The sequence below is a fragment of the Oncorhynchus kisutch genome, linkage group LG6 (genome assembly GCF_002021735.2).
Source record: "Oncorhynchus kisutch isolate 150728-3 linkage group LG6, Okis_V2, whole genome shotgun sequence".
In the NCBI taxonomy this organism is placed as follows: Eukaryota; Metazoa; Chordata; class Actinopteri; order Salmoniformes; family Salmonidae; genus Oncorhynchus; species Oncorhynchus kisutch.
Genome location: NC_034179.2, coordinates 81,212,505 through 81,352,504, shown reverse-complemented (window position 1 = coordinate 81,352,504; position 140,000 = coordinate 81,212,505). Strand labels below are relative to the sequence as shown.

At 44.1% G+C, this 140,000-nt stretch overlaps 10 protein-coding genes and 2 non-coding genes across 25 annotated transcripts in view; 7 read left to right on the top strand and 5 right to left on the bottom strand.

Moving 5' to 3' along the window:
- LOC109897407 (excitatory amino acid transporter 2) overlaps nt 1–1,247 on the top strand; it is a 33,103-nt gene extending 31,856 nt beyond the window's left edge. Inside the window, exon 11 of one of the 2 annotated variants that reach the window (XM_031827869.1) lies at nt 1–1,247. This exon is cut by the window's left edge and continues 240 nt beyond it. In XM_031827869.1, coding sequence (XP_031683729.1) covers nt 1–69 — 69 coding nt within the window. In that variant the 3' untranslated portion in view covers nt 70–1,247. The other variant, XM_020491903.2, reaches the window with a different exon arrangement.
- A 2,683-nt stretch (nt 1,248–3,930) lies between these two features.
- On the bottom strand, nt 3,931–13,073 carry LOC109898697 (potassium voltage-gated channel subfamily A member 1-like). Of its 2 annotated transcripts, none has more exons than XM_031827870.1 (3): nt 12,775–13,073; nt 10,395–11,225; nt 3,931–6,842 (listed from the first exon to the last, which is right to left on the bottom strand). In XM_031827870.1, the coding sequence occupies exons 2-3, from the start codon at nt 11,127–11,129 to the stop codon at nt 5,934–5,936; spliced, it is 1,644 nt and encodes a 547-aa protein (XP_031683730.1). In that variant the 5' UTR covers nt 11,130–11,225; nt 12,775–13,073; the 3' UTR covers nt 3,931–5,933. The 2 variants fall into 2 exon arrangements, with proteins under 2 accessions (XP_031683730.1, XP_031683732.1); XM_031827872.1 differs by having other exon boundaries at nt 10,395–11,172.
- Nucleotides 13,074–15,229: 2,156 nt separating this feature from the next.
- On the top strand, nt 15,230–21,702 carry LOC109898703 (17-beta-hydroxysteroid dehydrogenase 14). Of its 4 annotated transcripts, none has more exons than XM_020493800.2 (9): nt 15,230–15,696; nt 15,794–15,832; nt 16,331–16,428; nt 18,808–18,874; nt 20,432–20,523; nt 20,667–20,771; nt 20,873–20,940; nt 21,107–21,203; nt 21,386–21,700. In XM_020493800.2, the coding sequence occupies exons 1-9, from the start codon at nt 15,606–15,608 to the stop codon at nt 21,527–21,529; spliced, it is 801 nt and encodes a 266-aa protein (XP_020349389.1). In that variant the 5' UTR covers nt 15,230–15,605; the 3' UTR covers nt 21,530–21,700. The 4 variants fall into 4 exon arrangements, with proteins under 4 accessions (XP_020349389.1, XP_031683725.1, XP_020349388.1 ...); XM_020493799.2 differs by having other exon boundaries at nt 15,327–15,696; nt 21,071–21,203; XM_031827865.1 differs by lacking the exons at nt 18,808–18,874; nt 20,432–20,523 and having other exon boundaries at nt 15,322–15,696; nt 21,071–21,203.
- Nucleotides 21,703–31,494: 9,792 nt separating this feature from the next.
- LOC109898706 (branched-chain-amino-acid aminotransferase, cytosolic-like) lies at nt 31,495–42,067 on the top strand. 2 transcript variants are annotated; one of them, XM_031827863.1, is made up of 11 exons: nt 31,495–31,592; nt 35,370–35,441; nt 35,927–36,127; nt 36,378–36,488; nt 36,596–36,715; nt 37,089–37,252; nt 37,759–37,901; nt 39,609–39,694; nt 39,873–40,013; nt 40,111–40,185; nt 40,345–42,067. In XM_031827863.1, the coding sequence occupies exons 1-11, from the start codon at nt 31,575–31,577 to the stop codon at nt 40,384–40,386; spliced, it is 1,173 nt and encodes a 390-aa protein (XP_031683723.1). In that variant the 5' UTR covers nt 31,495–31,574; the 3' UTR covers nt 40,387–42,067. The 2 variants fall into 2 exon arrangements, with proteins under 2 accessions (XP_031683723.1, XP_031683724.1); XM_031827864.1 differs by having other exon boundaries at nt 31,550–31,592; nt 35,757–36,127.
- Nucleotides 42,068–42,200: 133 nt separating this feature from the next.
- On the bottom strand, nt 42,201–49,534 carry LOC109898700 (interferon-induced 35 kDa protein homolog). Its single transcript, XM_020493795.2, has 10 exons — nt 49,347–49,534; nt 48,947–48,983; nt 48,789–48,866; nt 44,835–44,993; nt 44,540–44,656; nt 44,277–44,424; nt 44,094–44,203; nt 43,690–43,876; nt 43,413–43,522; nt 42,201–42,986 (listed from the first exon to the last, which is right to left on the bottom strand). Exons 2-10 carry the CDS (start codon nt 48,956–48,958, stop codon nt 42,777–42,779), a joined length of 1,131 nt encoding a protein of 376 aa, XP_020349384.2. The 5' UTR covers nt 48,959–48,983; nt 49,347–49,534; the 3' UTR covers nt 42,201–42,776.
- Nucleotides 49,535–52,803: 3,269 nt separating this feature from the next.
- Nucleotides 52,804–54,971, bottom strand: LOC109898708 (60S ribosomal protein L27-like). 2 transcript variants are annotated; one of them, XM_020493805.2, is made up of 5 exons: nt 54,876–54,971; nt 54,064–54,146; nt 53,746–53,915; nt 53,064–53,174; nt 52,804–52,893 (listed from the first exon to the last, which is right to left on the bottom strand). In XM_020493805.2, the coding sequence occupies exons 2-5, from the start codon at nt 54,142–54,144 to the stop codon at nt 52,845–52,847; spliced, it is 411 nt and encodes a 136-aa protein (XP_020349394.1). In that variant the 5' UTR covers nt 54,145–54,146; nt 54,876–54,971; the 3' UTR covers nt 52,804–52,844. The 2 variants fall into 2 exon arrangements, with proteins under 2 accessions (XP_020349394.1, XP_031683722.1); XM_031827862.1 differs by having other exon boundaries at nt 54,770–54,904.
- Nucleotides 54,972–55,479: 508 nt separating this feature from the next.
- LOC109898696 (RUN domain-containing protein 1) lies at nt 55,480–60,569 on the bottom strand. 2 transcript variants are annotated; one of them, XM_031827860.1, is made up of 6 exons: nt 59,970–60,569; nt 59,135–59,143; nt 58,844–59,002; nt 58,528–58,726; nt 58,297–58,392; nt 55,480–58,208 (listed from the first exon to the last, which is right to left on the bottom strand). In XM_031827860.1, exons 1-6 carry the CDS (start codon nt 60,360–60,362, stop codon nt 57,346–57,348), a joined length of 1,719 nt encoding a protein of 572 aa, XP_031683720.1. In that variant the 5' UTR covers nt 60,363–60,569; the 3' UTR covers nt 55,480–57,345. The 2 variants fall into 2 exon arrangements, with proteins under 2 accessions (XP_031683720.1, XP_020349377.2); XM_020493788.2 differs by lacking the exon at nt 59,135–59,143 and having other exon boundaries at nt 59,970–60,567.
- A 2,129-nt stretch (nt 60,570–62,698) lies between these two features.
- Nucleotides 62,699–76,576, bottom strand: grna (granulin a). The gene is made up of 17 exons (XM_031827856.1): nt 76,360–76,576; nt 75,296–75,436; nt 74,887–75,024; nt 74,083–74,211; nt 73,829–73,913; nt 73,634–73,740; nt 73,258–73,408; nt 73,055–73,159; nt 72,861–72,952; nt 72,496–72,738; nt 68,404–68,614; nt 68,192–68,283; nt 67,827–68,069; nt 66,308–66,637; nt 64,849–65,091; nt 64,339–64,584; nt 62,699–64,131 (listed from the first exon to the last, which is right to left on the bottom strand). The coding sequence occupies exons 2-17, from the start codon at nt 75,434–75,436 to the stop codon at nt 63,988–63,990; spliced, it is 2,700 nt and encodes an 899-aa protein (XP_031683716.1). The 5' UTR covers nt 76,360–76,576; the 3' UTR covers nt 62,699–63,987.
- A 6-nt stretch (nt 76,577–76,582) lies between these two features.
- On the top strand, nt 76,583–91,133 carry LOC109898699 (solute carrier family 25 member 39-like). 6 transcript variants are annotated; one of them, XM_020493792.2, is made up of 12 exons: nt 76,583–77,586; nt 81,166–81,271; nt 85,505–85,564; nt 86,162–86,212; nt 87,291–87,400; nt 87,579–87,646; nt 87,789–87,913; nt 88,109–88,282; nt 88,476–88,585; nt 89,421–89,502; nt 89,620–89,700; nt 89,808–91,133. In XM_020493792.2, the coding sequence occupies exons 1-12, from the start codon at nt 77,311–77,313 to the stop codon at nt 89,924–89,926; spliced, it is 1,362 nt and encodes a 453-aa protein (XP_020349381.2). In that variant the 5' UTR covers nt 76,583–77,310; the 3' UTR covers nt 89,927–91,133. The 6 variants fall into 6 exon arrangements, with proteins under 6 accessions (XP_020349381.2, XP_020349382.2, XP_031683719.1 ...); XM_031827859.1 differs by lacking the exon at nt 86,162–86,212 and adding an exon at nt 77,675–77,749 and having other exon boundaries at nt 77,457–77,586; XM_020493794.2 differs by lacking the exon at nt 76,583–77,586 and adding an exon at nt 77,680–77,919.
- A 5,149-nt stretch (nt 91,134–96,282) lies between these two features.
- On the top strand, nt 96,283–101,628 carry LOC109898698 (60S ribosomal protein L3). The gene is made up of 8 exons (XM_031827855.1): nt 96,283–96,360; nt 97,018–97,210; nt 99,043–99,211; nt 99,619–99,754; nt 100,027–100,213; nt 100,395–100,753; nt 101,033–101,152; nt 101,505–101,628. The coding sequence occupies exons 1-8, from the start codon at nt 96,358–96,360 to the stop codon at nt 101,547–101,549; spliced, it is 1,212 nt and encodes a 403-aa protein (XP_031683715.1). The 5' UTR covers nt 96,283–96,357; the 3' UTR covers nt 101,550–101,628.
- LOC116374531 (small nucleolar RNA U83B) lies at nt 99,818–99,911 on the top strand. The gene has a single exon (XR_004210497.1). It is a non-coding gene; the product is annotated as a small nucleolar RNA U83B (small nucleolar RNA).
- On the top strand, nt 101,289–101,419 carry LOC116374528 (small nucleolar RNA SNORA54). The gene has a single exon (XR_004210495.1). It is a non-coding gene; the product is annotated as a small nucleolar RNA SNORA54 (small nucleolar RNA).
- Nucleotides 101,629–140,000: the final 38,372 nt, after the last annotated feature.

Sequence of the window (140,000 nt, the reverse complement as noted above, 5' to 3'; positions counted from 1 at the left end):
GAAGGAGAAGAGAGTGACGACACTGCTTACGACCGCAGGAACACCATTCTGCCCTGCGACCTGCCCTGATTGGGACACCTCTATGAAAACACTTCTGTTTTACCACAGTTTCACTACACTTCCCAGAATTTACTGCACTCTACCACCTAGTACCACTGTGGTGTTTTTGATAGGGGTCTGGGTTGGTGGATGCAGTGCTCTACAAATGGTTACTATTTAGTAGTTGTCTGATTTGAGTGTTCTTGTGTGATTTGAGTCCTGTTTGACATGATCAGGGATCAATAAGCTTGCTTTGAGCGATGACGATATTTATGTTGCTATGGCAACACCCTTTAATAATCTTTAAGAAAAGAGCCCATGCCCTAACTTGTACACTTCAGTGTGCTGCAGAAGGGAGCTTTAACTTAGTGTTGTGTCTTCTGTCAACCCAGCTCTCTGATAATCATTGTCTTGTTCTAATCATTTCAGCTAGCCAGTTCCTCAACCTTATCCTCTACCCTCTAGCGTGGCTGAGAGAGACGCTGTACTGAGATCTTGGTGTTCAGTGTCAGTCAACGTACAATCAGAAATGTTCTCTTCTCAACTTCCAAAACGTCATCTGTAGAACGTCGTCCATCTCCAGCTGTACTGTATCGAATGATTCAACAAATAAATACTAATTCTACTTATATGTAAGTTCAAATGTGAGATAAACTTGCGTGTAGCAACTATATGTATTTAAAGGTAACAAACACACTGTAGTCAAACTATTTTTATACTATTCTACCTCCTCTCTCTCTTCTCTTCCTCTCCTTGTCCTCTACAAACTCAACACTTCACTTGACTTTACCTCATCTTGTACCTCAACTTGTCCTGAAATGACAATCATAATACCTTTGTTGTTGTTAATATTGTTATTTCTCAGTATTTATGTATGGTTAGTCATTTTTTGTCATCGTCTGTTGTCTGAAATGATGGTTGTTAGTAATTTTATACATTTTTTCCAGCACAACAGTCTTCAGTCTGTGTTGCACAGCAGTCTGTTTTCATTTACTTGTTGTTTCATTACTCTTGTACTTTAATTATTTATTGGTTAATTAAGAGATATTCTCATTGGTTCTGTCATATTGATTTGTTTTCCTCTGTCCCTCTGAAATGCCTTTCTTTGAAGGTCATTACTGCCTACCCAAATCCTTCAGTCTTAATGCAGGTTTGTGTATATTGTATGTAATAAAATCTTAGAGATTTATTTAAATTAAAATGACAAAGATTTGGTTATTTCTGTACCTTGTGTAAAAACTGTGTACAGATTAGTACTACAAAAAGGGGACACGCATCAATATTTTGTGACTAAAGACAGTGATGAAATCCAGTGGACAAGGATATTACTGGACGTTCAAGTTGCAACTGGCACACCAGACCTCGAACACACGCACACACACACACACACACACACACATACACGCACACAGCATTACATTTACACATTGATGAGGCAAGACACACAGAGATATCAACACACTTAATCCTCTCAAAGATGAGGGAGGGAGGGAGGGAGGGAGGGAGGGAGGGAGGGAGGGAGGGAGGGAGGGAGGGAGGGAGGGAGGGAGGGAGGGAGGGAGGGAGGGAGGGAGGGAGGGAGGGAGGGAGGGAGGGAGGGAGGGAGGGAGGGAGGGAGGGAGGGAGGGAGGGAGGGAGGGAGGGAAATTGAAGAACGGCAGATGGCCAGAAAGACGTCAATCCAACTCATTCTTCCAGACAGCGCAGGGCACTGTGGGTAATTGCAAACAGGACTGACGTTAATGCTGGGACCCTGCACGTCACGGAGAGAGGAGGAGAGGATGAGAGAAACAGGTAGATAATAAAGGAAAGCTTCAGGCCACAACAGGCCACCACCACCTAGTGAACCCAGTAAACAGGGACAGACATGCCTCGACTCTCTGGGTGAAGGTATTCAACAAAACAGACAGACTATGATTGATTACTCTATTTATTGTAGTGAACTGAGTCTTTTTGGCTCACATACAGGAATTCCTTACACAACAAGATTGCCACTTGTATTTTTTTGTCAATTCAATGAAAAGCAACCAAAAACAAGCATAAATCACTCAAACCACACAATGAGTTGTCCATATATTACACTAGAAACATCTAACCCACAACACGGCATCGGAATGTCAGCCAGCCCGGAGGGGGGGGGGGGGGGGGGGGGGGGTCAGGGTATGTAATCATTGGGACAGTCATCAAGCAGTGAGGGTATGAAGAGACTCATCTGCTCAAACCGTTAGTGTTGCTGAAAACCCATCAACTCATTTCAACTTCACTTCAGTCTGGCTTGTCTCCAGTTTTATTTAGAAGCATTTCTCTCTTTTAGCAACAGTCACTGAGTTTCCTCAGTCCTCCCTGGCAGAGTAGGGTATGGAACTGGTGGATGTTATTTCTATGTAGAGGATGGTTATTGATGCCATTACATTACTGTCACACTTGTCGCATGTTTATTTAATCCCACCTGCACAATTCACCATTTCTGCCAACTAGGCTTTTTCAGGGCGGAGGGTGAAGAATGTTGCAGAAAGGAATGCATTACAGACATGAATCACTGTACTTATGGGAATTTATTGTATGGTTGTCCCATTAAATTGATGTTGTTTGTATAATTCGTTATTGTTTACATAGTTATTTCAATCTGCAAAATACACAGTACATATTTCTTCTGGCTTCATGGCTCAGAAGAAGCAACCACAGAGTCCTCAGTATGATGTCCCTGAGCAGGGATGACTAGGAGCAACCACAGAGTCCTCAGTATGATGTCCCTGAGCTGGTATGACTAGGAGCAACCACAGAGCCCTCAGTATGATGTCCCTGAGCTGGGATGACTAGGAGCAACCACAGAGTCCTCAGTATGATGTCCCTGAGCTGGGATGACTAGGAGCAACCACAGAGTCCTCAGTATGATGTCCCTGAGCTGGGATGACTAGGAGCAACCACAGAGTCCTCAGTATGATGTCCCTGAGCTGGGATGACTAGGAGCAACCACAGAGTCCTCAGTATGATGTCCCTGAGCTGGGATGACTAGGAGCAACCACAGAGCCCTCAGTATGATGTCCCTGAGCTGGGATGACTAGGAGCAACCACAGAGTCCTCAGTATGATGTCCCTGAGCAGGGATGACTAGGAGCAACCACAGAGTCCTCAGTATGATGTCCCTGAGCAGGGATGACTAGGAGCAACCACAGAGTCCTCAGTATGATGTCCCTGAGCTGGGATGACTAGGAGGATTTGCACTGAATGCTTTGACCTCTAGAGACTAAAGAGATAGTTGAAAGGAGGGAAATCAACTCAATCCTTTGGGGTGTGTGTGAAGTGGGAACACAAATGATCCAATCTGCTCTCTCACCAAATTAAACAGATGGTATCTAAACCTAACAAAAATATCATACATTTAACATATTATGTCAACATTTTGAAAGACTAGACATTTTGGTTGTTGTTGTTTAGATAATTGTTTTGTGGTGAAGTGGACATCTGCTGACTCATCTCCCCTCTGTTAACAAAACACGGACTAATTTAGATAACTGATAAAATACCATCTTTATTAAATACAACAAATATAAACAGGGTTTACAGTCAAAGAGCACATACTGGTAACCACACACACGCACACACACACACACACACACGCACACACACACACACACATACGCACACACACACACACACACACGTGCGCGCGCGCACACACACACACACACACACACATATAAAACAGGGCTCACAGTCATTGAACACGTACTGGTAACCACACACACCTGCACACACACCTGCACACACACAAACACACACACACACACACACACACACACACACACACACACACACACACACACACACACACACACACACACACACACACACACACACACACACACACACACACACACGTAAGCACGCACTCAATCACATACTGGTACACACACACACACACAGTCATAGAACACATACTGGTAACCACACACACACACATATACACATACACACACAACCCACTCTCTTATACAATCTGTGCAGCTCACAATCTCTGATCATGAGAACATATTTATAAAGCACAGTATAAACACTGAACACTGTGCAAAGCATTTTGTTAAGACACATTCTAGGCAAGGTAATTGAGGCACCATGGTAACATGGACAGGGGCAGGGATGTGTCTTTGGATGACCAGTAAAGTACTTCTACCCAGTGGGGTGAGTGTGTATGTAGGCCAGTGGTATCTACTAGTGTTAGCCCTGCACAGACATTGGGAGGAAGGGTCAGCTGGAAGCCTGACAGGTCCAGGATCAGATTTCCCTGCCGCCCAGCCTAGCTGTCTCCATTACACACTGAAAACTCTCCACTGGCCCAGGACCAACGCTTAGGGCTGCTCTCTGTTTGCACCACAGCCCCCAGGCTGATCTCTTTGTGTTCCATGTCACCACAATATCACTGCAGAGCATTTCTGCCATAGCTTTCAGAGACGGTGCCCAGTCCCATCAGGACATTGAGTGTTTTTACACATAGTCCTCTTTAAAAGAACTGATCTTTGAATGAGGACTCAACTCTTTTGTCAGTTCACTTCACCTATCCTGTGGTCTGAGTCCTCTTTGCATTGCCATGTTTAGAAAGGAACCAAGATCTTTTTCCAAAATTCACTCAATGCACTCCAGGGTTTTACAAAGTGCAGTGCAGGACAAGACATTCCATCAAAACGTGTTATCGGACAGCTATATACACCTGCTTACATTTTGAAAGCTAATAGACTGCATTTAGTGAAAAAAGGGGAGAAATAATCATTTTTATCAGAAGACACTACTACATGTACATATTATTGGTTACAGAATAAATAGCAGAAGAATAACTGCAGATTAAATAATACTGTAATTGAATATTGTACACCCAATGTAGGCTACCGCCCTTTTAAGAGCTAGAATTGATTTTGGACCCTATGTTGTGATTCTCACCAAATATGTTGTTGTCTTCTCACACTATTCAAACCCCACAATCAAATAAACAGTTTATGAACCTCTCTTAGCCTATAGATCACATATGGCAAACAAATAGTCTGAACTAAAAACTAAACATTTCTGTGGATTCTTGACAATCGCTAATCAATATAAAAACATCACTTTATTTTCCATGAACCTGCACATCCACTTCTCTCTTTTGTCGCACCAATGTGAGTGGTAACGGCAAGGGAAACAATGCTGCAGTAGCCTCGTGTGTCGTGCGGAAATAATGACAAGTGAACCCGGGGAGCTTTGTGTTCACATTGCCCTAAAAAAGGAATCAAACCTCGGAATTCAAGAGAACCGAACTCAGACCAGCTCTCGAGATGATCTCAGTTCGGTTTGCTTAGGGGGCTCTTCTGAGGGGGTCTGAGTTCTTTGAGAGTGTTCACGCTGCACAAAAAAATTTGCAAACTGCACTGGGTTCACAAAAATTGTAAAAACGCCCTTAGTCAACCCTCTACACACATTCAAAACGGCCCTGTGCATTTAGCTAGCTAGCACACAATAACAAATAAAATGGCACTGCAATTCACCCATGTCTTAAAAACACCAACATTTACAATTGCTAGAGTTGTATGTACTGTATAAACTGTTATTACAATCTGGTAAATATATCATAAATAAATATACATTCTGTTTCAGCTGTTTTTATTGTCAATATGATGGCATCATACTCGATTCTCAGTGACATTAGCAAAAAGCAAGCTGTCACAATATCTGCCATGGACTCATCAGTTCTGTTTGTAGTAAACGGTGTAAGCCATTGACAGTGCAAGTAAGTCCTTGAGTAAAATAGTTTGTATCTCTTCTCCTTTACTTTGCCATCCTCCTTTATCTTTCTCTCTATTTAACTTAGAGGCAGAATACCAGGGTTGTATTCAGCAGATCCTCTGTCTATCCATCTATCCTGTCTCACACCTGAGTGACCAGGGGTTCCCTGAGGTACACGTTGCCTTTGTTCTCCCACCCGTCCTGCCCCGCACACAGTCCTGACAGCAGTGTCCCATTGAGGGGGTTACAGATTCCCTTGCAGTCGCCCACATACAGGGGATTGTAATCTCCCTCCCCCTTGTCTCCCTCCTCATCCTCACCCTCCCAGAGAGAGGTACTGATGTGGGTGTACTCACTGATTTTCTCGAGACACTCCGTCTCTCGGTGATAGAAGTAGCTGAAGTTGGACACAATGACGGGGACTGGCAGGGAGATGGTGAGCACACCAGCGATGGCACACATAGAGCCCACCAGCTTGCCCCCCAGAGTCGTAGGGTACATGTCCCCGTAGCCCACTGTCGTCATGGAGACCACGGCCCACCAGAAGGCCTCGGGGATGCTGGTGAACACCGTGTCGGGGCTGTCCGCCTCGGCGAAGTAGACAGCGCTGGAGAAGAGGATGACTCCGATGAAGAGGAAGAAGATGAGCAGGGCCAGTTCTCTCAGGCTGGCCTTCAGAGTCTGGCCCAGGATCTGCAGGCCCTTGGAGTGACGCGACAGCTTGAAGATCCTGAACACCCTGACCAGCCTAATGACCCTGATGATGGCCAAAGACATGCCCGGGTCCTTGTTGGAGGTTTTGTCCCTGGCCAGCTCTGTGCCCAGAGTGACGAAGAAGGGAATGATGGCGAGGAAGTCGATAGTGTTCATCACGTCCTTGAAGAAGTGGAGCTTACTGGGGGAGCTGGCTAAGCGCATAATGAGCTCAAAGGAGAACCAGAAGATACATATGGTCTCCACCTGGAAGAAGGGGTCATGGAAAGCACTGCCAGTGGGAGGGACCAGGATGGTGATGTTGGGGATGGTAGGATGGGGCTGGTAGGTGAATTTCTGGAGGGAGAGAAGGAGAGAGGGAAAGTGAGTGGTGTTAGAAATGAAGCAGGAGAGATTAAGGGGAGATAAAACAGTGAAGGGGGGGATGACCGTGGTTTAGACAAGAGATAACAAACAGGGTTGTAACGTCTCCTTCCAACTCACACTCTTAAACACCTGGATTCTAATCACCTGTTCACACACCTGTATGTCATTATCACACACTATTTAGTTCAGTTCTTTGCACCCTGTCACTGTGAGGTTTTGTTTGTTTTGTGACACACGTCTTTCAGAGCGCTGGTGTTCCTGTGATGTACTCCTCCCGTGTATTATAGTTTGTGCCTGCCTCACTAACAACGCCTTTTGCCTATTCCCTGCCTGTACTTTAGCCTATTGGATTTCCTGTTATCAACCTATTGCCTGATCTCCTGGACGACGTTCCTAGCCTTTTCCCTGCCTGTACTGTTGCCCTGTTGGACCCCCTGTGTACGACCTTCTGCCTGCCCCTGGACCCAGCTACCTGCCTCCTCCTGTGGTCCTTTGCAATAAACACCTGCTGCGCCCTGCGCTTGAAACCAGCTCTCTGACTCCCCTCGTGTTCATTACAAGGGTAATGAAGGACATAAATGAATTGATAAGAAATAGTAATGAGGGAAGGTTAGACAGAGGTCGGGGAGAACCATGATGACTACAGTAAACATGAGAAGGAGGAGAGAGAGAGGAGTCTTTCCTCAGCACATGTGGAAAATGCATCTGTCATCACGGTCCAATTAAGACTGTGATAACTGTAATACTGTGTTAACATCACTTCACTTGTGTAATCACACTCTCTCTTTCCTTCCACAGACCTTGATGCAAATGTGTTTCGTCTCTATATTTAAACAGAAGAAAAACATTATAGAGCATGACTGCATGTGACAACGGCTAATGTTACAGCACAGCATCTGGACTGACTGACGAATCTGACACTTCATTTCATCCTGACAATGTTTTCTAAGAAGCAGTCTCGGGGTTCAAAGTGAGGCAGTCAAATGTAGGTTTTATGGTATGTCCAGCCATAAGACGGATTGGAGTGAAATGGCTCAGAATTGTTATTGCCTATGATAAAATTGTAGTGAAGCAAAAGTCTATGATACTGATGTGTGTTAGTGCCTGTCTGTGTGCCTGCATGAGTGTGCCTGTGTGAGGTGCATATACAGCAGTTGTTTGTTTGGGCATATACTGCATATGTTAGTCTCTATGTAGAGGCCTGGAATGCTTTTGCCCTCACATTTGTCACCCACTTTAGTTCCATTTCTCCTCACCTTTATGAGGTTGAAAAGCCATGATCACACTGCCCCGACAGACATTCTCACTCTTTGTCACCCAATAAGAAAGGAATAACAACTAGCCGCTAATTCCAAATGGTCACAGAACCATACAGCATGTCTGTATGCAGTGTCTAGAGCTCCCGTTGCAACGGGAGGTGGTCGTCTTGTAAAAGACAAGGATTTATTTTCAGTTGCTGCCACCTATGCTGCCATTTTGAGTCTGTACAGAGCGCTATGTGTCTTCTGTCAGATGTTCTGATCATGTGAGTGTGTGTGAGTGACTGAGTGAGTGTGAGAGGTTGGGTGTGTGTATATGCGCTTCGGTAAGACCCACCGTATACCTTGTGTTCTGTGCTTTTACATGATCCCTCAAAATCCAAAAGCAGCTAAGCCAACCTTGTCAGTAAGCCACTTGGCGTGTGGAGTTCATTTTGTTTTGTGCGAGTCATCAAATAGGTGTTCTGTACTACTCTTTCCATCCCTCTTTCAGTGGGTATGAGTCAGTGTGTTTATTAATGGGAACCAACGTTTACATGTTGATGTGCTCTTAGGGTTGTCCTTACGCTATATATAGCTCCTTTAGATCTCTAAGGAGTAACGTGAGACAGGCTCCTCTCCACTCTCCTCTTTTGCACTCCACTTTCACTTACCCTCTTTCCCTCTCTCCCTCTCTCTCTCTCTCCCTCTTTCTCTCTCTCTCTCCCTCTTTCTCTCCCTCTCTCCCTCTTTCTCCCTCTCTCCCTCTTTCTCTACCACTCTCTCCCTCTCCCTCTTTCTCTCCCTCTCTCCCTCTCTCACTCTTTCTCTCCCTCTCTCTCTCTCTCCCTCTTTCTCTTTCTCTCTCTCTCCCTCTCTCCTTCTTTCTCTCTCTCTCAGGTTTATATGTTCCTATCAACTCCATCTATTCCCATACGGAGTCGTCTTGGCAGTGATCATGGAGGACCAGTCAATGTGAGACACAGATGGACAGTGATCTGGAGATACCATCAATAAAGCATAATGTTCTTTGTGCAGTCCATATTTACCCCTCCCTTCCTGCCCCTCATCTCTCTCTGTCCCACCCCTTTTTCTCTCCCGCTCTTACCTGCAACCTCCCTCTTTCTCTAGTTCCCTAACTGTGATTCTCTCTCTCCTCCAACCTATTTCTCTTGTTTTCCTACCACACTAGTTCCCCCTCTCCTCACCCCCCACTCTTCCCATTCCTTTCCCTCAATTTTAATGACATGACTAAAATAATCTCAGAAATGTGTGTGTGTGTGTGTGTGTGTGTGTGTGAGGGTGTGTGTGTCGCATGTTGTGTTTAACCCTGTAAGGTGCCTGTGTCATCACATATGTAGTATTTATGTTCCACAGGGTGACATCTGTCATTGACTTTCACCAACTGTCATCCACTAACTGTCATCCTTCACTAACTGTCATCCTTTACTAATTGTCATCCTTCACTGACTATTGACGATCACCCCATCATCAGTCTCCAAATGTGCTAACCTCTGTTCTCTTAGCACCCTGTCGAGATGCATTCCTTACTCTTTCATCCTCTCTTCATCCCTCTCTTCATTCCTCTCTTCATTCCTCTCTTTATTCCTCTCTTTATCCCTCTATTCATTCCTCTCTTTCATCCTCTCTTCATCCCTCTCTTCATTCCTCTCTTTATTCCTCTCTTCATTCCTCTCTTCATCCCTCTCTTCATTCCTCTCTTTATTCCTCTCTTTATTCCTCTCTTTATCCCTCTCTTTATTCCTCTCTTTATTCCTCTCTTTATCCCTCTCTTCATTCCTCTCTTTATTCCTCTCTTCATTCCTCTCTTTATTCCTCTCTTTATCCCTCTCTTTATTCCTCTCTTCATTCCTCTCTTCATTCCTCTCTTCATTCCTCTCTTTATTCCTCTCTTTATCCCTCTCTTTATTCCTCTCTTCATTCCTCTCTTTATTCCTCTCTTCATTCCTCTCTTTATCCCTCTCTTCATCCCTCTCTTTATCCCTCTCTTTATCCCTCTCTTCATCCCTCTCTTTATTCCTCTCTTTATCCCTCTCTTTATTCCTCTCTTTATTCTTCTCTTCATTCCTCTCTTCATCCCTCTCTTCATCCCTCTCCTTCCTCTATATGTGCTTTATGCACATCTCCCGCAGCCTCTCCTTTCTCCTGGTCCATTTGTTTGTTTCCTTTTCTACTATTCTCTGTTTCTCTCTCATTCTCTCTTTCCTGTGTGTCATTTCTGTTTGGCCCTCAAGTCCCTGGCCCCACAATAGCCCCCTCTCACCTCTCGGAGCTCCTTTTCGTTCCTGAAGTCAGGCAGCGTCTCCAAGCAGAAGATGGCGATGGACACCACAATGACCATGACGCTGATGATGGCGATGATGCGTGCGCCCGAGGAGGATTCTGGGTGCTCAAAAAGCATCCAAACCTTCCTCTGCATCTCGTTCTCAGGCAGCGCAGGCACCTCCTCCTTGGGGAAGCCCTCATCCTCCTTGAAGCGTTCCATGATCTCCTCACCAAGCTCATAGAAGCGCAGCTCATCCAAGAACACATCCAGGGGCACGTTGGCAGGCCGCCGCAGCCGCCCGCCAGACTGGTAGAAGTAGAGGATGGCATCAAAGCAGTTCCGGTTACGGTCCAGGAACAGCTCATTGCGCAGAGGGTCAAAGTAGCGAATTCTGCGGTTAGGGTCCCCCAGGAGGGAGTCAGGGAACTGGGCCAGAGTGCGGAGCTGTGTCTCGTACCGCATCCCTGACACGTTGATGGCTAGCCGCTCCGTCAGGGCCCAACCCCCCCTCCACAGGGAGCCTGAGCGACGACAGCTTTCCCTTTTCCCCTCAACCCTCTCCTTTTCACTGCCGTTGTTCTCTGTCTCCTTCTCTCCCTTCTCTGCCTTGTTGCGCTGGTCCTTGGTCTCCTTGTCGCTCTCGCTCACCTCCTCTGGGAGATGTTTCTTGTCTCCTTCTCCTCCTCCTTCACCTCCACCCTTGTCATGGTTCTCCATTCCTTGGTCTGTCATTCAGCTTCTATTTAGTTCTTTGTGAGGACAGTTTGTCCCCTTACTCTAGAGAGAAATGCACAACGCTGCTGAAGTTATCAAGAAACATATCAGGTACTGCAGAAGAAGAGACATATCAGGTAAAGGCAGATAAAGAAGTGGGAGGAGAAACAACTCACATTATTGGCAATTTTAATACTCATAATTATTTAATGGAAATGTAAGCGTTAAGTAATTTACGCCAATTCACCCGCAAATACACTACCGGTCAAGAATTTTAGAACACCTACTCATTCAGGGGTTTTTCTTTATTTTTACTATTTTCTACATTGTAGAATAACAGCTTTGCACACTCTTGGCATTCTCTCAACCAGCTTCACATGGAATACCTTTCCAACAGTCTTGAAGGAGTTCCCACATGTGCTGAGCACTTGTTGGCTGCTTTTCCTTCACTCTGCGGTCTGACTCATCCACAACCATCTCAATTTGATTGAGGTCGGGGGATTGTGGAGTCATCTGATGTAGCACTCCATCACTCTCCTTCTTGGTCAAATAGCCCTTACACAGCCTGGAGGTGTGTTGGGTCATTGTAACTGACTTCCCTGGTTAAATGAAGGTTACATTTCAAAAATAAAATAAAAATTTCCTGTTGAAAAACCTGATTCACACAGTCTCCTCTGAATAGTTGATGTTGAGATGTGTCTGTTACTTGAATTCTGTGAAGCATTTATTTGGGCTGCAATTTCTGAGGCTGGTAACTCTAATGAACTTATCCTCTGCACCAGAGGTAACTCTGGGTCTTCCATTCCTGTGGCGATCTTCATGAGAGCCAGTTTCATCATAGCGCTTGATGGTTTTTGCGACTGCACTTGAAGAAACTTTCAAAGTTCTTGAAATGATCCATACTGAATGGCCTTCATGTCTTAAAGTAATGATGGACTGTCATTTCCTTTTGCTTATTTGAGCTGATCTTGCCCTAATATGGACTTGGTCTTTTACCAAATAGGGCTATCTTCTGTATACCCCGCCTACCTTGTCACAACACAACTGATTGGCTCAAACACATTAAGAAGGAAAGAAATTCCACAAATGAACTTTTAAGAAGGCACACCTGTTAATTGAAATGCATTCCAGGTGACTACCTTGCGAAACTGGTGAGGGAATGCCAATAGTTTGCAAAGCTGTCATCAAGGCAAAGGGTGGCTATTTGAAGAATCTCAAATACAAAATATATTTTGATTTGTTTAACACTTTTTTGGTTACTACATGATTCCATATGTGTTAATTCATAGTGTTGATGTCTTCACTATTATTCTACAATGTAGAAAAGAGTTAAATACAGAAAAACCCTTGAATGAGTCGATGTTCTGAAAGTCTTGACCGGTAGAATGCAAGACACATTTTACATCTACAGTAAAGAATAAGAAATAAAAGCATGAACTAGACAGGTGTTATTTCAATCAGAACCGTTAACCTTTATGTTCGGTCAGAATGACTATTTCTTTAATCAGAACATTAGTCTTTACAGTCAACACAGTCATTATTAGAATAACACAGAGTCCTACTCATAAACATCCTAGTTACATGCCATGCCCAAGCATGCTGCTGTGAAATAACCATATTATTGGTGTTATTTACAAGAAGCAGCCTGCACTGTTCCACTCACCCCTCTGTCAGTCAGCTACTGTTGAAAGAGACTAATTACTCAAGAGAATCACGGTGCCTCCACTACTGTACCTCCGCCACAGGGTATCTGTCTGGCTGTCTGTCTGTCTGGCTGTCTGTCTGTCTGCACCATGGCTCCTTCAGGGGTAGTGTTAATCTGTCTGCTGATACCCCACCCTGGGTGAAGTGAAGATAGTTAAGCTTGTTTGTAGGTCACAGCCTTCAGTCTCTCCCCTTTGCTCTCTCTCATGCCTACTATTTCTCTGGAGAATGCTGTCAGGTCGAAATTCAATCCACTGCCTTCTCTCTACAACCTCAGCATGGTGTCCTCTTCATACCCCCACCCCCTAATGTCAGCCCCATGCCTCTCTCTTAAAGTCCTCTTCATACCCCCACCCCCTAATGTCAGCCCCATGCCTCTCTCTTAAAGTCCTCTTCATACCCCCACCCCCTAATGTCAGCCCCATGCCTCTCTCTTAAAGTCCTCTTCATACCCCCACCCCTAATGTCAGCCCCATGCCTCTCTCTTAAAGACCTCTTCATACCCCCAACCCCTAATGTCAGCCCCCTGCCTCTCTCTTAAAGTCCTCTTCATACCCCCACCCCTAATGTCAGCCCCCTGCCTCTCTCTTAAAGTCCTCTTCATACCCCCACCCCCTAATGTCAGCCCCATGCCTCTCTCTTAAAGTCCTCTTCATACCCCCACCCCTAATGTCAGCCCCCTGCCTCTCTCTTAAAGTCCTCTTCATACCCCCACCCCTAATGTCAGCCCCATGCCTCTCTCTTAAAGTCCTCTTCATACCCCCACCCCCTAATGTCAGCCCCATGCCTCTCTCTTAAAGTCCTCTTCATACCCCCAACCCCTAATGTCAGCCCCCTGCCTCTCTTTTAAAGTCCTCTTCATACCCCCAACCCCTAATGTCAGCCCCCTGCCTCTCTCTTAAAGGCCTCTTCATACCCCCACCCCTAATGTCAGCCCCATGCCTCTCTCTTAAAGCCCTCTTCATACCCCCACCCCTAATGTCAGCCCCCTGCCTCTCTCTTAAAGTCCTCTTCATACCCCCACTCCTAATGTCAGCCCCATGCCTCTCTCTTAAAGTCCTCTTCATACCCCCACCCCCTAATGTCAGCCCCCTGCCTCTCTTTTAAAGTCCTCTTCATACCCCCACCCCCTAATGTCAGCCCCATGCCTCTCTCTTAAAGTCCTCTTCATACCCCCACCCCTAATATCAGCACCCTGCCTCTCTCTTAAAGTCCTCTTCATACCCCCACCCCTAATGTCAGCCCCCTGCCTCTCTCTTAAAGTCCTCTTCATACCCCCACCCCCTAATGTCAGCCCCCTGCCTCCCTCTTAAAGTCCTCTTCATACCCCCACCCCCTAATGTCAGCCCCCTGCCTCTCTTTTAAAGTCCTCTTCATACCCCCACCCCCTAATGTCAGCCCCCTGCCTCTCTCTTAAAGTCTTCATTTTCCCCCTCTCTCCCTGTCATAAACAAACACACAAAAACACAAACACCATCCTCAACACATGTACTGATGTCCTCACGAGACCCAAATGAACACCCATAAACTCCCAGTGAGAATGTATTTTGAAGTTCCATCCTGGCTTCAGTATTTATAATACTCCTGACTAGGGCCCTGTGTTTTTCTGACCATGTCACCTTACCAGGAAACACTCAGGGCCATAAATGAGTTATGTAGCAGAGCCAATGCATTTCCTGGTGAGGTGTGGTTAGGACAAATGTAGGGCCCAAGTCACATTTACAAACATGTTAACACATGTTATGAGACCAAACAGTAAACTGAAAGCCTACAACAAAAAGCCATGACACTCCTTTTCTGATGATCCTTTCGTAAGCCTTTATTCAGTTGGCTTAGTGTATGGTATAGTATAGGGTATGGTGCACACGTGTCAGGCAGGTAATGACTCACAGGTGTTGTGTCAACAAAAATGTAAGTGACATATAGTGACCACTGTAAGATGTCAACAGCATTATTTCTGGGCCAGAAAAAGGTTACATGGGGCGGCACATAGCCTAGCAGTTGAGAACGTTGAGCCAGTAACCGAAAGTTGGCTGGTTTGAATCCCGAGGCGACTAGGTAAAAAAATCTGTTGATGTGCCCTTGAGCAAGGCCCTAATTGCTCCAGTAAATCGCTATGGATAAGATTGTAAGCTAAATGATTCAAATGTAAATGTAGAATAAGAATTCATATTTGAGTTAACTATTTAGAGACGTGTGCGAGTTGGAAGGTGGGAAAAACATGTCAAATGTATAACAGTTATAACACTGACATGAGGTGGATTTTACAGGAAAGTGAGCAGTGAAGCATTTAAATATTTTTTTTAAATTATGCATTAAACAATTGCAAAAACCATCCCATTGGCTTCTTGGTTAATTGATGAATGTAATGGTTTATTTTTTCCATTTCAGAATATGCCTCATACATAGACTGAGAAACCGGTATGCATGTTGACACAGCAGGTTGCAGCACCAGGATGTCCGTTAGAATTTGCATGGAGCTTAAAACTACAAGTCCCACAAAACCGCTCACCTGTCTTCACAGACGACAACAAAACCCATGATTTTTGAGGAACTTGGAGGAGGGAAGAGAAAGTTAACGTATAAATGTAAAAGGCAAAAAGACAACGGGAGGGATGCAATTATATATTTTGCTGCATGTAAAGAAATAGAATAAAAAGTGTAGCTTGGAAAGAGGGCAAGTCACTTTGTTTGCGGCATTCGACCAACACAGTCAACCAGGTAGTGGCGGTTCTTTGCGAACGTATCATCACTGAAATCATCACCCGTGACGGTTTGGCTCTAGTGAACATGTCAGGCAGTACTTTGCGTTACGGAGACAAAGTTGTCATTGTGACCGGCGGGTCCAAAGGGATTGGTAGAGGGATTGTCAAAGTATTCGGTAAGAATCAAAGTTGTTGATTTGAAGTTAGTTTGTTGAGATTTGAGCAGAGTGAGGTACTGGGGATACAATAATGTGCTATTTTTTTTTCCCCCAGTGGAGAATGGGGCCAAAGTTGTCTTCTGTGCAAGAGGGGGTGAGTGTCTGCACGTTTATTAGATTTTTTTGCTCAGATTAAAGTATACCATTGCATGTGTGGTGGAACTGGTGGCTTCTACGGTTGTGGCTAGATGGAGTACAGCTACGTACCAAAAGTTGCATGTTCGAGTTGTGTTGGTGACAACTGTAGGATTGTAGCTAAGCCTAACCTTAAACTTTTTCCCCGAACTTGCTACGTTAATTATCCTAACCTGCTGCATTAATTCTCCTAACCTGCTACATTAATTCTCCTAACCTGCTGCGTTAGTTATCCTATCCATTTAGCCACAACCGTAGAAGCCATCAGTTACAAGAAACCATCAGAATCACCACACATGTATCAATAATGTTTTCACAGAATATTCATTCATCAGTAATCCATTGTTGATGACTTTATGAATCATTAAAAAAATCCCTCTCTAAATCATCTTTACATTGCATATTCATAAGTTTACTGTATTCTTATTATTTATATATATATTATTATTTTTTACAGTGGCAGCAGGACAGGCTCTAGAGGCCGAGCTGAACAGGGCAGGGCCAGGGTCATGCAAATTTGTACCTTGTGACATCTCCAAAGAGGAGGACATCAAGGTAGGGCTTCTGGGCAATGACTTATCTTATAGGGCAGTGAAATGAGAGTCAAATGATCACTCATATGCACAACATTTCAACAGAGTTTATATCCTCATTCCTCAATGTATCTCATTCCTCACATGACCTGTGGTTTATCAGAATGCTTACTGTAACATTTTGTATTATAATCTACACTCCACCTATCTTTAGTCTTTGTTGTATTTTCCCTGTCTGTGAAAGGACTCTTCTCCACTGAGTTAGTTTACTCACAGCTCTAGCAAGCCCCTTGCTCCTCATTTGAAGGTCTGCTTATAAACTGCTTAGAAATCACTATTAAAGGCCCAGTTGGTCCAGTTGGAAGCTTTGTGTTTCCTGTGCCCTGGTTTCCTGTTTTCTTCCCCTGTTTTTTGTGCTTGCCTCCCAGACTGAGTTCTCTCAGGCATTGAGGTCTGTGCTGACATACATTTATTAATTCGTTTAAAAAAAAGTATATATATACAGTTGAAGTCGAAAGTTTACATACACCTTAGCCAAATACATTTAAGGTAAGTTTTTCACAATTACTGACATTTAATCCTAGTAAAAATTACTTCCCACAGTAAGTTGGGTGAATTTATTTCCTAGTAAAAATCCTAGTAAAAATTACTTCCCACAGTAAGTTGGGTGAATTTTGGCCCATTCCTCCTGACAGAGCTGGTGTAACTGAGTCAGGTTTGTTGGACTCCTTACTCGCACATACTTTTTCAGTTCTGCCCAGAAATGTTCTATAGGATTGAGGTCAGGGCTTTGTGATGGCCACTCCAACACCTTGACTTTGTTGTCCTTAAGCCATTTTGCCACAACTTTGTAGGTATGCTTGGGGTCATTGTCCATTTGGAAGACCCATTTGCGACCAAGCTTTAACTTCCTGACTGATGTCTTGAGATGTTGCTTCAATATATCCACATAATTTTCCATCCTCATGATGCCATCTATTTTGTGAAGTGCATCAGTCCCTCCTGCAGCAAAGCATCCCCACAACATGATGCTGCCACCCCTGTGCATCACGGTTGGGATGGTGTTCTTCGGCTTGCAAGCCTCCCCCTTTTTCCTCCAAACATAACGATGGTCATTATGACCAAACCGTTCTATTTTTGTTTCATCAGACCAAAGGACATTTATCCAAAATTCCGATCTATGTCCCCATGTGCAGTTGCAAACAGTAGTCTGTCTTTTTTATGGTGGTTTTGGAGCAGTGGCTTCTTCCTTGCTGATCGGTCTTTTAGGTTATGTCGGTATAGGACTCGTTTTACTGTGGATTTAAATACTTTTGTACCTGTTTCCTCCAGCATCTTCACAAGGTCCTTTGCTGTTGTTCTGGGATTGATTTGTACTTTTCACACCAAAGTTCGTTCATCTCTAGGAGACAGAACGCGTCTCCTTGCTGAGCGGTATGACGGCTGCGTGGTCCCATGGTGTTATACTTGGGTACTGTTGTTTGTACATATGAACGTGGTACCTTCAGGTGTTTGGAAAATGCTCCCAACGATGAACCAGACTTGTGGAGGTCTACAATTTATTTTCTAAGGTCTTGGCTGATTTCTTTTGATTTTCCCGTGATGTCAAGCAAAAAGGCACTGAATTTGAAAGTAGGCCTTGAAATACATCCACAGGTACACCTCCAATAGGCTAATTGACATCATTTGAGTCAATCAGAAGCTTCTAAAGCGATGACATCATTTCCAGGAATTTTCCATGCTGTTTAAAGGTACAGTCAACTTAGTGTATATAAACTTCTGACTCACTGGAATTGTGATACAGTGAAATAATCTGTCTGTAAACAATTGTTGGAAAAATTACTTGTGTCATGCACAAAGTAGATGTCCTAACCCACTTGCCAAAACTATAGTTTGTTAACAAGAAATTTGTGGAGTGGTTGAAAAACTAGTTTTAATGACTCCAACCTAAGTGTATGTTCAACTGTGTATATATATATATATTGGAGTGGACAGATAGATGAAGCCTCATCAGACAATTAAAATGTATTAGTGGTCAGACTAACACTGCAAGACGGAAGCTTTCCATAATGTTTTACATTTAGGTAATTTAGCAGATGTTCTCATCCAGAGCGACTTCTTTTTTTTCTACACATCCAATCATCATTCAGTGTCCAGATCCTGGTTCTTGTGAACAGTAGTGACATTGCTATAACCTGTTTTGTGTGTTTGACTGAGGGATGTGTGTATGTTTCTATGTTATTTTAGTGGTGTGTCTAGCTGGTTTTTCAGCTTAGGCTCTATGTAGCAAGTTAGGTAGGTACATAGGTAATGGGATCATAGGTCCACATACCTGGAGATAGCAATTATAAACGTCTTACACAGTGTGCAGTCAACTCAACGTATGATATTCTCTCTGCAGAGGTTGATTTCAGTGACAGTGGAGCATTATGGTCAAATAGACTGTCTGGTCAACAATGCTGGGTGGCGTGAGTATCTGTTATCATTTTGTATGAGAATTGATGTTGTTAAGGAAAGAAAGGAAATTATATATACACAAATCATGATATATATATCCACAAATCAGCTAGTTGGTATACCAATCCACATCCAGGCACTTCTTTTTATTCTTATATATATATACTTTTTTTACCCCCTTTTTCTCCCCAAATTTGTCATATCCAATTTGGTAGTTACAGTCTTGTCCCATTGTCCCGAAAAACAACCCCGCCAAGCCGTACTGCTTCTTGACACAATGCACGCTTAACTGGGAAGCCAGCTGCACCAATGTGTCGGAGGAAACACCAAACAACTGTCAGTGTGCATGCACCCGGCCTGCCACAGGAGTCGCTAGAGCGCGATGTGACAAGGACATCCCGGCCGGCCAAACCCTCCCGTAACCCGGACGACGCTGGGCCAATTGTGCGTCGCCTCATGGGTCTCCCAGGCGCGACTGGCTGCGACACAGCCCGGTATATAACCAGGATCTGTAGTAACACAGCGATGACACGGCCCTGGCAAGCCATTATTTAAACAGGCATATTCAAGCATTAAAAACACATACACTGAGTGTACAAAACATTAAGAACACCTTCCTAATATTGAGTTGCACCCCTCCTTTTGCCCCCAGAACAGCCTGGACTCTACAAGGAGTCGAAAGCGTTCCACAGGGATAATGGCCCATGTTGACTCTAATGCTTCCCAGAGTTGGCTGGATGTCATTTGGGTGGTGGACCATACTTGATACACACAGGAAACTATTTATGGTGAAAAACACAGCAATTTTGCAGTTCTTGACACAAACCGGTGCGCCTGGCACCTACTACCATACTCTGTTTAAAGGAAGTTAAATATTTTGTCTTGCCCCATTCACCCTCTGCATGGCACACACACAATCCATGTCTCAATTGTCTCAAGGCTTAAAAATACGTATTTAACCTGTCTCCTCCCCTTCATCTACACTGATTGAAGTGACATCAATAAGGGATCATAGCTTTCACCTGTATTCACCCAGTCTGTCTGATGTGGAAAGGGCAGGTGTTCCTAATGTTTTGTACTTCGTGTATATGTAGCCGATGTGAAATTGCTAGCTAGTTAGCGGTGGTGCACGCTAGTGGCGTTTCAATCAATGACATCACTTGCTCTGAGACCTTGGAAGTAGTGGTTCCTCTTGCTCTGCAAGGGCCGCGGCTTTTGTGGAGAGATGAGTAACGATGCTGCGAGGGTGACTGTTGACGCGTCCCTGGTTCACGCCCAAGTCTGGGCGAGGGGACGGACGGTAAAGTCTATACATATACGCTTTGCACCATCAAACCGATCACCTCCTGACAAAGGTGCAAGTCGGAACGCGGATGTATTTTTAATGCTATACTGGTTTTCATCGTTTTTTTAAAGATCTGCATACATTTTTGTACCACTTAACACTTTTTTTTGTGGATATGAAAGGCATGTTTCTTCCCCCTCTTCTACAATTCACATACTCCATAGACATTTGGTTAGTGTTTATGCTGTATTCATTGAGTTCCCTCACTTTCATCCCCTTTCAGACCCACCTCATAAACCCACAGATGACACTACTGCAGATGAGTTCAGAGATCTTTTGAATCTTAACCTCATCAGTTACTTCCTGGCCTCCAAAGTAAATAATTCTCTCATTATATTTCCTTTACTGAAAGCCTTCAGGTATGATGCTTTATTACTTGTTATAAGCATGTATGAGCCTTAATAATGGGTTATTATATACCTTATGTTTTACGTCATCACGGGATCTCCCCTCCTCAGTATGCCCTGCCCCACCTGCGACAGCGCCAGGGGAACATCATTAACTTGTCCAGTCTGGTGGGCTCCATTGGTCAGAAAAATGCAGCACCATATGTAGCCACTAAGGTGAACTAAAAATCTAGATAACCGTATGCAGTACTTTATTCCACTGTTTGAGGCTTGGAGAAGTAGGCCTAACAGGGGTAATGTCTCTTTTCCTCCACAAGGGGGCGATCATTGCCATGACAAAAGCCATGGCTGTGGATGAGAGTCGGTACCAAGTGAGAGTCAACTGGTGAGTAGAACTGGCATCCGTCTCCATTTATACACTTTTAGGATGTTCTACTTCTTTTTTTCTCTTGCCCTTTTGTCTGTCCTGTTTTAAAAATACTTTTGTATTTTTCCACTTTTTCTCTTATCTCTAGCTGTTTGCTGCAGTCTAAATGTGTATTATCTTGTAGCATCTCCCCTGGTAATGTGATGACACCTCTGTGGGAGGAGCTGGCTGGACAGACTGCAGATACCTTAGCTACCATTAAAGAGGGAGAGAACGCTCAGGCAAGTGCTCACTTCACAGGAGCCAATACAAGATATACGATGAAATATAAGATCTGTTGCAGTGACATATTTCAGAATGCATTGAAAAGGGAGGGTTGGTAGAGACTTCCTAATTTCATTTGCATCTCTCGTCTTGATGAACCTGATGCCTCATCTTTAACATTCTTCCTAATCTCCAACAGCTGCTTGGTCGAATGGGGACAGAAGCTGAGAGTGGGTTGGCTGCTCTGTACCTGGCTGCTGATGCTACGTTCTGCACTGGGATAGACCTGCTGCTTAGTGGAGGGGCAGAACTCAACTACGGCTACAAGAGCCAGGTCCCATGAGCAGGCCTCCTGACCAATAACAGGACCTGTTATATTCTATTGCCATCCTGCTTGAGATTATTGAAACAATCACCCTGTTTTATCCATAGCCATGGGATGTAGAGGTACTGGAGATGGTACAGTACCCCCTGGCGGTGAGATGGTAACGCTGCAATAAAAACGATGAAACTATTTTTTCCGTTGCATTGTTGATATAAATGATCATGGGATTGGGGTAGGGGAGAGAGAGAACAAAACATGGAATATGTATATATGGGACCTATTTTGCATGGAGAGCTCTCAGCTGTGCGCTCATGATATGCTCCTATCTATTCAGTGTGGTTAGTTTGGAGTTGGACACGCTCTGCTGTACGATAGACCGTTTAAGTTCATTCGGGGTCTGACCCTCTCCCACCCTCCATATTCTATTCTTTCTCCCTTGTGGATATCAAATGATCTGGAGCAGTTTTTGCAATCGTTTCCACTTACACTTCCACTGAACACACAAAATACATGTAGATGATTTCCATTACATTTTGGGTGTTTTATTTAACCTTTGTACACCTTCAAGTTTGATAAATTTTTCAAAAAAAGTTAAAATTCCACTAATGGGAGAGCACCAGCCTCTGCCATATGAACACACTGATTCACACTGGCGGCTAAATAAATGAGCACATGGAACTATGAGATATTATAGATAATATTTTACACTGTCAACTAAGTAATATACATAAAGCTGACAAAAACTGAAAATGTCCTGATTAAAATGCAAGGTTCTTTCAATTTCATCTATCTTCCCACTGCCTGTCTGCCTCCCTTTCTATCTGTCTTGATTTGAGCTACCACTAGTGAAGCCTACATTGCATCAAATCAATAAACCAGGTCTGGCCCAATGCTGTCACTGGCAGTGAATCAACGAGCCTTTTCTGGGCCATCACAGTTTCCGCTCCAGTGAGCTCGGGACAGACACAGTTGTTTTTGGCAAAGGGAAAGGTCTTCAGGTATTTTCTGGCGTTTCCACTGGGTATGTGGGATGCTCAGGGCATGACATTTTGCTCTTTCACACCAAGGCCTGGTGATTATCTAGGGGGAGAGTGTTGGAAAGATTTTTCAAATACTGTGAGGAACTATTATCATTCACAATGGATGTAAAACAATATATATATACTTAATTGACTTGCTGTTGAAAAAATTGCTGAGAAACTCAGCTTATTAGTGGTGGTGAGTTAAGACAATCAGAAAAAACAGACATCCCAAAATAGGCAACCAGACACATTAGTCCAATAATGACATAGTCCCAAAGTGTCTGACCAAGATGGCGTAGCAGTAGGACGTATGTGTTTGTCTTTGTCTTATCCAGTGTCTTATCCAGTGTAAATAGCCAGTCTTTTTCATACAGTTGGGCAAAAAAGTATTTAGTCAGCCACCAATTGTGCAAGTTTACGCACTTAAAAAGACGAGAGAGGCCTGTAATTTTCATCATAGGTACACTTCAACTATGCAAGACAAAATGAGAAGAAAAAAAATCCAGAAAGTCACATTGTAGGATTTTTTATGAATTTATTTGCAAATTATGGTGGAAAATAAGTATTTGGTCACCTACAAACAAGCAAGATTTCTGGCTCTCACAGACCTGTAACTTCTTCTTTAAGAGGCTCCTCTGTCCTCCACTCGTTACCTGTATTAATGACACCTGTTTGAACTTATCAGTATAAAAGACACCTGTTCACAACCTCAAACAGTCACACTCCAAACTCCACCTTAGCCAAGACCAAAGAGCTGTCAAAGGACACCAGAAACACAATTGTAGACCTGCACCAGGCTGGGAAGACTGAATCTGCAATAGGTAAGCAACTTGGTTTGAAGAAATCAACTGTGGGAGCAATTATTAGGAAATGGAAGACATACAGACCACTGATAATCTCCCTCGATCTGGGGCTCCACGCAAGATCTCACCCCGTGGGGTCAAAATGATCACAAGAACGGTTAGCAAAAATCCCAGAACCACACGGGGGGACCTAGTGAATGACCTGCAGAGAGCTGGGACCAAAGTAACAAAGCCTACCATCAGTAACACACTACGCCGCCAGGGACTCAAATCCTGCAGTGCCAGACGTGTCCCCCTGCTTAAGCCAGTACATGTCCAGGCCTGTCTGAAGTTTGCTAGAGAGCATTTGGATGATCCAGAAGAAGATTGGGAGAATGTCATATGGTCAGATGAAACCAAAATATAACTTTTTGGTAAAAACTAAACTCGTCGTGTTTGGAGGACAAAGAATGCTGAGTTGCATCCAAAGAACACCATACTTACTGTGAAGCATGGGGTGGAAACATCATGCTTTGGGGCTGTTTTTCTGCAAAGGGACCAGGACGACTGATCCGTGTAAAGGAAAGAATGAATGGAGCCATGTATCGTGAGATTTCGAGTGAAAACCTCCTTCCATCAGCAAGGGCATTGAAGATGAAACGTGGCTGGGTCTTTCAGCATGACAATGATCCCAAACACACCGCCCGGGCAACGAAGGAGTGGCTTCGTAAGAAGCATTTCAAGGTCCTGGAGTGGCCTAGCCAGTCTCCAGATCTCAACCCCATAGAAAATCTTTGGAGGGAGTTGAAAGTCCGTGGCGCCCAGCAACAGGCCTAAAACATCACTGCTCTAGAGGAGATCTGCATGGAGGAATGGGCCAAAATACCAGCAACAGTGTGAAAACCTTGTGAAGACTTACAGAAAACGTTTGACCTCTGTCATTGCCAACAAAGGGTATATAACAAAGTATTGAGAAACTTTTGTAATAGACCAAATACTTATTTTCCACCATAATTTGCAAATAAATTCATTAAAAATCCTACAATGTGACTTTCTGGATTTTTTTTCTTCTCATTTTGTCTGTCATAGTTGAAGTGGACCTATGAGGAAAATTACAGGCCTCTCATCTTTTTAAGTGGGAGAACTTGCACAATTAGTGGCTGACTAAATACTTTTTTGCCCCACTCTATATATTAATCTCACTTTCTATCTACAAACTAAATATACTTTCCTGCAACCCGCCTCACCCAATGTGGTACAGATCTGCTATTTTGATTCCTTACAACTGGAACTTCCATCAGGAACTAGCCAGCTAACTAGCTACAAGTCTTTGTTAGCCACGGCTAGCGGTCTTCACCTTTTTCTCGGTCACCAGCCAGCCTTAGCTCGTACAATACCTGCCAGTCTGCACAGCACGATATCAACCCAGAGCATATCGGTCTGCTTCTCTCTACCACATCACCGGATTCCTGCTGCTCTGGATCATTACACCGGACCATCGCAGCTAGCTAGCTGCAAACGAGTGGCTACTGTTAGCTAACGCCTCTGCCCCGAAGAAGGCACCAGCTAGCTTTGAGCTAGCCTCGAGGTAGGCCCATATACCAGCTAATTCTAGGGCTACAATACCTTCTTTGCCAATTGGCGTGGACCCATTATTGTCAACACGGAGCCCCGCCAATCCATCACGGCTGGACTGCAGACGTGGTTGCCTGATGTGGTCTCAACAAGCTATTCTGTTACGATGTCGCCGAAGAATCATCTACTAGCCCCGGCCCGCTAGTTTTTCTGAACGCTTTGTCCCCTGCTCGTCTAGCGTAGTAGTGACTACCAAATGACACCGTGACTCACTTATTGCTGCTCTTTTTACCCTATGATCACTCGGCTACACAGCTGATGCCCCCTGGACTGTTTCAATAACATGGTACCTCATTTTGTTTACCTGTCGGCCCCAGCCTCGAACTCAGGTCCTGTATGTACCTAACTGACCCGCTCTGCCCATTCATCGCCATTTACCCGTTGTTGTCTTAGCTCTCCTGATCAACACCTGTGACTGCTTTATGCCTCTCTCTAATGTCAATATGCCTTGTCTACTGTCCTTTTCTACTGAGCCCACAGTCCCGCTCAACATGCCTTAGATAGCTCTTTTGTCTCCAGAGATGATAACTCTCTCATCATCACTCAATGCCTAGGTTTACCTCCACTATACTCACATCCTACCATACCATTGTCTGTACATTGTGACGACCCTCCCACTCTGTCTGCCAAATTCTTTCTCTTTGATCTTGTTTTCCTTAATAGGATGTCGGTGGGCAGAGCCGGGAGGGTCGTCAGAGAAATGGACAGGTGTGTCCCAGGATAAATACACCACTTCCCCATTCATGGAGGAGACTCTCTCCATGCAGACACCTTTACAGATTTTGTCGTATTTTTGTGGCCTTTTGGTTGTTTGCTTTGGCACCTTTCAACACCCCGCATTATCACATTAATGCATGCAAAACACTCACTTGCACTACTGATTACACACACCATTGTTAATTGTACTTAGTTTAATTTATTTAATAAATGTATTTTGTTATAAAAAATATCTATCTTGTTATAAATATATCTTGTTGTCTCCCTTTTGTTATGAACTTTGAGCCGGTTCGTGACAACATTATGCCCTGACTCTATTCTACCACGTCTAGAAATCTGCTCTTTTTATTCTCTGTCCCCAACGCACTAGACGACCAGTTCTTATAGCCTTTAGCCATACCCTTATCCTACTTCTCTGTTCCTCTGGTGATGTAGAGGTTAACCCAGGCCCTGTAGCCCCCAGTTCTACTCCTATTCCCCAGCCGCTATTATTTGTTGACTTCTGTAACCGTAAAAGCTTTGGTTTCATGCATGTTAACATCAGAAGCCTCCTCCCTGAGTTTGTTTTATTTACTGCTTTAGCACACTTTGCCAACCCTGATGTCTTAGCTGTGTCTGAATCCTGGCTTAGGAAGGCCACCAAAAATTCTGAAATTTCCATCCCCAACTACAATATTTTCCGCCAAGCTAGAACTACCAAAGGGGATGGAGTTAATCTACTGCAGAGATAGTTTGCAGAGTTCTGTCATGCTATCCCGTTATGTCCCCAAACAGTTTGAGCTTCTACTTTAAAAATACACCTTTCCAGAAATAAGTCTCTCACTGTTGCTGCTTGTTATAGAAAAAGAAAAAAAGACTACCCCTCAACACTGTCAAATGTTCCCTAAAACACTTCAGCAAGCAGGCCTTTGTAATCGACCTGGCACGGGTATCCTGGAAGGATATTGACCTCATTCCATCAGTAGAGGATGCCTGGTTATTCTTTAAGTGCTTTCCTCACCATCTTAAATAAGCATGCCCCGTTCAAAAATGTAGAAATATGAACAGATATAGCCCTTGGTTCACTCTAGACTTGACTGCCCTTGACCAGCACAAAAACATCCTGTGGCGTACTGCGTTAGCATCGAATAGCCCCCACAATGTTCAACTATTCAGGGAAGTTAGGAACCAATAAACACAGGCAGTGAGGAAAGTAAAGGCTAGCTTTTTCAAACAGAAATTTGCATCCTGTAGCACAAACTCCAAAGAGTTCTGGGACACTGAAGTCCCTCGAGAATAATAGCACCTCCTCCCAGCTGCCCACTGTACCTAGGCTAGGAAACACTGTCAACACCGATAAATGCACAATAATGAAATTTAAATTAGCATTTTTCTACGGCTGGCCATGCTTTCCACCTGGCTACCCCACCCCGGGTCAACAGCTCTGCACCCCCCCACAGCAACTTGCCCAAGCCTCCCCATTTCTGCTTCACCCAAATCCAGATAGCTGATGTTATGAAAGAGCTGCAAATCTGGACCCCTACAAATCAGCTGGGCTAGACAATCTGGACCCTCTCTTGCTAAAATGATCTACCACAATTGTTACAACCCCTATTACTAGCCTCTTCAACCTCTTTCGTATCGTCTGAGATCCCTAAAGATTGGAAAGCTGCTGCTGTCATCCCCCTCTTCAAAGGAGGATACACTCTAGACCCAAACTGTTACAGACATATCTATCCTACCCTGCCTTTCTAAAGTCTTTGAAAGCCAAGTTAATAACAAACAGATCACCAACCATTTCAAATCCCACCGTACCATCTCCGCTATGCAATCTGGTTTCTGAGCTGGTCATGGTTGCACCTCAGCCACGCTCAAGGTCCTAAATTATATAACTGCCATCGACAAAAGACAATACTGTGCAGCCATCATCGACCTGGCCAAGGCTTTCGACTCTGTCAATCACCACATTCTTATCAGCAGACTCAACAGCCTTGTTTCTCAAATGACTGCCTTGCCTGGTTCACCAACTGCTTCTCAGATAGAGTTCAGTGTGTCAAATTGGAGGGCCTGTTGTCCGGACCTCTGGCAGTCAATTCTCAGGCCGACTCTTTTCTCTGTGTACATCAATGAAGTCTCTCTTGCTGATAATGATTCTCTGATCCACCTCTACGCAGATGACACCATTCTGTATACTTCTGGCCCTTCTTTGGACACTACGTTAACTAACCTCCAGACGAGCTTCAATGCCATACAACAGTCCTTCCGTGGCCTCCAACTGCTCTTAAATGCAAGTAAAACTAAATGCATGCTCTTCAACCGATCGCTGCCCGCCCGTCTAGCATCACTACTCTGGACGGTTCTGACTTAGAATATGTGGACAACTACAAATACCTAGGTGTCTGGTTAGACTGTAAACTCTCCTTCCAGACTCACATTAAGCATCTCCAATCTAAAATTACATCTAGAATCGGCTTCCTATTTCGCAACAAGGCATACTTCACTCATGCTGCCAAACATACCCTCATAAAACTACCTATCTAACTATCCTACCGATCCTTGACTTCAGCGATGTCATTTACAAAATAGCCTCCAACACTCTACTCAGAAAATTAGATGTAGCCTATCACAGTGCCATCCGTTTTGTCACCAATGCCCCATATACTACCCACCACTGCGCTCTGACTTTGACTTTAACAGCAATGACTCGTGACTTGAATTGGACTTGAGCCTTATGACTCGGTCTGATACCCTCTCCAAGCACAAATATAAAAAATTATGCTATTTAAAAAAGCGTGCAGCGCATCAACTCTTCATTTAAAGGATTACAGTTTGAATCGGACAGCAGCCAATCAAATTGTGCCAGCTGAGAAAAAGTTGTGCGTGGCAGTGCAGAGGAATGTCAGTGAGTAAATTCAGATGGAGCCCTTGGAAAGTTGATACCCAAAATGATTATTTTCAGATATAAAGACGATGCTGTATCAACAAAAAACGGATTGCAACTTGCAAAACATGCGGGAAGAAAATTACAGACGGAGGTGCAAAAATGTCCAACTTTCTTCGACATTTGAACTTGCACAAAGAATGCTAAGTCGTGGCTAATATAGCCGACAGCTATATACAGTGCCTTGCGAAAGTATTCGGCCCCCTTGAACTTTGCGAACTTTTGCCACATTTCAGGCTTCAAACATAAAGATATAAAACTGTATTTTTTTGTGAAGAATCAACAACAAGTGGGACACAATCATGAAGTGGAACGACATTTATTGGATATTTCAAACTTTTTTAACAAATCAAAAACTGAAAAATTGGGCGTGCAAAATTATTCAGCCCCTTTACTTTCAGTGCAGCAAACTCTCTCCAGAAGTTCAGTGAGGATCTCTGAATGAGCCAATGTTGACCTAAATGACTAATGATGATAAATACAATCCACCTGTGTGTAATCAAGTCTCCGTATAAATGCACCTGCACTGTGATAGTCTCAGAGGTCCGTTAAAAGCGCAGAGAGCATCATGAAGAACAAGGAACACACCAGGCAGGTCCGAGATACTGTTGTATATCTTTATGTTTGAAGCCTGAAATGTGGCAAAAGGTCGCAAAGTTCAAGGGGGCCGAATACTTTCGCAAGGCACTGTATTTTATTACTTTACTGGTGTATCATGTAGGCTAACGTAACTTTAAATCAATGAGCCTCCACACAGTCAGTCAGTGTGGGAACGCGATCATTGCACCCAAGATTGCGATACAACTGGCTAGGCAGTTGGTAGCCAAAATTCTGTTGTTACTGCTGTTCCTAAAACCATTGACATACGTTAGCCTACTGTAACCACAAAGAGAGAGAGTGTGTGTGTGTGTGTGTGTTAAGGTTGTGTGTGTGTGTGTGTGTGTGTTAAGGTTGGGCGATTGTGTACAAGCCTATATAGCCTGATCGAGCCCCATAGTGATCCTCGATAGTCAATCACTATTGGGGGAGAGGGGGGAGGGGGGGGGGGGGGGGTCTTTCTCATGGCTACTCATGTATTTCCATGGAAATATAACGTTTATTTGGAAAGTAATAAATATATAGATATTTTTAAAAGCATTCATGATTTGCATAAATGTAATATACTATTACTTTTGTTAAAAATATGAAATGGTATTACATTTGGTGAAGAGCACATTATGACTTGTTTAGGGCTCGATACTTGACGGTCTTGACTTGAGACTTGACTCGGACTTGCCTGTCTTGACTTGGGACTTGTAAAACAATGACTTGGTCCTACCTCTGGTAAATAGCCCACCCAACTACCTCATCCCCTTGTTATTTTTAGTTGTTGTTGCTCCTTTGCACCCCAGTATCTCTATTTGCACATTCATCTTCTGCACATCTACCATTCCAGTGTTAATTGCTAAATTGTAAATATTTCGCCTAATATTTCTTCCTAATCTTACTACATTTGCACACACTGTATATGGATTTTTCAATTGTGTTATTGACTGTACGTTTGTTTATCCCATGTGTAACTCGGTGTTGTTTGTGTCGCACTGATTTGCTTTATCTTGGCCAGGTCGCAGTTGTAAATGAGAACTTGTTCTCAGCTGGCCCTTCTGGTTAAATAAAGGTGAAATAAAAAATAAATATAAAAAATGTTTTGCATGTCAGCGCTCAAGTTTTCAAGATATGTGACAGCTAATCACATTCTGGAGAGCTGAGCGCATTCTGGAGAGAGATGCACCAATATCGCCACATACTTATTCAAGACACATTATCTTCACACATATTTTAGATGCATTGCTTTTCACTGACAGCCGCATCTCAATAATTAGCTAGGCCTATTGCTACATGCGCTGCCCAATTTCTTTTAAATAAGCTAATGATCCTCTGTGGCTAAGTCATGCTTTCTGGTGAAGTATTTTGAATGATTTTAATGTTCTTCACAATGCTCCAAACTCCAGAGCAAAAATCTCAGGGACATGGATGTGTCATTTGTTTTGCTACAGGGTAGAACAAATCCCCAGGAGATATCCCCAGAGTAGGCCTAATTCAACATTTAAATGAAACTAGACCAACAGGTGATTCAGGCTCCACAAAACACAGATGCCCACATTGATTAAACTAAGGTTACTTGGAATAGATTATTTTATTTACAATGCACACATTTTGAATACAGTAAAATACATTTGATTAGTAACAATTAGACATATATTAGACAAAATATTTTGCAACCCTCCCATAGTATAGCATCCACTTGCATATAAGATAAATTCATTATTTTCAGTCAGTAGGCTTAGCTACATAGATTCTGTGAGTGTGATAGCCAGAGTGCCTAGTATTTAATATACTGTATATCTCAGTGGTGCACTAGAGGAAGTTGTGAAACTCAAAGATCATAAAAAGTGTGCAACCGGGAAATGCTTCCCGAGTTGCATTTATGGAATAGAAGTTTCGTAATGGTTCGGTTGTTATGAATGCACTGATATAATTGGACACAGGTGGTAGACCAATCGTGGCCATCTCCACTTGATAAACCTCGTTTATTCGAACCCATCTAACCCTGTCTGTTTTGTCCAACCAGATGGCAGAGATTCTTCACGCCTATGTCATCTTCAACAACACACTGCTGTGCTGACTATTACCATCTTCCATTATAATTTGCTGTGTATTTTATTAACAATGAATTCAGTATTCATACCAGCATGTCTTCAGATGATGTCTTTATTTCGTGTAAAGGTAAAATAGCCTTGAAATTCAATGGAATTTGCAAACCTATTATTGCACAATTTACAAATGAAATATATAAGAAATATATATCAGATACGAATTTGTTTTATTATTTTAATCTCAAGAACATTGTTATTATGGCAAGGTCCAATACGGAACGCAAATGACCACCGTTTATAGAATTTGATCCCACACGGACACATTTACCATTCATTAGCTACGTTGCGGCGATGGCAGCTCTGAGGACGGTGAGTCCAAAGATCACTCTCTTTTATCGCTATTGTCTGTTTATCTCGATCGTCTCTGTAAATAGTTAACAATGCGGGGCTAATGTGTTGAACAAGTAAGAGTTAATGGACCTCCACTATTTACTTGTTTAACTGATGTGCTACTCGTCCCGCGCTGCTTTACCTTCAGTCTATCAGCTACCCAGGCGCAGCTACTGCATTTGGTGACGTTATTCATGTTGGCAGTGTCGACATAATGCGTGCAGTCACAGATTAATAGGCCTAGTGGTGTTTTTGCGCCAGTATTTGGAGCGGGGGTGATAAATAAATGTGTGGCGTAAAAATACGATCTTTAACAGATTTGAAATCTTATGCAAATAACATTGCAGTAATGAATATTTAGGGTGGATTACATTATTCCGAATCTTTAGCCAGTCAGAAACTACAGATGTAAGCTTTTAACATGTGAAAGGTGTTTTTTTACGATAAAAGCGAAATCTCAATGCATGGAAATACAGTGTCAAATTACGTTTCATTGCAAAGAGGTGGTTTTCCCTAGAAATGACATGCCTGCTATGAGGTGTTGGCTATGTCTCCAACACACACACACACACACACACACACACTTTGCATACCTTCACCAGACAGGCCAAAACATACAGTACCAGTCAAACGTTTGGACACCTACTCATTCAAAGGTTTTAATACATTTTTACTATTGTAGATTTTCTACATTGTAGATTAATAGTGAAGACATCAACTATGGAATAACACACAATATGGAATAATGTAGTAACCTAAAAAAGTGTTAAACAGATCAGAATATATTTGAGATTCTTCGAAGTAGCCTCCCTTTGCAGCATTGCACATTCTTGGCATTCTCTCAACCAGCTTCATGAGGTAGTCACCTGGAATGCATTTCAATTAACAGGTGTACCTTGTTAAAAGTGCATTTGTGGAATTTCTTTCCTTCTTAATGTGTGTGAGCCAATCAGTTGTGTTGTGACAAGGTACAGGTGGCATACAGAAGATGCCAAGTCCATATTATGGCAAGAACAGCTCAAATAAGCAAAGAGAAACAACAGTCCATCATTACTTTAGGACATCAAGGTCAGTCAATCTGGAAAATTTCAAGAACTTTGAAAGTTACTTCAAGTGCAGTCGCAAAAACCATCAAGCGCTATGATGAAACTGGCTCTCATGAGGATCGCCACAGGAAAGGAAGACCCAGAGTTACCTCTGCTGCAGAGGATAAGTTCATTAGAGTTAACTGCACCTCCGATTGCAGCCCAAATAAATGCTTCACAGAGTTCAAGTAACAGACACATCTCAACATCAACTGTTCAGAGGAGACTGAGTGAATCAGGCCTTCATGGTGGAATTGCTGCAATGAACCAACTACTAAAAGGACATCAATAATAAGAAGAGACTTGATGAGACCAAATTTGAGATTTTTGGGTCCAACCGCCGTGTCATTGTGAGACGCAGAGTAGGTGAACTGATGATCTCTGCATGTGTGGTTCCCACTGTGAAGCATGTAGGAGATGTGATGGTGTGGGGGTGCTTTGCTGGTGACACTGTCGGTGATTCATTTAGAATTCAAGGCATACTTAACCAGCATGGTTACCGCAGCATTATGCAGCGATACACCATTCCATCTGGTTTGGGCTTAGTCCCACTATCATTTGTTTTTCAACAGGACAATAACCCAAAACAAACCTCCAGGTTGTGTGTAAGGGGTTCCAATTCATCCCAAAGTTGTTCGATGGGGTTGAGGTCAGGGCTCTGTGCAGGCCAGTCAAGTTCTTCCACACCGATCAACAAACCAGTTCTGTATGGACCACACTTTGTCATGCTGAAACTGGAAAGAGCCTTCCCCAAACTGTTGCCACAAAGTTAGAAGCACATAATCGTCTACAATGTCATTGTAGGCTGTAGCATTAAGATTTCCCTTAATTGGAACTAAGGGGCCTAGCCCGAACCATTATTCCTCCTCCGCCAAACTTTACAGTTGGCACTATGCATTGGGGCAGGTAGCGTTCTCCTGGCATTGGCCAAACACAGATTTGTCCATCGGACTGCCAGATGGTGAAACGTGATTAATCACAACAGCGAATGCGTTTCCGCTGCTTCAGAGTCCAATGGCGGCAAGCTTTACACCACTCCAGCATTGCACATGGTGATTTTAGGCTTGTGTGCGGCTGCTCGGTCATGGAAACCCATTTCATGAAGCTCCCAACGAACAGTTCTTGTGCTGTCGTTGCTTCCAGTGGCAGGTTGGAACTCGGTTGTCAGTTAAGAACACATTCTTATTTTCAATGACGGCCTAGGAACGGTGGGTTAACTGCCTCGTTCAGGTGCAGAAAGACAGATTTTCACCTTGTCAGCTCGGGGGATCCAATCTTGGACTAGTTAACTGTACGGTTGCAACGCAATAACGACCTGCCTCTCTCTCGTTGCACTCCACAAGGAGTCTGCCTGTTACGCAAATGCAGTAAGCCAAGGTAAGTTGCTAGCTAGCATTAAACGTATCTTATAAAAAACAATCAATCATAATCACTAGTTAACTACACATGGTTGATGATATTACTAGATATTATCTAGCGTGTCCTGTGTTGCATATAATCTGACTGAGCATACAAGTATATCTAAGTATCTGACTGAGCGGTGGTAGGCAGAAGCAGGCGCGTAAACATGAATTCAAACAGCACTTTCGTGCGTTTTGCCAGCAGCTCTTCGTTGTGCATCAAGCATTGCGCTGTTTATGACTTCAAACCTATCAACTCCGAGATGAGGCTGGTGTGACCGAAGCGGCTGGCTAGTTAGCGCGCGTGAATAGCGTTTCAAACTTCACTCGCTCTGAGCCTTGGGGTGGTTGTTTCCCTTGCTCTGCATGGGTAATGCTGCTTCAATGTGGTGGCTGTTGTCGTTGTGTTGCTGGTTCGAGCGAGGAGAGGGACGGAAGCTATACTGTTACACTGGCAATACTAAAGTGCCTATAAGAACATCCAATAGTCAAAGGTTAATGAAATACAAATGGTATAGAGGGAAATAGTCCTATAATAACTACAACCTAAAACTTCTTACCTGGGAATATTGAAGACTCATGTTAAAAGGAACCACCAGCTTTCATATGTTCTCATGTTCTGAGCAAGGAACTGAAACGTTAGCTTTCTTACATAGCACATATTGCACTTTTACGTTCTTCTCCAACACTTTGTTTTTGCATTATTTAAACCAAATTGAACATGTTTCATTATCTACTTGAGGCTAAATTGATTTTATTGATGTATTATATTAAGTTAAAATAAGTGTTCATTCAGTATTGTTGTAATTGTCATTATTACAAATACTTTTTTTTTTTTTTTTTTTTTTTTTTTTAAATCGACCGATTAATCGGTATCGGCTTTTTTTGACCCTCCAATAATCAGGTATCGGTGTCGAAAAATCATAAATCGGTCGACCTCTAGTGTGTGTATATATTATTAGTGTATTTACAGCCTACTGCTTTGCTCCAGCTGTCCCTTACACAGTGCAGGTACTGAACAGTATCTATATATATATATATATATATATATTTTTTTTTTTTAACGTCACAACAGACACGTGTGGTGCTTTACATTTATCTAGAAGAGGGACAACATTGTCACCTTGGTTGTGAAGGCAAGTTTCCAGTGTGAGAGTAGATTGTATTACAAGGCTCTTAGTAGGTTATTTGTCATAATGTGAATTCTGATAGCCTATATTCTTTTAACTTTACCGAGATTATTAAATGTAATGTTTTCTCTTGTTTATTAGGCACTTCATGGACGGTTCATTCAAGCCATCCCCTACTCTTTGGGGTCGTTGCGGTTTGCCAGCTCATTCAAGGTAATATATAAAGGAGAAGTAATGACCAGACACCTGAGACAGTTTCCTGAGTCAATGTATTACTCTCTGTTGTCTGAGTCATCACAACCCCCAACACAGGAGGTTTTTAGGAGCTTGGCATGACTCTGAGGCATGGCTGTTATTAACAGAGGCCGGCTGAAGCTTGTTTACAGGTAGAAGTGTCATTTGGCACGTGTTCAGTAGCCTACCAGTCAGCCCGGGGTTCTTTGATCAAACTTTTTCTTAGTCCACCACGTGACTCTGTACCCTTTCTTCCCTTCTCTCACTTCCTTGTGCTTTGATTATTTAATTCAGTTTAATTTAAGTGCTTAATTGGCTCCCAAGACTACCATTAATTTCCGCTCCAAGCAAGCCCTTTCATTACAATAAAGAAAATCATTGTGTTCGGCCCTCGCTCTGTTCCTTTCCCCTCCTCGTCTGTCTGTCCGTCTGTCTCTTCTGCTCCGCCCCGCTTCCTCTCTCAGGCCGCAGACCTCACTATCGAGCGCAACACTGCGGGGAAGCCCAAGCCAGACCCCGCCTCCCTGGTGTTTGGCAAGCAGTTTTCAGACCACATGCTGACCATCTATTGGTCAGAGAAAGAGGGCTGGAAGGTTCCCCAGATCAAGCCCTTTCAGAACCTGTCGCTGCACCCTGCCACCTCTGCCCTGCACTACTCCATAGAGGTGAGAGAAGGAGCCATAGTGCAGACATAGGAGACATTTGGCTATGTTAGCCTCGTAAAACCAGACAGACGTCGCAATAGTTCACATTCTGTTTCATAAAGGAAATGTGAGCGCAGTGGTCAATTTGCCTGACGAGGCTAGCACTGTCTTACTGAGACCTCGGTCCTTGATACAAGTCACCTAGCTTATTCTTTCAGAGATGGTTCATTCTGCCAGATGTATGAACAGTATGTCTGTGTCTGTCTCTCAGCTGTTTGAGGGCATGAAGGCGTTCAGAGGAGTGGACAATCACATCCGTCTGTTCAGACCCAACCTGAACATGGAGAGGATGCACCGCACTGCTGACCGCAGCTGTCTCCCTGTGAGTCTCTCTCAGACCTGGTCCTGAAGAACCCGGGTTCTGGTTTTCCACTCAATTGAACTGAACCAAGTAGTTACAGGTCCTCTGTCCCTCCCGTCTCTGTGTAGTTGTTTGATAAGGTGGAGCTGTTGGAGTGCATCAGGAAGCTGGTGGAGGTGGACCAGGACTGGGTCCCCTACTCCCTAGACGCCAGCCTCTACATCAGACCCACCTACATTGGGATTGAGGTGAGCACTGCCCCCCCTCTCACAGACACAGGAGACAGTCTCCATGATTTCACATTGGGGGGCAGGTAGCCTAGTGGTTAGAGCGTTGGGCCAGTAACCGAAAAATTGCTAGATCGAATCCCTGAGCTGACAAGGTAAAAATCTGTCGTTCTGCCCCTGAACAAGGCAGTTAACCCACTGTTCCTAGGCCGTCATTGTAAATAAGAACTGGTTCTTAACTGACTTGCCTAGTTAAATAAAAAAAATGATCATATCTATTTTTTAACCATCTACACTTAGGTCCTAGGTAGGCCCTAGGTAGTGACATAGCGCTGTCACTGTTTCCTCCAGTAACACCCCTCTCCTTCCTCCCCTCTCCCCCTCCTGGCCTTAGCCTTCCCTGGGTGTGTCGAGGTCCAGCCAAGCCCTACTATTTTGCATCGTGGGTCCTGTAGGGCCCTACTTTACCACAGGGGCCTTTAGCCCAGTCTCTCTGCTGGCAGACCCAAGCTATGTCAGGGCCTGTAGAGGGGGGGTCGGAGCCTACAAGATGGGGGGGTGAGTATCACACTTTAACACACACACACACACACACACTTCCAAGTAGAAGTGACCGAACAATTTACGAAAGCAATAATGGGTTGCTTTGTTGCGTTGGAATTTCCAAAAAACGAGAGTGGTTTCTTAATAGCTTATTAGCTATATAACAACTCTTGTATAACGTCATGGAATTATCAAGATATGGTCTGACTCTGGGGCCCCAAGTTTACTTCTGAATAGAGACAGTTTGAGGCTTATAATGTAATTGTTTAGCTATTTTAACCATGCACATTCCTCTAGATTACAAAATGTTGGCTGCATGGTACCTGAACATGAACTTAATGTCCTGTTTGCCCTCTGGTAGCCATGTTGTTTGACCTCTCTCACAAGGTCAGACCCCCCAGCAGGAGGAGCTGTGTTTCCAAGGGAGCTGCCTTCTGAAACGAAATTTTCCACCATCCCTCCTCTCTCCCATGTCTATTCCTCCCCTTCACTCTCATACTTTCCATCTCTCTCTCTGTCAGTAACTATGGGCCTACTATATCAGTGCAGAATGAGGCCATAAAGCAGGGCTGTCAGCAGGTCCTGTGGCTGTATGGAGAGCAGGAGGAGATCACAGAGGTCGGCACCATGAACCTCTTCATCTACTGGACAAATGAGGGAGGAGGTCTGTTTCACTGTCTATCGTCTGTACGGCGCCTTCAGGATGTATTCACAACCCTTGACTTTTTCCAAATGTTGTTGTGTTACAGCCGGAATTTAAAATGGAATAAATTGAGATTTTATCACTGGTGTACACACAATAGGCCAGTGATAATGTCAAAGTAAAATTAATTACAAATTAAAATCCGAAACGTCTTGAGTCAATAACTATTCAATCCCTGGCAAGCCTAAATAAATTCAAGTCACATAAGTTGCATGGACTCACTCTGTGTGCAATAATAGTAATCAACATGATTTATTAATGATTTCTTCATCTCTGTACCCCACACATACAGATAATTGTAAGGTCCTTCAGTTGAGCAGTGAATTTCAAACACAAAGACCAGGGAGGTTTTCCAATGCCTCGCAAAGAAGGGCACCTATTGGTAGACACTGAATATCCCTTTGAGCATGGTAAAGTTAGTAATTACACTTTGGATGGTGAATCAATACACCCAGTCAAACAAAGATGTAGGCGTCCCTCCTAACTCAGTTGCCGGAGAGGAAGGAAACCGCTTTGGGATTTCAACACGAGGCCAATGGTGACTTTAAAACAGTTACAGAGTTTAATGACTGTAATTAGGATACCACTGAGGATTAATCTACAACTATGTAGTTACTCCACAATACTAGCCTAAATGACAGAGTGAGGGAAAAGGAAGCCTGTATGAATAAAATATTCTAAAACATTCATCCGGTTTGCAACAAGGCACTTAAGTAATACAGCAAAATATGTGGCAAAGCAATTCACTTTTTGTCCTAAATACAAAATGTTGTGTTTAAGGCAAATCCAATACAACACATTACTGAGTACCACTCCATATTGTCAAGCATAGTGATGGCTGTATCATGTTATGGGTATGCTTGTAATTGTTAAGGACTGGGGAGGTTTTCAGGATAAAAAAATAAATGGAGCTAAGCACAGGTAAAATCCTAGAGGAAAACCTGGTTCAGTCTGCTTTCCACCAGACACTGGGTGATGAATTCACCTTTCAGCAGGACAATAACCTACAACACAAGGCCAACTCTACCTCAAAATAAGACTGTCAATGTTTGAGTAGCCGAGTTACAGTTTTGACTTACATCTACTTGAAAATCTATGGCAGGACCTGAAAGTGGTTGTCTAGCAATGATCAACAACCAATTTGACAGAGCTTGAAGAATTTTGAAAAGAATAATGGGCAAATGTTGCACAATCCAGGTGGGGAAATCTCTTAGAGACTTACCCAGAAAGACTCATTCACAGCTGTAATAACTGCCGAAGTTGCTTCGACAAAGTATTGACTCGGGTATGTACACGTAAATGAGATTTCTGTATTTAATTTTCAATACATTTGTAAAAATGTGCTTCACTTTGTCATTGTGGGGTATTATGTGTAGATTGAGAGATTTTTCAAAAATATTTAATCCATTTTGAATGAAGGCACACACAAAAATGCAGACTAGGTGAAGGGGTATGAATACTTTCTGAAGGTACCGTATGTCTGTTTGACTGTCTCTAGTCTGTATGTCTGTTTGTTTGCTTAGTGTCTGCCTGAACTGTCAAAATAGGCTGTGTCAGTGCTTCCCCCTGTTGGATGTTAATGTTCAACTTGAAATGTTGAATTCTGTTCAACTCCAAACAACAGTGTACAGCTTATGTATGTGAGTAAGAGTACCTGTTTGTATGCAGAGAGAGAGTTGCTGACTCCTCCTCTAGATGGCATCATTCTCCCAGGAGTCACCAGACAGTCTCTGCTAGACCTGGCCAGAGAATGGGTAAGTAGGGGAGGAAGAGGGAGGTTATAATGGGAAAAGATGAGTTATTTGAGAACCAATAGAGAGGATTTAAGACCAGTGTAATCCATTGACATAGAAGACAGAAGATGGTTAGCAGAATTATTTTATTGGGATTCTAGTGATGCACAGTCATACGGACTTGTTTTGTTTCCTTCAGGGAGAGTTCAAAGTGACAGAGCGCACCATGGGCATGAAGGAGCTGCTCGGTGCTCTGGACTCAGGCAGGATTACGGAGGTGTTTGGTGCCGGGACGGCGTGTGTGGTCTGTCCTGTCGGCAGCCTGCTCTACAAAGGGAAGGTAACCACAAGCCTTGGTGTATTTACATTTTTCTGAAAACCTTTTGTTTTGCCCTCAAACAAAATGCTCCAGATTTATTTTCTCTCCCCTCCCTCAGACCTACCAAATTCCTACAATGCAGAATGGTCCAGACCTGGCCAAGCGATTCCACAAAGAGCTGACAGACATGCAGGTAAGCAGGTCTGCCCTAATGCTTGCTTTGACCCTTTAAACAGAGTACTTCCCTCCGATATGAATTAGAACTAAATACATTTAGCTCTAAGCAACAAAAATAAAGATGTTCTTTTTTTTTGGCTTCCACTCTTCACTTCTGGCGCCATCCACTCCTCAGTATGGCCGGAAACAGAGTGAATGGGCACCACTGGTCGTTTAATTGGCAGTTTGCACATGCCAATCATATCGCGACCAGTCCCCCCGCTCCATCTTCAAGACCAGCAGTTTCAGCACAACCCATAATGCACTCCTTCTGATAGGCTGGCAGACCGGCAGAGATGAACAGGTCACGTCTGTTACTCTTGGTGTTTCTGCGGGGACTTGTAAAGGGATAGGGTTATTCGGTCATTCAAATGTTGCAACTTGCATGGAATACCGACAGTTACACAATACTGTAGAAGTAATGCTGTGAAACGGCCGCAGCCTCGGTTCAACCAACCTAGTCTAGTCTGTATTTCTGTGTTAGGAACAAAGTCTTCTTCCTATTCAGTCCTTTATCATACTGTAGCACAGGTTACAGAAGAAATCGTCCTCCAAGCTTTTTAATAAACACTACATGAGATGGTCTATAGGATTGTCCATGCTATTAGACACAAAATGATGTATTGTTGTAATAGTTTAAATATGCAATACTATTGTAGGGGATTACTGGTAAGTTATTGGTCATTTGCAATATGGGAATAACTTTTCCAGGTACTTAATAGGAACAATTGAGTGTTAGACATTTTCACTGGCTGACATCATAAGGAATATGTTGACTGTACTATTATTGTTAAGTGACTGTAGGAACGGATCAGATCAAAACCACGTCACAGGATTTGTTACTTTCTAAATGTCACTCTATAACCTGAGGAAGTAGAATATGATTTAAAATACTTTTTGTTGTTGTAGAACCTATGTATATCAGGCCAGGAATACAAATGGATATATATATATATACCATATTGACACCAGAGGTGCTTTTCAACAATCTCCTAGAAATGAGTTTACTGACCTTAGTTTGATTTAAGTCAAGTGTGCATGTGTGTGACTGAGCAGAAGAAAGTCAGTCGAGTGATCGCGTGTCTTTCTGGATTGGAAAGATGCCACTAAGAAAGTGATGTTGAAAAGATTGAGATTAAAATGGAGAGGTCCAAGTGAACTCAAGCATGCACAAAGAGGTTAGCTATAGCTACATGATATACTTAAGCAATAAGGCCCGAGGTATATGGCCAATATACCATGGCTAAGGGCTGTTCATATGCGCAACGCAGAGTGCCTGGATTCAGCCCTTTAGTTGTGATATATGGGCCATATATCACAAACCCGAGGTGCCGTATTACTATTAATAACTGGTTACCAACTTAATTAGAGCAGTAAAAATACATGTTTTGTCATATCCGTGGTATACGGTCTGATAAACCACGGCTGTCAGCCAACCAGTTTATAATGTAGACTTCAAGAGTATGAGAGAGACCACGTTCAATAGATGCTATAGACTGTCTGACTTCCGCACTAGGTTGTGTGTAATCATTATGTAAACTTAAGGTAACAATGAGTAGTTATTTGTCTGTGGGTTTTTCTTGTCAATTGGAACAACCGTCTTCCCAATTATTAACTGTATATCCAGGTTTATGTCCTCACCCTGCTGCTTTCCTTTCTATTCATGTATTTGCCTCTTTCATATCGCTTGGTTTTCTCCATGCCTCCCTAAGTGCCTGACCGGGTGTGTGGACTGTCGTTGTCCTGTGGATCTAACTTGTTTTTAGTGGTTGTACTAGGCTATCCTGCTGGATCTTTGTGTTTTTGTTGTGGGACATTGTTACTAGATTTTTTACAATAAACTCCATCTGTGTTCCATTGTCTGACTGGGTGTGATTTTGCTAAACAATGTACTGCTTTGATGCTCATGCACTTTACGCGATTAAAACTTAAATCTCACATTGTCAGTGTAGTCCCTTCTCAGTAATACTGAACGAACCACACACACCATCGTAATGTTTGACTTGGTCCATTGGACAGACTTTATTACAATCACTGATTCTACCGTACAGGATCATTCAATACTAAGAATGACAGAAAGCAATAGAATACCACGATTATAGAACACTAAATTGTGACAGCTGTAGAATACGGATTCCTTCTAAACGTTATCTTTAAGTTATCTAAATTAGTCTTGTCAAGCATAATTTACATTTCTTTGGCAACTTCATTTTGTTCTGAATATTTTTTCTTCACTAAGAACATTTCACACAAAATTATCTGCATACATAAATCAGAAATTCTATATAAATAGATGGTTCTACCAAATTATGTTTTGAAACAGGTATCCCAGAAAAGACAATATTAGACACGATGTAAACTCAGGGGTTGGCACTGTGCCAAAGCTTTTGACTAAGATTAGCATTTGGTTGAAAGATTGCAATTGAGATCATACCTCTATGCTGATAGCAGGCCAGGATTAGATCCCCAGGCTGGATTTAACTGATCCTGTACTGAGATGGGATAGATGAGCAGCAATAGAAAGGTGTCTGAGCTCACTAGGGGGAGGGCTATCAGTGCCTGGCCCTCTCACTGGCTCTGGTCTTCAGTGGGACAGTCCTCCTCGAACAGGGCCAGGGTGTGCTGCCCCAGAGGGTTGTAGAGGAAGGCGTCCACCTCTCCCCCACCGTTACTGGTCTTCTGGAAGTGGATCTCCAGCAGGTCCTGCAGGTTCTCCTGCTCCATGACGGCAGGGATGCCAGTCAGCAGCACAGTACGCCCACACGCTGACAGCCGTGTCTGGTAGAGGGGCGAGAAGGATCAGATTGGAGGATATCGCCTTACTGCAGACAGCTTCTAGACACTAATGGTTGGACTAGATTGTCTGTAAGTCCCAAACAATGAGTTGAGCACCTATTATCTAGTGTAAAGGGCCTTGAGTTTCGAGGTGAGGTAATGTGGAAACCAATATGTAAACATGTACATTACTTTAGCTTAACCCTGGAATTATAATTGTATAACAATCCCATTGTAGTAACTTTTAACCAAATTTGAATGGGTGCACCACAGACTGAAACTGTACGGTTTATAACATTACTCTCTGAATTGATGATTTCACTAGGCATAAAGGTATTTCTGCTGATAGTGTAGCTTGCTTATTTTATAGTCTGGTTGTCATGAAGTTAAAGGGATAAACTCATGGCCATGAACATGCAATCTGCTTACCTGGAAACTTGTGATCTCTCCGTTCAGAAATGGAGTCACCTTCACACTGTGCTTCCTCCCTTTCTCAAACTCCACATCGTGGTACAGCTTGTCAGCCAGGCCTTTGGCAACTGTGGTAAACAATGCACAGTATGCTCAGTTAATCAAAAGTTGTACATTTCTAATTATATAAAGTCAGAAGGAATGGACAGAAATAACAATATGAAAATTAATTATTCTGAGCTTTTTCCCTTTATGAAGAAAATGACATTTTCCAACAGGAACTTGACTTGCGTACTATTGTTTTCTGTAAAAGTGATGACCACGTTGCCAGAATCATGCAACATGTCAGAGTCATCCACCTCCCCCCCTCCATTCTTGCTCTTGGCAAAGTGGATCTCCAGTTTGTCGAGCAAGCGGTCCTCCCCGACCTTCTTGGGCAGGTTGGAAACCAGGATACGGCGGGAACATACCTCGGTGTCCATCTGAGGTAGAGAGACAGGTGCACACACAGACACTGGTTCACACAAAGGAATGCAATGACATACATACAATAAACTAACTGGATGTAATCCAAGTTATTCTGCACATGACACTCTTCATAACAGAGCCACAGTTGTTCAGGCCCTTGTATTGCACTCATTACATCATCTTCCTGACACCTAAACACTAGTAAATGGAGATGGGTCTCTGTGGTTGTACCTCTACTTGACAGGGCACCAGCAGCTGTACAAGCTTGGCCTCCAGAGTGATGGCACAATCCCCATCCAGATCCACCTTATGCTCCCTCAGGCTCAGGATCTTCTGGGCCACTGTGGAGGAAAGGCGGTATAATAACCACAGAAATAAAATAGGTGCTAGACAGAGTAAAGGTTTCGGTCTTACCTTCCTCATCCTCAAAAGTGATCAGTGCAGTGCCCTCCTCCATTGGATACACTATATGTGGCTTCACATTAAAATGGAGTGTGTTTGCGCCATCACCCGTTTCTCCAGTGAACACAACCTTCTTTTCAGGCACTGCAGCAGTAGACACCTAAAACCGAGAGAGACCATCTTCAACAGTCAACTAAATCTCAACACACCTACTACAGTACACAGCCACACCAAGACTAATAATACAGCTCCTGAGTTTTGGGGTGTGGCCCTACATCAGTCTGCTGCTTGAGGTGGTGGGCGCTCTCCTCCTCAAGCTGCAGTTCTTCCTCTGCTCTCTGGATCTCCCTCTTCAGTCTGCTCTCCTCATCATGCAGGGCGGCTATCTTCTTCTGCAGAGAAACATTACTCCTATTAGTCATTCAGGCAGAGTACAAAACCTCTATCAAGACATCGCTCAACCCTGCAAAAAGCCACGAAGTATAGGATAAGCAAAATATAGCGATATCCTAAGAAAAAAGTGAATTCTAGTGTTGATCTTCGGTTTAGTGGTTTGAGAGTTTGTCATACCCTTTCAGAGTCTACATCCCTGGCTTGGTTGTTGTCATCCTCTTCCAGAGATATCCTCAGTTTGACTACGCGCTGTCTGAACTGTTTAGCAAGGTCCTCCTGGTCATCCCTGGCTCTGGACAGGTCCTGCTGCTCCTTCAGCAACTGATTGTGTTGAACCTGAGAACACAGATTCTATGAGGCCCTTGAGCCATAGGCTACACTCACCAACGGGATTAAACATGCATTAATTATTACACAGTTGACAAAGCCTCATATATATATATATATATATACACAGACACACTTGAAGTCGGGAGTTTACATACACTTAGGTTGGAATCATTAAAACTTGTTTTTCAACCACTACAAATTTATTGTTAACAAACTATAGTTTTGGAAAGTCGGTTAGGATATCTACTTTGTGAATGACAAGCAATTTTTTAAACAATTGTTTAGACAGATTATTTCAATTATAACTCACTGTATCACAATTACAGTGGGTCAGAAGTTTACATACACTAAGTTGACTGTACTTTTAAACAGCTTGGAAAATTCAAGAAAATGTCAGCGCTTTAGAAGCTACTGATTGACTAATTGACATTTGAGTCAATTGGAGGTGTACCTGTGGATGTATTTCAAGGCCTACCTTCAAACTCAGTGCCTCTTTGCTTGACATCATGTGAAAATCAAAAGAAATCAGCCAAGACCTCAGAAAAGAATGGTAGACCTCCACAAGCCTGGTTCACCCTTGGGAGCAATTTCCAAACACCTGAAGGTACCACATTCATCTGTACAAACAATAGTACGCAAGTATAAACACCATGGCCGTCATACCGCTCAGGAAGGAGATGCATTCCGTCTCCTAGAGATGAACATACTTAGGTGCGAAAAGTGCAAATCAATCCCAGAACAACAGCAAAGGACCTTGTGAAGATGCTGGAGGAAACAGGTACAAAAGTATCTACAGTAAAACGAGTCCTATATCGACATATCCTGAAAGTCCGCTCAGCAAGGAAGAAGCCACTGCTCCAAAACCGCCATAAAAAAGCCAGACTACGGTTTGCAACTGCACATGGGGACAAAGATCATACTTTTTGTAGAAATGTCCTCTGGTCTGATGAAACAAAAATAGAACTGTTTGGCCATAATTACCATCGTTATGATTGGAGGAAAAAGTGGGAGGCTTGCAAGCCAACCGTGAAACACGGGGGTGCTTTGCTGCAGGAGGGACTGGTGCACATCACAAAATAGAGGTCTCATGAGGATGGAAAATTATCTGGATATATTGAAGCAACATCTCAAGACATCAGTCAGGAAGTTAAAGCTTAGTCGCAAATGGGTCTTCCAAATGGACAAAGACCCCAAGCAAGTTCCAAAGTTGTGGCAAAATGGCTTAAGGACAACAAAGTCAAGGTATTGGAGTGGCCATCACAAAGCCCTGACCTCAATCCTATAGAAAATTTGTGGGCAGAACTGAAAAAGCGTGTGAGCAAGGAGGCCTACAAACCTAACTCAGTTACACCAGCTCTGTCAGGAGGAATGGGCCAAAATGCACCCAACTTATTGTGGGAAACCTGTGGAAGACAACCCAAAACGTTTCACTCAGGTTAAAACAATTGAATGGCAATGCTACCAAATACTAATTGAGTGTATGTAAACTTCTGACCCACTGGAAATGTGATGAAAGAAATAAAAGCTGAAATAAATCACTCTACTATTATTCTGGCATTTCACATTCTTAAAATAAAGTGGTGATCCTAACCGACCTAAGACAGGGAATTCTTACTAGGATTAAATGTCAGGAATTGTGAAAAACGGAGTTTAAATGTATTTGGCTAAGGTGTATGTAAACTTCCGACTTTAACTAATATATATATATATATATATATACACACACACACACACACACAGTGGCTTGCTAAAGTATTCACCCCCTTGGCATTTTTCCTATTTTGTTGCCTTACAACCTGGAATTAAAATAGATTTTTTGGGGGGGGTTTGTATCATTTGATTTACACAACATGCCTACCACTTTGAAGATGCAAAATACCCCAAAAAAATAGTGAAACAAACCAGAAATAAGACTAAAAAAATTCTCAACTTGAGCGTGCATAACTATTCACCCCGCCCAAAGTCAATACTTTGTAGAGCCACCTTTTGCAGGAATTATAGCTGCAAGTCTCTTGGGGTATGTCTCCATAAACTTGGTACATTTAGCCACTGGAATTTTTGCCCATTCTTCAAGGCAAAATTGCTCCAGCTCCTTCAAGTTGAATGGGTTCCACTGGTGTACAGAGATGTTTAAATCATACCACAGATTCGCAGTTGGATTAAGGTCTGGGCTTTGACTAGGTCATTCCAAGACATTTCCCCTTAAACCACTCAAGCGTTGCTTTAGCAGTATGCTTAATGTCGTTGTCCAGCTGGAAGGATGAACCTCCATCCATGTCTTAAATCTCTAGAAGACTGAAACAGGAATCTCCCTGTATTAAGCGCCATCTATCATTCCTTCAATTCTGACCAGTATCCCAGCCCCTGCTGATGAAAAACATCCCCACAGCATGATGCTGCCACCACGCTTCACTGTGGGGATGATGTTCTCGGGGTGATGAGAGGTGTTGGGTTTGCGCCAGACATAGCATTTTCATTGATGGCCAAAAAGCTCACTTTTAGTCTCCTCTGACCAGAGTACCTTCTTCCATATGTTTGGGGAGTCTCCCACATTCCTTTTGGATCCATTTTTTTTCTTTAAGCAATGGCTTTTTTCTTGCCAGTCTTCTGTAAAGCCCAGCTCTGTTGAGTCTGTCTTAAAAAGTGGTCCTATGGACAAATACTCCAATCTCCGCTGTTGAGCTTTGCAGCTCTTTCAGGGTTATCTTTGGTCTCTTTGTTGCCTCTCTGATTAATGCCCTCCTTGCCTGGTCTGTGAGTTTTGGTGGGCGGCCCTCTCTTGGCAGCTTTGTTGTGGTGCCATATTCTTTCCATTTTTTAATAATGGATTTAATGGTGCTCCGTGGGATGTTCGAAGTTTCAGATCATTTTTTATAACCTAACCCTGAACTGTATTTCTCCACAACTTTGTCCCTGAACTGTTTGGAGAGCTCCTTGATCTTCATGGTGCCACTTGCTTGGTGATGCCACTTGCTTAGTGGTGTAGCAGACTCTGGGGCCTTTCAGAAGAGGTGTATATATCCTGATATCATGTGGCAGATCATGTGACACAGACTGCACACAGGTGGACTTTATTTAACTAATTATATGACTTCTGAAGGTAATTGGTTGCACCAGATATGATTTAGGGGCTTCGTAGCAATGGGGGTGAATACATATGCATGCACCACTTTTCCGTTTGTATTTTTTTTTAAACAACCATTTTTTTCATTTCACTTCACCAATTTGGACTATTCTGTGTATATCCATTACATGAAATCCAAATAAAAATCCATTTAAATTACTGGTTGTATTGCAACAAAATAGGAAAAATGCCAAGGGGGATGAATACTTATGCAAGGCACTGTATATATATTTTTTATTTATTTATTCTACAATTCAAATGAAACTTTGTATTTGGCGCATGTGACAACAGGTGTAGTAGACCTTACCGTGAAATGCTTACTTAACCAACAATGAGAAAGAGTTAAGAAAATATTTACCAATTATAAAAAGTAACAATAAAATAACAATAATGAGGCTATATACAGGGGGTACCGGTTCAATGTGCAGGTGTACAGGTTAGTCGAGGAAATGTGTACATGTAGGTAGGGATAAAGTGACTATGCATAGATAAACAGCGAGTAGCAGCAGTGTTAAAATGTAAATAGTCCTGGTGGCCATTTCATTGTATTCTGGCTTGGGGGTAGGAGCTGTTAAGGAGCCTTTTGGTCCTAGACTTAGCACTTGGGTACCCTTGCCGTTTTAGCAGAGAGAAATGTCTATGACTTGGGTGACTGGAGTTTCTTTGGTCAAATATACCTTGCATTTGCTGATAGCATTTAGGATTCCATCCAAGGTGTTTTGTGATCCCTGGCTGTCTGTAATTAAGGAGAAATCCTGAAAAACAATTCCATTCCATTAGGTCAGGCCTGTTTACAAAAATGATAAGACTCACTGAAGATTGGGTTCCCCCTTACCTCATCACACATGACTGTCGGAGAAATTGACGCTAATCTGTAAAGAGTATAAAATGTCGTGGAAAATGTGAAGTAGGCCCAATTTATAATGAAAAAGAGCTGTGACAGATCAAAAGACCAATTACTGGAAAAAATATCAGAGTTGGACTTGCTGTCTAAACGCAGCCAACGTCTCCACTGACTAGTGTAGGTTACACTTTATAAAATGCGTTCGGTATTCATATAGCTACACATTCCTTTTTGAGTCGGTCCGACTTTCAACGCGTCCAAGTACCATTGACCGTTCATTTGAAGTCTTTAACAAAAAAGTATGACTCTTAACACATATCCAATCTATTTTAAATTAAAACATTCATTTAGTTACGATTTTATAGAAGACAAAGCGGAGTCAACAACTTACTGTAGTTAGCTGTTGTGAAGTGGTACGTCTTCTTTTTCTTTCAGTTTCAGTTTCTTCAAAACGAGACGGCAGATTTCGACAAGAGGTAGGCGCTTGGGTAGCCAGCACAGCACTCAATACACCAGCTTTTACTGAGTATACATACAGTTGAAGTCGGAAGTCGACACACACCTTAGTCGACGACACACACACACACACATTTAAACTCAGTTTTTCACAGTTCCTGACATTTAATCCTAGTAAAAAAGTCCCTGTTTTAGGTCAGTTAGGAACACCACTTTATTATAAGAATGTGAAAAGTCAGAATAATAGTAGAGTGATTTATTTCAGCATTTCTTTTTTTCATCACATTCCCCGTGGGTCAGAAGTTAACATATACTCAATTAGTATTTGGTAGCATTGCCTTTAAATTGTTTAACTTGGGTCAAACTTTTCGGGTATCCTTCCACAAGCTTCCACAATAAGTTGGGTGAATTTTGGCCCATTCCTCCTGACAGAGCTGGTGTAACTGAGTCAGGTTTGTAAGCCTCCTTGCTCACACACACTTTTTCAGTTCTGCCCACAAATTGTCTATGGGGTTGAGGTCAGTTTGTGATGGCCACTCTAATACCTTGAGACTTTGTTGTCCTGAAGCCATTTTGCCACAACTTTGGAAGTAAGCTTGGGGTCATTGTCCATTTGGAAGACCCATTTGTGACCAAGCTTTAACTTCCTGACTGATGTCTTGAGATGTTGCTTCATTATATCCAGATAATTTTCCATCCCCATGCCATCTATTGTGTGAAGTGCACCAGTCCCTCCTGCAGCATAGCACCCCCACAACATGATGCTGCCACCCCCATGCTTCACATTTGGGATGGTGTTCTTTGGTTTGCAAGCCTCCCCTTTTTCCTCCAAACATAATGATGGTCATTATGGCCAAACAGTTCTATTTCTGTTTCATCAGACCAGAGGACATTTCTCCAAAAACTACGATCTTTGTCCGCATGTGCAGTTGCAAACCGTAGTCTGGCTTTTTTTATGGCGGTTTTGGAGCAGTGGCTTCTTCCTTGCTGAGCGGCCTTTCAGGACATGTCGATATAGGACTCGTTTTACTGTAGATATAGATACTTTTGTACCTGTTTCCTCCAGCATCTACACAAGGTCCTTTGCTGTTGTTCTGGGATTGATTTACACTTTTCGCACCAAAGTACGTTCATCTCTAGGAGACAGAACGCATCTCCTTCCTGAGCCGTATGATGGCTGTGTGGTCCCATGGTTTTTATACTTGCGTACTATTGTTTGTACAGATGAACATGGTACCTTCAGGCATTTGGAAATTGCTCCCAAGGATGAACCAGAATTGTGGAGGTCTACAATTTATTTCCCTGAGGTCTTGACTGATTTCTTTTGATTTTCCCATGATGTCAAGCAAAGAGGCACTGAGTTTGAAGGTAGGCCTTGAAATACAGCCACAGGTACACCTCCAATTGACTCAAATTATGTCAATTAGCCTATCAGAAGCTTCTAAAGCCATGACATAATTTTCTGGAATTTTCCAAGCTGTTTAAAAGCACAGTCAACTTAGTGTATGTAAACTTCTGACCCACTGGAATTGTGATCCAGGGAATTATTTGAAATAATGAAATAATCTGACTGTAAACAAGTGTTGGAAAAATGACTTGTGTCATGCACAAGTAGATGTCCTAAACGACTTGCCAAAACTATAGTTTGTTAACAAGAAATTTGTGGAGTGGTTGAAAAACGAGTTAATGATTCCAACCTAAGTGTATGTAAACTTCCGATTTCAACTGTATATATAAACTCAGCAAAAAAAGAAACATCCTCTCACTGTCAGCTGTGTTTTTTTTTCAGCAAACCTAACGTGTAAATATTTACATTAACATAACAAGATTCAACAACTGAGACATAAACTGAACAAGTAACAATCAGTATCTGGTGTTGGAAAAATAGCTGCAGGTCACCAGCTGCAGGTCATCTCCTCCTCATGGACTACACCAGATTTGCCAGTTCTTGCTGTGAGATGTTACCCCACTCTTCCACCAAGGCACCTGCAAGTTTCCGGACATTTCTGGGGGGGGAATGGCCCTAGCCCTCACCCTCCAATCCAACAGGTCCCAGACGTGCTCAATGGGATTGAGATCCGGGCTCTTCGCTGGCCATGGCAGAACCCTGACATTCCTGTCTTGCAGGAAATCACGCACAGAACGAGCAGTATGGCTGGTGGCATTGTCATGCTGGAGGGTCATGTCAGGATGAGCCTGCAGGAAGGGTAACACACGAGGGAGGAGGATGTCTTCCCTGTAACGCACAGCGTTGAGATTGCCTGCAATGACAACAACCTCAGTCCGATGATGCTGTGACACCGCCCCAGACCATGACGGACCCTCCACCTCAATCCCGCTCCAGAATACAGGCCTCGGTGTAACGCTCATTCCTTTGACGATTAACAGTGAGACAAAACTGCAACTCGTCAAGTGAAGAGCACTTCTTGCCAGTCCTGTCTGGTCCAGTGACGGTGCCCATAGGCAATGTTGTTGCCAGTGATATCTGGTGAGGACCTGCCTCAGCCTATAGCGGACAGTCTATGCACTGATGGAGGGATTGTGCGTTCCTGGTGGAACTCAAGCAGTTGTTGCCATCCTGTACCTGTCCTGCATGTGTGATGTTCAGATCCTGTGCAGGTGTTGTTACGTGGTCTGCCACTGCGAGTACGATCAGCTGTCCATCCTGTCTCCTTGTAGCGCTCTTAGGCGTCTCCACAGTAGACATTGCAATTTATTGCCCTGGTCACATCTGCAGTCCCCATGCCTCCTTGCAGCATGCCTAAGGCACATTCACACAGTTGAGCAGGGACCCTGGGCATATTTCTCTTGGTGTTTTTCCCAGTATTCAGTAAAAAGGCCTGTGTCTTAAGTTGTCATAACTGTGACCTTAATTGCCTACTGTCTGTAAGCTGTTAGTGTCTTAATGATCCTTCCACAGGTGCATGTTCATTCATTGTTTATTGCTCATTGAACAAGCACAGGTAAGTGTTTAAACCCCTTTACAATGAAGATCTGTGAAGTTACTTTGATTTTTCTGAATTATTTTTAAAAGACAGGGTCCTGAAAAAGGGATGTTCATTTTTTTGCTGAGATATATAAAATGACCTTGAATAGATTTCAGGTGTGCTAGTGGCTGGGAAACATGCACGTTCAGTAGCTTGGTGACCACTGTGCCAATTTGAGAGTGTTGAAATGGAAATGAGCAAAATGTACAAGGACAAGATTGTACTTCACTGCGCTCCCAACAAATTTCCACTTATTTTACTTGTCAATGCCATGTTCACACAAGTCTGGTTGGGCCAATAAGTGAATTCATGACATGAACATTGTCATTAACAAGCAGCTTTTGTCAGCTTAATCTCAAACATCTTACACTTGTCAATAAAACCACAAATGAAAACACCAGTCAATGTTTTTTTTTTATACATTTATTAGTGAAACCAATGAACGCCTAGAATCTAAGTTTCTGGAAGAACCATTTGTTCTTGCCTGTCTTGTACCTGTGGATAGAAAAAAACATTTTAGAAAAGGTATTCAATGGAGATGAAAAAGCATGATATTTAATTATCCTATAGTAGTTCAGCTACTTGTATCATGTGTCAGATATTACCAGGACAAGGAACCTGTGCATTTCTCACAAGTCCTGGTTCCTGGTGTGGGAAAGACTCACCTCTCCTCAAACTTAATCTTGGCCTCCCGCCTGGCTTTGCGTTTCAGGGCAGGGTCTCTGAAGACGTCCTTGTTGACGACGGTTTTGTCCAGAGGAATGTCCACAGAGTATCTGAGTACAGGGAAAAACACAGCAAGACACTTAGTAAGACACCTAAGGCAATTTCCTATAACGACAAACACAAGTGGATAAAACTTCACCTACTCTGAACATTCCAAGAATCAAGAATGAAAATCAAACCAAGCCACCTATCAAGTTCACTAAGTACAGACCAAATTGAATTGATGCATGCAGAGATTAAATGGGTTGAACAGCCATAGACTTCACTAGCATGCTGACCCAAACCGTACTTTGCTGGCTCAGATATCTTTCCAGCACAGCAACTATGGTGGATATGGATGCATAACCAGGCCAGCTCAGTACAACTTGGCTTAAGAGTGCGAAAGGGTAGTTCACCACATCCAACAGAATAGGGTCCACTCAGTACACCATATATACATTCCTTGATATTGCATCCCACTTAATAGATCCCTGCCAGTTTGGTCACTGCCAGAATTCCATGAAAATGTGGACATATTACATGGATGCAATACTGCTAGTCACCTACAGTTTAGTCTCATATGTCAGCCACCTAAACCACCATTACTCCCATCCCATATTCCCATGTCCACCTGCCACTGACCTGGTGGGCATGAGGTGATTGTAGTTGTACACCTTTACAAAAGCCTTGATCTTGGACCTCTTGGCAATCTTCTTCTTGCCCATGGTTGTGGTCACTTTGCGGGGGTAGCGGTCAATGCCCGAGACCAGTGCATGGCTATAAGGGCGGTCTGAGGTACCATCATCAATGTTCTGTAGGAAGAGAATCAATATAGTTAGCTGTTCATTGCTCTTGCAATGTGTTTATGGACCACATTGCAAGAGGATTGTCCAAGCAAACAGTAACTAATCAAACAGAGTGAAACATGCACATTTAACAATAACCCAGGATCAAAATTACCTTGACGATAACAGCTTTACGACCAGCGTAGCGCCCAGCAAGGACCATCACCACCTTCCCAGGTTTCATGAATTTGCCCATCTCTGGGTGACAAGAGAAGTGAGTTACGAAAGAAAAGCATTATTACTAGACAAGAAGCCATGGAATGGTCAATGTGGGACAATATTCATTGCTTCTAGATAAAAGATTCTACTGATATCTACAGAATATTAGTATGCTATTAGCTAAACTACGTCTGCTTGGACGTCAGATGACCAATGACTGAATGAGATTGCAGGAGCAACAACGACGTAAAGTAGCCAAGTCATGCAACGAAAAACAGTATTTTATGAAAAGTTAAATTACATAATGTCTTGACTGAAGTAGGTGTTAACCAACGTTCAGCTGTTTTTCAGCCTTAGGTAAATTTGACTCGTCCTATTGTCCAGCCTAGCTAGGCAGCCATCACTGTTTATTTACCTAGTTAGCTTAACGTTACCATTTAGGCAATATGTTGTATACATTCAAATAGGCAACCGAACGCCATTAACCGAGCACATTGTGGTTATCCGATTATATAAATTACATAACCGAAGTGGTTGGATTTGAATCGACATGAACCTCATCAAGCAAGCTGCCATGTTGAAACGCTAGCTATATGGATAGCAGACACTATATATAATCACACATTTTTCCAATGTAAAATTAAGGGAAATTATCAACAAACCCGGATCTTAAACGTATACTTTAGGGTAAAAAAACAACTAAGAAGTATGTAAACGTCAGGATTTATCAAGATGGTTGAAGATTATTCAGTTGAGAATTTCACTCACTGGTGCTATTCTGTGGCCACTGCTAGCAGGAAAGGAAGTTGAGAAAATTTTCGTGACCTTTGACATCAAATCAACAATGCGTCATTTCCGCCGAGCGGAACACCTCTATGCTCAGAACTGGTCCTGGAACAGTTCCTTTATTTTGGAACGTCATAAAAAAAAATGCAAGGCAGTTAAGAACAAATCCTTATTTACAATGATGGCCTATCCTAACCCGGACGACCCTGGGACAATTGTGGGACTCCTGATCACAGCTGGTTGTGATACAGCCCAGGATCGAACCAGGTTCTGCAGTGATGCCTCTAGCACTGAGATGCAGTGCCTTAAACCGCTGCGCCACTCAGGAGTCATTTATGTCAAGCTTATAAAAGGGAACCTAGAGTCAGCCCTATATTGAGTTTCTTTGTGATGTGGGAATCAAGGCGTCGTATTCAGTTGTTGGCACAGTTGCCAGTGTTATCTGATGCTGCTATGCAAAGTGAAGGTCTGCAACTTGACTAAACTAAAGACAAAAGTGTCAGGCATCATTATTACCCCTGTATTCTATATGACTTATTAATGTGCATTGACAACAAGTGTGTTGAAAGCAATGAATGGGCTGAAATAGGTTTTTGAAATAGTTTATTTTCTCACATTCATAGCTATTGAACAAAAACAATAAACAGCTGTATAACTTTTTCTCAATCTGACCAGTAGGGTATGCACAGAATAACAAAAACAAATCAGAGACAGTAACTAAGTCTCATTTTTCATACAGAAATGTACATTCCTTAGTAGTAGTATTGTGATGTGTACATCTATGTTTGTGTTAACAGTAGTTTTGACATGAGCACAGTGCATTTGAAAAATAACAATGCAGGCTAAATGAAGGGGGTATTGATTTTCACACTAACACATCAGAACTATGCAAACCAAAGTATCCCTTTCGATGTAGGACAACCTGTCCTCCCATACACTACATGGAGATGCACACCAGTAAAGCACAGACCAGATCCAAGCATAGTCTGGTAGTGGTCCGGCTGAGGCATTTGCAATTTACTATACAACAAAATAGAAATAGATCTCAATACAATACCATAGACCATAAGAGAACAGAACAGAAAGTCTGGGAGCAGCACTTAACCAATAACAAAGTAGGTAACACCTTAATATGAGGGTTGGAAAAAACCATACCAGGGATGATAAACAGTTTTCACTCATGTGGAAATGAACAGTATCTATGGTTTGTACATTCAGCTTTTCAGGATACACCCCATGTGATTCACATGTAATAGGAAGATTTCACTTCAAGTGGTTTTCATTCACCATTCAAAAAACAAATAGAAACAGAGAAAACGATCACATCCCACAATCATCTTAAATATTAGACGATTAAATATGTAATTACATAAGCTAAATAGTTAAATCATATAAGTTCATTTATTTTTTAAATCACTTCTATTTGGACCAGTAAAGCAGCACTTAATACAGGGTCTCTACGTTATCTACCTTTAAGACACGTTAGGCAGGTTCTGCTTATTTCTCAACGGAGAGACACTACATGAGTTATCATTTTGATTTTCAGAACACTTGTGACATCTTTAGAATTTTGACCTCTCTTGTACATTCATTGGTGAGAGCATACACTGTTGCCATGTTCATTTGACCTGAGTGCATTGAATAGTGCGCGTCTTCTGTGAACACAACAGTGGAGCTTTGAGTAACCACAGACAGAGAGCAATGCTCTGTGAATGTGAACTGTAGTAAACCCATATTATTCTCTTCCGTAGAGAACACAAAATGTACAGTTTAGTGACAGTGCAGGATACTGGTCTGTTTTTGCCCATACTAGAGTATGGGGAGGGAATGACTATACATTTGGTCACATTGATGATCACCCATTCTATAGATAATCATTATACAGTAGTGAATTACAATAAAAGGCCAACCTCATGATATTATCTGCATAGGTCTGAGCTACTGTATCTCATCTCCATAGGGACAAGTCAAACAACATCACATAAAGGAAGTGTTTCCTAAGGGGAGGCAACAAGCTCCATATAATGCAATGTAACAAGTCATTAAGATCTTGATATGCTGCTCCCTTTGTGTGGTTATGGGAGGCATGGATAAATAAAATGTTAGTTACAGTTTTGCTATATAAAAATCAGATTTGCTATATAATGCATCTCAACATTGCACACTTGATTTTTGTTGAACAGCTTTGCACGGAATTCATGCCATGTTTTAGACAGGATGCTAATAAAAATGTTTTGACCCAATGACCCAAGATACATTTAAAGTAAAACAGATAAAGAAACATTAGCACAAATCTTTTATGCCAATTATAATTTCAGCACTTGAGGGAGACCCAAACCATGCCTTCCAGTCCTCAAGGGCCAGTTGATTGTATTATTTTTTTACCCTTAAATCAGGCCTGGTAACCATGTGAGCTGAAAGCATGGTTTTTGGGTCTCTCGACAGTCCCTTCTCAGAAGGCATCCTTGATGTTCTTGAGCTGCCTCACAGCCAGGTCCACCGGCAGGTTAAACTTGAGGTGGCTGATACGTCCCAGGATGCGCAGGGCTCCCTCGAAGCCTGTCTGGGCCATGTAGCTCCAGTGCTGGTAGTGCGGGTGCACCAAGGCCCCTGACTTGCAAAGCAGGTTAAGCCATGACACTAGCCTCTGCTCATTCAGAGCCATGCATACCAGAGCCTTGAACTCTGAGTCTGCTCCTCGCTTGTAGCGATCGTGCTCCAGCAACACTGAGTGAATGGCCCAGAGCAGAGACTGCTTGGGTGTGACAGTGACCGGATTGCCCGCAACAGGTAGGCTGAAGGACTGCGAGAGCTGGCGGGCTGGTGACTCCACGAAGGCCTTGCCGTTTTTGGAGTGGTAATACTTGACAAAGAGCTCCCAGGGGTGGACGGTTGTTGGGCCAGGTCTGTAGGGCAGCAGGCAGGAGATGGGAGCCAGCACCAGGCTCATGCCCTGGGAGGGGGAGTAGAGACCGTGGGCTAGCAGGTCTCTCAGAGCCATGGCCAGCTCCTTCCTCACTGAGGCAGTGAGCTCATCACGGGACCCCAAAGACAAGCTGCTGTTGTAGCTGACCACATGATCTACTGAGGGCTGTCTGCACGAGGCCTGCACTCGAACCCGGTCTACAGCCCCCTCCAGACGCTGAAGCAGAGGGCTGTAGTCCTGGCCCCCTTCCCCCTGCGACCACATGCTCTGGGGAACATGGCCAGCCGCACAGCCAAACTGGCTCACTGCAAAGATCTGCAGCACAGCCAGGGCCCGCTGGATCAGCTGCAAGCCCGTCTGCCTCATCTTCTGGGCCTGTTCTGGGCCCACTATGGGCAGGAGAAGAGAATCGTTAAAACAGATCTATTGTGAGTGATGTTGTAGAGCCTATGATAATAATGCTGGCTGATAACTGACTTTTCTTCCTCCCTCCAGGGGCTCTGGTGTTGGGCCCCGCTGTCCTCGGCTGCTGGCTGGGTTCACCGCCAGACAGAAGAGGGTTCCCTACCTCATCTGTTGGGTAAAGGGAAAATACAGTAGTAAGTCAGAATATTGGTGGAATATTTCAGTAACAAAGTGTGTATTAGTGAGAGCTTCCAAGACACCTAACCACAGCCAACATGGCATCCCAGGCCCACTGCCACCTACCCTGGATGAAGTTGATGAACATCTCTAGGTCCCTGATCTGGGTCTTGAGCTGGTCCACCAGCTGCTCCTTGACCCTGGCTGGGTTGACTATTTGAGCGATGGCAGCGTCCACTCTCTGTCTTAGCTCCTCAGGCGTCAGGTTCCCTATGTCCTCGTTGAAGTTCACATCCAGCTTCTTGATCAACTCGTCAATGATTACCTGGCAGTGGAAGAGTGGAACCGTCATGAGTATTACCAGGACATTACACATGGGGAGGAAACAACATTGTATAGAATAGATTTTTGGGAGACTTCTGGTACATGAACGGAGCCCTACCTTCTGTCTCTCCATGACCACAGACTGGGGCAGGGAGTCGTAGCTGCCCTCCTGGTAGGCATAGCGCTCCAGGTCATCCAACTGGGTCTTCAGCTGGACGATGAGCTCCTTCTGCTTCTCCCTCTGGACCTCCAGACGCTCCCTCTTCTCCCTCTCACTCTGTGTGGAGAAGAGAGAACACAGAATACACTGTCAGTGGAGGACTGGGGTGTACAAAGGGGACAGGGAGTGATGGGGAGGGTCTATACACAGCCCTTATTCATCATGCATGTTTACTAAAGACAGACTCACCAGGTCCTCCTACAAGTAAAGCATGTAGACACAGAGGAAATCAGAAAAAGAAAACCTTTAATCAAAGACAGTATTACATAATCTCGAAGGTAAATGGAGAGTTGCATGGAGTAAACAATGGAGTTTGGTTTAATTGTGCATATAGAAGCAATTATTACAGAGGTCAGGTCTGATATCTGTAATAATAGTGATAATGATCTTCTGGAAGCATGTTAACTGAGCCTGTGAGTCACTTATTGTGCTGATGAGATACTACCATTTTATATCTTATTCTGGAGATAACAGGTCTCAGGGAACAGAACAGAGAGCACAGCCTTGATATTTTGATGCAAACCAAAGCCTTAATCAAAAGCCAGGTAGCCGCCCGGATAATTTCATTTCCTGTGAGATGTTTGACAAGACGGTGGCTGCTACTGCCTGTATGTGTGTGTGTGCACATGTTTCCAAGTGTTGCATCCCAGAGTGTGTCTGAGTCTATATGTGTCCATTGGTCATCATCACAGCTATCCTACTGACACTGAATGATGACTAGTCTACATAAGTAAGAACTACTGTGACCACCACACTCACCCCCCATCCCCTCATCAGGTACTACTGGTGGAACACTGTGTACGGACGTTGGTGTAGGCCTAAATTGGTGTCTGCCTGTGGTCTGTTTTGTGGGGGACTAACATAACCTATTTTTCTACACATAATGGATAGCTTATAGCTTGCATAATCACACAACCTCAAGCAATTGAGTGTTTGTGTTGACATCATTTACTGAAGAAGAACCATTGTTTACATTCTTAGATCTACCAAGTCTGACCAACCGTGGGCTAGATGGACTACTTACCGCGTTTTCAAGCTGTTGAGAGTCCTGTGGCCTGCATCCCACAACGTGAGGACAGCCTTTGAAGGCAAACTCCTCGAGTTCTACCAGCATCCTCTCCTTCTCATCAGTTGGAGCGTGAACTATCTGCTTCAAGCGGAACTGCACTTGTGCAAAATGAGATGTCAACGCGAGGAGCGAGGAATTCAGCAGGCCCTGTTCGTCCTCCAGTTTCCTCAATCTTGCGACCATCTCCGTTTCACCAGACGCAGCTGAGCCTTTCCTCCTCGGCTCGACCGCGTTTCCCTTCCCGCTCTCATCCTCCGGACTGGCTACAGCGCCGACGGGCGCCCATCGCTCGCCAGCCCCAGCAAAGGCAGCTTCGCTGTCCGAGGTTGACAGTTCCTCTGTCGACATGTTTGAAAGGTAATAAAGACAACGTTGTCCTCCAATATTAAAGTTATTGTCAACTGGAAACGACGCTTTGTTTTATCGTTTATGTACACCGTTTTAGAAATTAAAAGAATTACCACCGATGAAGCAGGTGCATCGCCATCTTGAAAGATTCACGTCATAAACAGTGCCACGTCATCGTAAAAGCACTGATCTGGTGTGCATATGAACTGCCTGCAAGAAACAGCAATATGCCATTTTAACCTATCCGTAGCATAACTTCCCAGTGGGGCACAGTGACGAGAATAGTAGGAGTACGGTTTGTTGGTGTTTAATCCGGTGAAATAAACTGAAACATTTTTATGTAATTAATTTCATTATGCTTTTGGCCAAATTTCATATACACAAATGTAAATTTACAAACAGAAAACCAAATTTTCGTACCCTAAAAAAAGAAATTGAACTGTATTTTAAGACGGTTAAATGCTCTACTAACAAAAAAGCTGTTAGAATTGTAAGTATATGCATGTCCCTTAAGGTCCTTGTGTAATTGTAATGTGATATTGTACCCCCTAGCTCGATTGTCCATTGTTTGTAACCTATGTATGCTTGTGTTCCCTCATGTGCTTTATGTATTGATTTGTTGTTAATAAAATAAAATAAAAAGGTATGTAATGACAAAAAAAAGGGGGGGGGGGAGAGTGTTTAATCCGGTGGTTGAGCAGAGTACCAATCTTGAAGAAACCATTTGAGTTATCCAAACTGGTGGAGAGAGTACTGGGCAAAGTGACGGTTGTGAGGATCACGAGAGGCGGGCTTGTTTTGATTCGGCGGATCTGAAGGATCTTTAATCGATTTTCTAAAACTGCTAGCCCATCCAACTACCTCATGTATTTATTTATCTTGCTCCTTTGCACCCCAGTATCTCTACTTGCACATTCATCTTCTGCACATCAATCACTCCATTGTTTAGTTGGTATATTGTAATTACTTCGCCACCATGGCCTATTTATTGCCTTTACCTCCCTTATTCTACCTCATTTGCACACACTGTATATAATAGACATTTTCTACTGTATTATTTACTGTATTTTTGTTTATTCCATGTGTAACTCTGTGTTGTTGTATGTGTCGAACTGCTTTGCTTTATTCTTGGCCAGGTCGCAGTTGTAAATGAGAACTTGTTCTCAACTAGCCTACCTGGTTAAATAAAGGTGAAATAAAAATGTTAAAAGTTTGAAGTTTCGTGTGTGTCTCTTCGGAACAGGGCACCCCTCAAGGGGGTTATATCAGGCCGCCGCAGACGTCTCGTGGGAAGTTGATTTTGAAGAGATTAAAAATATTCCTGGAGTAATTGAAGCACGTTGGATGAATCGTGTGATGAATGGTGAAAAAAATGAAGTCTATTTGTTCTTTAGTTTTTTTGATGTGGATTCTCCCTACTCAAGTGCAGTTAGGGCATTTTCACTACAGAGTCAGAGCATTTATCCCAAGACCAATGCAGTGTGATCATTGTGAAGATTTTGGTCATGTAGCAAGTGTTTGCAGAAGGGAGAAGCCGAGATGTCCAAGTGGAAGGGACCATATGTTTATAAAAGTGATGAATATGTGACATGTTGCAATTGCGGTGGGAACAATGAAGCCACGTCTTCCGAATGGCCCACACGGGTGTAAGAGAATGAGGTGGCTTAGTCAGGGTTGCACAGAGTATTTCATATGCAGCAGCTATGAAAAGGTTTGAATGGTGCTCCAGAAGAATCGAAGGTAGTGGGTAGGCCTAAGCTGCAGGAGTTGCCTTTCACCAGCAGGATCCTGACATTTTAAAGGTTAAGAAGGTGGACTTTGTGGCATTTATAGCTATGGTAATTATTGGCACTGCCAGGGTGGGGAGAAGGTTCAGGAAGATGGAAATCATAGTGATTGCGGCGGAGCGGTTCCTGGGGCAAAAATATTTCCCAGCAAAAGAGTTAAGGACTATTTCCCCAAGCCGTAACACCCTCCCAGGTCCTAGAACCTAAGGGAGATATGGGGATCTAAAATACGAAGTTGGAGTTTGTTTTGTCTATATGCTATTTTTTATTAGGGTGGTTAAATTAGTATCATTATTACGTACGGATTTATTCATTATATTTTATTGGTTTCCAACCGTCCAGTTGGTGGCGCCAATACACCTTTTTGGGTGTCGTCCGCCATAAAACCCACAGAAAACTTCCCGGTGATTGGTAATTAGTATCAGACGTTGATTGTGGTTTTTCTCCAAAAATAGTCCACTCAGTACTCACCTTTATCACCTCTTGAGTTTTTACCTTTTTACTTGCAAGGCCTACTATAGTTACACTGATCACAAACCAACACATGCATAGTGTACAACTTATTTTTTTAATTCACATTTTACAGCAAATTAATTCCCTTTGGTAGCAACAGCCAGAATCATTACGGACTATTTAAAATGGCATAACGTCTAAAACACAAGGAAGTGGGATAATCCATCCCTTACTTAAAACGTGGTAGTAACAAGACGGAGGGCATATGGGGCGGCAGGTAGCCTAGTGGCTAGAGCGTTGGACTAGTAACCGAAAGGTTGCCAGATAGAATCCCCGAGTTGACATGGTAACAATCTTTCGTTCTGCCCCTGAACAAGGCAGTAAACCCACTGTTCCTAGGCCTTCATTGAAAATAAGATTTTTTTAAACTGACTTTCCTAGTTAAATAAAAGGTAAAACATATATGTTTCAAGTTGTCCCAAGTAGACAGTATCAGTTCAGCCACAGGGTGGCATATTTATTTTATTTAACTAGGCAAGTCAGTTAAGAACAAATTCTTATTTACAATGACGGCCTACACATGGCAGACTATTGTAAAAGGCATTTCAAAGGTATACCTGAAACTATGAGGCACAATGCACTTCACATGATCAACTAAAAAACAACACTCTTCCTGTTTAAAAGGTAACATCAAACATTGTAAAACAGTACTAAGTTCTTGACATTTTTTGCTCCTCTGTGTCAATCTTGATAGTAGCTTACAACTAGTTTTTATCACATTCCAATCCTTCCCTGAGCCACAACCCTAAAAGATTGTTCAACATTGGTATCTCATTTTGAGTAATTTCAGATCCTTGATAGTTTCTGTTCATGAGCAAGCATGGGTATCTCTTGAAGTAAACGTAGTAACATTCCAAGCACCTACCAATGGTGCAAAATATTACTTATTTTCATTTCCCTTTCATATATATATATATATATATGAAAGGGAAAATAAGTAATATTTTGCACCATTGGTAGGTATAGTGTGTGTTAGTGTGTGTTATATATATTTTTATATGAAAGGGAAAATAAGTAATATTTTGCACCATTGGTAGGTATAGTGTGTGTTAGTGTGTGTTATATATATTTTTATATGAAAGGGAAAATAAGTAATATTTTGCACCATTGGTAGGTATAGTGTGTGTTAGTGTGTGTTATATATATATATATATATGTAACACACACTATTTTCACACTATTTTCTCTATAAAAAAACACAATTTGATACACTGTAACAGTGATATTATTAAGTTCCTGCGTCCCTTCATTAGTGCAATGCGTCTGGTGGTGGAGTGTGGGCCTATCACTCCAACGGTTGGAGTGATGGGTCTAGCCCAATGTTGTCACACACGCAGGGCTCTCTTCTTGTTGGAGAAGAACACCTGCCAGTGGTCCCATTTGAAGCCAGTGGACTGGGTGCAGGACCCTCCCTCACCACAGGTGTAGCCTGTAGTGCAGCAGTGCTTCATGTCACTGCAGCACACCGCCTAGGAGGACAGGTGGAGGAGGACAGGGATAAGGTGGAAAGGAGAGTAAAAAAAGAGATCGAGGAAGCAATGAGAGAAACCATATAGGAATTTCACTATTCAATAGAAGGATAGTAGATGCCTTAGTCTTGAACTCCACTAACATTAGTATGACATTTCTAGAAGCGTTTGTGGTGTCTGGTGAGAGGGCGGAGGTGTATATCATACATTTGGAACGGGACAGCAGGCCCATGTAGTGGCGGAGACCTTGCAGCAAGTCTCCTCATTATTGCAGACAAACGGCCCCCCACAGTAGATTTCCTTCTCCTGTGGGGTCGGGGGCTCAGGCGCAGACACCCGAGTTAGGGGTACCGTCTGGAACTGAAGAAACATTAGCTTTTGGCAAGTCCCTGAGCCCATGTTACAGCTGTAGCCCTGTGGACAGCAGTGCTCCTCATCTGCACAGCACACAGCCTATACAGGGAGACAAGACAGATATATATATTTTTTTTAAATTTCAGTTAAGAACAAATTCTTATTTACAATGACAGCCTACCCTGGCCAAACCTGGACAAATGCTGGGACAATTGTGCGCTGCCCTATGGGACTCCCAATCACGGCAAGATGTGGTACAGACATGAAAGGTTCCCCGTGTGAGATAGCAGAGCAAAACTATTTCTAGGGTTCTCTATACGCATGTGCATACCAACACACACCCTCACTCACACAAACACACACCTTGCGCAGGGGGCAGCAGCCCCACTGTCCTGTGGAAAGTTGGCAGCAGCTGGAGCCTTCAGGGCATCTGTTCTGGGTGTCACACCTCAAAGAGAGGGGGGCAGTGAGGGCACTGTTATCTGGCTCAGCTGCCAGCTTGTTGTACCATGGGATCACCACCCCACCCTTAGAGCAGGAAGTCTTGCTCATATCACATATGTAGTCTTTGGGACAACAGTGCTCTCCATCAGCACAGCACACTGCCTGGGGAAGAGGGAACAGCGAGAAGTGAGGGAAAGGGCTTTCATTCCCTAAAATCCTTCCTCAATAGTTGGGAACACCATTAATAGTGCTGAGTGATTGACCAACATTTTGGTTATCAAACAACTAATTGACTGATGTCGGTTCAATTATTTTAATTCCATTTCGTTCAGTTTTTTTAATGAGCTCAATGACCACATTGCAGTTTCTTTAGAGATAAATCAGATCCAGCCTGAACTGTGAGATGTTGTAGGGAGTTGTTTCCAACAGGCCATTATTCTACATAGTTTAGCACATAAAACACATAAAACATTGTAATTAACTACAATGACTATAATCCATTGCGCATTGACTTGTCCGGTCTGTGTTTCTTTCATGCCTGCTACAGAAGGGATATAGAGAGCGCTTGAGAAGCAGACCAGGCTGGGGTTTGAGAAGTCAGTGGGACAAGTAAAAGAAATGTCCTTACATTTTATTTTCTCCAAATCTAAAACGTACAACCTAGATTCGAGCCAATGTCTTAAGCAGTTGAACAAGTTATTACTCCAACCTCGTGAAAGTGACAATCTTATACGTTTTAATTTGAATAAAAAATTACTATATTGAAGAAGTGCCTTTAATTTGATGGCATGAACATGCTCAGTTCGGCACGTGATGCCAGTTACACCCAATGACGTTTCTGAGCATGAGCTTAGATAGCCAACGTTGCCATGACATCGCCTACAAGCGTGATTGGATATTTCTATTGGAGAAGCAGTTTCTGCCTATCTTCATACTGTACTGTCTTTGGAGCAGCTGTTGCTACCTGAAAATACATGATCAAAGTGATTGATGGTTGGTATTCAGCAGTCATAAAAGTATGCCTTATTTATGTTGAAGAACTACAAAATAGTGATTTTGTCAGACAGCATAGGAAGCCGCTCTATAGAGATGAAACGATGAATTGGAATGAAATAACAAAGTTATAAATTGAAACAAATGTAATATACACAAAAACTGATATTTTATGAAAGTAAAGCAATGTGATGAGTGATAAGCAGTAATGGCCAGTCACTTCCACCATGGGACTTTTATTGTTTTATTCTGTGCTGTTACAGCATTCAACCCAAATAGTCAAAACCAAAATCAATCCGTTATTATTTTTTTAATAATCGAACCAAAAACGAACAGACCTCAAAAGCACCAATTGCTCAGCACTAACCATTACTGTAACACTCACCTGTGGCAGTGGGCAGCAGCCCCATTTCTGGGTGGACTTCATAAAGCAGCAGGTGGCGGCCTTTGGGCAGCTGGTGTGGGCGTCACACTGTGTCCTGTGCAACTCCTCGTCTTCCTCACTGTCATCATCCTCTGTAGGCAGCTCCATGTCATCCATCTGCACCCCCTGGTGGTCTGCGGGTGCCTCCTCATGATCAGGTGCCTGGGTTGTGAGGGTGGGCACCTTCACCACCATGGGCTCTGGCCCTGAGGGGCCATCACAGGTGAGGGTAGCCAGGTCACAGGTGCTGCCATGGGGGCAACAGTGTTCGTGGTCCTCACAGCAAACAGCCTTAAGGAAGGGAAAGGACACACAACAAACATTTTCTGTCATTTAAGACTGTCACAAGCCTCCATAGAAGTTATGTAGAAGTATTGTCACCAAAGCCCCATATACTACCCACCATTGCGACCTGTACGCTCTCGTTGGCTGGCCCTCGCTTCATACTCGTCACCAAACCCACTGGCTCCATGTCATCTACAAGACCCTGCTAGGTAAAGTCCCCCCTTATCTCAGCTCGCTGGTCACCATAGCATCTCCCACCTGTAGCACACGCTCCAGCAAGTATATCTCTCTAGTCACCCCCAAAACCAATTCTTTCTTTGGCCGCCTCTCCTTCCAGTTCTCTGCTGCCAATGACTGGAACGAACTACAAACATCTCTGAAACTGGAAACACTTATCTCCCTCACTAGCTTTAAGCACCAACTGTCAGAGCAGCTCACAGATTACTGCACCTGTACATAGCCAACCTATAATTTAGCCCAAACAACTACCTCTTTCCCAACTGTATTTAATTTATTTATTTATTTTGCTCCTTTGCACCCCATTATTTTTATTTCTACTTTGCACATTCTTCCATTGCAAAACTACCATTCCAGTGTTTTACTTGCTATATTGTATTTACTTTGCCACCAAGGCCTTTTTTGCCTTTACCTCCCTTCTCACCTCATTTGCTCACATTGTATATAGACTTGTTTATACTGTATTATTGACTGTATGTTTGTTTTACTCCATGTGTAACTCTGTGTCGTTGTATCTGTCGAACTGCTTTGCTTTATCTTGGCCAGGTCGCAATTGTAAATGAAAACTTGTTCTCAACTTGCCTACCTGGTTAAATAAAGGTAAAATAAAAATAATAAAAAATTGCTGGTAGCAGAAGAGATGATGCAAGGTTAGAGAAAAGTTTGACTCCCTAGATTACCCAATTTCCCAGTTCCACTTTCAATGCTATAAAAACAACAAGTGGTTCAAGCTCCAAAACCCCTTAACAAGGAAGAAGAAAGGTTAAGATCACAAGCAGCAGCAAGCTGACAGGAGTAAAGAATGAGGATGTGATACTGGGATGTCGTAAAAACAAAACTAAGTGCCTCTTTGTTAGCCATACAGAATCTCTCACCTCATCGCAGAGCAGTCAAGTTAAGAGGCCATTCATTAATTTGCCTATCCACAGCAGTAGTAGCAACATCTCTCTGTCCCTACCTCAGGCAAGGGGCAGCAGGCCCAGCCTCCTGACGCTGTCTTGCAGCAGGTGGTGTTGTCGGGACACACGTTGGTGGGGTCACAGGTAACATCTCCTGGCAATTTACCCCCCCGAGGCACGGCAGGAACCTTCTTCAGCCAGGGCTCAGAGGGGGAGCCTGAGGGGTCGTCACACGTCTGGGCAGCCAGGTTGCACTTCTTACCATGTGGGCAGCAGTGGATGAAGTCACTGCAGCAAACTGCCTGGAAGAGAGAAGAACCCAAACTAAAAGGGGAAGCAAAAGACATGCAATCAGGTTGATCTATCTTGAAGAAATGGATTAGCTAAGAGTGAATGGGCCCCTACAGTATGAGACATAGTATACCTGTGGCAGAGGACAGCATGCCCATCCTCCTTCCTGTGTTTTACAACATGTGGTTCCATCCAAACAGGCCGTTGACTCATCACAGGGAACGTCTGGAGAGACAGCAGGGTGTTAGTGATCAACACAACTGGACGAGCTAACAAAATATTTAATAAAGCAGCAGGTGGTGTGGGCGTCATACTGTGTCCTGGGCCCCTCCTCATCTTCATCACCTTTGTCATCCTCTGTAGGCAGCTCCATGTCATCCATCTGCACCCCTTGCTGGTCTGTGGTTGCCTCTTCATGATCAGGTGCCAGGGTTGTGAGAGCTGGCACCTTCCCCACTATGGGCTCCGACCCTGAGGGACCATCACAGGTGAGGCCAGCCAGGTCACAGGTGGTGCCATGGGGACAGCAGTGCTCATGGTCCTCACAGCAAACAGCCTGGAGGGAGGAAGGGAAAGGACACACAACAAACATTTTCTGTCATTTAAGACTGTCACCAGCCTTTATAGGAATTATGTAGAAGTATTGCTGGTAGCAGAAGAGATGATACAAGGTTAGAGAAACGTTTGACTCCCTAGATTACCCAATTTCCCAGTTCCACTTTTCAATGCTATAAAAACAACAATTGGTTCAAGCTCCAAAACCCCTTAACAAGGCAGTAGAAAGGTTAAGATCAGAAGCAGCAGCAAGCTGACAGGAGTATCAAATCAAATCAAATTTTATTTGTCACATACACATGGTTAGCAGATGTTAATGCAAGTGTAGCGAAATGCTTGTGCTTCTAGTTCCGACAGTGCAGTAATAACCAACAAGTAATCTAGCTAACAATTCCAGAACTACTACCTTATAGACACAAGTGTAAGGGGATAAAGAATATGTACATAAAGATATATGAATGAGTGATGGTACAGAGCGGCATAGGCAAGATACAGTAGATGGTATTGAGTGCAGTATATACATATGAGATGAGTATGTAAACAAAGTGGCATAGTTAAAGTGGCTAGTGATACATGTATTACATAAAGATGCAGTAGATGATATAGAGTACAGTATATACATATACATATGAGATGAATAATGTAGGGTATGTAAACATTATATTAGGTAGCATTGTTTAAAGTGGCTAGTGATATATTTTACATCATTTCCCATCAATTCCCATTATTAAAGTGGCTGGAGTTGAGTCAGTGTGTTGGCAGCAGCCACTCAATGTTAGTGGTGGCTGTTTAACAGACTGATGGCCTTGAGTTAGAAGCTGTTTTTCAGTCTCTCGGTCCCAGCTTTGATGCACCTGTACTGACCTCGCCTTCTGGATGATAGCGGGGTGAACAGGCAGTGGCTCGGGTGGTTGTTGTCCTTGATGATCTTTATGGCCTTCCTGTGACATCGGGTGGTGTAGGTGTCCTGGAGGGCAGGTAGTTTGCCCCCGGTGATGCGTTGTGCAGACCTCACTACCCTCTGGAGAGCCTTACGGTTGTGGGCGGAGCAGTTGCCGTACCAGGCGGTGATACAGCTGACAGGATGCTCTCGATTGTGCATCTGTAGAGGTTTGTGAGTGCTTTTGGTGACAAGCCGAATTTCTTCAGCCTCCTGAGGTTGAAGAGGCGCTGCTGCGCCTTCTTCACGATGCTGTCTGTGTGGGTGGACCAATTCAGTTTGTCTTTGATGTGTACGCCGAGGAACTTAAAACTTACTACCCTCTCCACTACTGTTCCATCAATGTGGATAGGGGGGTGTTCCCTCTGCTGTTTCCTGAAGTCCACAATCATCTCCTTAGTTTTGTTGACGTTGAGTGTGAGGTTATTTTCCTGACACCACACTCCGAGGGCCCTCACCTCCTCCCTGTAGGCCGTCTCATCGTTGTTGGTAATCAAGCCTACCACTGTTGTGTCGTCCGCAAACTTGATGATTGAGTTGGAGGCGTGCGTGGCCACGCAGTCGTGGGTGAACAGGGAGTACAGGAGAGGGCTCAGAACACACCCTTGTGGTGCCCCAGTGTTGAGGATCAGCGGGGTGGAAATGTTGTTGCCTACCCTCACCACCTGGGGGCGGCCCGTCAGGAAGTCCAGTACCCAGTTGCACAGGGCGGGGTCGAGACCCAGGGTCTCGAGCTTGGAGGGCACTATGGTGTTAAATGCCGAGCTGTAGTCGATGAACAGCATTCTCACATAGGTTTTCCTCTTGTCCAGATGGGTTAGGGCAGTGTGGTTGAGATTGCAACGTCTGTGGACCTATTTGGGCGGTAAGCAAATTGGAGTGGGTCTAGGGTGTCAGGTCTAGGGTGTCAGGTAGGGTGGAGGTGATATGGTCCTTGACTAGTCTCTCAAAGCACTTCATGATGACGGAAGTGAGTGCTACGTGGCGGTAGTAGTTTAGCTCAGTTACCTTAGCTTTCTTGGGAACAGGAACAATGGTGGCCCTCTTGAAGCATGTGGGAACAGACTGGGATAGGGATTGATTGAATATGTCTGTAAACACACCAGCCAGCTGGTCTGCGCATGCTCTGAGGGCGCGGCTGGGGATGCCGTCTGGGCCTGCAGCCTTGCGAGGGTTGACACGTTTAAATGTTTTCCTCACGTCGGCTGCAGTGAAGGAAAGTCTGCATGTTTTAGTTGCGGGCCGTGTCAGTGGCACTGTATTGTCCTCAAAGCGGGCAAAAAAGTTATTTAGTCTGCCTGGGAGCAAGACATCCTGGTCCGTGATGGGGCTGGTTTTCTTTTTGTAATCCGTGATTGACTGTAGACCCTGCCACATACCTCTTGTGTCTGAGCCGTTGAATTGAGATTCTACTTTGTCTCTATACTGACGCTTAGCTTGTTTGATTGCCTTGCGGAGGGAATAGTTACACTGTTTGTATTCGGTCATGTTTCCGGTCACCTTGCCCTGATTAAAAGCAGTGGTTCGGGCTTTCAGTTTCACGCGAATGCTGCCATCAATCCACGGTTTCTGGTTTGGGAATGTTTTAATCGTTGCTATGGGAACGACATCTTCAACGCACGTTCTAATGAACTCGCTCACCGAATCAGCGTATTTGTCAATGTTGTTGTCTGACGCAATACGAAACATATCCCAGTCCACGTGATGGAAGCAGTCTTGGAGTGTGGAATCAGATTGGTCGGACCAGCGTTGAACAGACCTCAGCGCGGGAGCTTCTTGTTTTAGTTTCTGTCTGTAGGCAGGGATCAACAAAATGGAGTCGTGGTCAGCTTTTCCGAAAGGACCTTATATGCGTCGCGGAATAGCAGTGATCCAAGGTTTTTCCAGCCCTGGTTGCGCAATCGATATACTGATAAAATTTAGGGAGTCTTGTTTTCAGATTAGCCTTGTTAAAATCCCCAGCTACAATCAATGCAGCCTCCGGATAAATGGATTCCAGTTTGCAAAGAGTCAAATAAAGTTCGTTCAGAGCCATCGATGTGTCTGCTTGGGGGGGAATATATACGGCTGTGATTATAATCGAAGAGAATTCCCTTGGTAGATAATGCGGTCGACATTTGATTGTGAGGAATTCTAAATCAGGTGAACAGAAGGACTTGAGTACCTGTATGTTGTTATGATCACACCACGTCACGTTAACCATGAAGCACACGCCCCCGCCCCTCTTCTTACCAGAAAGATGTTTGTTTCTGTCTGCGCGATGCGTGGAGAAACCAGTTGGCTGCACCGACTCCGATAGCGTCTCTCCAGTGAGCCATGTTTCCGTGAAGCAAAGAACATTACAGTCTCTGATGTCCCTCTGGAATGCTACCCTTGCTTTCATCAACCTTGTTGTCAAGAGACTGGACATTGGCGAGAAGAATGCTAGGGAGTGGTGCACAATGTGCCCGTCTCCGGAGTCTGACCAGAAGACCGCTCCGTTTCCCCCTTTTACGAAGTCGTTTTTTTGGGTTGCCGGCTGGGATCCATTCCGTTGTCCTGGGTGAAAGGCAGAACACAGGATCCGCTTCGCGAAAGTCATATTCTTGGTCGTACTGATGGTGAGTTGACGCTGCTCTTATGTTCAGTAGTTCTTCTCGACTGTATGTAATGAAACCTAAGATGACCTGGGGTACCAATGTAAGAAATAACACGTAAAAAAACAAAAAACTGCATAGTTTCCTAGGAACGTGAAGTGACTACCGGCGCCGAAAATATTCCACAACACTATTGTATTGTTCTAAGAATGAGGATGTGATACTGGGATGTCGTAAAAAACTAAACTAAGTGCCTCTTTGTTAGCCATACAGAATCTCTCACCTCATCGCAGAGCAGTCAAGTTAAGAGGCCATTCATTAATTTGCCTATCCACAGCAGTAGTAGCCACATCTCTCTGTTCCTACCTCAGGCAAGGGGCAGCAGGCCCAGCCTCCTGACGCTGTCTTGCAGCAGGTGGTGTTGTCGGGACACACGTTGGTGGGGTCACAGGTAACATCTCCTGGCAATTTACCCCCCCGAGGCACGGCAGGAACCTTCTTCAGCCAGGGCTCAGAGGGGGAGCCTGAGGGGTCGTCACACGTCTGGGCAGCCAGGTTGCACTTCTTACCATGTGGGCAGCAGTGGATGAAGTCACTGCAGCAAACTGCCTGGAAGAGAGAAGAACCCAAACTAAAAGGGGAAGCAAAAGACATGCAATCAGGTTGATCTATCTTGAAGAAATGGATTAGCTAAGAGTGAATGGGCCCCTACAGTATGAGACATAGTATACCTGTGGCAGAGGACAGCATGCCCATCCTCCTTCCTGTGTTTTACAACATGTGGTTCCATCCAAACAGGCCGTTGACTCATCACAGGGAACGTCTGAAGAGACAGCAGGGTGTTAGTGATCAACACAACTGGACGAGCTAACAAAATATTCCACAACACTATTGTATTGTTCTAAGAAGAAGTGTAATGTCATACCTCCTGTCCTAATGAAGGGTGGAGAAGTACCCTCCCAAAGAGAAGCAGGACTCCTATTGGCTGAGGTGGTAGTGTCTGGAATAGGTGTTGTCACCTGGGCAACTTCTGAAAGCACGTACAGCAGCAAAATAATCATATACACATTAACATCCCGACAGTGATTGGTACAAAAATAGGGGGGGGGGGGCGGGGGTGAAACCTACCATTCTGGTTTTCCCACCCTGCCCTCTTGCGGGCAGGGAACTTAGCCCACATGGGCATTTCCTTGTTGGTAGTGGATATACACTTGGATTGCTTGATGTCGCAGGTGCTGCCCTCAGGACAACAGTGAATCTTATCCTCACAGCAGACAGCCTGGTCAGTGCACATAGACACACAGAGAATCACCTCATGAGATGACCATATATAAACAAAGGGTTAGCACATAGGCCATGCAAATCCTTGATTAGACATCTCTCCATGGAGTGATTACAGACACTGGAGAGTGTACATTTCACACATTCAAAGGACCAATATTATTCCTGACTCGCAAATCCATGATGGTAACCCCCTAGCCCCCTCCATATAGCCCCCCTGTACCTTGGGCATGGGGCAGCACCCCCAACTCCCATCTGGAGTCTCACAGCATGTGGTTCCCTCTGGGCACTCAGACTCTCTGTCACTGCACATCACTGCAACAACAGGCTCTGCCGGGGTAGAAGAAGGCAGAGGGTTTAGTGATGATGTTGCAACAGAAGCATAAGATGGCAACATGTGATTCCACAAGAGTCTAACCTGTCTGTTTGATGCAGGAGCTGCAGTCTGTGCTGCACTGGTGGCCTTCAGGACAGCAATGTTTCCCATCAGAGCAAGGCACAGCCTGTGTGTACATTAGATCAATTTACTATTCACTCGGGCCTGCATCCTAACTTGATATCTGTGCACATAACTCCAGTTTTTCCATTGACACCAATGCATGTTTATGTGAACGGTATAACAGTATGAATCTGGCGCAAAAGGCTAGATTGCAGCAGTGGTTAGGTTATTACATGAGCAACAGGACAGCAACCATAGCCTGTAGTGGCCTTCAGACAGGAGAACTCTTCGGGGCAGTGGGACTTGTCAGGGCAGATGTTATCATCCTCATCCCCGGCATATGCACTGATCATTCTGAAAGACTAGAGGGGTAGAAAAAATACATTTTACTTTTTCAATGACAAAAAACATGACTGATCATAGTATTTTTGATTAACTTACGTTCATCTAGGTTAATTACGTTGTTGGGGCAAAAATGGTTTTGTTAGAGTCTAATGCTATGTAAATGCTTGAGTTGAATAGTACTATATGTACTTTTCACTGTTAATTTTCAGTACCCTCTTCACACACCTCACAAAGTATTGATTTGTTTTTGGCTCCTTATCTCTGGGGCACTGAAGGCGTAACCAGGCTGAATTCTAGTTCTGTCTATTTAGGCTCTAAAGCTCTTATCACTCCCCTATCGTAGGCTGTGAGAACTGGTTAGAACCGGTTTTTGTTTGTATAAAGCTTTAAGAGAGAGGTAAGCAGTTCTTTGTGTAGATGAAGAATATAAATGACTGTGTGATTCTGAACATTTTTATGTTCCTCTCCAGTTTCATCCAGACAGTTATCATCCCTGCAGTTGCTTGAATAAACTTTTATTGCTGATAAATGAGTTCTGCCTGATTCCTCCAACGTGTTTTCCTCAACAATGTGAATGACTGAAAACAGGGACACATATTGCCATGAAAGTCAACTGGTGTCATTGTTACAGTGTATTTCAACATTGTCAATAGTCAGCTACACTTTCTTCCTGGATTCACTGGCATTCTTACTTTAGCGTATATGGACTGTTTAGCAGAGACTCTCTCCACCCATGGTAGGGAGACAGTTCCATTCACACACATGGACTCATTCACAACGCAGAGTGTTCCCTCAGGGCAGCAGTGGATATGATCCTCACAGCACTCAGCCTGAGATGAATGGTAAGAGTGTAGTTTGATTAACAAAGTGTGTTAGAATCTCACATCTTACAGACCAAACAGATACTACGAGAGAATGCTAGCACAAGGGTGCAATTAAAGAGGTATCTATTTCAGGGTAAGAGACAATGACACCATAGTCTACCTATTTGGTTTGTACACTTCTAATAGATATAATTCAGTGTACAAGGGTTAGGGAACTCGGGTTCAGGCTGCAAATAAAGCTAAGGGCTAAGCTCTGCAGGCACCACCCCATACATACCTGATACATTGGGCAACATTCATAGCCATCGGAGGGGCCCTTGCAGCAGGTGTTGCCCTCCTCACACACCTCTCCGCCTGGGCAGTCATCAGCAGAGACCTGGGCCAGCAGGGCCATACAGAGCACCAGATACCTCTGCATCTGGAGAGAAAGAGAGAGACAGAAATAACTTGTAACACAAACTGTATATTATATACATTTATTGTACAATCAATACCTGACAAATGTTATAAAGCCCTTTTGTACAGAAATGCATAAAATCTCAACAATGGAGTCATCAGAACTAAATCTTGACAGAACTCTCACGTTCCTCTTAACTAGAGTAACTCAGACAATCTCATGAGGTAGTGCTGTAGCCTACTAAAGTATTTCAAAAGTCCCCAAGCTATTTTCATAGGTTCACTTCCTCTTTTATGTTCCATGGGGTGAGCTTCAGAAAGTTAACAGTTCCACATTCTTACCAAGACAAAGCCCTCCTCATATGCAACCACATGTAAATAATTAATCTAGGATGCAGAATACAGCATTTCTACTTTCAGTTTACCTGTTTTTATGAAAGGAAAATTCCCCTTAATCTGAGCCAAGTACCTCCCATAAGAGATACTTTCCTTCATTGTGGTATCAAGAGCAATACGGAACACAGGTGTATTAACCACAAACAATATTCACCTGACAATCAGTACTGTTCACTTACTGTATTTTGTGACAAGGTAGTTTCAAAAGGAGAATAAAATGGTCTTTAACAGTTCCAGAAGAACTGTGGACCCTGACATATCATCATGCTTATTTTTCTATTGGCACACATTCAACCATGTTGGTCAGAATGTGCATTTAGAATTTTAAAAGATGGACCCACCCACCTAGGTCCATATAAAATGATTTGTAATTGTTATCACAAAAGACAATGACAACAATTTAAAAGCAATGACAAGGATAGCATAAACAATATATGCAATTTAATTTGAAGTAGGACATTTGGTACAATTTCACTTGAGAAGTTTAGAATTTAATATGTTTGTCATTGAGATCTTGCCACTATCTAAATAAAAAAAAGTTGACCTTACCTCTATTTCAGTGACTTTACAGGTGTCCGCGCTCCTTGACAATGTAGCCGACTCCTGAACGCGCTGAAGTTTCTCAACAACAAAATATCAGGTACAGGAAATATGTTCACGCCCCTAAATGTCTTCCTATCTATTCGACATTCTGAATGGTTTACATAGGTGTCAATCCACACACGCGTCACTAACAGGTACTAGAAAAGCTTCTCCGCTAGGAGGTGCAGTAGTTCACAGGACAAATACAAATTCTGTCATTGGGACAAACGAATAATAACAGATAGGAAGGAGGACAAACAAGCGAGGGCAAGGACTCAGATAATGTAGTGTGGCGTTTAGGACCTCATCAGTGGCTGTGCTACAGGTGTAGATGGGGGATATGACATTGTAGATTAGGAGACAGCAGTTGGCAATGAATTATTGGGTCAACCTACAGGGACATGGGGTGTCGCATCCTGCAAAGGGATTTTACAGGCATGCTGGGAACATGAGCGAAGACAGAACACAAGCTTTAGGTGGGTAATAGCCAGGCGAAGGAGATGGGACTGTAATGAAGGGAGTTCAGTCTGAGGGTAGCTATTCCTGTAAATCCACAATGGCTACTCCGGCCTTCAGTAGTTGATCTAGAAGTGCTGGAGAGACTACAGAAAGATAGGGAGGGTGTTGATCCATCTGATTTGTTTAAGAGATGTCTGGATACTGTGTATCAGGATTATATGGCCGTTTACACAGATGGTTCAGGGCGTACTGGGTCAGCCTTTGCGGTGCAGGAATGTGGGGTGGCAGTCAAGAAACATATTACAGATTAACTGGCTGTATATAAGGCAGAGTTGATAGCCATACTGTTGGCCTTGCAGTGGGTGGAGGAAGTCAAGCCAGACATAGTAGTTATTTGCTCTGATTCATGTGCAGTGTTGATGAGTCTCCAGTCCTTTAGGTCACGTAGCAGACAAGGCCATGTATAATGAGGGTCTACAAACCCATGGCAAGATTAGACAGATGGGTATACAGATAAGATTTACTTGGGTCCCAGCCCATGTGGGGGTGGAGGGGAACGAGGCAGTTGATGTACTGGCTAAGCAAGCACTTGGTAGTGGGGATGTTGTAGTTTCAATGAGCAAGTCAGAGGCAACACGCCTGATATGGACAGTGATGGTGCAGATATGGCAGGAACAGTGGACTAGAGATACGAAAGGCAGGCATTTATTTCAAGTACAGAGGCAAGTCGGGGAGGTGAGGACGCACATTTATAATTCTAACAGTTTTTTTGTTGGCAGAGTATTTAATTGTCTTAAAATATAGTTCAATTTCCTTTTGCAAGGGAAGAAGAAAATAACCAAGCAAGAACCGTGGTCAGACTAATGGAAGGCGTGTCTTGTCACGGCAGACGAATCGGGTTGGTTTACTTGTTCCTAGCTCGATAGCTTTGTCAAGTTAGCTAACAGCAGCTCACGGCTGTGAACAGCATGTCCATTCAACACTCAGGGAAACGGGCAACATGCCATGAAATCCCATCAAATTCACAACGCAGATAGATACCCTTTATAGCCACGCTATAAACTGGAGGTTAGTATCAAGCGTTGGTATGTTTTAGCTTCTGTTTTGTGATATTTAGTTAGCTAGCTAGTGTCTGTTAGCCAGCTAGCTAGCCTTAGCTATCAAGCATCTTGAATTGGGGAGGGCTGGCATGTGTTCCTGTTTTGCCATTAGATTTGCTACTCTACTGTACATGCATGATCGCTCATGTCTAGTTAACGTTAGTTAGCTACCTAGGTAGGTTCCACAACAAATGTTTTGTGAGCGTTTTATAATTGAGAAAGGAGCACGACAACATGTTTTAACATTTTTGTTTTTTTGAGCACGACAACATGTCCGTGTTAGTCCATAATCATTACATCACCACGCCAACAAGGCTACAAGGTCAGATTTGCTGACTGGGTGGAGATGTCACAAAGTATATTTGTAATTAGATGTGGGTGTAGTGCAAACATGATATGCAGTACAGTGCAATATTACAGTTACTTAGTTAGCTAGCTACATTTTGTTGTCCTGCACCAGAATATAACTTTAGCTGTGGTGCCTTTTGGACCTAATAACTTTTGGAGAAAAAAAAGACATACTTTATTTCCATCAGAAAAAGGACATGTTTGACTTTGGTCATTTTCCAATCTGTTATGTGCATAATCCTAACAGGGTGGAAATGTAAAGACTAAATTAGCCATTTCTCTGTGAGTGAGAGATTGAACTAGCACAGTGGTTCCCAAACTTTTTATAGTTCCGTACCCCTTCAAACATTCAACCTCCAGCTGTACCCCCTCTAGCACCAGTGTCAGTGCACTCTCAAATGTTGTTTTTTGCCATCATTGTAATCCTGCCACACACACACATACACACACACACACTATACGATACATTTATTAAACATAAGAATGAATGTGAGTTTTTGTCACAACCCGGCTTGTGGGAAGTGACAAAGAGCTCTTATAGGACCAGGGCACAAATAACAATATAATTTATCTCTTTATTTAACCATCTTACATATAAAACCTTATTTGTTAATCGAAAATTGTGACTAACTCGTCACAGGTTAATGAGAAAGTTGTGCTTGAAAGGATGCACATAACTCTGCAATGTTGGGTTGTATTGGAGAGAGTCTGTCTTAAATCATTTTCCACACAGAGTCTGTGCCTGTATTTAGTTTTCATGCTGGTGTAGTTTTCATGCTGGTGAGGGCCGAGAATACACTCTTACATAGGTACGTGGTTGCAAAGTGTCTTAACAGCGTGATTTGCCAAGGCAGGATACTCTGAGCACAGCCCAATCCAGAAATCTTCAATTTCGATGAGTCTCTTGTTCAGATATTGGTAAGTGGACTGGTGGCAGGGCATGAAAGGGATAACGAATCCAGTTGTTTGTGTCATCTGTTTTGGGAAAGTACCTGCATAATTGCGCACCCAACTCACTCAGGTGCTTAGCTATATCACATTTGACATTGTCTGTAAGTTTGAGTTAATTTGCACACAACAAATCATACAATGATGGAAAGACCTGTGTGTTGTACTTGTTAATGCAGACAGAGAAGAGCTCCAACTTCTTAATCATAGCCTCAATTTTGTCCCACATATTGAATATAGTTGCAGAGAGTGCCTGTAATCCTAGATTCAGATCATTCAGGTGAGAAAAAACATCACCCAGATAGGCCAGTCGTGTGAGAAACTCGTCATCATGCAAGCGGTCAGATAAGGGAAAATGATGGTCAGTAAAGAACTTTAAACTTCTCTCAATTAAGAAAAAGGTCAATACTTTGCCCCTTGATAACCAGCGCACTTCTGTATGTTGTAAAAGCGTTACGTGGTCTCTGCCCATATCATTGCATATTGCAGAAAATACATGAGAGTTCAGGGGCCTTGCTTTAACAAAGTTAACCATTTTCACTGTAGTGTCCAAAATGTCTTTCAGGCTTGTTCGGTAGGGATGTCCTTGTCTCATCGCGCACCAGCACTCCTGTGGCGGGCCGGGCGCAGTGAGTGCTAACCAAGGTTGCCAGGTGCACGGTGTACCCTCCGACACATTGGTGCGGCTGGCTTCCAGGTTGGATGCGCGCTGTGTTAAGAAGCAGTAGGGCTGGTTGGGTTGTATATTGGAGGACGCATAACTTTCAACCTTCGTCTCTCCCGAGCCCGTACGGGAGTTGTAGCGATGAGACAAGATAGTAGCTACTACAACAATTGGATACCACGAAATTGGGGAGAAAAAAGGGGTAATTTCTTTTTTTTGTAAGTCAGTCAGCTGCAGCAGGGGGAGGTGATAGTCAGAGAAATTGGAATGTGATTGTCTGCCAGCAAGCCTGCAGTACGAGACATTCGGCATGGCTTTATGAGTGCTCAGGTCCTCTGCAGTGCACAAACACATTCAATCATATGCTTGAGATGGCTCCCTCTGATCAAGAACTGGGCTAGAAATGTTTATACATCTACTCTAGAAACGATTAGCCCTTTACAGAGCTATGTTAGCGGTACTGTAAAGAGACAGGTAGATGTTCTCTCTTGTTGCTTTCTACACTCTCATTCATAATCTGCCAATTATTAATTTATATTAGTAAACACATTTATCACCCATTTCAATTTGCCATTTGTTATCACCCATTTTCAATTTGTCAGGTTCTAATTCCCCCCGCTGTCTGTATTGAATGTGGGCTTAGTCAATCTTCTGTGGATAGTAGTCTTTATGTTACCAGATGTGCTATTGTATCAGTGAGGTGTTGTGGGAGTGTGTGGGGTTTAAAAACTGGGTGTAGTAGCTAGGAGAGGGAAGACGTGCACACAAGATACCTTATCTTAGTGTGTCAAGCGCTCTATTATAACCCCTCCTATCCCACATGAACGAGGCTACTGTACGTCTAGTCACTATCACTTAGAAATAGACTCCTTAATAACAAGCTGTTTGTCATTTGGACTAGTAGTGGCTGTTGGCTATTCAAGGACCACTAAGACACACGTTTGGATAATATGCACGAGCCTAGAGTTAGGCTAAGCTCTAGCTTTACAATAGTCATGCTGTTGTCCAGGAAGTGACCAGGCTGGCCGTCTTGCCCTGAGGACATTCTGTATTTTGTCTCGGTAATCAGGCACAGTTTGACAGAGTATAGCCTAGCTCAAATCAGAGGCACTCCCCAACAGCCTTGTTTATTTCACATATAATGGAATCTGTCAAGCACTAACTAGCCTCTCATTAGAAGACAAAATTAAAGTAACACTATGACAATGCAATTTGAGTAGTGTGGTTAAAGTTGATGTTTTCTGTCTGTCTCAGGTGGTCAGGATGGGGGAAGGGCCTGTTGTTACCCCCTCAGCTGGGATCACTCCAGTGCAGCAGATGCTGGCCTCTGGCACTGGGGCGCTGCTCACATCACTGTTCGGTAAGATCAATGTCCAATAGAGGGGTACAACAACAAACATGTCCTCTCTCTGCCAATAAATAAATAAACCTACCTAGGGGAACCAGTAAAAGCACAGATTACAAACACCAAGATGGTGGACTGAACACAGCTATGTAGACCACCTCAAGATAAAAAGGTAATATTCAAAATCGGTGAGTTAGACTAAATATTAGCACTACACAATCTGGTGGGTAATAACCTTCAATCTGGATAACAACACAGAACAAATCTTAAGACTAGAGAAATGTATCAACAAATATGATGAAAACAAGCAACACCCAAACATGGCAGAGAGTAAGACATGGGGAACCTACTTCAAAATGAAAATGTGACTCTTCTACAGACACAGACAATTTAATATTTTCACCACCGGGACTGGTAAAGGACAAAACCGATCTGTTAAAATCAATAAATGACAAACTGGGTATACTTGAACTAGTCAGTGTTGGTCAATTTCTTCAACAGATGATCAGGTCTATATAATTATCAAACATTCTTAAAATAAAGTGGTGATCCTAACTGACCTAAGACAGGGAATTTTACTAGGATTAAATGTCAGGAATTGTGAAAAACTGAGTTTAAATGTGTATCTCAGCAACAAAAAAAAGAAACGTCCCTTTTTCAGGACCCCGTCTTTCAAAGATAATTTGTAAAAATCCCAAACTTCACAGATCTTCATTCTAAAAGGTTTAAACTCTATTTCCCATGCTTGTTAAATTAACCATAAACAATTAATGAACATGCACCAGTGGAACTGTCATTAAGACACTAACAGCTTACAGATGGTAGGCAATTAAGGTCACAGTTATGAAAACTTAGGACACTAAAGAGGCCTTTCTACTGACTCTGAAAAACACAAAAAGAAAGATGCCCAGGGTCCCTGCTCATCTGCGTGAACATGCCTTAGGCATGCGGACTGCAGATGTGGCCAGGGCAATAAATTGCAATGTCTGTACTGTGAGACGCCTAAGACAGCTCTACAGGGAGACAGGACGGACAGCTGATTGTCCTCGCAGTGGCAAATTACGTTTAACAATGCCTGCACAGGATCGGAACATCCGAACATCACACCTGTGGGACAGGTAAAGGATGGCAACAGCAACTGTCCTAGTTACACCAGGAATGCACAATCCCTCCATCAGTGGTCAGACTGGCTGGACTGAGGGCTTGTAGGCCTGTTGTAAGGCAGGTCCTCACCAGACCTCACCGTCAACAACGTCGCCTATGGGCACAAACCGATCGTCGCTGGACCAGACAGGACTGGCAAAAAGTGCTCTTCACTGACGAGTGCCGGTTTTGTCTCACCCGGAGTGATGGTCGGATTTGTGTTTATTGTCGAAGGAATGAGCGTTACACTGAGTCCTGTACTCTTGAACGGGATCAAGTTGGAGGATCCGTCATGGTCTGGGGCGGTGTGCCACAGCATTATCGGACTGAGCTTGTTGTCATTGCAGGCAATCTCAACGCTGTGCGTTTTGGGGAAGACATCCTCCTCCCTCATGTAGTACCCTTCCTGCAGGCTCATCCTGACATGATCCTCCAACATGACAATGCCACCAGCCATACTGCTCGTTCTGTGTGTGATTTCCTGCAAGACAGGAATGTCAGTGTTCTGCTATGGTCAGCGAAGAGCCCAGATCTCAATCCCATTGAGCACGTCTGGGACCCCCCCCCCCCCACCCACCCCCAGAAATGTCCGGAACTTGCAGGTGCCTTGGAGGAAGAGTGGGGTAGCATCTCACAGAAAGAACCGGCAAATCTGGTGCAGTCCATGAGGAGGAGATGCACTGCAGTACTTAATGCAGTTGGTGGCCACACCAGATACTGACTGTTACTTTTGATTTTGATCCCCCCCCCCCTAACTAATTTCTGTTAGTCACATGTCTGTGGAACTTATTCAATTTGTGTCTCAGTTGTTGATTCGTGTTCATACAAATATTTACACATGTTAGGTTTGCTGAAAATAAACGCAGTTGACAGTGAGAGGACATTTATTTTATTTTGAGTTTGTATACACACACTACCGTTCAAAAGTTTGGGGTCACTTAGAAATGTTCTTGTTTTTGAAAGAAAAGCACTTCATTTTGTCCATTTTAAAATAACATCAAATTGATCAGAAATACAGTGTAGATATTAATGTTTTTAATGACTATTGTAGCTGGAAATGGCAGATTTGTTTTATGAAATATCTACATAGGTGTACAGAGGCCCATTATCAGCAACCATCACTCCTGTGTTCTAATGGCACGTTGTTAGCTAATCCAAGTTTATCATTTTAAAAGGCTTATTGATCATTAGAAAACCCTTTTGCAATTATGAAAACTGTTGTTCTGATTTAAAGAAGCAATAAAACTGGCCTTTAGACTAGTTTAGTATCTGGAGCATCAGCATTTGTGGGTTCGATTACAGGCTCAAAATGTCCAGAAACCAGGACCTTTCATCTGAAACTCATCAGTCTATTCTTGTTCTGAGAAATGAAGGCTATTTCATGTGAGAAATTGCCAAGAAACTGAAGATCTCATACAATGCTGTGTTCCACTCCGTTCACAGAACAGAACAAACGGTCTCTAACCAGACTAGAAAGAGGAGTAGGAGGCCCCGGTGCACAACTGAGCAAGAGGACAAGTACACTAGAGTGTCTAGTTTGAGGAACAGAAGCCTCACAAGTCCTCAACTGGCCGCTTCATTAAATAGTGCCTGTAAAATACCAGTCTCAATGTCAACAGTGATGAGGTGACTCCAGGATGCTGGCCTTCATGAATGTCTCGTATGCTGTGTGATGGCACAAACAAATTAATTATTGATTGATGCAGTAGCCTATATAACTATTGAATTATAGGCCTAAGAAAGTTACCGTACACAGGATGTGGTCTTAGGCCTACAGCTGGTGGTTATACAAGGCTGCTATTCTAAGCCTACTAATTATGTCATTACTTATTATTATATTGATGATCATAATAATAGTAATGATAATAAGGAGATCTAGAAATAGGAGGGTTATAATTATAAAAATGATTTTTCTGAACAGTGTTAACAACACTAAATAATACCAGAGAAGTCCGATTGAATCAACGATAGTCAGTGTAAAAAAAGGGTAAAGGTACAAGGCTGTGTAGATATCTGGCTGTGTTGGCAAAATCACTACATATCCCATCGCACCTAGCCTGATGTCACAGTTCCAAGACCAATCAGAAACGTCCAGCTAACCCTATGCCAATGTCACAGTTCCAAGACCAGTGAATCTGAACTGATGTTGGGTCCGTTTTAAGTAGCAATGATATCCTTCTCCACCGTCTTACGACAGATTTCACAAACCAGTCATGACTGTTAAAAAAAAAAACTGTACGTTTCTTTCCAGCAAATTATAACTATTGTGGCAAAGGAGTTTTGAAGTTGAGGGTGCAGTATTTCTGAAGTTTGGCAATGAGGACAAAAACTAGCATAGTTCAGTAGCCAGCTAGTTTAGCCAGGGAAAATGAGCTCGGACCTAGTGCGCATGTGCACCAGGCAAATTCAGGAGACATATTATAGATTTTATGCCCTGATATCAGGAGCTGGTGGCGAAAAGTGAGATGAAACAATTCAGAGACCAAAACAAATAAATCAGATGACAAATATTTAAGCAGAGTGAATCGATATACCGTACTAAAATCAATTGTAACAAAGCTATATTAGATACTATCTCTACAGAATTAGCTAGCTTGTTGACCACGCTGATTTTCATCGGGTTACGGGCAGGATTACGATTCATGATATCAAGACTTGATCTGCACTCTTTTAGCTGTTGAAAAATAAAATGTTTGTAAGAAAGTATTTGTATAAAAACAATTAAATGTTATTAAATATGTACAGAATTTACATGAGCTCTCTGCCTAGCCTGCCACTAGGTGCCATGGCAACTGTAGAACTAGGATGAAATGTTCCATCATGGGTGACCGAAACCTCCACGACAACACAGGAGTCTGCCACAACTGCATCAGAGGCTGTCACTGGTTCACTTTGTGTGTCCGTCTGTGTCCATCTGAGCTCCGCTCCAGTCTGGTTGTACAGGTTGAGGTCTGGCTAGTCTGACCAGACTCCAAAGCCTGTGGAACAAGTGTCCAAGCCTTGTGTGTAGGAACACCCCCCTCATGTATGCACATGTTCCTCATTGACGAGACCCATGATGGGTGTAAATAGATCAGTATAATTGAATCTGTCTCTCTTTCACAGTCACACCACTGGACGTGGTGAAGATAAGGCTGCAGGCCCAGCAAACACCATTCTATCAAGGTAGAACACTAACAGATAACATTCACTGCTTATATGATGAGTCTGCTTATTGCTTCTTACCATTGCGGGGATAGTCTAAGTATTAGATGTTTATGTCCCCACTCCCCACCCCTGAAAACTGGGGCGGCAGGTAGCCTAGTGGTTAGCGCATTGGGCCAGTAACCGAAAGGTTGCTAGATCGAATCCCCGAACTGACGTGGTACAAATCTGTTGTTCTGCCCCTGAACAAGGCACTGTTCCTACGCCGTCATTGTAAATAAGAATTTGTTCTTAACTGACTTGCCTAGTTAAATAAAAAAATAAAATGTTAAAAACTCAACTGCACTGTCATCACTTTCCCTGTGAGAGACTACATTCAGCCTCTTGCCCATCTGCTCCCTGAGCCTAAATAATAGAAGAGGGGTTGAGGTAAAGGGGGTTTAGAAGTCCTTATGTCTGCAATGTTGACCTTCGGCAGCCATGTCAGGCTACATTTAGTGGAATGTGAGACATGCTTTAGCTTTTCTCTGCTCAAATGCTTATTTTGTGTGTCTTGTGCTCTTTCATTGTCTCTCCATCTCTGTGTTTCTATCTCTCTCTCTTTGCTTTGTTTCATAGCTTTAGCTGCTGACTCTGCTTCATGGAGTGGTGTAATCCGCCCCTCCAAATGTGAGTAAACCCGCCGGTGCCGCTCGCTGCATGCCCAGACTTTGCCCAGTCTGACTGACTACATGTGCCTATCTGGCACTGCTCTGCCAATATGACCTACTAACAAACTGGGTTTCCTGGGAAAACAAAACAAATGCGCTTTAGCCATAGTCTGAGCAAATTGATTTTGAAATGTTTGGCAATTATATGTACCCTCTATGTCTATATATGTAACGTCATACTCTTCCTCAGTGCATCCTCATACTCTCAGCTGAATGATTATACGGGCTACAGCCTTGGCGCTCTCTCTCTATCTCTCCATTCAGCTACACCATAACTTACTCTGAACATTTTATAAAGAAAACTAAGGAAAATTAGCCCAGATAGTGTAACCAGCTAGTTAAAATTAGCATATTGAACTTCACAACGAAATGATGTGGAAACAATGAGTGCTTTCTGGTACTTGAAAGAATTCAACATGATTCATAGCTACCAGGTATCAAATTGTGCCTTGCGGTACCTGTGTTTAGGAATCTCAAAGAAACAAACAAGTAGTTCATAGGTTATACTGTATAACACTCATTTTACTATGTCATTTTCTATTACTAGAGGAGCTCGTTTGTTTGTTTATAGATTTCTCCTCAAATACTTTGCCTTGGATTGACCATTTGCCAATACCTAAAATAAGGCAAACACTAGTAGTCCAGAGCAGGCCTTGGCTAGAGCAGCCTTGGTGTTATCGTCCCCAGTGTCTGTCTGACCGGTCATTGCCATATCCTCTGTTATTAATAGCTTATCTAACCTCTGTCATGGACACCTATCGACTGAAAAACAAACTGTTGAAGTATTTATTTTTGTACCAATGTCATTATTTTCTAGAACTATTGAATATCCATTCATTTGACATAGAACTAGAAGCTATAGATGTATCAAACATGAATGCGTGCCCTACAGAGACGCCAACGTTAGGCATTACTCTCAGTAGGTTCACATTTACCTATCTATAGTATAGATAGAAGTAGAGCATCATGTCTCATACAGTAACGTATTAACCAGTATGGTTGTTTTGGTGACCCTGTTCTTGTGTTTTGTCTCTCAGGGAAGTGCTTCCTGTATTGTAATGGCCTGATGGATCACATCTATGTGTGTCAGTATGGGGCCAGCTGCACCAGCTGGTACAAAACACCAACCCACTTCAGTGGCACCCTGGTAAGAGACTCAGAACCCTCTTATTCGCTCCCACCAACACAGCACAACATCACCTGGTTTGACATCGTTAAAACACTGGATGGGGAACGACCTGTCTTTTGAAGTCCCAAATGTTTGTATTTTTTTGGAACTCCACAGTTCCCAAGGACAAACACGGTGTGGTGTTTGTTTTTCTCAGGATGCTTTTGTGAAGATCACGCGCAACGAGGGGGTCAGGTCTCTGTGGAGCGGGCTGCCTCCCACACTGTGAGTCACTGGAGTATTTCAAGTACATGTATTTGTAATAAAGAACGGTAACGAGCGATCAGTCCTTGATTGTATAAAAGAGAACTCAGAACTATAACTTGCAGAGCTTTGAGATTGACAGACTCTTGCTGTTTGTGTACAGGGTGATGGCGGTGCCTGCCACGGTCATCTACTTCACCTGCTATGACCAGCTCAGAGACTTACTGCGCTACGGCATGGGGTTCCAAGGCAACTACATCCCCCTGGTGGCTGGGGGTCTCGCTAGACGTAAGTGGACTACATGGGACGGGGGTTCACAATGTCTTGAAGTTTATTAAGTCTTGATTATGATACAGTTCAGTTGTCACACACCACACTAAGAATGTAGATATATAATAATGCCATTATTACATTGTTCCCTTCTGTAATGTGTTTGTTGCTGCCCCTCTTCCGTTGACTCCCCTGTGTCTGTGTGTTCTCCAGTGGGAGCAGTGAGTGTGATCAGCCCATTAGAGCTGGTGCGTACCAAGATGCAGTCCCGGAAGCTGACCTACAGCGAGCTGAGGGTGTGTATCCGCTCTAGTGTTGCCCAGGATGGCTGGCTGTCCCTGTGGAGGGGTTGGGGATCCACCGTCCTACGAGACGTCCCCTTCTCAGGTGAGACTTCACCTCCATGGATGTTATGTCATTAACCATTTATCTGTCACTGCTAAGGCTTAGTTGGACTGGTTGATAGTAGTTGGGGGTTACATAATGAAGACCGCCTGTGTGGGTGAATAATAAATACTATCTTCGGTGTGATAATGTTTCTCTGTGACTTTTCAACCTGACTATTTTTCTGTGTGTGCAGCCCTGTACTGGTTCAACTATGAGCTGGTGAAGGCCCAGCTGTGTGATCAGTACAATGTGTCTCAGGCCACCTTCTCCATCAGCTTCACAGCAGGGGCCATCTCTGGAGCTGTGAGTATCTCATTAATACCTCTACTGGGAATTTACAATGTATGTAAAGTAGATGTCTTCTATTAGATTTCATGAAGAAGATTATGGATGGTTTGTACATTGCAAGGTGTATATAGTTAAATAGTCAAACACTTTTTTTATTTTCAGTTTACTGTGAGACAGAGGTGTGTTTTATTATAGGTAGATCATTGACAAATATGGATAAGAGTTCAGTGTGCTTTCTCTCACCAGGAAAGGAAAGCCAGTTGTAACACAGATGTTATTTGTATTTATGACAGAAAGAGGCCATGATAAATAAAACCAAATGCCTCTCCCTGCTGAAAACAGGCCTATGTTTGTTTAGAGAGATTCTCTCACGTGAGAGAAGTGGACACACTTACTTAGCCTAGATCTGTAATAAAACAGGAAGTTCCCTGACAAATCATGGCAGTTCTATAGTCCTCTCATGAGTTATAAGGGTTGAGTTGACACCAGAAGGGTTGACACCAGAAAAAAATAGAGAATTGCTGTGTCATTGTTGTCACCACTGCAAATTGACCATTCCAGTGTTTTACTTGCTATATTGTATTTACTTTGCCACCATGGCCTTTTTTTGCCTTTACCTCCTCCTTTACCATTTCTGGTTAAATAAAGGTGAAATAAAAAATACAATAAATTGTGACAACCATTAACTGTTGATAATTGATAACAGGTGGACCCCCTGGTTAAAGTCTGTTTTTAGTGTTTCACCTGTCTAGTTACATAACGTACTGCTGATCAATAGATCAGGGGGTAAGTTATGTTGATTTCACTGGGTATTGCTTATAGAGAGTGTGTCTATTGTCTTCTGTCCCAGGTGGCTGCCATCGTGACCCTACCTTTTGACGTGGTGAAGACACGAAGACAGATCCAACTGGGAGAGATGGAGACACTGGGAGGTGTGTAATTACAGGGTCTTATGTACCCATATGGCCATTCACGTCTGAAATTGTATTTTATCCTCTGATAGAACGTAGGATTGCCCACTAAATCTCTCTTTCTCCCCTTCCTCCTAGTCCTTGTGAAGAATCCCACATCCACATGGCATATCATGAGGGGAATTTGGGCTGAATCGGGATACAGGGGTCTCTTTGCAGGTAAGTCCAAAGGACATATAATAAGTATATATTGGCAATGCTGGTATAGTAAGCAGTCTGAATGGAGGACTAAATCAGGTAAATTGTGTCTCTTTATCCCCCCTCAGGTTTCCTACCCAGGGTGATCAAAGTTGCCCCAGCCTGTGCTGTCATGATCAGCACCTATGAGTTTGGGAAGATCTTCTTCCAGAAGATGAACCTTGACCGGGAGCAACAGGCCTGCTGAGGGGCTGTGTGTGTGGAGAAGCAGGGTTGGCTACCTTCTTCTGTGGCAGAATGGGAAGAGACTGTTCGCAGCTGCCAATGCACGCTCACATGCACGCTGTGCAAGACTGCTCCTGGTTAAGACTTTGCACCTAGAAACCTGAGCTTCAAATCACCCCGGAGGAGTCTCTGTCTCTCAATTCAGACAAAGGCAAAGACATGAGGAATGGGCTTTTTTTGTCTGTTTTCTAGCCCTTTCTATTGGCCCACAGGGAGGCTACTCCTACAACTGTGAACACTGTCATACGTGTATCCATGAATGTGTCCATTAGTTAAATTCAGAACTGTGGGGGAATGGCCCTGTGACCTCAGGCTTATTCAGGCTTTAGCATGCTTTCCTTGCACACAAAGTGTTCATCTTTGCTAGTACAGCCCCCTGCTGTTCATACCTGGGAGAACACTTCTAACAACAACCCTAAAAAAAAACTGCATGCAAAGTAATCCATTCAATCAAGACCTTCCCTTCAACTACTAGCCCAGACCAAATGCATGGCTGAGCTGGGATCAGTGGATTTTCTTCATGTAGCATTCTCTCATATTGATTTGTCATCTGACCAATGGTAGCCTACTATTCGATGTCCATTTTTGTGATGGGAATAAATACAATACTTATGTAGGTGGGTTACCATTGCTCATTCCCCTAGGATGAGAACTAGGTTTTATGAGTTAATTTGGTACATGTTATTCAATTAAATACTTCAGACAAAACAGCTGACAAATTGACTATGCTGTCTACAAGGGGTTGACATACTTAAAAAAAAAAATTGCATGATTGAATGTATGCAGGTTTTCTGTTGATCCATTTCAGAACTGGGCTGAGTCAATATAGTTTTTTTGAAGAACTTTCGTTAGATTATTTTTTTAGCATTTCAGAAAGATCTGGAGTTCTACTAACTAGGCTACTGGATTGAACTGAGTTGTTGCCTTGATCTTCAATTTGTGTGTTTATTATTTCTTGTGTACCTTACATGGATGTATAGACTGTTTTATATGCGGTGACTGGTTTTACTGTTGTTTTTATTCAATCAGAGGGATATAGATAATATAACAGAACGCCTAATTGGATTCAAAGACCTTTTTTATTTCACCTTTATTTAACCAGGAGGCTAGTTGAGAACAAGTTGAGATGGACAGTTTAAAATTAAAAAGGTGTTGCACCAATCACAAGAGCTTTTGCCTTATCTATTACCTGATGCATTTCTGTGACAGTAGAATTCTAGTTTTGAAGCAAGCGGGGAGAGGTGCCAAGATGGCGGCTTGAACAGACACTTTTTTTACCGAGCTCCGTACCTAACTTCAGGAAGATTGTGAAAAGTTTAGTCATTACTATTTTTATTTGTTCAAGATATAGGACCTTTCCTGTGACTGGAATAATAATTGGATCATTTATTTCTGCATGTCCATGCAAAGTCGTGAAGAAGTTAGCAGTACTATTGCTAATCAACAAGAGAGAAACGTGCTTATAGACAACTGCCATAACTACTCTTGGCTTATTGATAATATCATGCTTTCGAATGCAGTTAAAGATGACAATTTCCCCTCTTTACCGGTTACTCCGTGCAAACTTCCACCCTCCAAAAAAACCAATATGAACTCTGACATCGTGGCTACCCTCTCCTTACTCATCAACTCCAGGTGTGACGCCATTGAGAAAATGGTAGGCGCGAACACCATGGTTATCGAAAGCTTGAAAAAGACTGGAGTTTGCATGTGGTGATATCAAGGATGTGAAAACGAGAGTGGCAAAAGTTGAAAAAAGTGTGGAAAGGAATAACAATGTCTACCATAGACGTCTCACTGATCTGGAACAATACACAAGAAGATGGAACCTGAGACTCTACAGCTTGCCAGAGGTGGAGAATGAAGATGTGAGAGGAGAGGCTATCCGTATCTGCCAAGAAGTTTTGCCTGCAGAGAAGAACAAAGTTGGTGATACCATTGACGTTGTGCATCGCCTCGGCAAGAAGCAACAGCAAAACGATTCAAGACCTAGGGGTATCATCATCCTCTTCACTGCCAGATTCTACAGGGATGCTGTCTGGAAAGCTACTAAGAAGAACGCCTTCCTTCAGAGCCATGGTCTGCGTTTCGCCCATCTCAGCCCGGAGGACATAGAAAGAAGGAACAAGTTGTGGCCAACGATCAAGATAGCATGAAATGAGGGGAAGGCTGCTTACTTCGTCGGAGGACGAGGCTTCATCAACGGTTCAGAAATCCATATTCCTCCCTAAAATCTCACTAGAAGGAACAGGTTGATGGTTTCAGCCATGCTATTCTCATTTTCCTTATGTTGTTTACCTAACAAGCGTCAGGGGACTATTTTTCAGGAATACTCAGGTATTTCAATTTATTAGTTTGTTCTTGTATGACCAGAAGACATATTTTGTTTACAAACTTACGAAGAAGATTGAAAGCTGTATTTTTTTTTTTATGTATACAGTAACTAAGATAGTGTTTTAAAGGGCATACAGGTCTGCTCTGACTTTACACGGTTATTGCTCTATTTAATACTTATTTCCAAAAAAGGTCTTAGGAACGGTTATATGTGAGGAAAAAAAATGTATTCAATTATTTTCTGATCAGTTTTCATATACACTTAACATAGTAGGTACCCTTTTATTTAATTTTTTTTTTTTTTTTCCTCTCTGAATAGTTCCTGATTACACCAGAGGGTTTTTAGTCTCTCTTACTACAAGAACCCTTGGTTTGGTCTTGAACATAATTTTCATTTGAGTTGAATTTCAAAGCCAGATAACGTCTAGCTCAAAGGTTATGGAATAAGCTATTTTCACTTTAAATTGACTTAAATGGTGCAGATCTCGGTTCCTTATCGTTTACGTTTACTGCTCCTAAGTCTTTGACTTATCCTACTACAGTTTATACTTTTATATAATCTTTGTTGTTTTGTCTTTGTCTATAGTTTCTCTTAATGCTAGGGGGTTATGAAACAATGTGAAGTGCAAGGCCTTATTTTTATTTGCTAAACAATTTCAAACAGATTTTTGCTTTTTTCAAGTCACTCAATTTCGGCTGATACCAACTTCTGGAGGTCACAGTGAGGCAACGATATTTGGTTCTCCCATGGATCTGAATGCTCCGCCGGTGTCACTACAATGAAAAATACCTTTGGCGGTAATATTCTACACTCGGAATGTGACCCCTTTGGTCACTTTATTTGTCTTGTGATCAGTTACAATGACATTACGCTCATTACTGTAAACTTCTACAGGTACAACACCAAACATGAGAATAATTTGCTTGAATCTATAGAGAAACATAACCAATGAAGTATATCTAAATTTCCCAATTCGTTATTATTGATAAGAGGGGACTTTAACATTACAATAGATAATTCAACTGATAGATGGCCCCCAGGTAGGCCAACCAATCAGAATTTGGGTTTAATTATTTTTATGGAAAAGTTTGATCTTACTGATATGGCAAACTACCTGCCCTCCAGGACACCTACACCACCCGATGTTACAGGAAGGCCATAAAGATCATCAAGGACAACAACCACCCGAGCCACTGCCTGTTCACCCCGCTATCATCCAGAAGGCGAGGTCAGTACAGGTGCATCAAAGCTGGGACCGAGAGACTGAAAAACAGCTTCTATCTCAAGGCCATCAGACTGTTAAACAGCCACCACTAACATTGAGTGCCTGCTGCCACACTGACTCAACTCCAGCCACTTTAATAATGGGAATTGATGGGAAATTATGTAAAATATATCACTAGCCACTTTAAACAATGCTACCTAATATAATGTTTACATACCCTACATTATTCATCTCATATGTATACGTATATACTGTACACTATAATCTACTGCATCTTTATGTAATACATGTATCACTAGCCACTTTAACTATGCCACTTTGTTTACATACTCATCTCATATGTATATACTGTACTCGATACCATCTACTGTATCTTGCCTATGCCGCTCTGTACCATCACTCATTCATATCTTTATGTACATATTCTTTATCCCCTTACACTTGTGTGTATAAGACAGGAGTTATGGAATTGTTAGTTAGATTACTTGTTGGTTATTACTGCATTGTCGGAACTAGAAGCACAAGCATTTTGCTACACTCGCATTAACATCTGCTAACCATGTGTATGTGACAAATAAAATTAGCTTTGATTTGATATATGGAGAGAGAGGTTTCCGGCCGAAAGATCATTCACTTGGAGTAACAAAACAGGTTCCAGACAATCCAGAATCGATTTTTGTCTTGTATCCAAATATATTGATAGTGAGTGTGTTACTACAAATATTTGTACTACTCCCCTCACAGACCATAGGGCTATTTACATTGATATCAAAATATTTACCCCTGATACTAACCTTGGTAGAGCATCCTACTGGAAGCTAAATAGCTCATTATTAAATAAAGATATAGTTAAATTTGAGGTTAAAGATCTGCTCTCACACTTTTGGAAAAGGGCGTGTGAAGAAAAATTTTATTGCAAGAACTGGGAGCTCTTTAAATTTGAGGTGTCCAAATACCTTAGCAAGATTACTACCATATTTTCGAAGACCAGAAGAGCTGAGGAGGAAAAGGTCCCCAGCCGACCTCTTGGGGGAGGAGAAGATGAAACCAATTGAGTTACAAAATAAACTGGATACTATATATAAATTAAAAGCAGAAGGAGCCTTTATTAGATCTAGGAAAAAATGGATTGAGGGAGAACAGAATTCATCCTATTTCTTTAGACTTGAGAAATTTCCCTCTAAAAATAACACTATCCATAAGTTAAACATTGATGGTGTTATTACAGATGACCAAAAATGAATCGCTAAATACTGTAGCAATTTTTACAGAAAATTGTATAGCTCTACGTATTGTCAGGAATCCACAGATATGTTTTTTAATGTTCACTCTATCAAATCAAATTTATTTATATAGCCCTTCGTACATCAGCTGATATCTCAAAGTGCTGTACAGAAACCCAGCCTAAAACCCCAAACAGCAAGCAATGCAGGTGTAGAAGCACGGTGGCTAGGAAAAACTCCCTAGAAAGGCCAATACCTAGGAAGAAACCTAGAGAGGAACCAGGCTATGTGGGGTGGCCAGTCCTCTTCTGGCTGTGCCGGGTGGAGATTATAACAGAACATGGCCAAGATGTTAAAATGTTCATAAATGACCAGCATGGTCGAATAATAATAAGGCAGAACAGTTGAAACTGGAGCAGCAGCACGGTCAGGTGGAAGTTGAAACTGGAGCAGCAGCATGGCCAGGTGGACTGGGGACAGCAAGGAGTCATCATGTCAGGTAGTCCTGGGGCATGGTCCTAGGGCTCAGGTCAGTTGAAACTGGAACAGCAGCATGGCCAGGTGGACTGGGGACAGCAAGGAGTCATCATGTCAGGTAGTCCTGGGGCATGGTCCTAGGGCTCAGGTCAGTTGAAACTGGAACAGCAGCATGGCCAGGTGGACTGGGGACAGCAAGGAGTCATCATGTCAGGTAGTCCTGGGGCATGGTCCTAGGGCTCAGGTCCTCCGAGAGAGAGAAAGAAAGAGAGAAGGAGAGAATTAGAGAACGCACACTTAGATTCACACAGGACACCGAATAGGACAGGAGAAGTACTCCAGATATAACAAACTGACCCCAGCCCCCCGACACATAAACTACTGCAGCATAAATACTGGAGGCTGAGACAGGAGGGGTCAGGAGACACTGTGGCCCCATCCGAGGACACCCCCGGACAGGGCCAAACAGGAAGGATATAACCCCACCCACTTTGCCAAAGCACAGCCCCCACACCACACACTCTATCAGTGATATAGAATCTAAACAGTGTGATGAACCCATCAAAGTTGAAAAGATTATAGAGTCTATCAAACATCTAAAGAACAATAAATCACCAGGTGTTGATGGAATTACATCAGAATTTTACAAATTATTTTCTGAACAAGTAGCTCCCTTCCTATTTGAAGTCTTTTTTTTAGAGAGTATTAAAAACAATGTTCTCCCTCCTACAATGAGTCAGGGGTTAATAACACTGATACCTAAGCCTAAAAAAGAAGTGCTGCTCATCGATAACTGGCATCCAATTTGTCTTCTTAATAATGACTATAAGATATTAGCCTTACTACTTGCAAAAATTATTAAAGAAGTCCTGGATGCAATCATTGATGAAACACAGTCTGGCTTCATGAGGAACATACATATTTTTAACAATGTCAGACTAGTATTAGACATACTTGACTACTCAGACCTAATAACTGAGGATAGCTTCGTTTTTGAAGCAAGCGTTTGTACAGCAGGAAGGCGGAACCATGATGCTGGTTGATTACGTTAATCACGTGACGGGTCACGTCCTTGTATAAGTACCAAATATCCCCCTTTCATAGGCCTCTTTTTCAATCGGCTCTGAGACAAAATGGTGAGTTCGGCTTTCTTATTTGAGACTTGCGGTTTCAATCCGTTTTGTATCTTCGCAATCCTTATGTTCCCCCTCTAAATCAATAGCTAAGATGTGTCTATATGTAATTAATACAGTTGTATGATGTTAGACCTTACCATAATAACATGGTCTTAGATTATTACAGAATGATTGTATGTAGTAATCGTTGGCATACTGGTAGTTTAAAACGGCTGATACACTGAGGCCTAGCATGCTTCGTTACTCAAATACATTTTACATTTTGTAACGTTAGCTCACAATCAAACTTGTTTAAAACTGACAACGTGCTAGTTGTTTCTACCGTTAACTGGTTTTTACCTTATGAGGCCTGACACCCATTAGCCCGCCCAACATTAGCTATTTGAGGTCCTCCGAACCTTAACGTTCCACATGTTTTTTCCCAAGACGAATCGTCAGTTGGGATTTATTTAGTGAGGTTGCTACTCCGGTTATTGATTAAACTACTTATAGGTACAAATCATTGAATATGGGTGACTATTCCCTCGACCGGCGGACAGAATGGTTGGCCTCGTGCTGTTCCTGTTCAATGTCGCGTTCTGACATACTGACTCAAGTGCGTTCATATAGTTTTGTATGCCTCATGGACAATGTGCTGAATTGCGTTTTTGTCTTCAGTCCCACCGTAAATTTTCGGCTCCTCGCCATGGATCCTTGGGCTTCCTGCCCCGTAAGAGGAGCAGACGTCACCGTGGTAAAGTGAAGAGTTTCCCCAAGGATGACCCCAGCAAGCCAGTCCACTTGACTGCCTTCCTTGGCTACAAGGCTGGCATGACTCACATCGTGCGTGAAGTCGACAGACCTGGCTCAAGTGAGTATTTGGCTTCATGCTGTTTGGTTTAATTGACTGGGTAAATATTGCTGTGGGCTTTATGAATACATAACGAGTCTGGGGTGGCAGGGTAGCCTAGTGGTTATAGCGTTGGACTAGTAACCGGAAGCTTGCAAGTTCAAACCCCCGAGCTGACAAGGTACAAATCTGTCGTTCTGCCCCTGAACAGGCAGTTAACCAACTGTTCCTAGGCCGTATTTGAAAATAAGAATTTGTTCTTAACTGACTTGCGTAGTTAAGGGGGTAAAATAAAAAAAATATTAGTTTCGGTCTTGTATTACAGTAGTTTGTCGTGTTTTTTTTCTGCCTAAATCGGAGGGCATGCTGTCCGGTCCTCTGGCAGTCTCTATGGGGGTGCCACAGGGTTCAATTCTCGGGCCGACTCTTTTCTCTGTGTATATCAATGATGTTGCTCTTGCTGCGGGCGATTCCCTGATCCACCTCTACGCAGACGACACCATTCTATATACTTTCGGCCCGTCTTTGGACACTGTGCTATCTAACCTCCAAACAAGCTTCAATGCCATACAACACTCCTTCCGTGGCCTCCAACTGCTCTTAAACGCTAGTAAAACCAAATTCATGCTTTTCAACCGGTCGCTGCCTGCACCTGCATGCCTGACTAGCATCACCACCCTGGATGGTTCCGACCTAGAATATGTGGACGTCTATAAGTACCTAGGTGTCTGGCTAGACTGCAAACTCTCCTTCCAGACTGATATCAAACATCTCCAATCGAAAATCAAATCAAGAGTCGGCTTTCTATTCCGCAACAAAGCCCCCTTCACTCACGCCGCCAAGCTTACCCTAGTAAAACTGACTATCCTACCGATCCTCGACTTCGGCGATGTCATCTACAAAATGGCTTCCAACACTCTACTCAGCAAACTGGATGCAGTCTATCACAGTGCCATCCGTTTTGTCACTAAAGCACCTTATACCACCCACCACTGCGACTTGTATGCTCTAGTCGGCTGGCCCTCGCTACATATTCGTCGCCAGACCCACTGGCTCCAGGTCATCTACAAGTCTATGCTAGGTAAAGCTCCGCCTTATCTCGGCTCACTGGTCACGATGGCAACACCCACCCGTAGCACGCGCTCCAGCAGGTGTATCTCACTGATCATCCCTAAAGCCAACACCTCATTTGGCCGCCTTTCGTTCCAGTACTCTGCTGCCTGTGACTGGAACGAATTGCAAAAATCGCTGAAGTTGGAGACTTTTATCTCCCTCACCAACTTCAAACATCAGCTATCTGAGCAGCTAACCGATCGCTGCAGCTGTACATAGTCTATTGGTAAATAGCCCACCCTTTTCACCTACCTCATCCCCATACTGTTTTTATTTATTTACTTTTCTGCTCTTCTGCACACCAATATCTCTACCTGTACATGACCATCTGATCATTTATCACTCCAGTGTTAATCTGCAAAATTGTAATTATTTGCCTACCTCATGCCTTTTGCACACATTGTATATAGACCCCCCCTTTGTTTTCTACTGTGTTATTGACTTGTTAATTGTTTACTCAATGTGTAACTCTTTGTTGTATGCTCACACTGCTATGCTTTATCTTGGCCAGGTCGCGGTTGCAAATGAGAACTTGTTCTCAACTAGCCTACCTGGTTAAATAAAGGTGAAATAAATAAAAAAATTAAAAAATGATGATCCCCTCGACGGGCGGACATATTGGATCTAACCCTTGATGAATGTCGAGCACTGAGCGCAGTCGATGAGCATTGACATTATGCAATTAAAGTCTACTGTGAACTCCTGTATTTACAACCCTTTATACCTGACTATTTTCCTAGAGGTGAACAAGAAGGAAGTGGTTGAGGCTGTGACCATTGTGGAGACTCCTCCCATGGTTGTGGTGGGTGTTGTGGGCTATGTCGAGACCCCCCGTGGCCTGCGTTCCTTCAAGACCATCTTCGCTGAGCACATCAGTGATGAGTGCAAGCGTCGGTTCTACAGGAACTGGTGAGTCATTATACACATGAAAAATAATAGATTTTCACACATATTTTGACTATTGGTTGAATGGTGTATACGTTTAAGCATTTGAAGCATTTTATTTGATGTATAAAACATGTCGTGTTTTAGTGAGCTAGTCTTAACATCCGGTGCCCCCCCTGGTGGCAGCTCCGCTCTGGTGCCTCATGGCCTGATGAGCTCCGGGCTCCTCTGGCCGGTGGAAAGTGCTGCTTAGAAACCGCGCCATGAGCCGAAAACCCTTCTGAAGCTGTAACTGCCCCCTTCGCCCCTGTGAAGGCTGGGCGAGCAGCTGAGTACAGTGTTCTTCCGCTGTCCCCCTGGGGTTATGAAGGACCTGTGCCAACCCGTGTGCCTCTTCTCCCCTACCCTCCGGTCACGTTGCATGCTCTCAGGTACAAGTCCAAGAAGAAGGCCTTCACAAAGTACTGCAAGAAGTGGCAGGATGACGATGGCAAGAAGCAGCTGGAGAAGGACTTCGCCTCCATGAAGAAGTACTGCCAGGTCGTCCGCATCATCGCCCACACGCAGGTGAGTGAGCAGGATAGAATACGCTCCCTGCAATGCCACATAGTTTAAATGAATCAGATCTCCCTTTGTCTGTGATGAGACCACGGAACACTGCGTCAGGCATGACGTCTGACACGCATGAGGATACATTCCATGCTGCCTTCCTTCTGAGACAATGTCCCCTGTATCACATTTTAACCCAATTTTGGGTTAAATACATAGTGTTTGTACTAGCTATACTGGTTCTTGTCCCAGAACTAGCAGGCTCACCTGCCTCTCCCCCCCCCTTCCAGATGAGGCTTCTGCCCCTGAGGCAGAAGAAGTCCCACCTGATGGAGGTGCAGCTCAATGGAGGCACCATATCTGACAAGGTGGACTGGGCCCGTGAGAAGCTGGAGCAGTCTATCCCCATCACCAATGTCTTCACCCAGGATGAGATGATCGATGTCATCGGTGTCACAAAGGGTCACGGATACAAAGGTATGTGTCTTAAGAAGGGCTTTGTGTCTAAACCACGGAACACTGCGTCAGGCATGGCGTCTGACACGCATGAGAATGCATTCCATGCTGAGACCACAACCCACCAATGAACATGTAGTTAACAAACTTCAGTTATTCATGCCAAGTCCTCAGGTACTAAACATTGACATTTCCCCTTTAGGTGTCACCAGCCGTTGGCACACAAAGAAGCTCCCCCGTAAGACCCATCGTGGTCTGCGTAAGGTGGCCTGTATCGGTGCCTGGCATCCGTCCCGTGTGGCCTTCTCCGTGGCCCGCGCTGGTCAGAAGGGCTACCACCACCGCACAGAGATCAACAAGAAGATATACAAGATCGGCCAGGGCTACCACACCAAGGACGGCAAGCTGGTGAAGAACAACGCCGCCACTGAGTACGATCTGTCCAACAAGAGCATCACCCCTTTGGGTGGCTTCGTCCACTACGGAGAGGTGACCAATGACTTTGTCATGCTGAAGGGCTGCACAATTGGAGTCAAGAAGAGGGTGCTAACCCTCCGTAAGGTGAGGAAAGAGACAATTCCATCTTGTGCATGCTTATTCCAATGCATTGTCAGTTGGCATTAATTTGGATAAACTGAACAGGTACATTTTAAATATGGGTAGTTCCCTCCCTGGGCCGACTGAACGAGTGCTGTCCCTGTTACAGTTCTGACGTGTACTGACGCTAGGGCATTTGTTTCATACCAGATGGACATTGCGCTCAATATTGTTGTCCTGTATGGCCCGTTACAGGAATGCATCACTAATCTTTAAAAAAAAATATATCTATTCTGTTTTCAGTCCCTGTTGGTGCAGTCGAGCCGTCGTGCCACAGAGAAGATCGACCTCAAGTTCATCGACACCACCTCCAAGTTTGGCCACGGCCGCTTCCAGACAGTGGAGGAAAAGAAGGCGTTCATGGTGCGTTCCGTTTCCATGACATTTACTTGTCTCTTCCCTTGTCTTCACTCTGTTTCACAAGTCCCCTGGATCAATGTAGTGGACCCACTCTAGTTCACATACAACCGGCATTGCAGCTCAGTCCCCTATGCCCGTAGTGCACTTATCGTAACCTGGTTCACTCTTGGTATGGATTTGGGTTCCATTCAGGTGCTAGATCAAACTTCAGTGAGGCAGGGGAGCGGCATCATTTTTTTGCTGTTCCCTGTTCACTCTCTGGGAACATCACCCCTGGAGCCACAGATGGTGTAGAGGTTGCTTATTCAACTCTGTATATGCATTGTCACTGACCACTTGTCCTTTTTGTCTACAGGGACCACTCAAGAAGGACCGCATTGCCAAGGAAGAGACTGCCTAAATGTCGTGTCCTCTAGCTCTGTCTGGTATGAGTCATGCTGCACACCGGAGTTGTTTAATAATAAAACAAGTAAACTCTATTCTCGTTTCTTATGATGTGCGTAATCTCAAACTTTCATCTGGGGTTTAACTGGGCCCAGCAAGTTTAGTTCTTGTATCTGTCAATGGGTGCATTTCAACAAAGAATGGAATGCTTATTTGCTACACGTGGCTTGATCAAATTAAGTTGAGTGTCCTGATAAGTTGTGACAGTCGTGTAGATACTGTTTGTACCACCTAAACTGCTGTGATATTGTCTAAGGACTCAAACTGAATAGATTCACAGAAAATATCTACCTCTTGGACTTTCTTTCGATGAATGCCTCGAACTCACGTTTCTATGTCAATTTGGTCACCTTGCCCAAGAAGTTAAATAATGCAGTTTAAAATTAAAGCAAATGTTCATGATTTTATACAGACCATTTTGGCTGTGTATACTATACTACCCGTTGGCGATCAGCCCTCATGGGCAAGAATGTTTCACATCTTGCCACCAATTTGAAGACCTTCAGTGCATCCTAGAGTTAGTATCTTGTCACTGAAGGGGTGATCTATGCTTTAATGCACAAGCTATTCATGGGCTCTATATGCGGTTGCACCTGTTGGCAGTGAACTTGTCAAGGTCAACATGGCTCATGAAATAAGCTGACTTCAAAAGCACTGTCTGTAGTTCAGTGTAGTGGTTGCCTGCCTTGGGGGAGCTGAAGGATGTTGATGCATTTGGGCAGTACTGGTGGCCTTGTACAGCTACCTGTCAGCATATTGGAAGCTGCAGATGACAGCTCAGTGAATAATGAAAACGGCTGATGTGGTTAATTAGTACTGTTCAAGGCTAATGGATGGTTTGCGAATCTCATGACTACCTGCATAGTTACACGGCAAGATGTACATTTTGTATAAATGCTCTGCTAAAATATTTTTGTGCTTCGAGTGTGTAATGGGAATTTGGTCAGTGTAACTGATCCTAGCACTTATTCCATCAACGCTGAGAAAGTGACTGGACTATTGTGATACGGCCACTGCTGCAGGCTGGATTTTCAAGGTAAAGAACACCACTCCAGAGTGCACTGATCAGGATGATGGCATGTCTAGATGAATTCCTTGTCAGTTTTAGACCATTATTGATTTATGTGAAAGTATACAGCCACATGTCTTTCTAAATGCAGGTCATTTTCCATTAAACCAACACTGGTTATACAGTGTACAGAACATTAAGTGCACCTTTCTAATGGGTTGGATACCCTTTTGCCTTCATGGCCCATGTTGACTTCTGTGCTTCCCACACGTCAAGTTTTTATTTAACTAGGCGAGTACTTTAAGAGCAAATTCTTATTTACAATGACGGCATACCAAAAGGCCTGAGGGGATGGGCTGGGATTAAAAATATAGGACATCACAAGACTCAAAACATAACATTGTGGCAACACATGGGACAAATTATTGGGCACTAATTCTTAAAGAAGTTACAGGTCTGGGAGAGACATCCTGTTTGTAGGTGACCAAATACTTATTTTCCACCATTTGCAAATAAATTCATAAATCCTACAATGTGATTTTCTGGATTTTTTTTCTTCTAGTTTTGTCTGTCATAGTTGAAGTGTACCTATGATGAAAATTAGTGGGAGAACTTGCACAATTGGGGGCTGGCTAAATACTTTCTTGCCCCACTGTATTTGGCTTCAGTCAGAGCTCACCTAGCTCTGTACAGCAATTAGGCCTTCCACTCTGACTCATCTCAAAAGTCCTTTCACCTCCACTTCAGCAGGTAATGAGGAGGACCCTGAGGGCCTCACACTCCATTTAGACGTCCCTCACGTCTCCTGCAACACATCTCTGCATAATATTCTGCACCCTTTGCAAAAAATTGGATTTTCAGAAGGATTTAAGGTCCTTATTTCCTATTAACTTAAAGATGTCCTCCAGTGATTTAAAAAAAAAACTTTTCCTGTTAAGGTGATATCTCAAGTATAAAGACAAAGTACACACACTAAAGGGTAAACAAATAGGTTTCTGATTAAAATTGTGTTTTTTAGACACATTTGCAAACTACCAGGAGGAGGGCATTCAAGGAGTTGGTTTGATGGGAAGTCCATTGGCTCGAGGAGCAATAGAGAACACCCCCACTTGTGCCGTGTCAGACATACCTGGACCACCTATTGAGATGTGCCTTTTGTTAAATAAATCAGGTGTTCAATGAGGTGAGAATGAGACTGAAGTGCTACTTTAAGTCTTTGGAGCATTGTTCACACAATAGCACATTTCAGTTTTTCAAAACTTTCCCCAACGGAAGCATTTCTCTTCGTTGAGGTCCAAGGAGGGGAAACAAATCCCAAAGAATGTGATATGAACATGATGCATCCACTGAAAGAAGTGATACAGTGTCTGGAGGGAGAGTCATGGAGATGGCCTGTGTTGTGTAATAATAACCTCCAGAGGCACTGACCCTGACTGCAGCTCAAGCACAGATACGTCCAGTCCCAACACCTACAGCACTCTTATACATAATATCACTTTCTCCAAATCTGCCAGTAACACTGTAAAACACAGAACTAATTACTCCCTGTCTTTCTAATGGAGGTGAGGTCAACTGTTCAGGTGATGGCCTCTTTCTGGAAGAATCTCTCCAACTGCTCCGAAGTACCTTCTAAGGGCTTTATCAAATATGAAACAGCACATTTCTGCCTCTATTATTTTTTTTGTTCACCCCTTTTTCTACCCAAGTTCGTGGTATCCAATTGGTACAGCTGCTTGCAAAAGTATTCACCCCCCTTAGCATTTTTCCTATTTTGTTGCCTTACAACAATGGACATTTTTTGTGGGTTTATATCATTTGATTTACACAACATGCCTACCACTTTGAAGATGCAAATGCTTTTTTTATTGTGAAACAAAAAAGAAATAAGACAAAAAAACATAACAAAAACATGCATAACTATTCACCCCCCAAAGGCAATACTTTTTAGAGCCACCTTTTGCAGCAATTACAGCTGCAAGTCTCTTGGGGTATGTCTCTATCGGCTTGGCACATCTAGCCACTGGGAATTTTGCCCATTCTTCAAGGCAAAACTGCTCCTTCAAGTTGGATGGGTTCCGCTGGTGAAGTGCAATCTTTAAGTCATACAACAGATTCTCAATTGGGTTGAGGTCTGGGCTTTGACTAGGCCATTCCAAGGCATTTACATATTTCTCCTTAAACCACTCAAGTGTTGCATTAGCAGTATGCTTAGGGTCATTGTCCTGCTGGAAGGTGAACCTCCGTACCAATCTCAATTCTCTGGAAGACTGAAACCAGAATGCCAAGAATGTCCCTGTATTTAGCGCCATCCATCATTCCTTCAATTCTGACCAGTTTCCCAGTCCCTGCCGATGAAAAACATCCCCACAGCATGATGCTGCCACCACCAGGCTTCACTGTGGGGATGGTATTCTTGGGGTAATGAGGTGTTGGGCTTGCACCCAACATAGCATTTTCCTTGATGGCCAAAAAGCTAATTTGCTTATTGTTTTCATTAAGCAATGGATTTTTTTCTGTCCACTCTCCCGTAAAGCCCAACTCTGTGGAGTGTACAGCTTAAAGTGGTCCTATGGACAGATATATATATATATATATATTTTTTTTTCTTCACCTTTATTTAACCAGGTAGGCTAGTTGAGAAGAAGTTCTCATTTCCAACTGCGACCTGGCCAAGATAAAGCACAGCAGTGTGACAAAGACAACAACACAGAGTTACACATGGAGTAAACAATAAACAAGCCAATAACACAATAAAAAAGTCTAAATACAGTGTGTGCAAAAGGCATGAGGAGGTAGGCAATAAATAGGCCATAGGAGCGAATAATTACAATTTAGCAGATTAACACTGGAGTGATAAATGAGCAGATGATGATGTGCAAGTAGAGATACTGGTGTGCAAAAGAGCAGAAAAGTAAATAAAATAAAAACAGTATGGGGATGAGGTAGGTAGATTGGGTGGGGTATTTACAGATGGACTATGTACAGCTGCAGCGAGCTGCTCAGATAGTTGATGTTTAAAGTTGGTGAGGAAAATAAAAGTCTCCAACTTCAGCGATTTTTGCAATTCGTTCCAGTCACTGGCAGCAGAGATTGGTGAGATGTACCTGCTGGAACGTGTGCTACGGGTGGGTGTTGTTATCGTGACCAGGGAACTGAGATAAGGCGGAGCTTTACCTAGCATAGACTTATAGATGACCTGGAGCCAGTGGGTCTGGCGACGAATATGTAGCGAGGGCCAGCCGACTAGAGCATACAGGTCGCAGTGGTGGGTGGTATAAGGCTCTTTGGTAACAAAACGGATGGCACTGTGATAGACTGCATCCAGTTTGCTGAGTAGAGTGTTGGAAGCTATTTTGTAGATGACATCGCAGAAGTTGAGGATCGGTAGGATAGTCAGTTTTACTAGGGTAAGTTTGGCAGCGTGAGTGAAGGAGGCTTTGTTGCGAAATAGAAAGCCGATTCTAGATTTGATTTTGGATTGGAGATGTTTAATATGAGTCTGGAAGGAGAGTTTACAGTCTAGCCAGACACCTAAGTATTTGTAGTTGTCCACATATTCTAGGTCGGAACCGTCCAGGGTGGTGATGCTAGTCGGGCGGGCGGGTGCGGGCAGCAAACGGTTGAAAAGCATGCATTTGGTTTTACTAGCATTTAAGAGCAGTTGGAGGCCATGGAATGAGTGTTGTATGGCATTGAAGCTTGTTTGGAGGTTAGTTAGCACAGTGTCCAAGGAAGGGCCAGAAGTATACAGAATGGTGTCGTCTGCGTAGAGGTGGATCAGGGAATCGCTCGCAGCAAGAGCGACATCATTGATATATACAGAGAAAAGAGTCGGCCCAAGAATTGAACCCTGTGGTACCCCCATAGAGACTGCCAGAGATCCGGACAACATGCCCTCTGATTTGACAAACGGAACTCTGTCTGCAAAGTAGTTGGTGAACCAGGCGAGGCAGTCATTCGAAAAACCAAGGCTATTGAGTCTGCCGATAAAAATACGGTGATTGACAGAGTCGAAAGCCTTGGCCAGGTCGATGAAGACGGCTGCACAGTACTGTCTTTTATCGATGGCGGTTATGATATCGTTTAGTACCTTGAGCGTGGCTAAGGTGCACCCATGACCGTCTCGGAAGCCGGATTGCACAGCGGAGATGGTACGGTGGGATTCAAAATGGTCAGTGATCTGTTTATTAACTTGGCTTTCGAAGACTTTAGATAGGCAGGGCAGGATGGATATAGGTCTGTAACAGTTTGGGTCTAGGGTGTCACCCCCTTTGAAGAGGGGGATGACCGCTGCAGCTTTCCAATCTTTAGGGATCTCGGACGATACGAAAGAGAGGTTGAACAGGCTGGTAATAGGGGTTGCAACAATGGCGGCAGATGGTTTTTAGAAAGAAAGGGTCCAGATGGTCTAGCCCAGCTGATTTGTACGGGTCCAGGTTTTGCAGCTCTTTCAGAACATCTGCTGTCTGGATTTGGGTGATGGAGAAGCTGGGGAGGCTGGGGCGAGTAGCTGCGGGGGAGGCGGAGCTGTTGGCCGGGGTTGGAGTAGCCAGGAGGAAGGCATGGCCAGCCGTTGAGAAATGCTTATTGAAATTTTCGATCATCATGGATTTATCAGTGGTGACCGTTTTACCTAGCCTCAGTGCAGCGGGCAGCTGGGAGGAGGTGCTCTTGTTCTCCATGGACTTTACAGTGTCCCAAAACATTTTGGAGTTAGAGCTACAGGATGCGAATTTCTGCTTGAAAAAGCTAGCCTTTGTATTCCTGACTGACTGCGTGTATTGGTTCCTGACTTCCCTTAACCGTTGCATATCGTGGGGACTATTTGATGCTTTTGTGCTGGTCAAGGGCAGTTAGGTCTGGAGTGAACCAAGGGCTAAATCTGTATTCACTTCCGGCGCCGACAGAGATGGCCGCCTCACTTCGCGTTCCTAGGAAACTATGCAGTTTTTAGTTTATTTTACGTGTTTTACGTGTTATTTCTTACATTGGTACCCCAGGTCATCTTAGGTTTCATTACATACAGTCGAGAAGAACTACTGAACATAAGAGCAGCGTCAACTCACCATCAGTACGACCAAGAATATGACTTTCGCGAAGCGGATCCTGTGTTCTGCCTTTCACCCAGGACAACGGAATGGATCCCAGCCGGCGACCCAAAAAAACAACTTCGTAAAAGGGGGAAACGGAGCGGTCTTCTGGTCAGACTCCGGAGACGTGTACATTGTGCACCACTCCCTAGCATTCTTCTCGCCAATGTCCAGTCTCTTGACAACAAGGTTGATGAAATCCGAGCAAGGGTAGCATTCCAGAGGGATATCAGAGACTGTAACGTTCTTTGCTTCACGGGAACATGGCTCACTGGAGAGACGCCATCGGAGTCGGTGCAGCCAGCTGGTTTCTCCACGCATCGCGCAGACAGAAACAAACATCTTTCTGGGAAGAAGAGGGGCGGGGGCATATGCTTCATGGATAACGTGATGTGGTGTGATCATAACAACATACAGGTACTCAAATCCTTCTGTTCACCTGATTTAGAATTCCTCACAATCAAATGTCGACCGCATTATCTACCAAGGGAATTCTCTTCGATTATAATCACAGCCGTATATATTCCCCCCCAAGCAGACACATCGATGGCTCTGAACGAACTTTATTAGACTCTTTGCAAACTGGAATCCATTTATCCGGAGGCTGCATTCATTGTAGCTGGGGATTTTAACAAGGCTAATCTGAAAACAAGACTCCAAAACCTTGGATCACTGCTATTCTAACTTCCGCGACACATATAAGGCCCTGCCCCGCCCTCCTTTCGGAAAAGCTGACCACGACTTGATCCCTGCCTACAGACAGAAACTAAAACAAGAAGCTCCCGCGCTGAGGTCTGTTCAACGCTGGTCCGACCAATCTGATTCCACACTCCAAAACTGCTTCCATCACGTGGACTGGGATATGTTTCGTGTTGCGTCAGACAACATTGACGAATACACTGATTCGGTGAGCGAGTTCATTAGAACCTGCGTTGAAGATGTCGTTCCCATAGCAACGATTAAAACATTCCCAAACCAGAAACCGTGGATTGATGGCAGCAATCGCGTGAAACTGAAAGCCCGAACCACTGCTTTTAATCAGTGGTTTTAATCAGTGGCAGGGATCAAGTCTTTTAATCAGGGCAAGGTGACCGGAAACATGACCAAATACAAACAGTGTAAACATGACCAAATACAAACAGTGTAACTATTCCATCCGCAAGGCAATCAAACAAGCTATGCATCAGTATAGAGACAAAGTAGAATCTCAATTCAACGGCTCAGACACAAGAGGTATGTGGCAGGGTCTACAGTCAATCACGGATTACAAAAAGAAAACCAGCCCTGTCACGGACCAGGATGTCTTGCTCCCAGGTAGACTAAATAACTTTTTTGCCCACTTTTTTGCCCACTTTGGAGGTGCTCTTGTTCTCCATGGACTTTACAGTGTCCCAAAACATTTTGGAGTTAGAGCTACAGGATGCGAATTTCTGCTTGAAAAAGCTAGCCTTTGTATTCCTGACTGACTGCGTGTATTGGTTCCTGACTTCCCTTAACCGTTGCATATCGTGGGGACTATTTGATGCTTTTGTGCTGGTCAAGGGCAGTTAGGTCTGGAGTGAACCAAGGGCTAAATCTGTATTCACTTCCGGCGCCGACAGAGATGGCCGCCTCACTTCGCGTTCCTAGGAAACTATGCAGTTTTTAGTTTATTTTACGTGTTTTACGTGTTATTTCTTACATTGGTACCCCAGGTCATCTTAGGTTTCATTACATACAGTCGAGAAGAACTACTGAACATAAGAGCAGCGTCAACTCACCATCAGTACGACCAAGAATATGACTTTCGCGAAGCGGATCCTGTGTTCTGCCTTTCACCCAGGACAACGGAATGGATCCCAGCCGGCGACCCAAAAAAACAACTTCGTAAAAGGGGGAAACGGAGCGGACTTCTGGTCAGACTCCGGAGACGTGTACATTGTGCACCACTCCCTAGCATTCTTCTCGCCAATGTCCAGTCTCTTGACAACAAGGTTGATGAAATCCGAGCAAGGGTAGCATTCCAGAGGGATATCAGAGACTGTAACGTTCTTTGCTTCACGGGAACATGGCTCACTGGAGAGACGCCATCGGAGTCGGTGCAGCCAGCTGGTTTCTCCACGCATCGCGCAGACAGAAACAAACATCTTTCTGGGAAGAAGAGGGGCGGGGGCATATGCTTCATGGATAACGTGATGTGGTGTGATCATAACAACATACAGGTACTCAAATCCTTCTGTTCACCTGATTTAGAATTCCTCACAATCAAATGTCGACCGCATTATCTACCAAGGGAATTCTCTTCGATTATAATCACAGCCGTATATATTCCCCCCCAAGCAGACACATCGATGGCTCTGAACGAACTTTATTAGACTCTTTGCAAACTGGAATCCATTTATCCGGAGGCTGCATTCATTGTAGCTGGGGATTTTAACAAGGCTAATCTGAAAACAAGACTCCAAAACCTTGGATCACTGCTATTCTAACTTCCGCGACACATATAAGGCCCTGCCCCGCCCTCCTTTCGGAAAAGCTGACCACGACTTGATCCCTGCCTACAGACAGAAACTAAAACAAGAAGCTCCCGCGCTGAGGTCTGTTCAACGCTGGTCCGACCAATCTGATTCCACACTCCAAAACTGCTTCCATCACGTGGACTGGGATATGTTTCGTGTTGCGTCAGACAACATTGACGAATACACTGATTCGGTGAGCGAGTTCATTAGAACCTGCGTTGAAGATGTCGTTCCCATAGCAACGATTAAAACATTCCCAAACCAGAAACCGTGGATTGATGGCAGCAATCGCGTGAAACTGAAAGCCCGAACCACTGCTTTTAATCAGTGGTTTTAATCAGTGGCAGGGATCAAGTCTTTTAATCAGGGCAAGGTGACCGGAAACATGACCAAATACAAACAGTGTAAACATGACCAAATACAAACAGTGTAACTATTCCATCCGCAAGGCAATCAAACAAGCTATGCATCAGTATAGAGACAAAGTAGAATCTCAATTCAACGGCTCAGACACAAGAGGTATGTGGCAGGGTCTACAGTCAATCACGGATTACAAAAAGAAAACCAGCCCTGTCACGGACCAGGATGTCTTGCTCCCAGGTAGACTAAATAACTTTTTTGCCCACTTTGAGGACAATACAGTGCCACTGACACGGCCCGCAACTAAAACATGCGGACTCTCCTGCACAACGAGGAGACGGCCTACAGGTAGGAGGTGAGGGCCCTCGGGAGTGTGTTGTCAGGAAAATAACCTCACACTCAAAGTCAACAAAACTAAGGAGATGATTGTGGACTTCAGGAAACAGCAGAGGGAACACCCCCCTATCCACATCGATGGAACAGTAGTGGAGAGGGTAGTAAGTTTTAAGTTCCTCGGCGTACACATCACAGACAAACTGAATTGGTCCACCCACACAGACAGCATCGTGAAGAAGGCGCAGCAGCGCCTCTTCAACCTCAGGAGGCTGAAGAAATTCACCAAAAGCACTCACAAACTTCTACAGATGCACAATCGAGAGCATCCTGTCGGGCTGTATCACCGCCTGGTACGGCAACTGCTCCGCCCACAACCGTAAGGCTCTCCAGAGGGTAGTGAGGTCTGCACAACGCATCACCGGGGGCAGACTACCTGCCCTCCAGGACACCTACACCACCCGATGTCACAGGAAGGCCATAAAGATCATCAAGGACAACAACCATATACTGCACTCAATACCATCTACTGTATCTTGCCTATGCCGCTCTGTACCATCACTCATTCATATATCTTTATGTACATATTCTTTATCCCCTTACACTTGTGTCTATAAGGTAAGTAGTTTTGGAATTGTTAGCTAGATTACTTGTTGGTTATTACTGCATTGTCGGAACTAGAAGCACAAGCATTTCGCTACACTCGCATTAACATCTGCTAACCATGTGTATGTGACAAATCAGACTTGATTTGATTTGATTTGATTTCTTAGTTCTGCATTTTTTGAACGGGGCATGCTTATCTAAGATTAAATTACTTTTAAAGAATGACCAGGCATCCTCGACCGACAGGATGAGGTCAATATCCTTCAATGATACCCGGGCCAGGTCGATTAGAAAGGCCTGCTCGCAGAAGTGTTTTAGGGAGTGTTTGACAGTGATGAGGGGTGGTCGTTTGACCATGGACCCATAGCGGATACAGGCAATGAGGCAGTGATCGCTGAGATCCTGATTGAAAACAGCGGAGGTGTATTTGGAGGGTAAGTTGGTCAGGATAATGTCTATGAGGGTTCCCATGTTTACGGATTTAGGATTGTACCTGGTGGGTTCCTTGATGATTTGTGTGAGATTGAGGGCATCTAGCTTAGATTGTAGGACTGCCAGGGTGTTAAGCATATCCCAGTGCGTGGGGACACGCAGGGCCTGGGTTTACCTCCACATCACAGAGGAACAGAGGAGGAGTAGGATGAGGGTACGGCTAAAGGCTATCAAAACTGGTCGCCTAGAGCGTTGGAGAAAAATAATAAACAGAGCAGATTTCTGGGCGTGGTAGAATAGATTCAGGGCATAATGTGCAGACAGGGGTATGGTGGGGTGCGGGTACAGCGGAGGTAAGCCCAGGCACTGAGTGATGATAAGAGAGATAATCCACTCTCTGCTGTGGAGCTTTGCAGCTCCTTCAGGGTTATCTTTGGTTTCTTTGTTGCCTCTCTGATTAATGCCCTCCTTGCCTTGGCAGGTTTGTTGTGGTGCCATATTATTTCCATTTTTTTATAATGGATTTAATGGCGCTCCGTTGGATGTTCAAAGTTTCTGATATTTTTTTATAACCCAACCCTGATCTGTACTTCTCCAGAACATTGTCCCTGACCTGTTTTGAGAGCTCCTTGGTCTTCATGGTGCTGCTTTAGATTACACACAAGTGGACATTATTTAACTAATTATGTGACTTCTGAAGGTAATTGGTTGCACCAGATCTTATTTATGGGCTTCATAGTACAGGGGGTGAATACATATGCATGCACCACTTTTCCGTTTTACATTTTTCATTTCACTTCACCAATTTTGACAATTTTGTGTATGTCCATTACATGAAGTCCAAATAAAAAATCCAGGTTGTAATGCAACAAAATAGGACAAACACCAAGGGGGATGAATACTTTTGCAAGGCACTGTAGTTACAGTCTTATCTCATCGCTGCAACTCCTGTACGGACTTGGGAGAGGCAAAGGTTGAGAGCTGTGTGTCCTCTGAAACACAAACCAAACAAACCACACTGCCCACTTAACCCAGATGCAAGCCACACCAATGTGTCAGAAGAAACACGGCACACCTGATGACCGTGTCAGCGTGCTCTGCACCCAGCCCACCACAGGAGTCGCTAGTTTGTGAAGGGACAAGGACATCCCTGCCAGCCAAACCCTCCCCTAACCCGGACGACGCTGGGCCAATTGTGTGCGCCCCATGGGTCTCCCAGTCGCGGCTGGCTGCGACAGAACCTGGACTCGAACCCAGAATCTCTAGTGGCACAGCTAGCACTGTGATGCAGTGCCTTAGACCACTGTGCCACTCGGGAGGCCCTGCCTCTGCTCTTCTACTGTAATGATGTTTTATTATTTTCTTCAACTGGTGTGTTATGTAGGTTTGTCTCAGATAACCTGGTATGTAATTGTAGTGCCAGTCAGAGGAATAAGGTTGTTTGTTGTTGTCCTGGGCTGGACTGGGCTGGGGCTTTGGGCCTGGAGCAGTGGAACCTCCGTCCAGTACAGTGGGTCCGGGCCCCAGGCCTGAGGCAGCAGCTGTTAGTAGTGGGACTGGAGCCATCCAGCCAGGGAGCATGCTGGGACAGGAGAGAGGAGGGCCAAGCATTGTGTGAGTGTGTGTGTTTGTGCACGCTCGTGTGCCTGTGTGTAGGTGTGTGAGGGGTGTCCTGGCCTGGGCCTGGCAGATAGGCTGGCAGAGAGTCAGTGTTGTCCTACAGGGTGATGTAACTGACTGTGGCACTATGGCAGGGAGTCTGACAGCCAGGGAGACAGACCATCTGGGAGGACCTCACATTCAGGTCTCATGGAGAGGATATGGTCAGGAGTCTGTCTGTCTGTCTGAAGGAGGCCCTGACTCCCCTGTCCCTCATCCAGCAGGTAATAGAGGGACGATACAGTACAATATTTCATCATGCTGAAACATGAACTGTTGAAGACAGTTGAACAATAAAAACATGGATTCTCATTAGTAGATGATAGATCACAAATCATACACCTATATATGTGAAAGGCATGTGTGGTTGCAAAATCTCATATTGATTAACTTCTGTTTTCAGTCTGTTGGTGCAGTCGAGCCATCTTGCCCTGGAGAAGATCGACCTTAAGTTCATCGACACCACCTCCAAGTTTGGCCATGGCCGTTACCAGTGGAGGAAAAGAAGGAGTTCATGGTGCATTTTAGTCTAATGTTTCTTTACTTTCAACATTTAGAGACAGTGGGTCACAAATCATACAATCCCTTATGGGGACCAGAAGGACTGACTGGGGACTTTGACAAGCTTAGTGACAAAAGCAATGTGGACATGATGAGAGACTATTTCACTGCTGCTATTTGATCAATGTTATATTATTATCTTTATTATCTTTAGGATATTCGAATAATAGTGACAGGGGATACTTTGTAAGCCCAGTTTTGACAAAAGGGCAAGATTTGATGATAGCCTTAAGACATTTAGAGGACAGCTGTAATGAGAATACCTAAGGCCTTAGCCTGAGCTTGCCAGAATAGACTGCAGCTCCAATGCACCCCTGCACTGTGGCATCAGTATTCCAAGCCCGTTCCCATGGACACAGCTTTCCTTTCTTCCCCAAGCTTGTAGGAGCAGGAGTGCCCTTCCTCCCTGCATGAAGTACTGCCTCTCACCACCAGAGTGCAGGATGGGTAGGATATCATGGACCATTTCCTCCAAAGCCTTTAAAAAAAAAAAATCCCTGTCATGCTGTTCTACTGTTTCTTCACAAGGAACCTGTTTCTTTTCTACTAATGTTTCTTCATGAGGAACCTGTTTCTTTTCTGCTACTGTTTCTTTATGAGGAACCTGTTTCTTTTCTACTACTGTTTCTTCACAAGGAACCTGTTTCTTTTCTACTACTATTTCTTCATGAGGAACCTGTTTATTTTCTACTATTGTTTCTTCATGAGGAACCTGTTTCTTTTCTACTACTGTTTCTTCATGAGGAACCTGTTTCTTTTCTGCTACTGTTTCTTTATGAGGAACCTGTTTCTTTTCTACTACTGTTTCTTCACAAGGTACCTGTTTCTTTTCTGCTACTGTTTCTTCATGAGGAACCTGTTGTTGTGATGATGTAGTGATATTTGAATTTGTCATTTTGAACTCAGTGTTTGTTTGTCCTCGTGACATGTCTTGTAGAGGAGCCATGCCTAACTACCTGTAGCCTCTCACCTCTCCTTGACCCCAAAATAACCTAGGTGAACGCAGTCAGCAACTCTCTGGTCAGCATAAACAATAGGCTCTCTCTCTCTCTCTCTCTCTCTCTCTCTCTCTCTCTCTCTCTCTCACTCACTCCTCACTCACTCACTCACTCACTCACTCACTCACTCACTCACTCACTCACTCACTCACTCACTCACTCACTCACTCACTCACTCACTCACTCACTCACTCACTCACTCACTCACTCACTCACTCACTCACTCACTCACTCACTCACTCACTCACTCACTCACTCACTCACTCACTCACTCACTCACTCACTCACTCACTCACTCACTCACTCACTCACTCACTCACTCACTCACTCACTCACTCACTCACTCACTCACTCACTCACTCACTCACTCACTCACTCACTCACTCACTCACTCACTCACTCACTCACCACTCACACACACACACACACACACACACACACACACACACACACACACACACACACACACACACACACACACACACACACACACACACACACACACACACACACACACACACACACACACACACACACACACACACACACACACACACACACACACACACACACACACACACACACACACACACACACACACACACACACACACACACACAGTCTTGTACAGCTACCTTGTGGGGTCACTCTTCAGCTGAACAGTTTCCAGCCGTGCTCAACCGAGCCCTTCTCTTGCGGTGGCCTTTTCGTTGGGGATAAGAGGCGAGTCTTCAGGTGACGTGCCTGACGGTCCCATGGGGTGCTCTGTCCCAGAACGCTGGCTGCTAAAGTCAGATAAAGGTCATTGTTGATTTGATGCGAGGTTATGTAACCTTGGAGACTGCTGTACTTAGACACAAAGACAGCCCAGAGAAGAGGATGGTCTCTTTGTATTCCCAGCCAGAAGGGGACAGTATGTTCCTCCGGCCTCATTCCCCCCCCCCCCCCCCCCCCCCCCCCCACTTCTCTGATCACACAGCACTGCAGAGAGACACACCAGGCACTTTGATCACAACACCAGGAGAGAGGGAGGGAGAGAGGGATAAGCAAATGGAGGGATAGAGGGAGAGGGACACAGAGAAAGAGAGACACAGAGTGAGAGGCTAATTTCTTGCATGCTAAAATGCAGATATTGACACACAGTAGGAGAGGGGAGAAACAGCGAAAGGGAGGGTAGAGAGAGAGAATCACACACACATTAGAGTGTGAGAAATCTCTCCCTCCTCTGGCTCCATTTCAGATATGACACTTTGTAACCTTCAGCGACAGAGCATAGGAAACCCAGCCTATGATGTGAGCCGTGTAGCCGGAGCCTTGCTCTCCTCTCACTGCGGTGGGTGCGGAGAGTTAACCCCCCCATGACGTTCCCATGGAATGTCCAACTCTGTTAGACTGCCAAGAACGGACTTGACTCTTCAAGGGCACGTCTAGCCACTCCAGACTTGAACTCTCCACTGTCAGGATGGGGAGACGGGGATAGAGGGATGAAGAGAGGATGGCTGTTGAGGCCACAGAGAATCCAGTGGTAAAGGAGCTCATTAGGAGTATGGCCCACAAATGCATCTTCCCCCGCAGTGAGCTGGGACACTCGTATGGACGGACACCACCGCCACACTTTGTCAATTAGATTTCAGTGATGTCAACAGCACTTCCCACCTTTCATCACATATCCTGCATTCTAAAACCAAGAGAGAGAGATGAAGAGGGAAGGAGAGACAGAGGGAGAGAGATGTTCTGCATTCATGAGAGCAAGCAAAAACAACAGAAGAGGGAGAGAACATAGAGAGACAGACAGAGAGAGAGGAAGAGGAAAGAGATGAGAAAGTAGAGGAGAGGGGGCATATAAGCGGGAAGAGGCATGGTGATAGCAAGAACAAAAGAAAGCGTAAGTCAATGGGGGAAGACGGGTGGGATAGGGGAGGAGATAGGATGTGAGTGTGTAAATCACAGAGGGATAGAGAATGAGAGATTGTGCAGGAGAGGCAAATTAAGGACAAGCATGTTAGCCAGACAAGATGGAGGAAGTGAGAGAGGGAGGGACAGAGACAGAGATGAAAGAGAGAGGGAGAACGTCCAATCCTAAAACATGAAAAACTGACGTGTGTGTGTGTGTGTGTGGCTAGTAGGTCTCAATGTGGCTTCATGGTAATGTAAGTATCTCCTCTCCTCCATTTAGGATTTAATGTAATCCAGCCTTGTAAAATGGCTACTCCTTATGAATTCTGAATAAAAAATGCCTATACTGTACATAAAGAAGCCCTATTCATTCAGAGTGCTTCGCGGACACATTCTTAGACAAATTTATGGAGAGAAGCTTTTGTCAGTGAACTCAGATAATACAGTGAATCAAGATCTCAGCACTTTGTCTGATAGAAACAGTTTGGGGTCTTTTTATTTTCCCCATGAACCTGCTGGCCCTTTAATTTGAATGGAGTTGGAGTCCAAAAAGATTGCAGATGGCTCATTGCTCCCACACTGCACAGATACCATAAGGATCCCTTGAAGTTATCAGCAAAGTTAGTGCTAGTAGTAAAATACAATAATAAAAAGGGACTCTGCTGTCCGAGCATCAGGGGGAAACTGGTTCCGCCATTGGAGTAATGGGACAGAGAAGGGCTTTGACTGGCCTGTGCGGGAGCTGATCCCATACCCTTCATTGGCTCTACTGGAGACCCATTTCATGAGCCATGCTGGACAGAGAGCACTATATTACTCCCTCTTCATGAGCCATGCTGGACAGAGACCACTATATTACTCCCTCGTCATGAGCCATGCTGGACAGAGACCACAATATTACTCCCTCTTCTTGAGCCATGCTGGACAGAGAGACCACTATATTACTCCATCTTCATAAGCCATGCTGGACAGAGAGACCACTATATTACTCCCTCTTCATAAGCCATGCTGGACAGAGAGACCACTATATTACTCCATCTTCATGAGCCATGCTGGACAGAGACCACAATATTACTCCATCTTCATGAGCCATGCTGGACAGAGACCACTATATTACTCCCTCTTCATGAGCCATGCTGGACAGAGACCACCATATTACTCCCTCTTCATGAGCCATGCTGGACATAGAGACCACTATATTACACCATCTTCATGAGCCATGCTGGACAGAGACAACTATATTACACCATCTTTATGAGCCATGCTGGACAGAGACCACTATATTACTCCATCTTCATAAGCCATGCTGGACATAGAGACTGCTATATTTCTCCCTCTTCATGAGTCATGCTGGAGAGAGACCACTATATTACTCCATCTTCATGAGCCATGCTGGACATAGAGACTGCTATATTTCTCCCTCTTCATGAGCCATGCTGGACAGAGAGACCACTCTATTGCTCCCTCTTCATGAGTCATGCTGGACAGAGAGACCACTCTATTGCTCCCTCTTCATGAGCCATGCTGGACAGAGATACCACTCTATTGCTCCCTCTTCATGAGTCATGCTGGACAAAGAGACCACTATATTACTCCCTCTTCATGAGCCATGCTGGACAGAGAGACCACTCTATTGCTCCCTCTTCATGAGTCATGCTGGACAGAGAGACCACTATATTACTGCCTCTTCATGAGCCATGCTGGACAGAGAGACCACTATATTACTCCCTTTTATGAGCCATGCTGAACAGAGACCACTATATTACTCCCTCTTCATGAGCCATGCTGGACAGAGACCAGTATATTCCTGCCTCTTCATGAGCCATGCTGGACAGAGAGACCACTATATTACTCCCTCTTCATGAGCCATGCTGGACAGAGACCACTATATTACTCTGTCTTCATGAGCCATGCTGGACAGACACCACTATATTACTGCCTCTTCATGAGCCATGCTGGACAGAGAGACCACTATATTACTCCCTTTTATGAGCCATGCTGAATAGAGACCACTATATTACTCCCTCTTCATGAGCCATGCTGAACAAATACCACTATATTACTCCCTCTTCATGAGCCATGCTGGACAGAGACCACTATATTACTCCCTCTTCATGAGCCATGCTGGACAGAGACCACTATATTACTCCCTCTTCATGAGCCATGCTGGACAGAGACCACTATATTACTCCCTCTTCATGAGCCATGCTGGATAGAGAGACCACTATATTACTACCTCTTCATGAGCCATGCTGGACAGAGAGACCACCATATTACTACCTCTTCATGAGCCATGCTGGACAGAGAGACCACCATATTACTCCCTCTTCATGAGTCATGCTGGACAGAGAGACCACTATATTACTCCCTCTTCATGAGCCATGCTGGACAGAGAGACCACTATATTACTCCCTCTTCATGAGCCATGCTGGACAGAGAGACCATTATATTACTCCCTCTTCATGAGCCATGCTGGACAGAGACCACATTATTACTCCCTCTTCATGAGCCATGCTGGACAGAGAGACCACTCTATTGCTCCCTCTTCATGAGTCATGCTGGACAGAGAGACCACTATTTTACTCCCTCTTCATGAGCCATGCTGGACAGAGAGACCACTCTAATTCTCCCTCTTCATGAGTCATGCTGGACAGAGAGACCACTATATTACTGCCTCTTCATGAGCCATGCTGGACAGAGAGACCACTATATTACTGCCTTTTATGAGCCATGCTGAACAGAGACCACTATATTACTCCCTCTTCATGAGCCATGCTGGACAGAGACCACTATATTACTGCCTCTTCATGAGCCATGCTGGACAGAGAGACCACTATATTACTGCCTCTTCATGAGCCATGCTGGACAGAGAGACCACTATATTACTGCCTTTTATGAGCCATGCTGGACAGAGACCACCATATTACTCCATCTTCATGAGCCATGCTGGACAGAGACCACAATATTACTCCCTCTTCTTGAGCCATGCTGGACAGAGAGACCACTATATTACTCCATCTTCATAAGCCATGCTGGACAGAGAGACCACTATATTACTCCCTCTTCATAAGCCATGCTGGACAGAGAGACCACTATATTACTCCATCTTCATGAGCCATGCTGGACAGAGAGACCACTATATTACTCCCTCTTCATGAGCCATGCTGGACAGAGACCACAATATTACTCCATCTTCATGAGCCATGCTGGACAGAGACCACTATATTACTCCCTCTTCATGAGCCATGCTGGACAGAGACCACCATATTACTCCCTCTTCATGAGCCATGCTGGACATAGAGACCACTATATTACACCATCTTCATGAGCCATGCTGGACAGAGACAACTATATTACACCATCTTTATGAGCCATGCTGGACAGACACCACTATATTACTCCATCTTCATAAGCCATGCTGGACATAGAGACTGCTATATTTCTCCCTCTTCATGAGTCATGCTGGACAGAGACCACTATATTACTCCATCTTCATGAGCCATGCTGGACATAGAGACTGCTATATTTCTCCCTCTTCATGAGCCATGCTGGACAGAGACCACTCTATTGCTCCCTCTTCATGAGTCATGCTGGACAGAGAGACCACTCTATTGCTCCCTCTTCATGAGCCATGCTGGACAGAGATACCACTCTATTGCTCCCTCTACATGAGTCATGCTGGACAAAGAGACCACTATATTACTCCCTCTTCATGAGCCATGCTGGACAGAGAGACCACTCTATTGCTCCCTCTTCATGAGTCATGCTGGACAGAGAGACCACTATATTACTGCCTCTTCATGAGCCATGCTGGACAGAGAGACCACTATATTACTCCCTTTTATGAGCCATGCTGAACAGAGACCACTATATTACTCCCTCTTCATGAGCCATGCTGGACAGAGACCACTATATTCCTGCCTCTTCATGAGCCATGCTGGACAGAGAGACCACTATATTACTCCCTCTTCATGAGCCATGCTGGACAGAGACCACTATATTACTCTGTCTTCATGAGCCATGCTGGACAGACACCACTATATTACTGCCTCTTCATGAGCCATGCTGGACAGAGAGACCACTATATTACTCCCTTTTATGAGCCATGCTGAATAGAGACCACTATATTACTCCCTCTTCATGAGCCATGCTGAACAAATACCACTATATTACTCCCTCTTCATGAGCCATGCTGGACAGAGACCACTATATTACTCCCTCTTCATGAGCCATGCTGGACAGAGACCACTATATTACTCCCTCTTCATGAGCCATGCTGGACAGAGACCACTATATTACTCCCTCTTCATGAGCCATGCTGGATAGAGAGACCACTATATTACTACCTCTTCATGAGCCATGCTGGACAGAGAGACCACCATATTACTACCTCTTCATGAGCCATGCTGGACAGAGAGACCACCATATTACTCCCTCTTCATGAGTCATGCTGGACAGAGAGACCACTATATTACTCCCTCTTCATGAGCCATGCTGGACAGAGAGACCACTATATTACTCCCTCTTCATGAGCCATGCTGGACAGAGAGACCATTATATTACTCCCTCTTCATGAGCCATGCTGGACAGAGACCACATTATTACTCCCTCTTCATGAGCCATGCTGGACAGAGAGACCACTCTATTGCTCCCTCTTCATGAGTCATGCTGGACAGAGAGACCACTATTTTACTCCCTCTTCATGAGCCATGCTGGACAGAGAGACCACTCTAATTCTCCCTCTTCATGAGTCATGCTGGACAGAGAGACCACTATATTACTGCCTCTTCATGAGCCATGCTGGACAGAGAGACCACTATATTACTGCCTTTTATGAGCCATGCTGAACAGAGACCACTATATTACTCCCTCTTCATGAGCCATGCTGGACAGAGACCACTATATTACTGCCTCTTCATGAGCCATGCTGGACAGAGAGACCACTATATTACTGCCTCTTCATGAGCCATGCTGGACAGAGAGACCACTATATTACTGCCTTTTATGAGCCATGCTGGACAGAGACCACCATATTACTCCATCTTCATGAGCCATGCTGGACAGAGACCACAATATTACTCCCTCTTCTTGAGCCATGCTGGACAGAGAGACCACTATATTACTCCATCTTCATGAGCCATGCTGGACAGAGACCACAATATTACTCCATCTTCATGAGCCATGCTGGACAGAGACCACTATATTACTCCCTCTTCATGAGCCATGCTGGACAGAGACCACCATATTACTCCCTCTTCATGAGCCATGCTGGACATAGAGACCACTATATTACACCATCTTCATGAGCCATGCTGGACAGAGACAACTATATTACACCATCTTTATGAGCCATGCTGGACAGAGACCACTATATTACTCCATCTTCATAAGCCATGCTGGACATAGAGACTGCTATATTTCTCCCTCTTCATGAGTCATGCTGGACAGAGACCACTATATTACTCCATCTTCATGAGCCATGCTGGACATAGAGACTGCTATATTTCTATCTCTTCATGAGCCATGCTGGACAGAGACCACTCTATTGCTCCCTCTTCATGAGTCATGCTGGACAGAGAGACCACTCTATTGCTCCCTCTTCATGAGCCATGCTGGACAGAGATACCACTCTATTGCTCCCTCTACATGAGTCATGCTGGACAAAGAGACCACTATATTACTCCCTCTTCATGAGCCATGCTGGACAGAGAGACCACTCTATTGCTCCCTCTTCATGAGTCATGCTGGACAGAGAGACCACTATATTACTGCCTCTTCATGAGCCATGCTGGACAGAGAGACCACTATATTACTCCCTTTTATGAGCCATGCTGAACAGAGACCACTATATTACTCCCTCTTCATGAGCCATGCTGGACAGAGACCACTATATTACTGCCTCTTCATGAGCCATGCTGGACAGAGAGACCACTATATTACTCCCTCTTCATGAGCCATGCTGGACAGAGACCACTATATTACTCTGTCTTCATGAGCCATGCTGGACAGACACCACGATATTACTGCCTCTTCATGAGCCATGCTGGACAGAGAGACCACTATATTACTCCCTTTTATGAGCCATGCTGAATAGAGACCACTATATTACTCCCTCTTCATGAGCCATGCTGAACAAATACCACTATATTACTCCCTCTTCATGAGCCATGCTGGACAGAGACCACTATATTACTCCCTCTTCATGAGCCATGCTGGACAGAGACCACTATATTACTCCCTCTTCATGAGCCATGCTGGACAGAGACCACTATATTACTCCCTCTTCATGAGCCATGCTGGACAGAGAGACCACCATATTACTATCTCTTCATGAGCCATGCTGGACAGAGAGACCACCATATTACTCCCTCTTCATGAGTCATGCTGGACAGAGAGACCACTATATTACTCCCTCTTCATGAGCCATGCTGGACAGAGAGACCACTATATTACTCCCTCTTCATGAGCCATGCTGGACAGAGAGACCATTATATTACTCCCTCTTCATGAGCCATGCTGGACAGAGACCACATTATTACTCCCTCTTCATGAGCCATGCTGGACAGAGAGACCACTCTATTGCTCCCTCTTCATGAGTCATGCTGGACAGAGAGACCACTATTTTACTCCCTCTTCATGAGCCATGCTGGACAGAGAGACCACTCTAATTCTCCCTCTTCATGAGTCATGCTGGACAGAGAGACCACTATATTACTGCCTCTTCATGAGCCATGCTGGACAGAGAGACCACTATATTACTGCCTTTTATGAGCCATGCTGAACAGAGACCACTATATTACTCCCTCTTCATGAGCCATGCTGGACAGAGACCACTATATTACTGCCTCTTCATGAGCCATGCTGGACAGAGACCACTATATTACTCCCTCTTTATGAGCCATGCTGGATAGAGATACCACTATATTATTACCTCTTCATGAGCCATGCTGGACAGAGAGACCACTATTTTACTCCCTCTTCATGAGCCATGCTGAACAGAGACCACTATATTACTCCGTCTTCATGAGCCATGCTGGACAGAGACCACTATATTACTCCCTCTTCATGAGCCATGCTGGACAGAGAGACCACTATATTACTCCCTCTTCATGAGCCATGCTGGACTGAGAGACCACTCTATTGCTCCCTCTTCATGAGTCATGCTGGACAGAGAGACCACTATATTACTCCCTCTTCATAAGCCATGCTGGACAGAGAGACCACTCTATTGCTCCCTCTTCATGAGTCATGCTGGACAGAGAGACCACTATATTACTGCCTCTTCATGAGCCATGCTGGACAGAGAGACCACTATATTACTCCCTTTTATGAGCCATGCTGAACAGAGACCACTATATTACTCCCTCTTCATGAGCCATGCTGGACAGAGACCACTATATTACTGCCTCTTCATGGGCCATGCTGGACAGAGAGACCACTATATTACTCCCTCTTCATGAGCCATGCTGGACAGAGACCACTATATTACTCCCTCTTCATGAGCCATGCTGGACAGAGACCACATTATTACTCCCTCTTCATGAGCCATGCTGGACAGAGAGACCACTCTATTGCTCCCTCTTCATGAGTCATGCTGGACAGAGAGACCACTATTTTACTCCCTCTTCATGAGCCATGCTGGACAGAGAGACCACTCTAATGCTCCCTCTTCATGAGTCATGCTGGACAGAGAGACCACTATATTACTGACTCTTCATGAGCCATGCTGGACAGAGAGACCACTATATTACTCCCTTTTATGAGCCATGCTGAATAGAGACCACTATATTACTCCCTCTTCATGAGCCATGCTGAACAAATACCACTATATTACTCCCTCTTCATGAGTCATGCTGGACAGAGAGACCACAATATTACTCCCTCTTCATGAGCCATGCTGGACAGAGACCACTATATTACTCCCTCGTCATGAGCCATGCTGGACAGAGACCACAATATTACTCCCTCTTCTTGAGCCATGCTGGACAGAGACCACCATATTACTCCACCTTCATGAGCCATGCTGGACAGAGACCACAATATTACTCCCTCTTCTTGAGCCATGCTGGACAGAGACCACAATATTACTCCATCTTCATGAGCCATGCTGGACAGAGAACACTATATTACTCCCTCTTCATGAGCCATGCTGGACAGAGACCACCATATTACTCCCTCTTCATGAGCCATGCTGGACATAGAGACCACTATATTACACCATCTTCATGAGCCATGCTGGACAGAGACAACTATATTACACCATCTTTATGAGCCATGCTGGACAGAGACCACTATATTACTCCATCTTCATAAGCCATGCTGGACATAGAGACTGCTATATTTCTCCCTCTTCATGAGTCATGCTGGACAGAGACCACTATATTACTCCATCTTCATGAGCCATGCTGGACATAGAGACTGCTATATTTCTCCCTCTTCATGAGCCATGCTGGACAGAGAGACCACTCTATTGCTCCATCTTCATGAGTCATGCTGGACAGAGAGACCACTCTATTGCTCCCTCTTCATGAGCCATGCTGGACAGAGATACCACTCTATTGCTCCCTCTTCATGAGTCATGCTGGACAAAGAGACCACTATATTACTCCCTCTTCATGAGCCATGCTGGACAGAGAGACCACTCTATTGCTCCCTCTTCATGAGTCATGCTGGACAGAGAGACCACTATATTACTGCCTCTTCATGAGCCATGCTGGACAGAGAGACCACTATATTACTCCCTCTTCATGAGCCATGCTGGACAGAGAGACCACTCTATTGCTCCCTCTTCATGAGTCATGCTGGACAGAGAGACCACTATTTTACTCCCTCTTCATGAGCCATGCTGGACAGAGAGACCACTCTAATGCTCCCTCTTCATGAGTCATGCTGGACAGAGAGACCACTATATTACTGACTCTTCATGAGCCATGCTGGACAGAGAGACCACTATATTACTCCCTTTTATGAGCCATGCTGAATAGAGACCACTATATTACTCCCTCTTCATGAGCCATGCTGAACAAATACCACTATATTACTCCCTCTTCATGAGTCATGCTGGACAGAGAGACCACAATATTACTCCCTCTTCATGAGCCATGCTGGACAGAGACCACTATATTACTCCCTCGTCATGAGCCATGCTGGACAGAGACCACAATATTACTCCCTCTTCTTGAGCCATGCTGGACAGAGACCACCATATTACTCCACCTTCATGAGCCATGCTGGACAGAGACCACAATATTACTCCCTCTTCTTGAGCCATGCTGGACAGAGACCACAATATTACTCCATCTTCATGAGCCATGCTGGACAGAGAACACTATATTACTCCCTCTTCATGAGCCATGCTGGACAGAGACCACCATATTACTCCCTCTTCATGAGCCATGCTGGACATAGAGACCACTATATTACACCATCTTCATGAGCCATGCTGGACAGAGACAACTATATTACACCATCTTTATGAGCCATGCTGGACAGAGACCACTATATTACTCCATCTTCATAAGCCATGCTGGACATAGAGACTGCTATATTTCTCCCTCTTCATGAGTCATGCTGGACAGAGACCACTATATTACTCCATCTTCATGAGCCATGCTGGACATAGAGACTGCTATATTTCTCCCTCTTCATGAGCCATGCTGGACAGAGAGACCACTCTATTGCTCCATCTTCATGAGTCATGCTGGACAGAGAGACCACTCTATTGCTCCCTCTTCATGAGCCATGCTGGACAGAGATACCACTCTATTGCTCCCTCTTCATGAGTCATGCTGGACAAAGAGACCACTATTTTACTCCCTCTTCATGAGCCATGCTGGACAGAGAGACCACTCTATTGCTCCCTCTTCATGAGTCATGCTGGACAGAGAGACCACTATATTACTGCCTCTTCATGAGCCATGCTGGACAGAGAGACCACTATATTACTCCCTTTTATGAGCCATGCTGAACAGAGACCACTATATTACTCCCTCTTCATGAGCCATGCTGGACAGAGACCACTATATTACTGCCTCTTCATGAGCCATGCTGGACAGAGAGACCACTATATTACTCCCTCTTCATGAGCCATGCTGGACAGAGACCACTATATTACTCTGTCTTCATGAGCCATGCTGGACAGACACCACTATATTACTGCCTCTTCATGAGCCATGCTGGACAGAGAGACCACTATATTACTCCCTTTTATGAGCCATGCTGAATAGAGACCACTATATTACTCCCTCTTCATGAGCCATGCTGAACAAATACCACTATATTACTCCCTCTTCATGAGCCATGCTGGACAGAGACCACTATATTACTCCCTCTTCATGAGCCATGCTGGATAGAGAGACCACTATATTACTCCCTCTTCATGAGCCATGCTGGACAGAGAGACCACCATATTACTACCTCTTCATGAGCCATGCTGGACAGAGAGACCACCATATTACTCCCTCTTCATGAGTCATGCTGGACAGAGAGACCACTATATTACTCCCTCTTCATGAGCCATGCTGGACAGAGAGACCACTATATTACTCCCTCTTCATGAGCCATGCTGGACAGAGAGACCACTCTATTGCTCCCTCTTCATGAGTCATGCTGGACAGAGAGACCACTATTTTACTCCCTCTTCATGAGCCATGCTGGACAGAGAGACCACTCTAATTCTCCCTCTTCATGAGTCATGCTGGACAGAGAGACCACTATATTACTGCCTCTTCATGAGCCATGCTGGACAGAGAGACCACTATATTACTGCCTTTTATGAGCCATGCTGAACAGAGACCACTATATTACTCCCTCTTCATGAGCCATGCTGGACAGAGACCACTATATTACTGCCTCTTCATGAGCCATGCTGGACAGAGACCACTATATTACTCCCTCTTCATGAGCCATGCTGGATAGAGATAGCACAATATTATTCCCTCGTCATGAGCCATGCTGGACAGAGACCACAATATTACTCCCTCTTCTTGAGCCATGCTGGACAGAGACCACCATATTACTCCACCTTCATGAGCCATGCTGGACAGAGACCACAATATTACTCCCTCTTCTTGAGCCATGCTGGACAGAGACCACAATATTACTCCATCTTCATGAGCCATGCTGGACAGAGAACACTATATTACTCCCTCTTCATGAGCCATGCTGGACAGAGACCACCATATTACTCCCTCTTCATGAGCCATGCTGGACATAGAGACCACTATATTACACCATCTTCATGAGCCATGCTGGACAGAGACAACTATATTACACCATCTTTATGAGCCATGCTGAACAGAGACCACTATATTACTCCCTCTTCATGAGCCATGCTGGACAGAGACCACTATATTACTGCCTCTTCATGAGCCATGCTGGACAGAGAGACCACTATATTACTCCCTCTTCATGAGCCATGCTGGACAGAGACCACTATATTACTCTGTCTTCATGAGCCATGCTGGACAGACACCACTATATTACTGCCTCTTCATGAGCCATGCTGGACAGAGAGACCACTATATTACTCCCTTTTATGAGCCATGCTGAATAGAGACCACTATATTACTCCCTCTTCATGAGCCATGCTGAACAAATACCACTATATTACTCCCTCTTCATGAGCCATGCTGGACAGAGACCACTATATTACTCCCTCTTCATGAGCCATGCTGGATAGAGAGACCACTATATTACTCCCTCTTCATGAGCCATGCTGGACAGAGAGACCACCATATTACTACCTCTTCATGAGCCATGCTGGACAGAGAGACCACCATATTACTCCCTCTTCATGAGTCATGCTGGACAGAGAGACCACTATATTACTCCCTCTTCATGAGCCATGCTGGACAGAGAGACCACTATATTACTCCCTCTTCATGAGCCATGCTGGACAGAGAGACCACTCTATTGCTCCCTCTTCATGAGTCATGCTGGACAGAGAGACCACTATTTTACTCCCTCTTCATGAGCCATGCTGGACAGAGAGACCACTCTAATTCTCCCTCTTCATGAGTCATGCTGGACAGAGAGACCACTATATTACTGCCTCTTCATGAGCCATGCTGGACAGAGAGACCACTATATTACTGCCTTTTATGAGCCATGCTGAACAGAGACCACTATATTACTCCCTCTTCATGAGCCATGCTGGACAGAGACCACTATATTACTGCCTCTTCATGAGCCATGCTGGACAGAGACCACTATATTACTCCCTCTTCATGAGCCATGCTGGATAGAGATAGCACAATATTATTCCCTCGTCATGAGCCATGCTGGACAGAGACCACAATATTACTCCCTCTTCTTGAGCCATGCTGGACAGAGACCACCATATTACTCCACCTTCATGAGCCATGCTGGACAGAGACCACAATATTACTCCCTCTTCTTGAGCCATGCTGGACAGAGACCACAATATTACTCCATCTTCATGAGCCATGCTGGACAGAGAACACTATATTACTCCCTCTTCATGAGCCATGCTGGACAGAGACCACCATATTACTCCCTCTTCATGAGCCATGCTGGACATAGAGACCACTATATTACACCATCTTCATGAGCCATGCTGGACAGAGACAACTATATTACACCATCTTTATGAGCCATGCTGGACAGAGACCACTATATTACTCCATCTTCATAAGCCATGCTGGACATAGAGACTGCTATATTTCTCCCTCTTCATGAGTCATGCTGGACAGAGACCACTATATTACTCCATCTTCATGAGCCATACTGGACATAGAGACTGCTATATTTCTCCCTCTTCATGAGCCATGCTGGACAGAGAGACCACTCTATTGCTCCCTCTTCATGAGTCATGCTGGACAGAGAGACCACTCTATTGCTCCCTCTTCATGAGCCATGCTGGACAGAGATACCACTCTATTGCTCCCTCTTCATGAGTCATGCTGGACAAAGAGACCACTATATTACTCCCTCTTCATGAGCCATGCTGGACAGAGAGACCACTCTATTGCTCCCTCTTCATGAGTCATGCTGGACAGAGAGACCACTATATTACTGCCTCTTCATGAGCCATGCTGGACAGAGAGACCACTATATTACTCCCTTTTATGAGCCATGCTGAACAGAGACCACTATATTACTCCCTCTTCATGAGCCATGCTGGACAGAGACCACTATATTACTGCCTCTTCATGAGCCATGCTGGACAGAGAGACCACTATATTACTCCCTCTTCATGAGCCATGCTGGACAGAGACCACTATATTACTCTGTCTTCATGAGCCATGCTGGACAGACACCACTATATTACTGCCTCTTCATGAGCCATGCTGGACAGAGAGACCACTATATTACTCCCTTTTATGAGCCATGCTGAATAGAGACCACTATATTACTCCCTCTTCATGAGCCATGCTGAACAAATACCACTATATTACTCCCTCTTCATGAGCCATGCTGGACAGAGACCACTATATTACTCCCTCTTCATGAGCCATGCTGGATAGAGAGACCACTATATTACTCCCTCTTCATGAGCCATGCTCGACAGAGAGACCACCATATTACTACCTCTTCATGAGCCATGCTGGACAGAGAGACCACCATATTACTCCCTCTTCATGAGTCATGCTGGACAGAGAGACCACTATATTACTCCCTCTTCATGAGCCATGCTGGACAGAGAGACCACTATATTACTCCCTCTTCATGAGCCATGCTGGACAGAGAGACCACTCTATTGCTCCCTCTTCATGAGTCATGCTGGACAGAGAGACCACTATTTTACTCCCTCTTCATGAGCCATGCTGGACAGAGAGACCACTCTAATTCTCCCTCTTCATGAGTCATGCTGGACAGAGAGACCACTATATTACTCCCTCTTCATGAGCCATGCTGGATAGAGATACCACTATATTATTACCTCTTCATGAGCCATGCTGGACAGAGAGACCACTATTTTACTCCCTCTTCATGAGCCATGCTGAACAGAGACCACTATATTACTCCGTCTTCATGAGCCATGCTGGACAGAGACCACTATATTACTCCCTCTTCATGAGCCATGCTGGACAGAGAGACCACTATATTACTCCCTCTTCATGAGCCATGCTGGACTGAGAGACCACTCTATTGCTCCCTCTTCATGAGTCATGCTGGACAGAGAGACCACTATATTACTCCCTCTTCATGAGCCATGCTGGACAGAGAGACCACTCTATTGCTCCCTCTTCATGAGTCATGCTGGACAGAGAGACCACTATATTACTGCCTCTTCATGAGCCATGCTGGACAGAGAGACCACTATATTACTCCCTTTTATGAGCCATGCTGAACAGAGACCACTATATTACTCCCTCTTCATGAGCCATGCTGGACAGAGACCACTATATTACTGCCTCTTCATGGGTCATGCTGGACAGAGAGACCACTATATTACTCCCTCTTCATGAGCCATGCTGGACAGAGACCACTATATTACTCCCTCTTCATGAGCCATGCTGGACAGAGACCACATTATTACTCCCTCTTCATGAGCCATGCTGGACAGAGAGACCACTCTATTGCTCCCTCTTCATGAGTCATGCTGGACAGAGAGACCACTATTTTACTCCCTCTTCATGAGCCATGCTGGACAGAGAGACCACTCTAATGGTCCCTCTTCATGAGTCATGCTGGACAGAGAGAACACTATATTACTGCCTCTTCATGAGCCATGCTGGACAGAGAGACCACTATATTACTCCCTTTTATGAGCCTTGCTGAATAGAGACCACTATATTACTCCATTTTCATGAGCCATGCTGGACAGAGACCACAATATTACTCCATCTTCATGAGCCATGCTGGACAGAGAACACTATATTACTCCCTCTTCATGAGCCATGCTGGACAGAGACCACCATATTACTCCCTCTTCATGAGCCATGCTGGACATAGAGACCACTATATTACACCATCTTCATGAGCCATGCTGGACAGAGACAACTATATTACACCATCTTTATGAGCCATGCTGGACAGAGACCACTATATTACTCCATCTTCATAAGCCATGCTGGACATAGAGACTGCTATATTTCTCCCTCTTCATGAGTCATGCTGGACAGAGACCACTATATTACTCCATCTTCATGAGCCATGCTGGACATAGAGACTGCTATATTTCTCCCTCTTCATGAGCCATGCTGGACAGAGACCACTCTATTGCTCCCTCTTCATGAGTCATGCTGGACAGAGAGACCACTCTATTGCTCCCTCTTCATGAGCCATGCTGGACAGAGATACCACTCTATTGCTCCCTCTTCATGAGTCATGCTGGACAAAGAGACCACTATATTACTCCCTCTTCATGAGCCATGCTGGACAGAGAGACCACTCTATTGCTCCCTCTTCATGAGTCATGCTGGACAGAGAGACCACTATATTACTGCCTCTTCATGAGCCATGCTGGACAGAGAGACCACTATATTACTCCCTTTTATGAGCCATGCTGAACAGAGACCACTATATTACTCCCTCTTCATGAGCCATGCTGGACAGAGACCACTATATTACTGCCTCTTCATGAGCCATGCTGGACAGAGAGACCACTATATTACTCCCTCTTCATGAGCCATGCTGGACAGAGACCACTATATTACTCTGTCTTCATGAGCCATGCTGGACAGACACCACGATATTACTGCCTCTTCATGAGCCATGCTGGACAGAGAGACCACTATATTACTCCCTTTTATGAGCCATGCTGAATAGAGACCACTATATTACTCCCTCTTCATGAGCCATGCTGAATAAATACCACTATATTACTCCCTCTTCATGAGCCATGCTGGACAGAGACCACTATATTACTCCCTCTTCATGAGCCATGCTGGACAGAGACCACTATATTACTCCCTCTTCATGAGCCATGCTGGACAGAGACCACTATATTACTCCCTCTTCATGAGCCATGCTGGATAGAGAGACCACTATATTACTACCTCTTCATGAGCCATGCTGGACAGAGAGACCACCATATTACTGTCTCTTCATGAGCCATGCTGGACAGAGAGACCACCATATTACTCCCTCTTCATGAGTCATGCTGGACAGAGAGACCACTATATTACTCCCTCTTCATGAGCCATGCTGGACAGAGAGACCACTATATTACTCCCTCTTCATGAGCCATGCTGGACAGAGAGACCATTATATTACTCCCTCTTCATGAGCCATGCTGGACAGAGACCACATTATTACTCCCTCTTCATGAGCCATGCTGGACAGAGAGACCACTCTATTGCTCCCTCTTCATGAGTCATGCTGGACAGAGAGACCACTATTTTACTCCCTCTTCATGAGCCATGCTGGACAGAGAGACCACTCTAATTCTCCCTCTTCATGAGTCATGCTGGACAGAGAGACCACTATATTACTGCCTCTTCATGAGCCATGCTGGACAGAGAGACCACTATATTACTGCCTTTTATGAGCCATGCTGAACAGAGACCACTATATTACTCCCTCTTCATGAGCCATGCTGGACAGAGACCACTATATTACTGCCTCTTCATGAGCCATGCTGGACAGAGACCACTATATTACTCCCTCTTCATGAGCCATGCTGGATAGAGATACCACTATATTATTACCTCTTCATGAGCCATGCTGGACAGAGAGACCACTATTTTACTCCCTCTTATGAGCCATGCTGAACAGAGACCACTATATTACTCCGTCTTCATGAGCCATGCTGGACAGAGACCACTATATTACTCCCTCTTCACGAGCCATGCTGGACAGAGAGACCACTATATTACTCCCTCTTCATGAGCCATGCTGGACTGAGAGACCACTCTATTGCTCCCTCTTCATGAGTCATGCTGGACAGAGAGACCACTATATTACTCCCTCTTCATGAGCCATGCTGGACAGAGAGACCACTCTATTGCTCCCTCTTCATGAGTCATGCTGGACAGAGAGACCACTATATTACTGCCTCTTCATGAGCCATGCTGGACAGAGAGACCACTATATTACTCCCTTTTATGAGCCATGCTGAACAGAGACCACTATATTACTCCCTCTTCATGAGCCATGCTGGACAGAGACCACTATATTACTGCCTCTTCATGGGCCATGCTGGACAGAGAGACCACTATATTACTCCCTCTTCATGAGCCATGCTGGACAGAGACCACTATATTACTCCCTCTTCATGAGCCATGCTGGACAGAGACCACATTATTACTCCCTCTTCATGAGCCATGCTGGACAGAGAGACCACTCTATTGCTCCCTCTTCATGAGTCATGCTGGACAGAGAGACCACTATTTTACTCCCTCTTCATGAGCCATGCTGGACAGAGAGACCACTCTAATGCTCCCTCTTCATGAGTCATGCTGGACAGAGAGACCACTATATTACTGCCTCTTCATGAGCCATGCTGGACAGAGAGACCACTATATTACTCCCTTTTATGAGCCATGCTGAATAGAGACCACTATATTACTCCCTCTTCATGAGCCATGCTGAACAAATACCACTATATTACTCCCTCTTCATGAGTCATACTGGACAGAGAGACCACTATATTACTCCCTCTTCATGAGCCATGCTGGACAGAGACCACTATATTACTCCCTCGTCATGAGCCATGCTGGACAGAGACCACAATATTACTCCCTCTTCTTGAGCCATGCTGGACAGAGACCACCATATTACTCCACCTTCATGAGCCATGCTGGACAGAGACCACAATATTACTCCCTCTTCTTGAGCCATGCTGGACAGAGACCACAATATTACTCCATCTTCATGAGCCATGCTGGACAGAGAACACTATATTACTCCCTCTTCATGAGCCATGCTGGACAGAGACCACCATATTACTCCCTCTTCATGAGCCATGCTGGACATAGAGACCACTATATTACACCATCTTCATGAGCCATGCTGGACAGAGACAACTATATTACACCATCTTTATGAGCCATGCTGGACAGAGACCACTATATTACTCCATCTTCATAAGCCATGCTGGACATAGAGACTGCTATATTTCTCCCTCTTCATGAGTCATGCTGGACAGAGACCACTATATTACTCCATCTTCATGAGCCATGCTGGACATAGAGACTGCTATATTTCTCCCTCTTCATGAGCCATGCTGGACAGAGAGACCACTCTATTGCTCCCTCTTCATGAGTCATGCTGGACAGAGAGACCACTCTATTGCTCCCTCTTCATGAGCCATGCTGGACAGAGATACCACTCTATTGCTCCCTCTTCATGAGTCATGCTGGACAAAGAGACCACTATATTACTCGCTCTTCATGAGCCATGCTGGACAGAGAGACCACTCTATTGCTCCCTCTTCATGAGTCATGCTGGACAGAGAGACCACTATATTACTGCCTCTTCATGAGCCATGCTGGACAGAGAGACCACTATATTACTCCCTTTTATGAGCCATGCTGAACAGAGACCACTATATTACTCCCTCTTCATGAGCCATGCTGGACAGAGACCACTATATTACTGCCTCTTCATGAGCCATGCTGGACAGAGAGACCACTATATTACTCCCTTTTATGAGCCATGCTGAATAGAGACCACTATATTACTCCCTCTTCATGAGCCATGCTGAACAAATACCACTATATTACTCCCTCTTCATGAGCCATGCTGGACAGAGACCACTATATTACTCCCTCTTCATGAGCCATGCTGGATAGAGAGACCACTATATTACTACCTCTTCATGAGCCATGCTGGACAGAGAGACCACCATATTACTATCTCTTCATGAGCCATGCTGGACAGAGAGACCACCATATTACTCCCTCTTCATGAGTCATGCTGGACAGAGAGACCACTATATTACTCCCTCTTCATGAGCCATGCTGGACAGAGAGACCACTATATTACTCCCTCTTCATGAGCCATGCTGGACAGAGAGACCATTATATTACTCCCTCTTCATGAGCCATGCTGGACAGAGACCACATTATTACTCCCTCTTCATGAGCCATGCTGGACAGAGAGACCACTCTATTGCTCCCTCTTCATGAGTCATGCTGGACAGAGAGACCACTATTTTACTCCCTCTTCATGAGCCATGCTGGACAGAGAGACCACTCTAATTCTCCCTCTTCATGAGTCATGCTGGACAGAGAGACCACTATATTACTGCCTCTTCATGAGCCATGCTGGACAGAGAGACCACTATATTACTGCCTTTTATGAGCCATGCTGAACAGAGACCACTATATTACTCCCTCTTCATGAGCCATGCTGGACAGAGACCACTATATTACTGCCTCTTCATGAGCCATGCTGGACAGAGACCACTATATTACTCCCTCTTCATGAGCCATGCTGGATAGAGATACCACTATATTATTACCTCTTCATGAGCCATGCTGGACAGAGAGACCACTATTTTACTCCCTCTTCATGAGCCATGCTGAACAGAGACCACTATATTACTCCGTCTTCATGAGCCATGCTGGACAGAGACCACTATATTACTCCCTCTTCATGAGCCATGCTGGACAGAGAGACCACTATATTACTCCCTCTTCATGAGCCATGCTGGACAGAGAGACCACTCTATTGCTCCCTCTTCATGAGTCATGCTGGACAGAGAGACCACTATATTACTGCCTCTTCATGAGCCATGCTGGACAGAGAGACCACTCTATTGCTCCCTCTTCATGAGTCATGCTGGACAGAGAGACCACTATATTACTGCCTCTTCATGAGCCATGCTGGACAGAGAGACCACTATATTACTCCCTTTTATGAGCCATGCTGAACAGAGACCACTATATTACTCCCTCTTCATGAGCCATGCTGGACAGAGACCACTATATTACTGCCTCTTCATGGGCCATGCTGGACAGAGAGACCACTATATTACTCCCTCTTCATGAGCCATGCTGGACAGAGACCACTATATTACTCCATCTTCATGAGCCATGCTGGACAGAGACCACATTATTACTCCCTCTTCATGAGCCATGCTGGACAGAGAGACCACTCTATTGCTCCCTCTTCATGAGTCATGCTGGACAGAGAGACCACTATTTACTCCCTCTTCATGAGCCATGCTGGACAGAGAGACCACTCTAATGCTCCCTCTTCATGAGTCATGCTGGACAGAGAGACCACTATATTACTGCCTCTTCATGAGCCATGCTGGACAGAGAGACCACTATATTACTCCCTTTTATGAGCCATGCTGAATAGAGACCACTATATTACTCCCTCTTCATGAGCCACGCTGAACAAATACCACTATATTACTCCCTCTTCATGAGTCATGCTGGACAGAGAGACCACTATATTACTCCCTCTTCATGAGCCATGCTGGACAGAGACCACTATATTACTCCCTCGTCATGAGCCATGCTGGACAGAGACCACAATATTACTCCCTCTTCTTGAGCCATGCTGGACAGAGACCACCATATTACTCCACCTTCATGAGCCATGCTGGACAGAGACCACAATATTACTCCCTCTTCTTGAGCCATGCTGGACAGAGACCACAATATTACTCCATCTTCATGAGCCATGCTGGACAGAGAACACTATATTACTCCCTCTTCATGAGCCATGCTGGACAGAGACCACCATATTACTCCCTCTTCATGAGCCATGCTGGACATAGAGACCACTATATTACACCATCTTCATGAGCCATGCTGGACAGAGACAACTATATTACACCATCTTTATGAGCCATGCTGGACAGAGACCACTATATTACTCCATCTTCATAAGCCATGCTGGACATAGAGACTGCTATATTTCTCCCTCTTCATGAGTCATGCTGGACAGAGACCACTATATTACTCCATCTTCATGAGCCATGCTGGACATAGAGACTGCTATATTTCTCCCTCTTCATGAGCCATGCTGGACAGAGAGACCACTCTATTGCTCCCTCTTCATGAGTCATGCTGGACAGAGAGACCACTCTATTGCTCCCTCTTCATGAGCCATGCTGGACAGAGATACCACTCTATTGCTCCCTCTTCATGAGTCATGCTGGACAAAGAGACCACTATATTACTCCCTCTTCATGAGCCATGCTGGACAGAGAGACCACTCTATTGCTCCCTCTTCATGAGTCATGCTGGACAGAGAGACCACTATATTACTGCCTCTTCATGAGCCATGCTGGAACAGAGAGACCACTATATTCTCCCTTTTATGAGCCATGCTGAACAGAGACCACTATATTACTCCCTCTTCATGAGCCATGCTGGACAGAGACCACTATATTACTGCCTCTTCATGAGCCATGCTGGACAGAGAGACCACTATATTACTCCCTCTTCATGAGCCATGCTGGACAGAGACCACTATATTACTCTGTCTTCATGAGCCATGCTGGACAGACACCACTATATTACTGCTCTTCATGAGCCATTGCTGGACCGAGAGACCACTATATTACTCCCTTTTATGAGCCATGCTGAATAGAGACCACTATATTACTCCCTCTTCATGAGCCATGCTGAACAAATACCACTATATTACTCCCTCTTCATGAGCCATGCCTGGACAGAGACCACTATATTACTCCTCTTCATGAGCCTGCTGGATAGAGAGACCACTATATTACTCCCTCTTCATGAGCCATGCTGGACAGAGAGACCACCATATTACTACCTCTTCATGAGCCATTCTGGACAGAGAGACCACCATATTACCTCCCTCTGCATGAGTCCATGCTGGACAGAGAGGACCACTATATTATTCCCTCTTCATGAGCCATGCTGGACAGAGAGGACCACTATATTACTCCCTCTTCATGAGCCATGCTGGACAGAGAGACCCACTCTATTGCTCCCTCTTCATGAGTCACCTCATGCTGGACAGAGAGACCACTATTTACTCCCTCTTCATGGAGCCATGCTGGACAGAGAGAGACACTCTAATTCTCCCTCTTCATGAGTCATGCTGGACAGAGAGACCAATATTTACTGCCTCTTCATGAGCCATGCTGGACAAGAGGACCACTAATTACTCCCTTTTATGAGCCATGCTGAACAGAGACCACTATATTACTCCTCTTCATGAGCCATGCTGGACAGAGACCACTATATTACTGCCTCTTCATGAGCCATGCTGGACAGAGACCACTATATTACTGCCTCTTCATGAGCATGCGGACAGAGCCACTACCATATATTACTGCCTCTTCATGAGCCATGCTGGACAGAGAGACCACTATATTACTCCCTTCATGAGCCATGATGGATGAGAGACCACTATATTACTCCTCTTCATGAGTCATGCTGGACAGAGAGACCACTATATTACTCCCTCTCATGAGCCATGCTGGACAGAGAGACCACTCTATTACTCCCTCTTCATGAGTCATGCTGGACAGAGAGACCACTATATTACTGCCTCTTCATGAGCCATGCTGGACAGAGAGAGACCCACTATTACTCCCTTTATGAGCCATGCTGAACAGAGACCACTATATACTCCCTTTCATGAGCCATGCGGACAGAGACCACTATATTACTCCTCTTCATGGCCATGCTGGACAGAGAGACCACTATATACTCCTCTTCAAGAGCCATGCGGACAGAGACACTATATTACTCCCTCTTCATGAGCCATGCTGGACAGAGACCACATATTACTCCTCTTCATGAGCCATGCTGGACAGAGAGACCACTTATTACTCCCTCTTCATGAGCCATGCTGGACAGAGAGACCACTATATTACTCCCTCTTCATGAGCCATGCTGGACAGAGAGACCACTAATACTCCTTTCATGAGCCATGCTGGACAGAAGAGACCACTATATTACTGCCTCTTCATGAGCCATGCTGGACAGAGAGAACCACTATATTACTCCCTCTTATGAGCCATGCTGAACAGAGACCACTATATTACTCCATTTTCATGAGCCATGCTGGACAGAGACCACAATATTACTCCCTCTTCATGAGCCATGCTGGACAGAGACC

Bases quoted from the DNA above. Each gene is read 5' to 3' on its own strand.
- LOC109898697 (XM_031827870.1), bottom strand. From the start codon at position 11,129: ATGACAGACCAAGGAATGGAGAACCATGACAAGGGTGGAGGTGAAGGA. The intron at 6,843-10,394 runs GTGAGAGGGGGC...CTCTCCCTCCAG, and splicing joins ACGAAAAGGAGCTCCGAGAG to AAATTCACCTACCAGCCCCA.
- LOC109898703 (XM_020493799.2), top strand. From the start codon at position 15,606: ATGTCAGGCAGTACTTTGCGTTACGGAGACAAAGTTGTCATTGTGACC. The intron at 18,875-20,431 runs GTGAGTATCTGT...ATCCCCTTTCAG, and splicing joins GGTCAACAATGCTGGGTGGC to ACCCACCTCATAAACCCACA. The intron at 21,204-21,385 runs GCAAGTGCTCAC...AATCTCCAACAG, and splicing joins AAGAGGGAGAGAACGCTCAG to CTGCTTGGTCGAATGGGGAC.
- LOC109898706 (XM_031827863.1), top strand. The intron at 35,442-35,926 runs GTAATATATAAA...TTCCTCTCTCAG, and splicing joins GGTTTGCCAGCTCATTCAAG to GCCGCAGACCTCACTATCGA. The intron at 37,253-37,758 runs GTGAGTATCACA...TCTCTCTGTCAG, and splicing joins GGAGCCTACAAGATGGGGGG to TAACTATGGGCCTACTATAT.
- LOC109898700 (XM_020493795.2), bottom strand. The intron at 44,204-44,276 runs GTAAGACCGAAA...TTTCCTCCACAG, and splicing joins CACTTTTGAGGATGAGGAAG to TGGCCCAGAAGATCCTGAGC. The intron at 42,987-43,412 runs GTAAGCAGATTG...CCCCTCTACCAG, and splicing joins GAGAGATCACAAGTTTCCAG to ACACGGCTGTCAGCGTGTGG.
- LOC109898708 (XM_020493805.2), bottom strand. From the start codon at position 54,144: ATGGGCAAATTCATGAAACCTGGGAAGGTGGTGATGGTCCTTGCTGGG. The intron at 53,916-54,063 runs GTAATTTTGATC...CTCTTCCTACAG, and splicing joins GTAAAGCTGTTATCGTCAAG to AACATTGATGATGGTACCTC. The intron at 52,894-53,063 runs GTGAGTCTTTCC...TTCTATCCACAG, and splicing joins AAGATTAAGTTTGAGGAGAG to GTACAAGACAGGCAAGAACA.
- LOC109898696 (XM_031827860.1), bottom strand. From the start codon at position 60,362: ATGTCGACAGAGGAACTGTCAACCTCGGACAGCGAAGCTGCCTTTGCT. The intron at 58,393-58,527 runs GTAGGTGGCAGT...TTTACCCAACAG, and splicing joins GTTCATCAACTTCATCCAGG to ATGAGGTAGGGAACCCTCTT. The intron at 58,209-58,296 runs GTCAGTTATCAG...TCCTGCCCATAG, and splicing joins CCCTGGAGGGAGGAAGAAAA to TGGGCCCAGAACAGGCCCAG.
- grna (XM_031827856.1), bottom strand. From the start codon at position 75,436: ATGCAGAGGTATCTGGTGCTCTGTATGGCCCTGCTGGCCCAGGTCTCT. The intron at 72,953-73,054 runs GTATGACATTAC...CTGTCTCTTCAG, and splicing joins ACCCTTCATTAGGACAGGAG to ACGTTCCCTGTGATGAGTCA. The intron at 68,070-68,191 runs GTATACTATGTC...TCTCTCTTCCAG, and splicing joins CATGCTGTCCTCTGCCACAG to GCAGTTTGCTGCAGTGACTT.
- LOC109898699 (XM_020493792.2), top strand. From the start codon at position 77,311: ATGTATAATGAGGGTCTACAAACCCATGGCAAGATTAGACAGATGGGT. The intron at 88,586-89,420 runs GTGAGTATCTCA...CTTCTGTCCCAG, and splicing joins CAGGGGCCATCTCTGGAGCT to GTGGCTGCCATCGTGACCCT. The intron at 89,701-89,807 runs GTAAGTCCAAAG...ATCCCCCCTCAG, and splicing joins ATACAGGGGTCTCTTTGCAG to GTTTCCTACCCAGGGTGATC.
- LOC109898698 (XM_031827855.1), top strand. The intron at 99,212-99,618 runs GTGAGTCATTAT...GCATGCTCTCAG, and splicing joins CGTCGGTTCTACAGGAACTG to GTACAAGTCCAAGAAGAAGG. The intron at 100,754-101,032 runs GTGAGGAAAGAG...TTCTGTTTTCAG, and splicing joins GGGTGCTAACCCTCCGTAAG to TCCCTGTTGGTGCAGTCGAG.